This window comes from Engystomops pustulosus, chromosome 2 (genome assembly GCF_040894005.1).
Source record: "Engystomops pustulosus chromosome 2, aEngPut4.maternal, whole genome shotgun sequence".
In the NCBI taxonomy this organism is placed as follows: Eukaryota; Metazoa; Chordata; class Amphibia; order Anura; family Leptodactylidae; genus Engystomops; species Engystomops pustulosus.
In genome coordinates, this window is record NC_092412.1 from 49278642 (window position 1) to 49422820 (window position 144179).

At 42.7% G+C, this 144179-nt stretch overlaps 3 protein-coding genes across 10 annotated transcripts; 2 read left to right on the forward strand and 1 right to left on the reverse strand.

Annotated features, from left to right (window-relative positions):
* The first annotated feature begins 2493 nt into the window (after positions 1-2493).
* CDADC1 (cytidine and dCMP deaminase domain containing 1) lies at positions 2494-22326 on the forward strand. Of its 3 annotated transcripts, XR_011853047.1 has the most exons (10): positions 2494-2783; positions 9742-9845; positions 11506-11686; positions 12333-12902; positions 14071-14120; positions 15152-15327; positions 16898-17087; positions 18499-18633; positions 18743-18803; positions 18950-19011. XR_011853047.1 is itself a non-coding variant. In XM_072134545.1 (9 exons), the coding sequence occupies exons 1-9, from the start codon at positions 2717-2719 to the stop codon at positions 19024-19026; spliced, it is 1476 nt and encodes a 491-aa protein (XP_071990646.1). In that variant the 5' UTR covers positions 2495-2716; the 3' UTR covers positions 19027-22325. The 3 variants fall into 3 exon arrangements, 2 of the variants coding, with proteins under 2 accessions (XP_071990646.1, XP_071990647.1); XM_072134545.1 differs by lacking the exon at positions 18499-18633 and having other exon boundaries at positions 2495-2783; positions 18950-22325; XM_072134546.1 differs by lacking the exon at positions 18499-18633 and having other exon boundaries at positions 2523-2585; positions 18950-22326.
* Positions 22327-23775: 1449 nt separating this feature from the next.
* CAB39L (calcium binding protein 39 like) lies at positions 23776-78619 on the reverse strand. 2 transcript variants are annotated; one of them, XM_072134552.1, is made up of 9 exons: positions 78476-78619; positions 48408-48549; positions 47393-47557; positions 45476-45594; positions 41019-41187; positions 35216-35275; positions 32261-32326; positions 31697-31840; positions 23776-28076 (listed from the first exon to the last, which is right to left on the reverse strand). In XM_072134552.1, exons 2-9 carry the CDS (start codon positions 48516-48518, stop codon positions 27897-27899), a joined length of 1014 nt encoding a protein of 337 aa, XP_071990653.1. In that variant the 5' UTR covers positions 48519-48549; positions 78476-78619; the 3' UTR covers positions 23776-27896. The 2 variants fall into 2 exon arrangements, with proteins under 2 accessions (XP_071990653.1, XP_071990654.1); XM_072134553.1 differs by lacking the exon at positions 78476-78619 and adding an exon at positions 61680-61937.
* A 60-nt stretch (positions 78620-78679) lies between these two features.
* On the forward strand, positions 78680-98769 carry SETDB2 (SET domain bifurcated histone lysine methyltransferase 2). 5 transcript variants are annotated; one of them, XM_072134550.1, is made up of 14 exons: positions 78681-78873; positions 81580-81668; positions 83463-83588; positions 84931-84996; positions 85232-85310; positions 85993-86547; positions 87156-87275; positions 88624-88793; positions 89237-89435; positions 90303-90411; positions 91324-91399; positions 93021-93235; positions 94615-94698; positions 98517-98769. In XM_072134550.1, exons 2-13 carry the CDS (start codon positions 81587-81589, stop codon positions 94663-94665), a joined length of 1848 nt encoding a protein of 615 aa, XP_071990651.1. In that variant the 5' UTR covers positions 78681-78873; positions 81580-81586; the 3' UTR covers positions 94666-94698; positions 98517-98769. The 5 variants fall into 5 exon arrangements, with proteins under 5 accessions (XP_071990652.1, XP_071990650.1, XP_071990651.1 ...); XM_072134547.1 differs by having other exon boundaries at positions 78682-78873; positions 94610-94698; XM_072134548.1 differs by having other exon boundaries at positions 78682-78873; positions 81583-81668; positions 94610-94698.
* The last annotated feature ends 45410 nt before the right edge of the window (positions 98770-144179 follow it).

The window sequence follows — 144179 nt, forward strand, 5'->3', positions numbered from 1 at the left end:
GCCCCAAACTCTGCCCCCTGTGCGGAACGTGTGAACGTGCCCTGAGGTTTTATAAGTGGGATTTCTTGCCTTATAAATGTGGTTGGGACCATCAGTTGTGTTGTGTAGAAGTCAGGTGGATACCCAGCTGATAGTCCTACTGAATGACATGAGGACCCCCCCAGGAAAAGAAGATCAAGAGTCTCCTCTGCTGCGGAGGATAAGTTCATCCGAGTCACCAGCCTCAGAAATCTCAGGGTAAAAGCAGCTCAGATTAGAGACCAGGTCACTACACACAGAGGTCTAGCAGCAGACACATCTCTACAACAACTGGTAAGAGGAGTTCTTGCTTGTTTTCTTGGACTGTTGGGTCATATGGCAACATATGTGTTGAAAAAACCCATACAATTATTTGTACATGCCTTAGCGAAAGAAGCAGCCTACCAGAAATAATATAATAAGAACAAGCCATTAGTTATTAAAAATGTTTGCCTTCTCGTTTGTCTTTGTCCATACACAAATATTTGCAGAATTGGCCCAGTGATAATGTAACCAAACACACGGAAATGAGCTTTGCAGGAATTGTTCTCCCCTGAAAAGTGACACGAGAAGCCTGGTACCTCTTGGCTACTATCATAGAAATATGTATCTGCAGTACAGCGGACACCATAGATAGAGATCCCAGCAACCGCCCATGTACCGTACATTTGTGTCTTTGTATTGTCCATCTGTTTGCTTAGAAATCTGACAACATGGCGTAAGAACAATACAGCGACAAGATGGTTTTCTACTGTATGAAGAGTAAACGTGCTGTAATCTTCTAATGGTCACCAGGGCCGTAGGATGATATATAGTCTTAGCTGCTCACCTTGTACTGTATGGGTCTCAAATATTTCAATAACTATGAATCAGATCTTATTTCCAGCAGAAAATACGAAAATACTAGAGAGAATGAAGATCGGGATCTTCTAACACCACACCGAAAAGGGTAACAAGGTCAAGAATACAAAAGCAGCATAAAGGTGCTTGAAAAATCAGTATATAGGAGTTCTCAAGGCTTTTCAATGTAGGTTTTATATGTATACAATATTGTGAGTGGATATATACTGAATTGGAGTGAAAAGGCATAATAAAATGTTCATTGGTACCGGTTCAATCTGGCTTTTACTATTCTGGGTTATACCTGAGCCACTTATGTTGTTGGTGGGATGTATTCTTTGTTACCTTAAACATCAGTTATTGCACATTCTTGTTATAAAAAGCACAAAGGGAATTTTCAGATTTTCAGAAGATCTATATTTTCATGGAAATCCCACCTAACTCAAGTTATATTCTAATAAAACATGCCACAAAAGATTGCAAATGCTGGTAACAGGGGTTTTACATTGGCGTTTGTGCTCAGCTCCAGTTGAGCATCCGTAGCGTTTGGTCTCCGTTGTGTCTCCGATTTTCTTCCGTTTTTGTCTCCATGTCCGCAAAAAAAAACTGAAGGTTTAACATTGTTTTGAAAACATCACACCTGGCTTTTCAGCCTCATCAGTTAAAAAAAACGGATGTTTCATCCATTTTTTTTGCAGACCCATAGGCTTCTATTGCCTTCCGTCATCCGCATCAGTGAAAAAACTATGACCATAATTTTTTCCATGGATAACGGATCAGTGAAAATATAAGCCAATGTGAAAACACCCATAGAAAACAATGGCTTTGTGAGGCATCTGTGGAAATCACTGAACCACGGACGTGAAAAACAAATGTGAAAGAGCCGGAAGAATTATGACCAATGTTGTGTCAATTTGAGGCATCTGTAAAACAAAAGGGAGTAGATGGACGATAATATTATCTTGGCTCTGTGCACATTTGTGCAGTTTAGTGCCATTGCTAAGGTAAGTTGGTGCTTCCAGTTGTCAATTGTCCTGAGAGCGCGGGAGGCAAAGAAGGTGATGCTAAACTTTTTTGGGCCAGCCACACTTCCTTATATGATGTGGGCTCCATACGTGGCCACCATTTTATAGGGTGACCAGCACACAACATGCCAAAATTCACATGTAAATTATAGTGGCGCCTGGTGGATGCGGAAGTATTCCAATAGCCAGGGGGAAGGGCTCTCCTTTTATTAGGAGCCTACTATGAAGTTCATGGAGAGTTGGCATGTAAAGTTAAAGGGGTTGTCATATGTCTAAGTGTCACCCTTCACATAATAAATACCCACCTTGGCTCATGCACCCCCTACTGCCTATGGTTCACTGGATGCCAGGTATCCATCATTTTCTGGACAACACACAACTTGCAGCACTATTGTCTGGCAGATGGGAGATATGATCAGTCCAGTTCCTGTGGTTTACCTCCTCATCATTATTATAACCACATGAAAGAAACTAACTAACTAAAACACAAAGCAAAGCCAAGAAACATCTTCCACTCACCAACAATAGAGGCAGCACTGTACACTCACGGGAACGTCGCCACAAAACAGAAGCGTGGCGGCCATCTTGGCATAGATTCCAATTGGAATCACTGGTGGTTGTGGTCTCCATGTGGATGGCGGCTATGACTGACCTCTGTGTCGCAGTATTAGCACCTATTGTCCGAGGAGACCAGTGACATCTGTAAGGACTTTACACGGGTGTCTGTTTACCTGTCAAGTGTATGGCCGCGGGTGTGTACGTGCGCTGTCACCCTGCTCTAGACTGCTGGTAATGCAGAAATATTGCAGGGACGAGGACACCCGGCTCACCCCATGTACAGGAGCCAGCAGTCCGCTAGTACCTGCTGCTCCACCGGCACCCAGACTGACAGCATGCAGGGTGAGTGCCCCCGGGGGCAGATCTGTCACCCGTCACATCATCATGTATATAGGATGTACTGCAGGGTATGGGGAGGATTATTACTGTATGACATATAGGATGTACTGCAGGGTATGGGGAGGATTATTACTGTATGACATATAGGAGGTACTGCAGGGTATGGGGAGGATTATTACTGTATGACATATAGGATGTACTGCAGGGTATGGGGAGGATTATTACTGTATGACATATAGGAGGTACTGCAGGGTATGGGGAGGATTATTACTGTATGACATATAGGAGGTACTGCAGGGTATGGGGAGGATTATTACTGTGTGACATATAGGAGGTACTTCAGGGTATGGGGAGGATTATTACTGTATGACATATAGGAGGTACTGCAGGGTATGGGGAGGAATGTTACTGTATGACATATAGGAGGTACTGCAGGGTATGGGGAGGATTATTACTGTATGACATATAGGAGGTACTGCAGGGTATGGGGAGGATTATTACTGTATGACATATAGGAGGTACTGCAGGGTATGGGGAGGATTATTACTGTATGACATATAGGAGGTACTGCAGGGTATGGGGAGGATTATTATTACTGTGTGACATATAGGAGGTACTGCAGGGTATGGGGAGGATTATTACTGTATGACATATAGGAGGTACTGCAGGGTATGGGGAGGATTATTACTGTGTGACATATAGGAGGTACTGCAGGGTATGAGGAGGATTATTATTACTGTGTGACATATAGGATGTACTGCAGGGTATGGGGAGGATTATTATTGCTGTGTGACATATAGGAGGTACTGCAGGGTATGGGGAGGATTATTACTGTGTGACATATAGGAGGTACTGCAGGGTATGGGGAGGATTATTATTACTGTATGACATATAGGAGGTACTGCAGGGTATGGGGAGGATTATTACTGTATGACATATAGGAGGTACTGCAGGGTATGGGGAGGATTATTACTGTGTGACATATAGGAGGTACTGCAGGGTATGGGGAGGATTATTATTACTGTATGACATATAGGAGGTACTGCAGGGTATGGGGAGGATTATTACTGTATGACATATAGGAGGTACTGCAGGGTATGGGGAGGATTATTACTGTGTGACATATAGGAGGTACTGCAGGGTATGGGGAGGATTATTATTACTGTATGACATATAGGAGGTACTGCAGGGTATGGGGAGGATTATTATTACTGTGTGACATATAGGATGTACTGCAGGGTATGGGGAGGATTATTACTGTGTGACATATAGGAGGTACTGCAGGGTATGGGGAGGATTATTATTACTGTATGACATATAGGAGGTACTGCAGGGTATGGGGAGGATTATTATTACTGTGTGACATATAGGATGTACTGCAGGGTATGGGGAGGATTATTACTGTATGACATATAGGAGGTACTGCAGGGTATGGGGAGGATTATTACTGTGTGACATATAGGAGGTACTGCAGGGTATGGGGAGGATTATTATTACTGTATGACATATAGGAGGTACTGCAGGGTATGGGGAGGATTATTACTGTATGACATATAGGAGGTACTGCAGGGTATGGGGAGGATTATTACTGTGTGACATATAGGAGGTACTGCAGGGTATGGGGAGGATTATTACTGTGTGACATATAGGCGGTACTGCAGGGTATGGGGAGGATTATTATTACTGTATGACATATAGGAGGTACTGCAGGGTATGGGGAGGATTATTACTGTATGACATATAGGAGGTACTGCAGGGTATGGGGAGGATTATTACTGTATGACATATAGGAGGTACTGCAGGGTATGGGGAGGATTATTACTGTATGACATATAGGAGGTACTGCAGGGTATGGGGAGGATTATTACTGTATGACATATAGGAGGTACTGCAGGGTATTGGGAGGATTATTACTGTGACATATAGGAGGTACTGCAGGGTATGGGGAGGATTATTACTGTATGACATATAGGAGGTACTGCAGGGTATGGGGAGGATTATTACTGTATGACATATAGGAGGTACTGCAGGGTATGGGGAGGATTATTACTGTGTGACATATAGGAGGTACTGCAGGGTATGAGGAGGATTATTACTGTGTGACATATAGGAGGTACTGCAGGGTATGGGGAGGATTATTACTGTGTGACATATAGGAGGTACTGCAGGGTATGGGGAGGATTATTGCTGTGTGACATATAGGAGGTACTGCAGGGTATGGGGAGGATTATTGCTGTGTGACATATAGGAGGTACTGCAGGGTATGGGGAGGATTATTACTGTATGACATATAGGAGGTACTGCAGGGTATGGGGAGGATTATTACTGTGTGACATATAGGAGGTACTGCAGGGTATGAGGAGGATTATTACTGTATGACATATAGGAGGTACTGCAGGGTATGGGGAGGAATGTTACTGTATGACATATAGGAGGTACTGCAGGGTATGAGGAGGATTATTACTGTATGACATATAGGAGGTACTGCAGGGTATGAGGAGGATTATTACTGTCTGACATATAGGAGGTACTGCAGGGTATGGGGAGGATTATTACTGTATGACATATAGGAGGTACTGCAGGGTATGGGGAGGATTATTACTGTGTGACATATAGGAGGTACTGCAGGGTATGGGGAGGATTATTATTACTGTATGACATATAGGAGGTACTGCAGGGTATGGGGAGGAATGTTACTGTATGACATATAGGAGGTACTGCAGGGTATGAGGAGGATTATTACTGTATGACATATAGGAGGTACTGCAGGGTATGGGGAGGATTATTACTGTATGACATATAGGAGGTACTGCAGGGTATGGGGAGGATTATTACTGTATGACATATAGGAGGTACTGCAGGGTATGGGGAGGATTATTACTGTGTGACATATAGGAGGTACTGCAGGGTATGGGGAGGATTATTATTACTGTGTGACATATAGGAGGTACTGCAGGGTATGGGGAGGATTATTACTGTATGACATATAGGAGGTACTGCAGGGTATGGGGAGGATTATTATTACTGTGTGACATATAGGAGGTACTGCAGGGTATGGGGAGGATTATTACTGTATGACATATAGGAGGTACTGCAGGGTATGGGGAGGATTATTATTACTGTGTGACATATAGGAGGTACTGCAGGGTATGAGGAGGATTATTACTGTATGACATATAGGATGTACTGCAGGGTATGGGGAGGATTATTACTGTGTGACATATAGGAGGTACTGCAGGGTATGGGGAGGATTATTATTACTGTATGACATATAGGAGGTACTGCAGGGCATGGGGAGGATTATTACTGTGTGACATATAGGAAGTACTGCAGGGTATGGGGAGGATTATTACTGTGTGACATATAGGAGGTACTGCAGGGTATGGGGAGGATTATTGCTGTATGACATATAGGAGGTACTGCAGGGTATGAGGAGGATTATTGCTGTGTGACATATAGGAGGTACTGCAGGGTATGGGGAGGATTATTACTGTATGACATATAGGAGGTACTGCAGGGTATGGGGAGGATTATTGCTGTATGACATAAAGGAGGTACTGCAGGGTATGGGGAGGATTATTACTGTATGACATATAGGAGGTACTGCAGGGTATGGGGAGGATTATTACTGTATGACATATAGGAGGTACTGCAGGGTATGGGGAGGATTATTACTGTATGACATATAGGAGGTACTGCAGGGTATGGGGAGGATTATTACTGTATGACATATAGGAGGTACTGCAGGGTATGGGGAGGATTATTACTGTATGACATATAGGAGGTACTGCAGGGTATGGGGAGGATTATTACTGTATGACATATAGGAGGTACTGCAGGGTATGGGGAGGATTATTACTGTGTGACATATAGGAGGTACTGCAGGGTATGGGGAGGAATGTTACTGTATGACATATAGGAGGTACTGCAGGGTATGGGGAGGATTATTACTGTGTGACATATAGGAGGTACTGCAGGGTATGGGGAGGATTATTACTGTGTGACATATAGGAGGTACTGCAGGGTATGAGGAGGATTATTATTACTGTGTGACATATAGGAGGTACTGCAGGGTATGAGGAGGATTATTATTACTGTGTGACATATAGGAGGTACTGCAGGGTATGAGGAGGATTATTATTACTGTATGACATATAGGAGGTACTGCAGGGTATGGGGAGGATTATTACTGTATGACATATAGGAGGTACTGCAGGGTATGGGGAGGATTATTATTACTGTGTGACATATAGGAGGTACTGCAGGGTATGGGGAGGATTATTGCTGTATGACATATAGGAGGTACTGCAGGGTATGGGGAGGATTATTATTACTGTATGACATATAGGAGGTACTGCAGGGTATGGGGAGGATTATTATTACTGTATGACATATAGGAGGTACTGCAGGGTATGGGGAGGATTATTACTGTATGACATATAGGAGGTACTGCAGGGTATGGGGAGGATTATTATTACTGTATGACATATAGGAGGTACTGCAGGGTATGGGGAGGATTATTATTGCTGTGTGACATATAGGAGGTACTGCAGGGTATGGGGAGGATTATTGCTGTATGACATATAGGAGGTACTGCAGGGTATGGGGAGGATTATTATTACTGTGTGACATATAGGAGGTACTGCAGGGTATGGGGAGGATTATTGCTGTATGACATATAGGAGGTACTGCAGGGTATGGGGAGGATTATATAGGATCTGCAGCTCCAGGGATCTAGATTCTCCATATACACAATGCATGAAGTGTCCTGGTCCGGTCCAGACCTGTGATGGCAGCAGGAGCTCACACATACACAGCTGTCATGATGCCACCATAGAGGGCACACATCCCTATATATACTCAGAGGGGCTGCACAGTATAAGCCCCCCTGCATGGGGCTCTGGTTATAAGGTGATCATCTTTTTCTGTGCCAGCTTTGTGAGGTGCACTACAGCGCTCAGCATGCCCTCTGCTATTCAGGGAGAATTATAGATAATACTGTTCTGTGTGTATGGAAGTCTCCTCTGGATTTCCCTGACTGCTTTTACTATCCGGGATCACGTGAGCCCTATCCCGTCCTGTCACTGCTAGTGACTCGCTGGTAAATCCTACAGCGGAGTGTATACTGTATTATACAGGTAACATAACACGGACCCCATAATAGGAGGGAGGGCCCCTGCACACTGGACACCAACGCAGAATTTCCTCACATACAAGTGTACTGAATTCTCAGCGGATCTCTCGTGTATCAATAACAGGAGAAAATCTCTATAGAGTGTAAAGCTCAATCTGGATAACAATCTGCAGGGCACGTCCTGTGTCTATAACATTTTGGGGCACACTTACTCAGGGCCGTGCGCCGCACTTCTGTCAGACTTTGCACATTCTTTTAGATGAAAACTGCTTGCCCAGGCATGTGAGAAGTGTCTGCGCCGCTATTGTGTCGCACGCAATCCTTTGGGGGCGCAGCTGCACTGGCCTCCATGCGACACAAATTAGGGGCGTTCTGGCGCTCAGTCCGACTGCTCCATATTTAACATGCAAACTGTGTCGCGCGCCCTATGTTAAAGGTGCACTGCAAAAAATTTGGTGAACTCTGTGATTTATGATTTCTGGCGCACGCTCTCAATGAATGTGCCGCACCCAGCATTATACACAGAAATAGCACTTTCTTTTCCGTCTTTCTAAGTAAATGTGCCCCTATATGCCCTGGGACAATATAACATATATGTAGAAATACTGGAAGGTTGATTATATTGTGAGCCCCAATGTGGACAGGGACTGATTTGTCAAGCTCTGTGCAGCGCTGCAGAATATGTTGGCGCTATAGGAATACAGGCAGTCCCTGGGTTAAAAACAGGATAGGTTCCTTAGCTTTGTTCTTCAGTTGAAGTCGTAAATTATAATTGTAGATCTAGACAATTTTTTTTTTGTCCCAGTGACAATTGAATTTTCAAATTTTTTTGCTTTGCTCTAATGTGAACAAGAATTATCAATAACACTTCATGACATACACCTTACAGGTAATCATTACAGCCTGGGACTAAAGTAACATCCAGAGAGCTTCACCAGAGGTCACACTGGTCATAGAGGTCCGTCTGTAACTAGGGATCGTCTGTAAGTTGGATGTCCTTAAAGGACACCTGTCATCAGGTCTCTGTCACTAGTCCTGTCACCTCTACCTGTTGGAGCAGCTCACAAGGATCCCATCCCAGCCTTTATCTAGTTATTTCATACATTATTCATTGTAAAATCACATATTTTTTATCATGTAAATGAGGCTGGTCACATGGTCAGAGGCAGTGATGTCACCCCTGTTACCCCTCCCCTCCCCCTGCTCATGTCTGTGTGTAATGTATAGTAAAGCATGGCTAGTGTGTGTGCTGCATCTGCTGACATGCTGCATCCTCCTAATATACAGGTGAGAGACACAGACATCAGCTACACATGAATCTGACATGTTCTGCTGTAACATGGCTGCCTGGAGCTGCTGTATCTCTCCTATACACACACACATGCACACACTGGCTGCAGGGGGCGCCAGCACCAGGAAGCACATCATTATACAGCCTCACATCATTATACAGGCTGTCAGTCATGCACTGGGGGTGTGGCTGTACCTCCCACTCATGAATAGAGTGGACAGCTTGAATATGCTAATGCTTCATTGGACATTTCACAGATCATTTGCATACAGCTTTAGGACCTCATTGCTTAGGTTTACAGGCATGTAGAGGGACAATGAAGGGATAGAGGCAATGCTCTCTAATGGCAGTTTATGAAAATATATTTAGTTTAGGGGGTTATTTTGCATGACGGGTTCTCTTTAAGTAGAGGCCCGTCTGTAAAGGAATTATTATTATTACATAACCTAATAATGGTTCAGACATAAGTGTTGGGTTAAGACTCTAGAAAAAGAGAATTTGATCACAAAAATATATATATTTTTTTTTCATTTTAGGCCAAGCCCCAAGACTTTCTAAAGTCAATTTATTCACACTGCTGAGCCTGTGGATGGAGGTTTTCCCATCATCTAAACATGTGCAGGCCAAAAAGAAACCCCAGGTAAGAAAATGAATTCTTCCAGCTCTCATTGGCTACCTGGCTGTATTGCATATTGAGGCCCTGTAACTATAATCAGTGGGGCATCACTTAATCAAGGAAGCAATGTTAGATGTGGTGAAAAGTCTTCTTTAAAGCACTTGTATTAGCAGACCATACTGTCCCATGTCAGAGCAGATCAGGGACAGACAGATAGGGGCAAAGTTTTATCCAAAAAGGCACACAAATCTGACAGCACTTGGCTAATAGGATGCACAGGCAGTGATGGCCAGCTATGTGTGTGCATACTCAGTAGCATATCCTCCACTGTGCGTAAGGTATATGGGAGCACTGCTGTCCTTCAGTAGATCGGATGTAAAATTTTTGTAAGACGTTTGCTTCAATCATTCTTAGAAGGCTGCATTCACCCAAACGTATTCCCGCCGGGCTGTGATATGTTCGCTGCGATGGAGAGGAGGAGGGGTGACCCCTTCCCTCTCCATAGAGATGCATGGCCCCAAGCGCCGTAACACAGGGAAAGATAGAACATGTCCTATCTTTTCCCCGTGTACGGAGCGGTGCAGTGCCACAAGTATGTGACGTTGTATTGGTCCGTGCGCTCATTGCGTCTATGGGGGACGTATGTGCGGCCATAAGCTTGCGGCTGTATATACGTCCCCACCCCTGATGGGCGTGTGAATGTAGCCTTAGTCAAATAGCACAGGATTTTGTGTCCTCTTGGCTCACTGGAGAGTGTTCCTGTAGTCATTCTAGGCTGCACTTAGAAAGGAAAGCCTAGTCTACCAATTACTGGCTTGTGTTCATAAGCTAGACACGGTTATCCAAGGTAAATTCATTTACCTCTTTTAATACATACATTCGGTAGGTTAAAGGGGTTATCCGAGGGTTAAAAATTACTTATGGCCAGGCTGGGGCGGGCTATTTAAAAATAATATAGGTGTACTTACCTCCTCCTTACCTATCCCGCGCCGCGGTCCGTTTGATCCGTGCCCCAGTTTGTAAACAGGGGCACATAAGCCGCGCACAGGGAGCTTCCGGTCCGCGATGTGGCCGGCTCCTCCCATTCATCCCTATCTCTCAGCGTTGTAAGCGCTGGTAGATGGTGTCAGATGGGAGCTCCTGGCCGGCTGGAAACTCCCTGTGCACCCCTGTATACAAACTGGCGCACTGAGGAGACGGACCGTGGGGCGGGACATCGGCACCGCCAGACGAGGTAAGTAGATGTTTATTATTTTTAACTAGCCCAACTCAGCCCGGCCCGGCCCTCAGTAATTTTTAACACCCGGATAACCCCGTTAAGAAGAAGCGGAAAGATGGAGGGTAAATGACTACCTTAGTTTTGTTTGTAGTCTGTTACCATGGAGACACATATCTGCTAAGAAGATGTAGATGTGAATTGATAGACTATTTTAAGCTTTGCTTAATTATTAAAGCAAAATTGGATTCATTAGAAAGGAGTCTGAATAGACTTCAGTAGAATTTCCCGATCATCTTTATATTTATGTATCAGTAACTTAATCTGAAAGAAAAAAATAGGATCTTTCAGAAAGATTAGATAAGATAGATCTTTTTCTTCTGGTTTCTTGTAATTTACTCTTTAAGGTATTCAGTATCCTTCAGTTTTCTTGACATGAATCATATATCTGTCTATTGTTTCTTACAGCGGATAAAGAAGACGGGGCTTGTGGTTGTAAGAAACATGAAGATCATTGGTCTCCACTGCTCCAGCAGCGAGCTCCACGCCGGTCAGATAGCGGTGATAAAGCACGGCTCACGCCTCAAGGATTGTGATCTCTATTTCTCCAGAAAACCTTGTTCTACCTGCCTGAAAATGATAGTCAATGGTGAGCTGTAGGTGTATCCTTTAATCCTAGGCCTACAATAGCAGGTAGGACTTCATTCCCCCCACGAGCAGCAGATTAAAGGGGCTCTACAGGCAGTCCCAGGGTTACGTACAAGATAGGTTCCATAGGTTTGTTCTTAAGTTGAATTTGTATGTTAGTCGGAACTGTATATTTTATAATTGTAGTTCCAAACAAAAAAATTGTTGTTGCCCCGGTGACAATTGGAGTTTCAAAATTTTTTGCTGTACTGGGACCAAGGATTATCAATAAAGCTTCATTACAGACACCTTACAGCTGATTATTGTAATCTAGGACTATAGTAAAGCTTTCAGAAAGCTTCACCTGAGGTCAGAGGGGGCAGCGGGCTTCGTTTGAAACTAGGGGTCGTTGTAAGTCAGGTGTCCTTAAGTAGGGGGCCACCTGTATTTCTGTAGTGGTACAGCCGTACTGTGCAGCTCAATCCCACAGACATTCACAGGACTAAGATGTACATCTCTCTGACTCCTGCTTCATTCAGTTGATCAGTGGGGTCCCAGGAGTCAAACCCCCAGATTCAGATATTGATAGCCAATTCTATGTCTAGTCCATTCATAACAAAATGACAGCAACCTAAAAATACAAATAATTCTCTTCTCTTTCTTTCCAGCCGGTGTGAACCGTATCTCCTACTGGCCATCGGATCCGGAGATAAGCCTGCAGCAAGAGAACCCGTCCCAAACCAGCCTAGGAGATGCCAGACTTGATGCCAAGGCGGTGGAGCGGCTGAAATCCAACAGCCGTGCCCATGTGTGCGTGCTCCTCCAGCCCTTGGCCTGTTACATGGTGCAGTTTGTAGAAGAGACATCCCTGAAATGTGACTTTGTACAGAAGATCAGCAGGATACATCCCGAATTCCAGAGAAGCACTTTCTATGAGTATCGCCAGGACCGGGTTAAGGAGTATGAAGCACTTTTTTTAATCTCTAGTGAAGAGAAGCACAAGGAGATTCTGAGGCTGATGGGACTGGAAAATTTGTGTGAGGACCCATATTTTGTTTGCTTGAGGCAGAACATGAAGGAACTGGTCCTTGTACTTGCTACCGTTGCTGCTAGTGTTCCCAGCTACTCAGATTTTGGCTTCTACCTCAGTGAGACGAGTGATGAGAACCAACAAGGACTCACCCAAGAAATTGCCCAGCACTGTATAATCCAAGCACGACTGCTGGCATATCGAACTGGTTAGAGCTCATTCAGTATATCACTTACTCTTGTAGTTCTGTCACATATGTGTGGTCATAGCTGGGGGACCCTCCCGGCTGTGCAATTCATTCACATAGAGATTTCCTAAATTACCCAATGTAGTGGGAGGATCCAATGTGCAAGCAAGAGAGGGTGCAGTCATAAATCAGTCCTGAAATTCGTTATAGGAGGGATTGCAGGGGTCCCAGGGGTTGGACACCCACCTATCACTTACATATTCTATATCCATCTCCTTTGTTCCATATTAAAACAAAGTCCTTGCTAAGGTCCTCTCAAAGGGGTCCTCAGAGGAATCCAACTTATCTTATTGCAGGTCAGAGAAGGGATCATTTATAGCCAACCTGATGGACTACACTGGATTGCATTTTCATGTAGTGTTGTGTTCCAATTTGCACAAAAGGAATGTCCTTTTGTGGGTTAAAAGTATTGGTAATCTCTCTATAGAATATGTCACTAATGTCAGTTCATAGGGGTACAACACCCATCACCCCACAGATCAGAAGTATTTATGCACAGGGAATTGAACAGAAAGTGGACATCTCCGTTCCCAGTGTAGTGGTCAGACCAGGTTACTGCATAGCAGCTCCTATTTATTTGCGCAGGAGCTAAGCTGCAGTGACTCTGTTCAGCCACTGCACAGAGAATGGAGCTGTCTGCTTCCTGTTCCTTTCTCTGTTTATTAGTTGCTGAGAACACCTGATCTGTAGGAGTTCTGGCTATCTGATATTGGAGACCTAGTCTTAGGGTACATTTGCATGAACGTGTGCAGGGCGTATGTACAGCCGCAAGCTTGCGGCGGGACATGCGTCCCCCACAGACAGCAATGGCTGCATGGAGTGATACAAGTGCCCGGCTGCACATGTGTGGCACCATACCACTCTGTACACGGGGAAAAGATAGGACATGTCGTATCTTTCCCCGTGTACATGGCCGTGTTCCGTGCATCTCTATGGAGAGGGAGGGGTAACCTCTCCTCCTCTCCAGCACCGGACGTATGCCCGGCCATAGCGGGTGGGCATAGGTTTTGTGTGAATGCAGCCTTAGGATGTAGATCATCAATATTTGTAGTACATTGTCTAGTCTGTGCAGAGATTTGTTATTGATGTTAATGGACATAAATTCTATTACTTTTTTCCCCTCCTGCAGAAGACCATAAAATCGGTGTTGGTGCCGTTATTTGGGCAGAGCGGAAATGTGTGAGTACGTCCCTGACCGCGCCGTGCCTAGTGTCTGCCTAGTAGCAGTGCTTGGGCCCCTTCACACAGTTCTTTGTCTGGCCCATTACCTAATATTGGTCCTGTGCATGGCATGCATCCATTACTGGGTTACACATGTACTTCACATGAGGGGAACCCAAATTCTCCATTGTTTTCAATTGATTGGACTGGTGTGTCCTGGCTGTTATTTCAGGCCACATCAAACTCCCATTCACTGTGTAAGTGAGTGCAGGAGATCCCAGGGCGCTGTGCTCTGCAATTTCTAACACCCCCTATTGACTCATATAATGCGGCACATCCTGCCCTTTCATCCATTAGTGAGAACAGGACCCCTCTTCTTCCAAATTGTTGTAGGTGCATTCTTGGGATCATTGGGAGTCCCAGCATTCAGACCCTCACAAGCATCCATCTATCTATCGTTGAAAATAGTGTTGGCAGCACCCCAAAAATCCAAAATTCCAAAGGGTGAAGTTTATTGAAACAGTGCCGACATTTTGGTGTGAACCACCTTCATTAGCCTTGGATTTTTGGAGTGCTGCCTTCCCTTTTTTCAACTTTATTGCTGAAGGATCTTGCCAGGATCCATGGAGGCTCTGCACCCCCTCTATTGAGGTTTCTCTCCACTGTGCGGAGTTGTTTTTTTTCTATCTACCTTAAAAAAATCGGCAAAAATAGGCAGCACTCCAAGGTAATTCAAAGTTCAGAGTTGAAGTTTATTCCAATACAACGTTTTCGGTGTTGCACCTACCTTTCTCATGGATGGTGGTGGGTGCCACCACCAAAAAGTCGTATTGGAATAAACTTCACCTCTGAACTTTGAATTACCTTGGAGTGCTGCCTATTTTTGGATTTTTAGATAACGGTCCATGCCACGGAACTTATGGCTGTGGACTCATTTGCTGTGCTGCTTTGTATTTTCCTTTATTATCTATCTATGTATCTATGTACGTATCTATCTATCTCTACACACTCAGTACACACCTCCCTGACTCTTGACCCTCTTGCTTCAGAGCACTTTAGACTGTGACGGGACGGGCTCCATGTACTTCCTCGGATGTGGATACAACGCTTTCCCCGTGGGTTCAGAATATGCAGATTTTCCACATATGGATGACAATCAGAAAGATAGAGAAATCAGGAAATTTCGTTACATAATTCATGCAGAACAGAACGCAATAACATTCAGGTAATTATTTTTCCTTTTTCCCCACCAGCTTCATGTTTTTAAGACATCGTCATACATTGGGCGGCAGTGCGATTAGTCTTTGTGTGGTGAACAGATGGTGAAATGCGCTGATACCTGCTGTATATCCTTATATCAGACGCCGGGAAACTTCACGTGTTCAAATCATGTGTGTAATTTATCGGAGAGGAGCTGCACATACATGTAAAGAATTTCTATCACAGTGATGTACCCGAACCATATCCAAATACAAAGAGCATGCTAAAGGAAATCTACCATAAAATCCATCATGATAAACCAGGGACACTTACTCCTAGATCACTGTGACTGTGCTTATATTCTTATATCCATGGCCTCCTTCCTCCTAAAATCAACTTTGGTGGGGGGGGGGGGGGGGTGTTAACAGAGTAGCATCACAGGCTGTTACAATGTCTCCCTCTCCTCCTGCTCCCTTAGCACTTCCCCCTTCCCTTCACCTGATGTAATCTCACTTCAGAATCCTGCACAGTTTAACAGCCTGTAAAACTGCAGCTTTGAAGGAGCTCTGGTACCACCCCCAGAGCCCTTCTGACTCATTAGGCATAATTTTAACAGTTATTTTTAGAAAAAAGGACCCCATCTTCTGTGCTGATATAGCAAATCAAGGCAGTAATAGTAATATTCCATCATGCAGTAAACAAAGGGTACACAACTTTTTATTTTGCCTACTCAACCTACAGACTATGACTGACACCACCAACCAGTGCCCCCTCCCCAAGCCAAAATGCGACTCGTACCGCCTCCCTCGGAACAGACTGTGGTTGATGCCACCTGCCCACCTCCCAGATGGAAACTCTGTTAGTTTTTTTTAAATTCCTTTTATTAAATTTTTCTTTGTGTTGGGGGGATTATTGCTTTAATTTCTGTTTACATTTTTTTATTGAATTTGTATGTTTGTAATGTTTTCGTGTTTCTAGGGACGGTTCTTTTATACAGATGTAACATCCCATAGGGTCAGTGCTATCTGCGATCTGTATACATGAGAGGAGATGCACATTGCTTGTATGGAGTGGCTGGGGGCACTTACCAGGGAGCTGCACCCCCTAACCTGGAGCCAGATCTGTGTGCGATGTTACCCGACCCCGGCCACAGCCTGTGCTCAGTCACAGAATACAGCAGCAGGGGGTAATAGCACAATGTAGAGGGGCAGCCAATAACAAAGCCCCTTACATGCTGCTTAGAACCAGCAGTGTGAAAGGAGCTTTGTTATTGGTCTTGTGGACACTGCATTGGGTGTCCTGCTGAGCGGTCCTGCTGCAATCCTACTACTGATATTTCCCTCCTTTGCAGGATTGCAGCGCGTGCTGGACCGCTCAGTCCATGCTCTACAGAGTACTTTTACGCATTGCAATTATTTTGAGGGGTAATGGCGCCTGATCATGCGTCTATGCCGCATGATAAGGCGTTAATGCGACCTTTGATCTTACTTGATTCTGATTTTCTGCATATAGAAAATATATACAAAAAAATATTTTAAAAATGTATATTTAATTTTTGAACAGAAAGCCATATATTGTATGACATGTTATTCCAGGTGTCAGGAAATTAAACCTGATGAGCAAAGTATGATCTTTGTGACCAAGTGCCCCTGTGATGAGTGTGTGCCCCTGATAAAAGGTGCGGGCATCAAGCAGATCTACACCGGAGATATGGACAGTGGTAAGAAGAAGGCGGATATCTCCTACATGAAGTTCTCTCAACTCAGGGGCGTTGGGAAATATAGTGTAAGTTATCATCACCAGGTATGTCCTTGTCATAAAATCCTTTCATCCAATGCATTTTAAGTCTACACTAAGTAAAAAACTTGGTCAGGAGGATCCAGCACTACCAGCCCGATCTGACAGCTGGGTTGGAGATGGTGTGAAGCATTGAAATAGCGTTTCAGTCGATCTCTGAGTAGAGAAGTAGAGCCTCCACACTGCTCTCACTCTATATGCTGAGTGTACGTAGTGTGTGCGTGTGTATAACAGTGATGAGTGTGTGTGTGTGTGCCCCCTGACTCTCCATATATGAAATAGATACAGGATATACTGCGAGTACGGAAAATATTCAGACACCTTTTAAATGTTTCACTCTTTGTTTCATTGCAGCCAATTGGTAAGATCAAAAATGGTTCTTTTTTTTCCCTCAGTAATGTGCACTCTGCCCCCATCCTAAGAAGAAAAAAAGAAATATAGATATTTTTGCTCATTTATTAAACAAGAAAAACTGAAATTATCACATGGTCATAAGTATTCAGAACCTTTGCTCAGTATTGGGTAGAAGCGGCTTTGGAGCTAGTGCAGCCAGGAGGCTTCTGGGGAATGATGGAACAAGTTTTGGGGCTCCTCTTCCTCTTCCTTGCAGAGGCCATTTTCAAGTCCCTCGATAGATACTCAATTGGGTTTAGGTCCTGGCTCTGGCTGGGTCAGTCAGGAATGGTCACAGAGATGTTCTGAAGCCTCTGCTTTGTTATTTTAGCTGTGTGCTTAGGGTCATTGTCCTGTTTTAGCAGCACCTGTCTATAACAGTAAGAGCTTTCTTGGAAACATATCTCCAGACGTTACAATGCTTACGATCCTTCTGCTTAATGAAGTACTCAGTGATGTCCCATTTACTAGATCAATGACTCAGTATGAAGTACATATTCTCTGCAGTCATTGATGTAGCAGAGTCCTGTCTAGTGATTTGGGTACGTGACATCTTCTCAGGACATCCGGCCGTGTGTCCTACATCAAGTGACAGCGGCTCCGGCTATTTTTGACACCTAGTTATTTAGTGAGATTGTGCATTGATCTATATAATCCACACTATATTATTAGCAATATTTTGTAACATATTTGGAAATCTTTTTCACCGACCACAGAAACATGGGAAGATTCATCATCTCTAGATTCTGAATTGGGTTTGGCTCTTTCTATCTGTGTAGACTTGAATCCCTCTAAAGCCCATGATATAAATCTATAGGCTCATACCCCATATGTACATGAGGCCCCTGTACCCACAGCATTCCCTTATCTCCTGGTTTATGGAGGACACTGCCCTCTTGTGGACATATGTATACACTGCATCCTTGATTTTCACCATCTGTAGAATCAATGAAAATACACAAATTTCTTACAGTAACTTTATAAAGTTATTTCTCACTTCTACCAGGCATTGCTCTATACAATACTCAGTATTAATATTACAGAGAGGATTGAATAGGCCGTCATACAAGGAACCCAGGATGAGATGCAGAATAAACGCTGCCTTTACAGGAGGACTATAGGACTATATGTGGCTTTAGAGGTATAAGAAGATTAGGACTGACATGTCTGGTGACGTGTGGCTGTAGGGTATTTATTCCACTTCCGCAGTTATTAATTTTCTTATTAATGTATTTGTGTTTTATCATCAGTGGCAACAAAATCCTCGCAGGATGAGTCCCAACACCACCAAGGCTTCCACGTCTGTAGAAAGTGAGTCTGTCCTCCTGTGGCTTCTCAGTGTGCCATATTGTGATACCTATGGCTAGGGCTAGATTAAGGGGGTTATTTTTTAATAATTTTTGTTTTTTAATTATTAAATGTTGCTAATTACATCTCTGTCTCAATCCATTTTACAGATGGAGACCTGAAGAACAAAGAAGAAGATGACTCCGGCTTCAAGAGCAAAAGGATGTGTTATGGGGAGAGGACATGAGCCTTATCTTGTGCTTCTAAATTTTATTTTAAAAGAGATTTTATTTATTGCAGAAACCTCTATTTTACGGAGAACAAATTGCTATTTATTTTTTACCATTTTAGCGCGGTGGTCTCTGCACGGTCGTCCACTACTGGAGTTTATACACGACCTGTGCCCTGGAAGGTCCATACACTAAGCAGTGACTGCCCAGTGCTATGATCTGGGGAAGCACAAAAGTCATTGTAGTGCACAATAATCTCCATCTAATTAGAGTTTAAAGAGGTTGTCTCCTGTTTTATTGTTATTCTCTATCTACCTTATTTTAGACATAGACATTAAATAGAGCTGCAGGAAACGTTGCTGAACCTACTCTGGATAAATGGGGGTCTCTGTGATCGAAACCCTATCGATCCGTATAATTAGTTGAGACAAATGTTTCTGTCTTAATCCTAAGAGTCTCCTAAGGCTGGTGCTACACAGCAGCACGGCTGATGATAGTAAAGTTAGATTGTGAATGTGATAAAAAATAATATCCCTGGTGGATGCGGTTCTGGTCCGACTACAGATTTAAAGGAAATCTTCCCTTTGCTTTTTTGCATTGTGAACCAAACATACCTTGAGAATACTGTAGCTACACTGATGCAGAAACATATCTTGTTTAATCCGTGATCTGAGTGGTTTTGCTGAATAAACAATTATAAAATTCAGGATAATGAGGCTCTGTCGCTTCTGTGGCTGGCTCCGCGCTTCTCCTCATCCTAATTATGCACTGCTCCAGAGAATGATGTAATCACTGTTCTCCCTGGTAGGCAGACGTAATCAATCGCTGCACTATCCCCCAGCTGCTGTGTATGAGTCATCCAGCTCAGGTTGATTAGTTCTGTCTGGACAGTTCAGGAAGCTCCGTGTAATGTGTTTATGTTGGCACCCAGCTTTCCCAAGGTCCAGAATTTTCTAATAGTTTTTTTAGGAAAACCACTCGGTGCAGAGGTTAAACAAGATATGTTTCTGCATCAGTGTTGCTACAGCATTCTCAAGCTAACCGTCCACTCTGCCTTACATGTGGTTTGGCTTCGGACATCACAGGTTAATGTAATATTTTTCATGGGCCCCACAATCTATGGGAATCCACAAGATTATCACAACTCAATTTTGGTCCCAAAATGGCCTGAAAAAAATGTAAAAAAAAAATGTTTTTATGTTCTGTTATTTGATGATTAATGTGTGAGAAGACATAATAGATTCCTAAAAACTCAGGCCCAGAAGTCTCATGAACCAATTTTAACAGGATTGGAAGCTTCTTTATGTGTATGTAGGTGCAACAATGCATTGGGCATATTTATCATTCAGGCATACTGTACTTACTCCATTTTTTTTGGGGGGGGTGGGGTGATAATATGTCATTTGCATGACTTATGTGGGCAGTTGGATAAATGTGGATTAATTTTGGCATCTGATGTGTTAACGGCTGCAGGGATTAAGTGACTTGTTGTGAAAAATTTTCACAAAAAGTGGCTACTTTTTCTCCAGCAGTACTGGGGGAATATTGTGGATTTCCCCCCAAAATCTGCATTTAGAGTAAGTATATCGAGGGGAAAAGTGAGTGCAGTCCTGCTGCGCTCTATGAATGTACTGAGTAGACATTTATTCTTAAAATTTTATTAACTGCTGACAGTAATACACCTGACCTCCAATGCTGCACCCATATATGTACACACAGTCATCCTGTATTCCAGGCCCAGGGTTTGTTAAAAGTTGTGATAAGACCATGGTTCATTCCGAAAAAAAAAATAAACTTTCCTATTTTGAGGATTTTGATTATTTTTGATATAACGTGCTGTCATATGCAGTCTAGTTTTAGCAATGTTCATTTTGCTTCTGTAGAGGTTTTTTTTTCCAATCTCTGCTTGCTGTCATCCTATGAGCATCTGAAAATCACTGATTCAAAGATGTGGAAAACAATATCAGTGTGAATGAGCCCTAACGCTGCGCTAGATTTATCAGTGTCTGATGCTGGATGATACATCTGCCCACATGTGCAGTAATCCACCAGAATCAGCACAGTTTACCCCCAGGGCCCTGCTCTCCCTGGTCTGGTGGCAGGGCACAAAAACCAGAAGCAACAAATTGGGAGAGAAGTGCATGTATTATTTTATTTTGAGTCAGTGTAATTTTTTTTAACTCATTCGGGGGGCGCTATTGAAATTTCCTTATTGGGGACAAAATATACCATGACCATAGCTGTATCCTATTAATGTTGGAAGTGCTCATATTATAATTCATTTGGGTAGTCACTAATTATATTGTAATTCATTAATAGGGGCTCTGTATTACAATTCTTTTGGGGGGGGGGTTGCCTTATGAAATGTATTGTTTTAGGGTGTATAATATAATGAGTTTACAGAAACTTTTTTTTTTAATACAGGCAGTCCCCGGGTTACATACAAGATAGGGTCTGGAGGTTTATTCTTAAGTTGAATTTGTATGTAAGTCGAAACTGTATACTTTATAATTGTAGATCCAGACAAAAAAAAATTTTGGCCCCAGTGACAATTGGAGTTTAAACAGTTTTTGCTGTAATGGGACCAAGGATTATCAATAAAGCTTCATTACAGACACCCTACAGCTGATCATTGCAGCCCGGGACTATAGTAAAGCATCCAGAAAGCTTCACCAGAGGTCAGAGGGGTCTGTCTGTAACTATGGGTTGTCTGTAAGTCAGGTGTCCTTAAGTAGGGGACCGCCTGTATAACATTTATTCTGTTGGATATAATATACTTACTTTATTGGGTGCATTATATATTCAGGGGCACTACGTATGCACTGCTATCTTCAAGGATATAGTATAATAATATATTGAAGGTCACAGTATATTTTATAATACTGGTACATTCAGGGGCAAGGATGTAACTACTGCCGGCTGCTACGTGGCCCGCAGTGTTAATGGGCCGAATCATAAATTATGCAGGCCGTGTCCCCCAGCGGGCCTGTCCCTACTGTTCATAGCGGCTGAACTCTAAGGGGGCCCCCGGGCGCGACAGTCATGGTCGCATACCCTGTTTCCCTGATGCCTGTCCCTACAGAGACATAGAGAGGATACATCTTCGGGTAACTATATACTGTATTTATGTGTGTATGTCGTCTATACACTATGTATTTGTGTATAGGGTGTGTTTATACTGTCTAAGAATATGAATGTACAGGCAGTCCCCGGGTTACATACAAGATAGGGTCTGTAGGTTTGTTCCTAAGTTGAATTTGTATGTAAGTCGGAACTGTATATTTTATCATTGTAATCCCAGTCAGAACTTTTTTGGTCTCTGTGACAATTGGATTTTAAAAATGTTGGGTTGTCATAAGAATCAGGATTTACACTAAAGCTTCATTACAGACAGCTGTGATAACTGTTATAGCTGTTTATTGTAGCCTTGGACTAAAGTACAATAAATTACCAATATCCAGAGGTCCGTTTGTAACGAGGGGTCGTATGTAAGTCGAGTGTTCTTAAGTAGGGGACTGCCTGTATATTTAGTAAACCTGTTTATAATGTATATGCACTATACAGGATGTGTGTATAGGATGTGTATATACTATGGGGGGAATTTTTCTGGCCAAGAAGCAGTGAAATAATCACAAATTCTTGTACACTGCAAAAATTTGCAATTATTATATGACTACGCCATGTCATAAAGGGGCGTTGCTGCCGCAGCGTAGGTGGGGACAGGGTGTTCCAATATTAATGTGTATTAGGCCCCTTTCACACTTGCGTTTTTCACGCGCGTTTTCTGCGCGTGCTTTTGACGCGCAGAACTTGCATTGCACGCTGATCTATTGTAACCAATGGGTCTTTTCAGACTTGCTGGTTTTTTTAACGTGCGTTTAAATCTCGACATGCTCTACTTTTGCAAGTCGCGCGCGTGAAAAACGCACTATACAAGTCTATGGAGATGCATCAAAAACGCATTGCACTCTGAGACACTTGCAAGTGCAATGCGTTTTTCACGTATCAATTGCCATAGAAAAGATAGAGCTCAGTCCTGAGTCCTTTCCACGCGCATTATCTGTGCGTGAAAAACGCATTGAAATTGCAATGAAAACGCGCATGAAAAACTGAGACACTGAACAAACTCTGACTGAAAACTGATTGCACTCTGATGCAAAATGTCCGTTTTTCACTGACCAAACCCTGATCGCACCCTGATCAAACTCTGACGTGATCTGCAACGCAAGTGTGGAAGGGGCCTTATCAAATTTTTTTTTTTTTTTTTAAGGGGAAGGTTGGTCACTTGCAGAAAACTTCTATTGGCCCCAGCCTTTCCTAGTCATTATGAAATTTGATAGATCTATATTCAGGGGAGGTAAAACGGAAAGTAGTATATATTATTTAGGAACACAGTGGGGAGGGGCGTTGTTTTCCAGTTGGACACTATACTGTTAGTAAACATTATCTTAAGGGGTGCAAATGTGATGCCAGGGGGGTGGGGGGGGGGGTGGATCAATTCTACAGTGATGTTGTGGCCAGACATCATCATGGATTTTCTTACCTGATGGAGAAGACACATCATCTGTGACAGGCATTGTGGCCCCCACAAAATTTGCTTGTATATGGCCTTGGATGGCTGCCCTGAATGGAACCCCAAACCAATTTATGGTTGTAGTCATATTAGTATCTCAAACACTTGGAAATGGGATACAACAAAAGCTCAAAGGGAAAAAAAAAACAAAGGAAGAAACGGAGACGAACCTGAAAGAAGCAGCAGACCAGCGATCAGTAACCGTGCCTTTAATGCTCTGTAAATATAATCTTAGAAGTACAAACTGATGAGATACATGGATTTTATACACACAATAGTTTAAATAAGCAAATAGTAACGTGTTAGGCTCCTCCCTTTTCTAAAGCGCCGATCCGCTTGCAGTACAGACATCTCACATTTCAAAGAAGGACTTTTACTTTGCAAACCAAAGTGCTGAGGTTTTCACATGAGCGCGGCCATTCTGCGTGATTCACCTTCGCATCGTGCTGTGAGCGCGCCATTTTATGTAATACCGCCATTACATTGCTGTCACACATGAGGCGTGTGGTATTGTATGACTACATATTATAAGGCTACAATTTTACCACATCAGGAAAGTCGCGGTGAAACAGGTTCAGGAAGGACCCCACAAATGTCATAAAAGGGTCCAGGCCGTGATTTAGTGTGTGGCCCCTCTACTAGTATAGCAATGCTAGCACACAACCCATACGTAAGGGGCCAGTCTGAGCAAGGTGTCCTCTGCCTGGGGCCCAGTATCAGCTGCAGAAATTACCTCTAGGGTAGGTATGTATATCCGTGTCTGGAATGTGTTGGAAACCTAAGTGTAACTTTGTAGAATTTTTATCTTCCCACCTATACCAGAATTCACACTGCGCCATGCCATATATGTGGCCAAGCTATGTGCTGCATTATCGTACAATACCACTCACAGTGACGTCTGCAGCGGACATAACGACATATAGGATCATTTTCAGTAAAATTAAAGTGAATCTACCACCAGGATGAAGGATTGTATGCAAATGAGCCTCTGGGGCTCCAGGCTACATAAGTGTTAACGGAGCCTGGAGCCCCTCAGACTCATTTGCATAAATTTTTCATCTTGCTGGTAGATGTCCTGTAAAGCTTTTACTTCCAGGATCATTATCTTTCAGTGTGAGACAATATATTCCATTAAAATATGTCTGCATCTCATCTTCTCACATTCCTGTATTATGCAGCATCCGCAGCTACGTTAAACATCATTTATAAGAACAACAACTCCGGTGTCCAATCAATGGTAAACTTAAAGTGAAAATCCAGCTTTATTATTATGACATTTTTAGAGCCAACATTTTGTGCACTATAAGTTATTTAGTATATATGTATAATCGTTGGATCCTGCTTTTCTTCTAAAGAGAGTTCCAAATCCCGGGAAATACAGTAAGAAAGTAATTAGCCATCAGTCACCACTAGAGCGAGATAAAGAGTTTACCGTCTACTCTTTTAATATTGAGTTGAATGAAGAACCAGTCTGCAGTAAAGCTCCTCTGCTCCCTCTAGTGGTGGCTCTGCAGAATCCAATATTTTTATTTTATCAGAAACTCAACCCCCCCCCCCCCCCTGCTTAGAGAAGAATTAGCACAGACTTTTTGACCAGATTTAGATCTCAAGAACAAAATAATAATTTGGGCTGGATTTTCACTTTAAGGCTCCAGAATCTCCACAGATGACAATCAAGCACCTTAAAAAAAAAAAAAAAGACAACTAAAATTTATAACCGGTTTAGACCAATAATATATTATAATTTTATAATATTAAAGATGAATTCCTTTACAAAGCCAACCCCAATGCCTACTTATAAAAAAATAAAAAACTAAAACTTGTTTGAAGCCTTATGCCTTGAATGCCACAATAAAGTGTTGCATCTTAAGAGTGTGCTGGCCGCCACCTCCAGGGTGATCGCAAAGCAGCCTCAGAGTGGGCAACACACAAAGACAGACAAGAGAACAATGCCCAGGCACAGCTGGGCGACCTGCACAGGCACTATCATTGCATGATCAGATGAACATCCACTTGCTGACAACAAGTAAGTGACCGGCGATACTCCTTAAGGAGCATTTACACTAGAACATATTGTATATGGATGCAATGAGCACTTTACCCTGTCTACTAGTGTATATACAATCTACCATTGTCGTGTTTTACAGTCGAGACATTCATGCATGTATATGGAAATCCATGGATCCTAGAAATGTAGCTCGGATGCTGTGGCCTGAGCTGCACATTACAGCCTACAGCTAATAATTCAGTTCATAGGCTGTACAGTGACTTTCCACCTCGGAACATCATTCTGTGATTTTTATCTAAACAGCTTTATTATTCTGCATTGCTTAATATATTCAATCCCAGAGGTCAGAGCTCTCTCATCTTTTTATAGCTATAGAATTTACTTATAATATTTAGAAGACCAGCTGCCAGTAGGGGGAGCTTACTGTACGCATAAAAGCCGATAGTGAAACAGTTTAGCCCCCACTAGTGGCAGCTGAAGGTGTTCAGAATCGTAGCTTTTTAGGTCTATGACTATGCAGCCAAAAAGAAAAATGGTACTTAATCTACTATCAGAATCCATCAGGATAAACCAGGGACACTTACTCATAGATGCAGGCACTGTGATGGTGGTAATCTTCTTATATGTTATCCATGGTCTCCTTCCTTCTAAAATCAACTTTTAACAATATGCAAATGAGCCTGAGAGGATCTTGGGGGAGGGGGTATTACCAGAGTCACTTTGTGCTGTAGCTTCACAGGCTGTTCAAAGAACCCCCCCCCCCCCTTTCAGCACTTCTCTCCACCCTCTGCTGTAATCTGAAACAGTGGGAGGGGGAAGTGCTCCTGCACAGTGTAACAGCCAGCGAAGCTACAGCACAGAGGGGCTCCAGTAATGCATCATAGAGCTCTTCTGGATCATTACAATAATTGTAAAAATGTATTTTAGAAGGAAGGAGGCAATGGATAACACATGTAAGAAGATACCACAGTCGCGTTGCCTGGATCTATGAGTAAGTGTCCCTGGTTTATCAGGCTTTATTTTGATGGTAGATTTCCTTTAAAATAATTGCCACATAATTTTGTACCTAAATCACCAGTGTTAAAAGATTAATATTAAAGTTACGGTGGTCACACAGGCCTCCTGAAATTCTGATGATGGGGCCAGATAATCCATTTCTGGAAAGCATAATTGGGGACATTCGGAGATGAATTGTCCTACTATCAACTGTGTAGAAAAGCATTATTTTTTTTTGGAAAAGGAGACCCCACAAATATTTATTACAAGGGCAGATCCTGCATCAGGGTGCGAAGAGGCCTCAGCCAGTGACGCTGCTTTATAAGGTACGAATCAGATGGTAGATTTCCTTTAAGGCTCTTGCTAAATGTTTTTTTTCTCATCCGAGCATTAGTACAGGGCACACTGTAACCTGGAGTAAAGCCGCTTCACTCTTACCCCTAATACAGGGTTTTCCATTACTTATATAATATATAATCTATGGGGGGATGCATCATACACGGGCACCCCCCACTTCCAGCCAGACACATCAAGAGGCTTAGGCCACTGGCAAAATGACATCAGGTCTAACCTGACATAATTTGGTGTGAAAACAAGTGAACTTTCTCAAAAGAACACAGGCACGCGCCCCTCTATGCGCCCTCCACCAGCCCCCATGCCCCTCTACACCCCCTCAACGAACACATGGAGGTGGCATATTCGCAATTTTAATCACAAATTCTTGCATTGCGCAACAAACTGCGATTCTTTCACGACTTGTGCGCCCGAAAAATGATGTAGAAGCCGTGATAAATCTCCCCCATATGTCTATGAGGCTCACAGTGAGGTGCTTATAGCTTTGTTTTCACATTAAGTAATATTTATCCTCAAATTATATTTGCACCAAATTTATGGTACACCAATGTATAGGGGTTACTAAAAGGAAGTGAAGCCGCCATGTTTGAGGTTACACTATGTCATGTACTTATTTTTTGGGATCCTCTTATTACAGCAAGCTGTTACCAGTAAGATGCCCCTCCCCCCGCACTACGGAAAGCCACAGGTGACAATAAAAATGAGAAATAATAATAGTAATGACTTTGTCATAGTGATTGTGAAGACAATGGGACACCTCTCGCACCCAACGGCAATTTTCACATACCCACTGATTATAAAGAACATTTTTTTTTTTTACGTTTTAATATAAAACCTTTATACTCTTGGCAGCTAACAAACTAAATAGAAACGAAAACGTAGGCACTGACGATGCCATGACAACTCCGTAAAACACTTATTCAGATGATCGGTGGTGGACACAGCCTGGGAGAAGGTCATGGACTGGGCTTTTTCAAGTCTCGGATCTGTTTGATCAAGTAGTTCTTTTCATCGGAGAATTGTTCGTCATCCGTCCTCTCCTTCTGGAAGCTGCTCAGGAACTCAATTAACTTGGTCTGGTTCTTCAGCAGGATGTCCACAATTGGCTGCGTTTTGTTTGGATTTGCTACAAATACCTGAGGGACAAGACAAGTTGAAGGATTAGTCTTGAGAAGACAAAATGTAAAAGTAAATATATACCCTCAAGATCTGGAGAAGACAAGGGAGAAATAGGTTTAATCTATTATCTATAATACAGAAACGCCTAAGAATAGCAGACAACTTTTGCCAAGTATCTTAACATCACTCATAATGCTGATTAGCCCTACATGTTTTGAACAGTGGAAGCTTAAAACACAGTCCTGGTGTCATTTTAGTGCCACAGAACCAGAGATATTGACTGTTAAAGTTATAATCAGGAGTGCAAGTTTCATATACAGAACTGACTCCTGGATATCTCAGCGCCTGTGGCACATTGAAATATAATCCTTATGCAGCCATAAAAAGTAAATTCTCTTCTTTAAATTGACAACAGAGATCTGTTTTTCTAGGTGCCACAGATGCGAAGATATTGCCACTTTGATGTCCGTCTCGCTCCTACCTGTCAAATGGAGGTAGAATGGAGAAAAAGAAGGAGGGAGCTGCTTGGAAGAGGGAACTGACAGATGCAATGTGCTACAAGCAACTACATAGACAAGAGATATAAGAACTATATTATTCATGCCTTGCCATCTTCCCCTAATATGCAGGATTATGGTCACTTGTGTGGTACTTCTTGTGTAATTTTTGCTCCCTAATAGGTATTTCAATGTTAGAGAGTAACTGTAAAGGTTTTTTTTCCACAAGTCAATAGCTCCTGGGATGTAAAACATCCTATTATCTTAGTTACCATCAGTTCCATTAGTTTCTTTGCTATCCCCTTCAGATTACCTCAGAGCTGCAATGGCTGCCTTCTATCCCTCTGCCTACAAGTCATACTTTGTTTATAGTTTCTTCATCTGTCAGTTTCATGGGAGGAGAGGGGCTGCTGCTCCCTGCTCACAGAGGTGGTCATGTTACAGAGCTCTCTCTGTGTACATAGCAGAGCTGGATGTGTTCCTCTCCTCATGCTGCTCCCTCCCACACTGGCACTATCAGCTCTGTGCAGATAAGCTATTAACCCTTAATGCTCACACAGCACAGGCTATAGACTTCCTGTAACTGGTTTACTTGGATTTCTACCACTTATTACATATTCTCTGCTCCTACATGTGATGGAAGCTGCCAGGCTGTCACCATATACATCATGTATGTGCACTGTGCAGTGTTTTACTTGTGGGAAACTAAATGGATTTAATGCTAAACTATTTTGAGAGAGAACACAAGGCATCATGGCATCTGTGGGCAAGCTAACTGGCCTCAGCCTGAGGGCATAGACTAACAGACATTAGTCTCCACCCACTTCACTTCTGGTGAGAAAGCTTTTAGTCAAACACTTTCAGAACAGAAAATGCCAGAACTTTGGAAAGAAAGGGGCAAGCAGCACAAAGTAGGCATCGTTTTGTTTGTTTTTATGGGGGGAATCACGTGTAATAATTTGGTAAAATCACTAACTTTACAGTTACGATTTAATATTAGGTATGGACTAATCATTACTGCTTTTGAAAAATCTTTCAACAAAAATACAGTTATATAAAAAAGAGATATAAGCAGCAAACCAGGAGAAGCCGTATAGTGATGGACTTGTTATGACCATTTCCAAGATACCCCGCCTCCTTGACTGCTTAATGTGCATATGCTGTAAATAAAGTTTTTTCTTAAATCAGTTTCCAGAATCAGTTATGCCAGTGCGGGGTGTGATTAAAAATGGCTGATTATTGAGCCACTTGTTTTCTGTAAAGAACAATCACTCTCTCATTGCCCCGCTCTGATGTCACTAAAAGACTTCTTACATACACAATTAATGGTATCAACCCTGAAATCTGTCCTGCGAGCCTGCAGATAAGGTGCAGAGAGCTCTCTCGGTAGTGTGTGCAGGGTATATGCCAGCAGGGGGCAGAGCAGGAGGACTGTGCAGGAAGGTTATAGACAATACTGCAGAAGATGTGCCGTCATAAGGAGCTACAGCATAAAGATCACTTTGGACAACTGAACATGGGACAAATGGATAAAAGGATAAATGATCCTGACTTCTCCACGATACCTGTAGCCCCAATTTTAGTAATTGCAAAAATTAGCTGGAAGTTTCCTTTTAAGGCATTTGTTGACGTTGTCACACATTTTACAAATAGTGACATATCAAGTATCACATCAGTTGAAGAAGGGACTGAGCCAACGGGGCAGATTTATCAAGCTTTCTGAAAGTCAGAATATTTCTAGTTGCCCATGGCAACCAATCACAGCTCAGCTTTCATTTTACCAGTGCTCATTAATATTTTAAAGGGGAGCTGTGATTGGTTGCCATGGGCAACTAGAAATGTTCTGACTTTCAGAAAGCTTGATAAATCTGCCCACTTTGTGTATGTTGCATTTATATTCCAGGATTCTAGATCTTCAAAGTCTACTGGGGGTGTCCTCACACTGCTGTGCTCTGAGCTCTCTGTATTAATCTACTCCAAGCCCTCAGACACTATGAGGAATGACTGCATTCACCAACAATCGTGCAACGGTTTTTGTTCAGAGAAGAGGGGAGGGGCTTGTGTAGCAGCTCAATACAGAGACCCGAGAGCACAGCAGGGTAAGGATTTATGCACTAGGAGAAGACACAATCAGGAAATATACTGTATAATAGTAGCAACAGCTTTGCAAAAATGAAACACACTGTAGGATTAATATCAAACACTGTCTGCAGATTTACAGGGTCAACGCCCCTGACACATTCCATTTAAAAGGGGTATTCCCACAAAAACAAGTTTCTTAAATATACTCAGGATAACAAAATAACACATTCTCTTAAATTTTCTCTAAAAACAGCATTTCACACATATAATCCCAGTCATGGTGGTTACAATTTGGTTGTTCCTGGATCCACTATGGTGGGCAGATTCCTAGTTTCTCTCTATTGCAGGGGGAGGGGTAGGAGGCAGATAGTACTACAGACACAGGCACTTCCTGTGGAGAAGAGATGTGCTACAAACAATAAGCTCTGTATCTGAGGGGAGAGGGTCATAGCAGTGCTGGCTGTGTTTTATTGATTAGTTGAGGCAGCAGAGCCGAGTGTGTCATTGTGTCTTATATCCATCTCATGACCCAGATATCTCTTTTTCTGTGTCAGATGCTAATAGACTGTTCAGAAGCTAAATAAAAATGTATATAAACCCTGGACCCTAATAATCTAAGCACATTGTCATCAAACTATCTCATTGCCCAGGAGAATCATGAAGTGTCTGCTCAGGTAGTGCCGCAGTAAAGTAAGTAAGGTAAAGTAAAGAAAGAGAGTAAAAATTAGCTTTAGTGTTAACATGACCAGCGGAGTAAAATATAAGAACTTTCTTTAATGGGGAAACCCCTTTAAGGGATTAAAGAGTCAGCAGCAAAGTTTTTCTTGTCTCCTAATCTAAAAACTTAACTCCAGGAACAATCCATTTTCTGCAGGGTCTGAAGATGTGATACTTTGATATCCTCCCATTTATCACGCTGAAGCTTACAAGCACAGATCCTAGTTATGTGTTTCCATTACATGGGATTTTGGACACTTGCCTCTAGGAGACTTCCTATAAATGTTGTGCACACGTCTCCTCCGGTGTCTGACACATCACAGAGCGGCTGAATACCTTACCTTAAACACATGGAACGCCTCAAACTGGATGTTGGGGCTCTTATCTCTTAGCAGATTCATCATCAGCTTCAGATTTTCAGGTTTGCTGATGTACTTTGTCATGATGGAGAAGTTGTGTCGATCCAGGAGCAGCTCCCCAAGCAGCTACAGAGGAAATTGACAGAAGTTATCCTCAAATACATACTGCAGACATGTTCCTGGACTGCTGATTACCAAGATTTATCACAACGATATCCTAGATATCCCCCTGGAAGCTAAAAGCTGCCCTTCTATGGGCAGTGACATCACCGGGGTCCTCTAAGAGCATACACTCAGCGGAGGCTGGGGGTGGATGCTATACTTTGCACCCATACACCATAAGCTTTTATGGCTTTCTGCATTTCCCATCCTGTATTTCCAGAAGGATGTGATGTATACTGGTCAGATGGAGGCAAAAAAGGATGCCTCCACTCCACCAATATATGGAAATCTGGGGTATACGCAACACATATAATAAAAATATGAGATATAAAGACATGTGACACTAAGCACATATAAGCATACCACTATTACTCTTCCACTTACCTTCAGCGACTGTCTTTTAGTTACATAGTTCTCAGAATGTAGAAGCTTTTCATAGTCATTAAATATCTATGGAAAAATGTGAAAGAGAATTAATAACTAATAGGGCGATGGCTCACTCAGATATATATCCAGTCATCTAGACCAGTGGTTCTTACCCGGGGTTCTATTGAACCCTAGGGGTTCGGTGAGTTGGTCTCAGAGGTGCGGCGGAGCCTCCGCCACGGAGGTCAAGACACACACATATTTGATTTATCACTAAAGAAGGGTTTGGTGAATGTGCATATGTTCTAGACTGTTTCCCTCTGGAGTGGTGGAGAAAAGATGGAGAGATACTGGCCCGCAGTGCACCCTGTTTTCGTGTGGAGTCTGCAGGGGGCGCCAGATTAATGAATTGTGGGGCACGGTCTTCATGAATCTGGCGCCCCTGGCAGGGCTCGGGAAGTGTGCACCATTTTTTTTCCTATGGAAATGCAGTTTATGGACACTTCATAGGTTCCTCCAAAGTACACAACATATGATCTGTCCTCTTAAGGGTGTAGGCACATTCATCAGTTCTGTACAGAGAGCAATTTTTATGCGGGGAGCAGGACATCGCTGATAACAGATGTGTATAACACTAAGACAAGAGAAAGGTGTATAAGCAAAATGTATACAAATCTTTCTTAGCTCAATACAAACTATGACATCTATATGAAGAGGTACAGCCGCACATGTATACACGTATACCTTGCTATCCATCTCAATTGAGAAGTTATACATCCAAGATGTGCAATGTTTTAAAGGTAAATTGTACTACCATGATAAATACCAGTGGCCAAGCGTAACAATGACCAAAAAGCCAGTAAGTCCAACTATTCATCAGGTAATAAGTCAGATGAATGAGGGGAGGGGAGGACACAGGTGGCCAAGGTATACGTGTATGTATACATGTGTGGCTGTTCATGGACACTACTGTATAACACTGGTTACTGTCCATATGAATTTCATGTGTCTTATCACATTTTTTAGATGGCTTTAACTTACCTCTTCATATAATTGTCAGTTTGTATTGAGCTAATAAAGATTTGTATATATTTTGGCTTATACACACCTCTCTTGTCTTACTGTTATGCAAATTGTTTATTGGTGTGTTGGATTGATGAATTGAATATTAGTGGTGCAGACCCATCTATTTTTGGGATTTGATAACTGACGTGAGCGCACTTTAAAGGATATCTGCCAATCAAAATACAGCATGATAAACCAGGGGCACTTACTCAGTGACTATGGTCTTTTATTTGTTATCCATGGCCTCCTACCTTCTAAAATCAATTTCACGATTATGCTAATGAGCCAGAAAGGCTACTGCAGCAGTTCCCAGAGCCCCTCCTGCTGCAGTTTCACAGGCTGTTAAACGGTCTCCCTCACCCTCCTACTCCCCCAGCACATCCCCCTTTCCTCTGCCAGCTCCCTTTAAGATCAGGCCAGGATATTTTCAGGTTTTAGTATTTAGATAACTTATGTGACTTTTTGTATATGATACATAAGACTTTTTCAAAACGACAAAAATATATATATATATTAGTTGAGACATATGGGGACATTTTTGGACAGAGGAATGGCCACACCCCGAATAATAATATAAAATATGGGAGGAATATCAGAGGAATAGCTGAAAAGTTGCTTTTTTAGTGAAATTACAGGAAATGGAGAGAAGTGACAAGGCTTCTTTAACTAATTACTGAAACCAAAAAAAAAAGAACTAACAAAAAACAGCACATATAATATATCCTTTCCATCAGGACACAGAGCTCCGTTCTCTCCCTCAGTACATCTAGCGCCTCTATATGACATCCCTGAGTGGTATGTAAATGTAACATGCAGTACAGGGCCCCATTGTAACATCAGGAGAGAATTTAGACTCCATTAAATAGCAGGTACTAAACCTGGACCCAAACATAGAACCGGTCATTGATCCACAAACAAGTATGTCATTACTGTGAACATCTCTCCAGAAAATGCAGGTTTCTAAATATCGCTGTAGTCTTCTATTCCCAGAGGAGGGGGCGGCATCATGTACCAAGTCTCCTCTACTAGAAGAGAACAGGGCACCGCAGTGGGGAAGCAGCAGGGTCATAGCAGGATTTATTCTCCACAACTGGGATTTATTAGTGTAAGACCTTTCCCGAGGTCACCAGCGCCTGTACATCTGATAATGATATGGGACTGGGTCAGGGCCGGATGAGGAGACAGTGTAGGCGGATGTCTAAAATGACATGGAAAGAGGGGACGGTGACATGAAGATGAGAATCTTTGCTTCCTTTATGCTAATATTTATTTTTATCTCTAACCTCCACCTGCCTGAGTGATCAGTGACTTTCATTTTGGCACCAAATTTGTTAATTAGCGAAGTGGGCAGTGTCAGGCAATCTACTTTAACCAAGTACAAGCAGTTCTTAAGTTGAATTTGTATGCAAGTCGAAACTGTATATTTTATAATTGTAGATCCTGACAAAAAAAAAATTTGGCCCCAGTGACAATTGGAGTTTAAACATTTTTTGCTGTAATGGGACCAAGGATTATCAATAAAGCTTCATTACAGACACCTTACAGCTGATTATTGCAGTCTGGGAATATAGTAAAGCATTCAGAAAGCTTCACCCGAGGTCAGAGGGGTCTGTCTGTAACTATGGGTTGTCTGTAAGTCAAGTGTCCTTAAGTAGGGGATCCGCCTGTACTTCACCCCCTGACACTAAAGAGTCTAAGCTGTCAGACCTATAGAAATGCATGCAGCTGCCCTCGTACATGCCAATACCGCTCAACTCACACAATCAGATCTGTTTGTTGGCCAAACCCTTTAAGATCCCAGATAATTTCCATTTTAATGATTTAATGTATACCTCCAAAACAAAAGCCTATAGCTAACATAAGGACAGTATATATTTGAGGTTGACTTACTAAAAATGCCATACTTACCCTATCGTAGTTCTGTTCTAGAAATTCAGATACCGTCAACTTGTGCCGTGTAAGCAAGTCCTGAAAAATAAAAGCAATAACAATTATACACATAAATGGTCAACGGCAGCAAAGCAGCGTTCAATAAACGTATACGTACAACTCGGGATTTACTGTTCAGGTTAAGTTATAAAGAGTTATGTTAAAGGAAATCCATCAAAATCCAGCGTGATAAACCAGGGACACTTACTCATAGATCCAGGCACCCTGATCATCATCTTATATGTGTTATCCACGGCCTCCTTCCTTCTAAAATCAACTGCTAATGAGCAAGAATGGCCCTGATACCAGAGCCACGCCATGCTCCAGCTTCACAGGCTGTTACACTTATCCATTCTCTTCTCCCTCAGCATTTCGCTCCTCCCTGAGCTGGTGAAGCGACAGAATGGAGTTGTGGTTAACGCCACCCAGTGCCCTTCTAGCTCATTAGCATCATTGTAAAAGTTGATTTTAGACTGAAGGAGGCCATGGATAATAAATGAGTAAATAGTATTAAGATTACCACAGTCTAGATCTATGAGTAAGTATCTCTGGTTTATCAGGCTTGATATTGATTGTAGCCCTACTTTGGAGGTACATGTCAGGAGTATCCTCTAACATTTCTCCAAATAGTCCAAGTTATCATATTTTTGTGAGGACTTGTTTTTTTGGGGGGAGTGAGCTGTAGTTATGATTGTTTTCAATTTGGCATTCAAACTTTATTTAGATTGTGTCCCATTCAATAATTTTGGAAGAGTAACATGACCAACATACAGTCATTTTTACTTATTTTAACTTTATTTTAGTATAGAGAGGATTGGATACTAGCTTCCATTGTGTACAACACAGAATATTTAAGAGTGCTATTAGGAAAAACTAATTTTTTAATGCAGAAAATCTCTAGTACAGCTCTGTGACCAAAACTGTACAATGTAGCAATGAGAATGCTACAAAAATAAAAGGTGGCGATGGAAGATGCAATATCAGTCCTACAAGCCCAGTAGACTAGTAAATGTTCTAGGTATAGAACACTGAATAGTATATATGGCTCTAATAACGGACTGTCATTACTGAATATGTACATTCACAGCTTTTTACATGACTATATGACCTTGTGGTCTGCTCAATGTGCATGGAGTAATCCTGGAATAGATTGCCAGACGTAATGTATGAATGTCATATCATGGAGTCAGTTCTTATCAATGTACTCAGTCAGTGACTGCAGTATGTAGTAACTAGAATGTAGAAGCTAAATATATAGAGAAACGCCTAGATGGAACAGGACCTGCATTTTTATAGGAAATGCTGGTTCTCATCGGATATGTATGGAGGCTTCTAGCTGCTTCAACAATACAGTACAATGGTAACTGGCTGTGACCTCATTGTGGCAATTCCGAAATTTCCAGCCTACTTTTGGTCTTTAGAGCATACAGAGGTATGATGCTAGGGCTCCCTGTTTGGCGGACCCACAGCAGCGGCGGAACAGGGTTCGGCTGGGTTCTCTTAAGGTTTCGTGCCATCAGCGGATTCCGACATATAGCACAGATATTTCCCACCTGAATGTGGGGGGTGACGTGAACTACGTTTATATACACAGTGACATCCCCTCTGTACTCCTTCAAGCAAGGCTGAAGCAGGGATGCAGTATGTTGCATCTGTCCCCATAGGCTTCTATTGCCTCCGCTGAGCGTATTATCTTGCTCAGTAGAAGGTAGCAGGATAAGACGACATAGTTTGGTACCTCTTTCCTTTCTGCCTTTTTAACAATATGCAATATTTACTGATTAGACAAAGGCAACAACTATGCCTCCGCCTGCCAGTATATGTAATGGGAACGCTCAGAGTATACAAAAGAGATACAGTGTTGGCGCTGCAGTTCAGGCAGCATATAGGGACTCTTTGCATCATATTTCCTTAAGAAGCAGGGACTCCTGTGCTGTGCAATATGTTGGTCAGATCCTATGGACCGCACACATGTAGCCGCCCTAACTGGGATGAACCTAGAGTTCAAATCCCACTGTAGGTGAAAATGCATATTTATTTGTTTCCCCAAAACCATAAAGCTGTTGTCATGGCTGTGAATAAGTACAGACTGGAACTTAAAACACATTTAATACCATTTCCAGAATGGCGCAGCTACACAAAGGAAAATCATTCCTGCTGCGGCTAAGCCCCTGTAGTGTATGACTACTAAGTACCAGATAACAAATTTACAATACAAGGCAATCCTTCAGGTATGTACAATCTGCTCACATCTATTATGTTCCTTATTAATCTCTCCTAATAAGTTCTGGCCCTGAACCAAAGTGCAGAGATGTCTTAAACATTGGACTGAAAGCACAAAAACTTCTACTAACAAATATGGGGCCCATCTCTTCCAAAGGGGTTTCCTTTTTTTCCGAGGTTTTGCCTAAGTTTAGATTAGATATAGTAGAAACAGCGGAGGATTAAGCCTTCCATGGGCCCTGGGCTGTATGAATATTATAGCTCCTACAAGTCTGGAATTCATGGGTGAAGGCCATTCTCAGTATAGAATTTAGTGGTTGGTTTGGGTGGATATTGAAGGCTTAGGACCCGGGCTGCCCCCCAAATCGCCTATATTATAATGCACTACTGAGTAGAAACATAAAACGAACACAAATTATTTGTCCTGCGGGGTTCCTGGTCTTTGTTATGGGCCGGGGCGCATAAGATCTCTACATGATCTCTGTCTCCTTTGCTGTAGGGGACACAAAAATCAACATTTAAAAACCAATAAGAATCATTGTAGTGTATCTTAGTGCAAAAAAACCCCATGTCTAAACTTTTCAGACACTTCTCTTAGATAAGACGAACACAAGCTGCTAATCTAGTCAGCGTTTCATCTCACTAGTGTTAGATTTACAGCAACACTGCTCAGAACTGCTGTATGATGTCTTCCATTCTGCTTCTGTTTATGTGATCTCCTCTTCTATCTGTCTGTCGTGTATAGGAGAATCATAGTAACTGGTAACACCACCCTGGGGTAGATTTTAGGAACAATTTATAACAGGATGTGAAGCCTGCAGATATGAAACTAATGATAACTACAGGATACAAGCTGCCAGTATATACCTGCTACAGATAGCTCCAATCCTTATGGACCCATACACACAATAGATAATTCTGAAAAATTACCCAAAATAACCGATAAGCGTTAGATTTTGGCCATCAGCAGGTTTGGGCGACATTTATCTATTTCTCTTAATCGGACAGAGGTGTAGCAGAGCAGTTTATAATTTGTTCTTCTGCTTTTTCTTCTTATAGATGATGTGATCAATTGAAAGCAGATGCTAATCTATTTCTAGAACAACGCACAGTGGATATGGCCCGGCAGCTGACCGCACCCGTACATACAGATGTTCTGTACTAGTTTCAATCTAGAATCAATGTAGAAATTATACAGAACAACCTTGTTTTATTAAAAACTGCATTTTATCTGGAAAACCAGGGAGGTTTTGTCACGGTTCTTGGACACTATCCTCTTTTATCTACAAATAGCTCCTATTATTACATTGAATAATATGTTAAAATAAATGTAAGGTAATGGACAATTCACATGAGCGGACTGAACAATGCCAGGTTTTATTGCTGAATATAGACCTTACTGTATAGTGACCCCAACTTTGGGAGCAAGGATACAGGCAGACCTCGGTGCCAAAAAACGTTCACATTCCCATTTGTCTGTATAACTACACCTACATCTTCCCTTACCAATGCTATTGAGAACACTAAATCGTCCTATGGGCTTAGTATCTTAACTAGCTTTATATGAACACGATTACATATACAGCAAAGTCCATGTATACTTTGCTGTGAATCATAGAGCAGGGGATTTCCCAGAATAATGAAATTGATTACCATCTATGGGATAGATGAAAGGAAATCTACCATGAAAATCAATCCTGATAAACCAGGGACACTTAGGGTGCGATCCCACAGTCCGTTCTTGGACGCTTTTGAAATGCATACGTTTTCAAACCATTTTGAAACGGACCAAGAAAGCACTGTGTGACCGCACCCTTACTCGTAGATCTAGGCACTGTGATAATCTTCTTATATGTGTTATCTATGGCCTCCTTCCTTCCAAAAATCTACTTTTTAGATTATGCTAATGAGCCTGAAAGGCTACTGGGGCAGTTCCAGGAGCCCCTCTGTACTGCAGCTGCACATGCTGTCACCTTGTGCTAGGAGCACTTTCCCCTCACGAGTGTGAAAACCTCCTGCACGGAAGTGAGGTTACATCAGGCAGTACGGGGGAAGCAGAGGGGAGGGTGAGACAGTGTAACAGCCTGTGATTTGACAGCACAGAGCAACTCTGGGAAACACCACAGTAGGTGCTCAGGCTCATCAGCATAATTGTAAAAGTTGATTTTAGAAAGAAGGAGACTATGGATAACAAATATGAGAAGATTATCAGAGTCACAGTGCCTGGATCTGTGATTCAGTATCCCTGGTTTATCATGATGGATTTTGGTGGTAGATTTGAGTGGTTCTCATTATTCAGTCAGCTTCCTAGTGCTGGAATAATAAAAAAAGAGTCAAAGTTTCAGCCCTCTGTACAGTGGTCAGCCATGGGAATTGCAGCTGAGCTCACACTGTTACCAGAGTCTGCCACCATACAGTGACTGGCGCTGGACCTCCGGCCCTGTTATTTGTTGTAATTCCACTAATCATTTTGGTTTATAGTCCTAAATAGCCTTGGCAGGTTCACTTTACAATTATTAAACGGGGTCTGCCACATTTTTTTTTGATGGTCAACAATCAGGGTAGTGGAAATGTATTCCAAAAACACTGATCCCTCTGAAACCCTGAATGAACAAAGTTTTTCTACATCAAAACCGTCGAGATCAAAGACATTCCATGAGATCTAAGAAAATATGAAAACAAGACTCCGAGTCTCTAAAGGGTTACAAAGCCAATTCTTTGTTTCTTGGAATCCATCAAACCACAATGAGAGGGATTATGGAGACTGTGAACAATGGTAAATGATCCCAGAGGTGGTAACCCAACCCAAAGTTACTCCATGGGCGTAGTGACTACTCTGTGACAACATATCCTACAAGTACGACCAAAAACTACGGAAGAAGACAAGTGAAAATAAAGTTCTGTGTTGTCCTAGTTAACCTCTGCACATGTTCTCATTGGAGATGCTATGACAAGAAGGGAAATAAGGAGTTATTAAATAATACCCACCACTGTGAGATACAAGGACATAATCCATACACCAGCACTAATATATTTAAATATAATAAGTAAGCAATAAGAGTTCAAAGAGATGAGACTTGAGGCTCAGACTACAATGCATATGTATGTAGTCTGTCACCATGGAAACGCATACTTCTACATCAAAACTCACTAATGCACTAGTGATAACTTATTGGTAAACACTGTTACCTTGCAGTGCTGGATTCAAAACTAAAATACTGGATGTAGTAGTGGTCTGCTCTCCTTACTAACCCCTTCAGTTCAACCACATGACATAAAATGTGTGTGATAAAAAAATTCTAATTAAATAAATATTATTTATTATTATTTATTATTTATTTATTTATTGTCAACTTTTTTAAACCTCATTTCTTGGGCATTTATTGATCCATTGGATTCACTATGAATGAAGTCAGCAGTGCCGATTTCTGGGCCACAGTTTTTTGGTGTTCCTTGTACTTTTAAACATGGCTTGAAATGACGCAGCTGGGAAAATCCACTCGGTCCGGAGTTCTATTTTAAGCTACATAAACACTGAACAGAGCATTAAATAATTTACCTTAAATGTAGCAAAGGCATCGGAAGCTATGTCAAATGTTGACATTTCCACATATTTAAAGAAGTCCTCAAACTGCTCAGAGTACAGGATGGTTTTGGCGAGGGGCTCATGTCGGACACATTCACGGAGCATTATCCCACAATGCAAAGCCACTTGAGGGGATTCATACCTATAAGAAAAATTTTATTATTATTGTACAAATAGCAGCCGAATGTTTCCATTGCTCCTGACTGATACATTGTTGCTTGGCAACCTTATACTGTAGCCAAAGTGCGCAATACTGGCTATACATAGACTCTGATCTTACACACAATTTGCTAACAGTCGGGATCTGTGACAGCGCGATGTCCTCTTGAAATTACATTAGATCTTCACTAATTCACCTAGGTGAAGTCGGTTTCTTAAAAGAAACCAATCGTGTAGTCATATCTGTGATCATCATGTCATCATGATCAGCATCTAGTAATCAATTCATAGGACAACTGCTCAGTCGTGGCTTAAGAGTCCAGTGGGTGGTCCTTCCCAACACACTTGGAGATCTCAAATATCTTAGTCTATTGTAGAGAATGCTAAAGCCAGACCGTGTCATTGGTGACATGTAATGGTTACACTGCTGTGTAAATACTATAAAGTAAGTTTTAAGGGGTTTTCCAAACATTGATCCTTGGAAATACAACTCCTAATGAAGAGAAAAACTGAGTATATATTCTTTGAAAGGCAGTGTCCTCTTCACTGTGTATATATAGTTCTGTCGGTAGCCGCAGCTTACTCCCATTGAGAGCCGATGTATGATTAATCTCCCCCATACAACATATGCACACCTTATATGCACACATTCACATTTGTATATACACATCAAATACACAACCATAGTGTGTGTATATATATATATATATATATATATATATATATATATATATATATATATATATATATATATATATATAATTACACTAAAGTATATACATACCATATATACAAACATGTATACAGTATAAACACACCATATACACAGATACAGCATAAACACAAATACAGTGTATATACACCATATATACATACATACATACAGATATATAGCATATGCACACACACAGTAAATATACACACATACAGTATACACACAGCATACACACCTCACATATACACCTCACGGGACATTTTGGGCCATGTAGCAGATGCTTTGGTTGCTATGCTGGTAGTTACGAGCCTGCTAGGGTGCCCGCGACCCTGTTGAAGGCATAATGGCTGTCCAGCCAATATATTCCATTCATTGAAAGGAGCCATTATTATGATATAATCTGTGTTATTCACTCCCCCCGACTTTAATCATATGGCTGATCCGTGTAGAAGACCCAAAGTAGATACTACTGCCAAATACCAGTGTATGCAGCAGTAAAAACATGATATGAATCACACTCCGAAACAAAATCGCAGCAGAAAAATTAGAAGCTGTAATACATCAGCAGGTTCTTGTTTGCTGAGAAATTATATGTTTCTAAAAACAGTATTTTAGAAATGCTCAAAATAAGCTAGTGGAAAACTTCAGCGTACAATCATTAGCAACAGGAAAATTATAGAATTGTTGCATTTCCAGTTTGATGACTTATAAAATGACTAAATAAAGTATACGGTGTGGTGAAGCCCGAATTATACAGGTAAAGATTATGTAATCATAGTAATGGGGGGGGGGTGTCTATGCTGGGATAATGCTACACCTGCCCAGTTACTTTAGGTCACCCTTATTGTCACATTATTTAGCAGGGTGACACATTGAAGCTATAGCTCAATAGGTCAACAATAGGTGAGTAAAAGTAAGAACTGTACTGTTTCATGCAGCTCTAAGTCCTAAGCTTCTAGGATTATAGTAATGCCACTTACTCATCACAATAACTATGTATGACTCAAGTATGACTGATTTAGCTTGTCTCAGTGTCAGGAGCCATGAAGAAACCAATCACACATTGGCAGGAATAGATTTCTGAAAAAAACATTCTAGAAAGGTTGCTTTAAAGGGAACCTGTCATCAGAAATTGGCCTGATAAACCACTACCAGTATGTTATTAAGCTCCTGAGCAGCTTGTAGATCACATTTCTTCCATGGCCTCATGTGGTCCCATCATCCAGAAAATCTACTTTGAAATGAGATGTAAAGTGATTTAATGGAGTCAGGGAGACGGATAATTCAACACTTAAGTTAGGCTTTCCCTGCCGCAGAACGCCCCCTCCACTGTAATTGATGGTCCTGTACCCAGGGACATCATTGACCAGCAAGTCCAGTGAATGATGTCATATGGGAGGAGGGATTCAGGGGCAGGGAGAGCTTGACTTCAGTGTTAAAGAGGACCTGTCACCCCCCCCCCAAAAGACCCCCACCAAATATGTCCCCCATAATCTTCCCCCATTCTAGCAATGACATTTTTTTTAAACTTAGGTTGGCAAAGTTAATTTGAATCGATCCGACCTCTTACCTCTTACTTATCGGATCCTCGTATCCTGTCAGAATAGCCGGCAGCATCGCATATATTGCGCAATCGCTGCAGGCTCTCCGCAATACGGCCGCAGAGGGGCTTATTCACATATATAACATATATATATATATATATATATATATATAAAACGCTGTGAATAAGCATGGCGCCGCCGCATCGCAGAGAGTCGGCAGCGATTGCACAATATATGCGCTGCTGCCGGCTATTCTTACAGGCAAATAGTAGGATTGCACAGCTCATGTGGCTGACAAATAGATCCGGACTGCAAATCAGGATCAGCCTCTTCTAATAGCTGAAGCAATCCTAAAAACAAAAACGGCTAACCCACCAATTTTCTAATATGAATGGCGCATAAAACTGTCTGGTGACTTTACTAGAAAGTTTTTTGTCGATTCCCAAATATTTTTGTCTTTCTGCATCAGCTTTTTATAGAAACTGTTAGTATTGGTGCCTCTGCCTAAATACATCACGCTCAGGGCTCAAGCTCCACGCTCCGTAAAGGAAAGCAGTGAAAGCTACATGGAAATTATTAAAGACAGTAAAGTCTTCTCGGATTCGCCACACGGCCAGTTATTGGATGTTATGCCTTCAACCTACACATACAGAGCCTTGAAGCAAATATAATGCAAATGCATGTCGGTGTTAGTTAGAGGTGAGCCCTTACTAACCTATTATTTTCTCTGGAGGTATGTCTCTGTGTGATTTATGATAATGAACGCTTACCGTCTTGCTTGTATCATCTAATTTACATATAGACACCAATGTACCGTATATTTTGAACGAATGTATAAAAAAACAAAAACTAAAAAAAAGTGACAGGATTTTGTAATTGGAGACAGATGCTCTTTAAATTGGATGCTGAAAATAAATTACATTCATCTGGGCAATATTAAACGATAATCCTGTGATCTCACTCCAGGATCACATGATATGACACATAACAAGCGTTGGCCTGTGACCTTATAGTCACTCGCCGTGTGTCAGTGCATATAATCACAATAACCGACCTTTCATTCGGAAATTGTATGGATGTTCTGCAGGTCACTTGTAGTTGTATTGATCTGTGTGTATTACCATAAGGGCAAATACCTAAACTGTGGCATTCCGATACAAGCCGAGTGGAAACTGTACGGATAAATGATTAACAAGCCAATAAAATATTAACAGAAGCACTTCCATCAAGTAACTTTCACAGCGAATGGGGTGCTGCACCACTCAGACATCCTCCAACATTTCGGCTATTTTTGGAAGTGGTCCTTAGAAGATATCCTTGATACGGTTACTGGATATATTTGGCTTCACTATAGCAATCAGATAGCCTCTGCTAGCAAGGGCTCTGAAATATACACCTGATTAGAGCTTCACTCTTAAGGACTCAGGCTGACTATTCTTCCAGACATGTCAGACATTGTCGCTACCACACTGACACTCGCTGCCAAAACATTTGGCAGGGACTGTGAAGAGATAACAAAGAGAAAAAAACCACTCATTTATTCCCCCCAAAAAAACTTTTGCAGGTCTTTTGGTTGCAGCAGTGACATCTAATCATGTGATCGCTGCAGAATATCACTGGCCTCAACAGTGTATGTCACCAGATCAATGAGGCCAGTGAATGGTTGTAGCACACAAGTACACTGCAGCCACATTACTGCTACAGTGGCAGCGCTGGGGGATTACATTTGTATGGTTTTTGGGTTTTATTTTAGTTATTTTACCATGTGGAAGATTATCGGTCATCTCATAAAAACCTTTATAAGTGATAGTGTGTTAGCTGGAAAAGCTTACCGGTATATGCTGGTGTCATGTCAAGACGTTTAAAATTCTATCAAACGATTTTATTAAGAAAAATGGAAAGGAACAATCATGTTTCCCATGAATGCGACGTTCCCATTCCTCTTCACATCTCAATGTAGATTGTATAACACTTCTATCACCTGCATTGCTCTAATGTGACTTATAACTCACCCTTTGAGTAGTATAAAGAGGACGTGCTGATGGGCGCTTATATATTCCACTGTGGGTGAGCGGGTGCCAATCTGTCTTCTCAGGATATTGTTGAATATCTGGGACACATCCTTTTTTCCCTGCAACATGTAATATTAGATATTATTCACAAAGAAAAACAAGAACTTTACTATACAAATGAAATAGTCACCTCTCCTGAAAGGTCTGGTTAATAAAAACTTGTATTTCCCATAAAGTAACAAATCTGGAGCATCTTTCCTCAGAACACTCATTTGTTTTTTCATTCTGGGACTCATAACGAAACATAACGAGAACAGTGTCCGTTGAACTCATGTGAGCTGCCACTTCATTCACGTTCCATGGAACTGACAGATATGAATATGAGTTGCAGGGTGCACATGCAACTGGCTGCTCTGTTCATTTGGGGTCTAAAGGAAGAACAAAGGACCCCAGTTCTTGTGATCTGTGGGGGTGCACACTGGGACTCCAATTCAACCACCATTCAGCAAATGACACCTCAGTGGTTGGACAAGCCATTTAAATCAAGGAGTGTGACTATCTCTCCATGAATATAAGCACATACTGCAGGAGCTGTGTGGCTGCAAACACTGGCTCACTGGTTATGAAAAGTGGTAGTGCATGGAGTTGTGTCCATGTCCAGCTGCCATAACATGCAGTCATACCCTTCAGATGCTACACAAGCACCTAAAACACAGTTACTAGCTCACACTGTCACACATTACCAGGTTGTACCTGGACTCACCATGACTTTAAAGAAAACCTATCAGCAGCTATATCAGTTTTTGCTGGTGACAGGTTCCAATAGCCTATTCTATGCAGAGTTTAAAGAGGACCCGTCATGCAAAATAACCCCCTAAACTAAATATATTTTCATAAACTGCCATTAGAGAGCATTGTCTCTATCCCTTTATTGTCCCTCTACATGCCTGTAAACCTAAGCAATGAGGTCCTAAAGCTGTATGTAAATGACCTGTGAAATGTCCAATGAAGCATTAGCATATTCAAGCTGTCCACTCTATTCATGAGTGGGAGGCACAGCCACACCCCCAGTGCATTACTGACAGCCTGTACAGTGATGTGAGGCTGTATAATGATGTGCTTCCTGGTGCTGGTGCCCCCTGCAGCCTGTGTGTGCATGTGTGTGTGTATAGGAGAGATACAGCAGCTCCAGGCAGCCATGTTACAGCAGAACATGTCAGATTCATGTGTAGCTGATGTCTGTGTCTCTCACCTGTATATTAGGAGGATGCAGCATGTCAGCAGATACAGCACACACACTAGCCATGCTTTACTATACATTACACACAGACATGAGCAGGGGGAGGAGAGGGTAGGGGTAACAGGGGTGACATCACTGCCTCTGACCATGTGACCAGCCTCATTTACATGATAAAGAATAGATGATTTTACAATGATTAATGTATGAAATAACTAGATAAAGGCCGGGATGGGATCCTTGTGAGCTGCTCCAACAGGTAGTAGTGACAGGACAAGTGACACAGACCTGATGACAGGTGTCCTTTAAAAATGTCTTTGACAGCAACTGCAACTACTTTTTATAAATGTGAAATAAAGTTTTATAACTTTATTTCACATTACCTGGTTTCCTGATGTGGGATGAGTCCTAGGTAGGGGGGCAGCAGTATGAATGAGACTCCCTGCCAGGAGACTGAGACACAGGAACACACAGGCTGCTGCCCCCTGCCCCATTTGGACTCACCACACACTGCTGGCAGGGAGCCAGATAATGGGAAATAAAGTTTTATAAAGTAGTGCCAGAATTCAGAATGTTGACAAAGGCATGGAATAGGCTTTAAAATGACATTCCTAGTGTACAGGTTTGCTTTAGGTAGAAGATGGAGGTGAAAAGCAGTATTTAGCAGTAGGGACACCTACCTCAAAGTCTATGAGGTGCAGGTTGGCTATCAACGACACTAATAGGCCGCTGTTGTACAATTCTTGCGCTAACTGAGCTACAGTTTCGGTCTGCGGTTCTTTGTCTCCTGTACCACACAAAATTTCCTTTGTGGCTTGAAGTGATTTGGACACCTCTTCAGAAGCCTAAAAGAAACACAAGAAAATGTGTAAATATATATGTATATATATATATATATATATATATATATATATATATATACATACATACAAATATTATTTTATATAGTAGCATTTTACAGCATAGACTGGTCTCCATTGTATCCATCTCCATCACACTGGCCATTTACTTCACTCTATCCCACTAGTATATGTCTGTGACAATCTGATTTCCTCACAGAGAAGGGCAGGTTTATTAAAAGGGAATCTATCAGCAGTTTTGGTCTCACAGAGCCTTTGGCATTGTAAGGTAGCAGTCTTGGAGAGCCGTTTTATTATACCTATAAACAATATGATACTAGTAGAAGGACTGTGAAAAAATTGCACTGTTTACATGTCCTCACACTGCTGTGCACTGAACTACTCCACTGCCCCTCTGAGTGACTGTAGTGTGCCACCAAAAGTCTACACAAGGTAGATAAAGAGACATTTTTTTTCTTTATCCCATCCTGGAAATCTTATTTGCATATTTTTTGGAGAATTCTGAAGAGATTCAGACTTTTAATAAAACTTTAGATCCCAACACTGTAAGGCAACATTTCTAAGCAATGAGCCAACATGGCGTCCAATCTCACCATGTGGGACAAGACCACCCGTCCCATGACACAGTGTCGGACTGGCCCACCAGAGTACCCGAGGATCCTCCGGTGGGCCTTGGCTCAACCCAATACTGAACCCCAGAGGTCCATCAGAAAACACCACAATTTGAAAGCTTCTAGAGTGTATTTCCTGGGGGATAATGAAGAGTGGGCCCCCAAGATTGATTTTCTCTGGAGGGCCTAAGGAAACCCAGTCTGACACTGCCATGAGATCTTACTTTCTCCGTCTTCTTGTCCTGCTTCTCTAACAAGGCCATGTTTTCCTTCAGCGTCTTCACTATTTCTGCAGGATTCTTGTGTGATTTGCTGAACAATGGCATTTTCTTCATTTTGCTGGTTTGGTATCAATATAATTGTATCCTACAAAGGAAGACAGAACATATTATTAGGAGATTTCCCTTCCAATAAAATATGTATGCAACTATAGACACTACACCATGGCACTGCATTGTCCATTTATACACCCATATTATTTTTTAACTTCTTATGGACCAGACCTGTCCGATGTGCCTCATTGGTGAATAAAAAAAAATCCATTACATTCAATCTACTTTCAAACTTTGATATGAATGCATGAAATTCATTTGGTAAATTCAGCAGGATCCTAAAGGTATGCATCTTTTTAAGAATATATGTAAGACAGAAAGATCCCATCACCCATCTTTCACAAGTAGCACATGACATTGGAGAGATCAGTCATTTTAATAACATAAATTGTAGCAAGGAAGATGAAAGTCCTCAAGACTCTCTGTAACATGCATACAAATTACATTAGGCCAAATGGATGCACTCTGCTCGGATCACAAGGCTACAATTATAAAAGCATTGCAGTAGCTTTATAGGCAAATAGTGCAGCAGGGGCAGATAATGGCTTTATACTACACTCTACTTACTACTACTAAGCTCTCCAAATAGGAAATTCACTTATAGGAATGACCTCTAATGTATGCTATTGATGGAATAAGCGATCCTCATATATAGAGAACATAAGCTCTAAGATGAGCAAGCACCTACTTCTCACAGTCATCTATGTATCTGCTAAGATTACCAAACTCACCTTCAGGGTATATTTTTTGCTTTATATTTTATAGTCTTTTAACTGATGTAGTAATTTAACACATTGGTTTAATGCTGTGTTTGGAAATCTACCATCAACGCCTTCTCATAGGTCCAGGCACTGTGACTGTGGCAATCTTCTTTTATTTGTTATCCATGGCCTCCTTTCTTCCAAAATCAACTTTTAAAATTATGGTAATGGGCCAGAAGAGCTCTGGGTGGTGTTATCAGAGCCCCTCCATGCTGTAGCTTCACAGGGAGTTATAGTGTCTCCCCTCCCCCTTGCCTGCTTTAATCTCACACGTTGGGAGGTAGAAGTGCAAATAGTGCACTTTTGCACTTGAGCACAGTGAGGCTCTGGTAGCAGCAACCAGAGCCCTTCAAGCTAATCAGCATAATTTTAAAAGTTGATTTTAGAAGGAAGGAGACTATGCATAACAAATATAAGAAGATGACCACAGTCACAGTTCCTGGATCTAGGAGTAAATGCCCCTGGTTTATCATGCTCGGTTTTGATGGAAGATTCCCCTTAAGGAGAGGACTGTAAAAAATGAAGATTAAATTCACGGGTGCAGTCAAATGCTACTTATGGAAATGCTTTAACCTGCTGTCAGCAGACTGGGGGACTGAAGAGAGCCAATAGCTCTTTGGTATGAGGCACCTCCCATGCAGCACTTGCAGAACTGCCAGCTTTTTTCTACCTATTTAACAATTGTTTTCTATGAAGAATTTTAACTACTTGTATGTAGAAAACCAACTTTGATGCAAAAAAGCTACAAGTGCCCACTGAGTGGTATGGACACTGGAAAGATCACTGCCCTCCATGTACAACATTGCCTGACTGCACACTTTTTGTTCATATTTCCACCTTTAAAGGGGTTTTCCCATGAAGCCAGTTAGGCCCTATCTACAGGATGGGTTTCAGTGATGGGATCCCCATGGGTCACAATAACATCTCTTCAAGATAAATAGAGCAGCCCGTCGGGCATAGGCGGACTGGCCTGATCACCTATATGAAGCTTAGCAATCTCTGCATACAAATAAACAGAGCAGCCCATACATCTGAGACCAGCTGCTCCGGACATCTCAGGGAGCTGACGAGGGGTGTGACAAGGGTACATTGGACCCCCGGTTCTCGTGATCCGAGAAGACAGACCCCCACCGATCAACAAGTTAGGCCCTAACCTGTGGATAGGGCCCAACTTGCTTTGTGAGAAAACACCTTTAACCACTCTTAAAAGATATTGCATGATAAATACTGCAATTACATATTGTGATGAGATTTTCCTCAGTAAAAGGATTGAAATCTATTTAAAAAAATCACTCAATTTCCTAAAAAGTATTATGTCTGAATCCACCCTAATGCACAAAGGGTTGTATTGCATTATTATTTGCACATAGATGTAGTATGAAAATCAGTGCAATTTTGCAACATCTTGATCCAGCCATGTTCAGCTTTGTTACCTTAAAGGGGTTATCCAGTTATAAAAAGTTACTTATGGCCTAGCTGAGGAGGGCTATTAAAAATAATAAACTTGTACTTACCTCCTCCGGCGCCTCTGATGTCCCGCGCCGTGGTCCGTTTGATCCGTGCCCCTGTTTGTTTACAGGGGCACGGAAGCCGCGCACAGGGAGCTTCCGCACCGCGATGTGGCCGGCTCCTCCCATCCGTCCCTATCTCTCAGCGTTGTAAGCGCTGGGAGATGGTGTTGGATGGGACCTTCCGGCCGGCTGGAAGCTCCCTGTGCACCGGTGTATACAAACCGGTGCACAGAGGAGACGGACCGTGGCGCGGGACATCGGCAGCGCCGGACGGGGTAAGTACACATTTATTATTTTTAAATAGCCCACCCCAGCCGACACTAAAGTAAATTTTTACACCCGGATAACCCCTTTAAGAACACCCGACTTACAGACATGGAGTACATATGGAGTACATATCAGAGGTGTCTGCAATGAAACTTTATTGTTAATCCTGGTTCTTATGACAATCCAACATTTTTAAAATCCAATTGTCACAGAGATCCAAAAAAAAAATTTGTCTGGAACTACAATTATAAAATATACAGTTCCAACTTACATACAAATTCAACTTAGGAACAAACCTAGAAAAGCGATCTTATACGTAACCCGGGGACTGCCTGTACTAGAATGGATTAGGGAGAGGTTGAAATAGGATAGCTTTATTCGTATCCGGCTGAAAACAAAACCAATATAAAGAACAGTCATAAAAAACAATGGCTTCAGTGTAAACATGAATCTGATGCCTTGCCCAGTCAGTCACATGGCAGGCGGGACAAAGCCAAAGCCACAAACACATGTCGTTCCTACTGATGACAAATAACCCTTCACTGCGAATACGGTTCCCATAAATCTACCAGCACAGCTGGAATGTGCCCCCAGAATAATAATCCCATATTGTAGAGTAAGGGCAGACATGCCACGCTGGCCATGGATAATGTCCATGTACAATAACACTGCTACTCTCTATTAGTGTCTTATTGAAACTGGCAGAGGAATAGCCCCATTGTTGTTATGGGATATTCCCTTCCCAGCCACATGCTGGAAGATGTTAGGCATCATGTGATTGTCATAACCATAAGAGAGTGTGACCTGCAGTGACCTGAGACCACCTCTACAATATGGATGGAGCTGTCTGCAGTATAAAAACCCCTATTCCCACCGTTCAATTATAAACGGGGTTGTCTGGACGTTGCAAAACATTGTTGCCTTCTTCCGAAACAAAACAGGTCCTCTTCTGAACATGGGAAGTGCGTGGTATTGCCGCTAAGCACCACCTATCTCTATAGCTGAGCTGCAATACCAACACAAACCATAGCCAGGTGTGGCGCTGTTTTTGGAAGAAAGCAGCCATCTTTTTTCAACCTATGTACAACTCCTTTAATTATTAGGTTATTAATAGATTTTGGTTAAGAAAATCCCTTTAATCATACATTTATAAATGATGTTGGAAGCTCTGCAGAAGCTGTCACCTTTAGGGTGCGTCCACACGTTCAGTTCTTCAGATGCTTGTTTTTTAAGATAACTTATTCTCTAATTTACTGTTATTAACAAAAATGCAGCACTTCACAGAGAGAATTCCAACCTGCCTTTATCAGTCCTGGTGTACACACTTTCGGTTGCGCAGGATCCTACCATAAGAAGTCTAAGGTCGGGCAAAATAGATTGTTCTTCTGTCTGACGCTGCAGTGAGCATAGAAATATGGCTGTGTTACCTCTCCCTTGATTCTTCTTAGGGTTAGAATTCCTAATATCACTGCCCAACTGTCGCTCTATGGCTACTTTCTGTCTCTTACATAGGACATAGGAAAGGCTAATACAAGAGACTAGCTTACAACATACAACACTGGGGCAGATTTACTTACCCGGTCCATTCGCAATCCAGCGGCGAGTTCTCAGCGCTGGATTCGGATCCGGCCGGGATTTATTAAGGCAGTTCCTCCGACGTCCCCCAGGTGGTGCTGCTGCGCTGAAGTTCCCTGGAACGCACTCGAATACGCCGAGCTGGGCTGAGTGAAGGTAAGTGCAAGCTCCGCGACACATTTTTTGTTTTAAACGCGGCGTTTTTTTCCGAATCCGTCGGGTTTTCGTTCGGCCACGCCCCCGATTTCCGTCGCGTGCATGCCAGCACCGATGCGCCACAATCCCATCGCGTGCGCCAAAATCCCGGGGCAATTTAGGGGAAATCGGCGCAAATCGGAAATATTTGGGTAAAACGTCGGGAAAACGCGAATCGGGCCTTTAGTAAATGACCCCCACTGTGTCACTTTACCAGGATGGTTGAACAGTGATCTCCACTGAGCATGCCTCATATGAACAGCCTCATTGAATCGTTAGATCTAGCTGAACAGTGATCTCCACTGAGCATGCCTCACATGAACAGCTTCACTGAAGCGTTAGATCTGGCTGAACAGTGATCTCCACTGAGCATGCCTCACATGAACAGCCTCACTGAAGCGTTAGATCTGGCTGAACAGTGATCTCCACTGAGCATGCCTCACATGAACAGCCTCACTGAAGCGTTAGATCTGGCTGAACAGTGATCTCCACTGAGCATGCCTCATATGAACAGCCTCATTGGATCGTTAGATCTAGCTGAACAGTGATCTCACATGAACAGCTGGACTGAAGTGACATGCAGAGACCCACACTGAGGTAACAGCAGGGGGCACCAAGCACAGCTCGTACTTATACTGATAGCTCCATATCTAGTGATCTAGTGTTTTGATCTGGTGGTCCCAATTAGTAATATGATTAACTTAATCAGTGGAATAATTAAGGAGAACCAGCATTTACAGTACAATAAATCTAGTATAAGGCATGCTAGACATTCTTTTTTGCACCAATTAAGCCAGAATTTGGGGGTATTTCTCCCCTAGAATTAGTATGGGAATATACTCATGAAACCTATACAACAATGTGGTGTTGCAGCCTCTCTTGCCTTTCTAGGGTACAGTTTATAAAATGACAGGAGCTCTGTGCACGGCAGATGACAGCGTTGACTCAATGCCAGTGTGCGAGCTGGTCAGACATATTGTTTTGTGCTGTGTTTGCCAATCCCAGCTATTATTATCACATCCTCTGTTTGCATTTATCATGTCATATATTTCTCTCTGTTTCCATCTCATCATTTAGTACTTGGCATTATTTACTGAGCACACAAATGATTTCACTGGGGAAGAATTTGCTCTGGAGATGAATAATCGCGTTCCAACCCACTTTGTAGCTCTTTGTATTACAGCTGCACAATGCCCATGTAATATAATAAAAAATTCAATGTAGGCCTAAGTTATATATCTGGATTAGAACCACTGCGTCTCCATTGTATGGGAAGTTTGTATTTTAGTTGTCGGGGTGTATTCACACACGACAGAGAATCTGAAAACCAGTTCTACTCGGTTATAGGTGATCGGTGAAATATGGAGCATGCTATATTTCCTGGATCAGGACTCCTAGCATCTTATGTCTATGCACAGTTGAGGTCCTGTCCACACTGCATTTTTACTTATGTAAATTACTAATGTACTAATTTGCAATTTAAAGGAACACTCCAGTCACAGCTGATTCATTGCCCTGTACCTTGGCCCTGAAGGAGTGGCGCAGAGGTGCCATTAACATTTTTCTTGAAGGATAATAATACTCCTCTTACTATTTATGGGTAGTGTTTTTAGCTGAGGAGTATGAAAATTTCGGTAATACATATATATAACTCATAACCGTATATAATGTTAATAGATGTTATTTATAAAAAAAAAAAAAAAAAATCATCTCAGGCACCCACTCCGTACACACTGAACACTCTCACCGCACACAGCACATACACAATACATAAAGTGCAGTGAGCACATGGGGGCTTATTTTCTAAGCATCACAGATCACACTTTCATCGGACTGTTCACGTTTTGACAGGTATTTAACAGGGGTTTGCGCTGAGATTGTGTTGCACGCGATAGAATTGTGGCGCAGCTGCACTGGCTTCCATGCGACAGTAATGGGGGGAGAGGGGCATCAGAGGATCCGGCTTATTCGGACTGAGCACAGGATTTAACTTTCAAATTGTGTCGCAAAATCAAGCACTTACGTGCACCGGGAAGAAGAAGGTGAACTCCATTGGACCTGAGCGGGGAAGCGACACCTACAGGAAATCGGGTGCACAATCTTAGTGAATTGCGGCACAGTGCATCGTAGGACAATGCATTTTCGTGAATTCTGCGGGACTGGTAAGTAAATGTGCCGCATAGTGTGTTGCGTACACCCTAGCCGCAACTCTCACCCGGCATTGCTCTCAGGTCCCGTCGGGTTCACAGGCCTGCAGAACGGGCATGGAGCCCCGCAGCCCGCATGTCTCCCCCGGGCCTGCATGCTATTTATGGGTCTCTCCGGCGCACCAGACACTGCACATGTCCTGCTGAGCGGCCCTGATGCTTGGTGAGGCGTTAATGCGATCTCTAGAGCAGCGTGACCCCAGATTGTAGCAAGGTTCTAGGAATACAATGAAAATGAGTGACTGCAGTGTTCCTTTATGAATCTATAAAAGTATGGTGTGGGTTTCTCTTATGGATTTCTCTTACCGTATGCAGAAATTAGCCACCCAAATCAATGGTATTCACTTCATAGCAATTTATTATTGAATCAATTGGAACCTGTATAGGCTCTGTATCTAGAGCTCCCTCTAGTGAAGGCTACAGTCAGGGTGAAGTTAAAAGTTCAACTATTAACCAATCTTGAGCAGCAAATAAAGAGAAATGTATCCTAGCCTTCTTAACACATTTTTATCTCCATTCCAAATTCTCTATATGGATTATGCAAGTAGAATTTTCAGGATGGAAAAAGATAAACTGTGCCTCAAGCACCATCTTTTGGAAAGAAACTCCCTATGAGTCAACGCCTAACTTTCAAGAAGCCTTGTGTCATGTCTTGGGAGACAAGCCAATCCGGTAAATCTCTTTCAGGAGGTAAAGAAAGCCTTCTGCAGATGGTTGTTTGGAAGTCGTTGCTTCTCATCAGTGCAGGGAATGGGTTTGGCTAGGTGAGAGGCACTTTAAGCAAAAGCGTGTATTAAAGCAGCATTGTGTATGTGCTGGACAACCCTTTTAATTCAATATTAGTGTCACACATCATCCAGACCAGCTGAAAAATAACAGTCAAAGCTTCTTTTTTGGCCAGCTCTAGTGCACTCGTCACCGTTTGCTGTACAGTGCGAACATCATCACATCACAGAACCAATCTTGCGGCGGATATCACAGTCTCGGCAAGTATGTGGTCTCAGACGTACATATAGATAGCACCTGCAGCCGTCACAGGAAATTACTGACATCATGTTACGACAAGCTATTGTCTTATATTACTCAGCTGCTGTGGAGGAAATCCCTCGTATCAAAGATTAGTCAAAGGTATTATCAGATGTTATTTTTGACCAAAGGCAATCTTAGGAATAGATGATTAAAAATTATGTGTCGATCAACATTATGGGTGAGGGATATTCCTAGAAAACAAATAACAATGAAAGAATGAGCAGGATTGATAGCTTTACCGCACAGGCTAGGTCCAGAACTAGCTGCTGCGGTGAAGTTTCAACCTTCTCTTCTGCACATGATCTGATGGTTTGGGAGTGTTCAAATTACTTGGGTCCTGATCTATCTGGTATTGAAGCGAGTAGTGTCTTCAGGCTGGAGTTTCATATTGACACTATTCCGGGCTTAAAACACCATTTTCAATTCAAGTTTTTATTGAATTGACTAGTTTAAAGCGATACTATTACATAACTATTTGATCAAGAGAACATGTACTAAAATCTCTGTGCTACAACAGCCTAGTCAATATTCATTGGGGGCAATTTATCATTATTCCGGCTCCTTACGCCAGTTATATGTCGGTCTTTGGAGCTCCGCTGCCGCCAGATTCATTAAAGCGGCTTTGGTTCTTTTGCTGTGTGGGTTGTTTGCAACAATCACATGAAAAGTTGCAAAAAAACCATCAAAAGTCGCAACATAGACCAAGGTGGGGACTGGCATTATCTTGCGCCTAAACGGAAATTTGCGCCAAATCCCAAATCATGCATTCAATCGTATTGTGAAAACTAGTCTATGCAAATAATAAATTCGGCCCTAGCAAGGTCTATGTCAAAGTCACTTTGCAATGTCATTTGGCGCAATGAAAAGTCGCAAAACAACATTTGCACCACCACACCACAATCAGTCTATCGTAGACATTCCTAGTAAATCTACCCCCGTGTCAAGAACTAGAATAGGCCATTTGCATTCAAACTTGAGTTAAAGTGTAACTAAACTTTCAACAAAATGGCATAAATCAATAGTGTAGGTGATAACAGTAAACTTTGTAATATATATTGGAATATAAACAATTTTCCTGTGTCCTTCTATTTCTTCTCTTTCCTTCTTTATTTAAGCAGTTCGTGTAAATCAACTGAGAGGTAAAGGAAACCGGATAAAGTGTCTAATGACTTACTACTTTACAGACAGCCCCTGGATAGTATAACTATGCATTTGATTTAATGCATTATGAAGTAAACATACCTTGAGAATGCTGTAACTACACTGATGCAGGATCATATCATGGTTAATCCCTGTGCTGAGTGGTTTTGCTGATAAAACAGATATAACATTAAGATAATGAAGATCTGTCACTTCTATGGCTGGTTCAGGGCTTCTCCTAGCACATTAGTTATTCACTGCAGGAGAGGATGAAGTAATCCCTAGGTTGTGCCTGAAGGCAGACTAATCAATTGCTGCACCATCCCCCAGCTGCTGTGTATGAGTGATCCAGCTCAGGTTGATTAGTCATGTCTTGACTAACCTCCATTTGTAATTACAGACTCCAGCCAGCCTGACCCAACTTTCTTAAGGTCCTGAATGTTATAATTGTTTTTTCAGCAAAACCACTCAGCGATTAACCAAGATATGATACTGCATCAGTATAGCTACAGCATTCTCAAGGTATGTTTGCTTCATAATGCATCAAATCAAATGGTAGGTGTCCTTTAAAGGTAGGTTCTTTATAAAGAAACAAAGGTGGCCTGGAGGTGGATCCAGAGAAGCTATTGTATATATAAGTATATTACAACATTCCCCATTGTTCCCTTCTCTACTCACTTCTGCAATAAAACTTTAGCTTCAACTAGCTGACTGGCTACTCTTTAAGCCCAGGTCATGTACAACACACTGGAGGAGGGGGACTTATCATTGTGTTGCAGGATACGCAAGTCAGAAGGTAGAAAATGCTGGTCTTTTGGCACACATACCATTTTCTACCAGACCACGCCCCTTGACATCACAGTGGATTAAAAATGTTGAGAAATGTATTTGATAGTACATTGCCCAGAGTGCATCATAGTTTGGCCAGGAAGATTACTATGAGATATTGGATACCGCTGCTTAGTAACACTGTATAATACCATTACATTATACCTTCATCTCTAATTTTATCTGTCAGTTCCTAGGTTACATATAAACTAAACATATGACGTAGATTTACTGAAAAGGTCTAGAAATGTATTAAAGGGGATAGCCACTATGACATAAGTTGCCCATTTGCCTTTACTGCCTTATGGATAATCCCTGAATGTTCATCAAGTTATAGCACTCCTGCTACTCACTCTTGTACTGTGTGGAGACTACCCATGCTTCTTTGTTTACATGTCTGAGCTCTGTTGAACAGGAGGGGCTGTAGTCATAATTCCCAACCTCTCTGCCAAAGAAAGAGGGACAGTAAAAGTGTCCACAAATTTGTTTTTTTACATAATTAACCATTCCCTTTGCACCACCCCTTATCCCATCCCCTAGTATTCCCACACAGTAGAATACTTAGATTAATGGTTGTACTGTATATTGTTAACCTGTACAATGCCCCATTCCATCCCCCCTATTATTGTGGTCCCTTTCTCTGCTCCCTCTCCAATTACGAACCCCCTCTCTGCTCCCCTCTTATCTACTCTCCCTCTTATTGCCCCCAGCTCTGCCCCACTTCTGCTTTCCTGTCTTATTGTACTTCCTTCTCTGCCCCCTTCTAATATGCATCTCTATCTGTGCTCCCCCACTATTGTGCCCCCTTTATTGCCCCTTCCTTTTTTGCATCTTTATCTGTGCCCCTCACCCTTATTGTGCCCCTTTCTTTGCTCCCCGTCTTATAGCTCCACTTTTGATGCCTGGCAGGTGCGTTATGATGGCATCAATGCACCTGCCAGGCTCTGCTGTGTACAGGCTTGACAGAGACCCAGCAGTGATGCAGAGAGCTGATTGCAACACTTTTGGTGTCCAGTGAACACTGATAGAGTTGATGTCCTGGGCCATACCTCCTGTGGGGCGGGACAGCAGGACACAGCTCGAAACTCTGGACGGTCCCGCTGGATCTGGGATGGTTGGGAGGTATGGCTCTAGCAGGAGAGACTGGCCCATCCCCTCTTCCTGTCTCTGTCAGTGAGATTGGACCGTGAGGAGAAAGATACAGGCATTGGTACATATAGCTGATCTTGTAGCTATATTGTAAGCATGCCTTATTCTTATATTCATGTATATGTATATACAAACAAATTATCAGCCACTGTTACAGTACAGCTCCTGCATGCTTTCTCCGCCCATGAGGAACGCTCTGTGTTTATGCAAGGTAATCCATGCAGTGGAGAACTTGACTGCTGAATACATGAAGGCCAGGGAGGGTTGCCACAGGAATCTTTTTAGTGCCCATACTGCTTCACCTATTTGTCATTTCTGGATGGTCCGAACACATCTGTATAGGTCTGTATATTGCTGAACCGTTTCAATGCCTTTGGCCCGTTTGGCTCAATTCCGAAGTTGGCAGCTTAGCAATAATGCTGACATCACCCAACCCAGGAATTTGAGAGTACTGAGCAGTATTCAAGTTTCCAAGCAATAGATAATAAGATTTACCATATTTTCTTATACATGAAATTAGCACAACATATTATTAGGAACCATGTTAAAAAGTTGCATATACAGGCGGTCCCCTACTTAAGGACACCTGACTTACAGACAACCCATAGTTACAGACAGACCCCTCTGACCTCTGGTGAAGCTCTCTGGATGTTACTATAGTCCCAGATTAAAATAATCAGCTGTAAGGTGTCTGTAATGAAGCTTTATTGATAATCCTTGGTCCCATTACAGAAAAAAAATGTTTAAACTTCAATTGTCACCGGGGCCAAAATTTTGTCTGGATCTACAATTATGAAATATACAGTTTCGACTTACATACAAATTCAATTTAAGAACAAACCTCCGGACCCCATCTTGTATGTAACCCGGGGACTGCCTGTAAATAAAATTGCACTTTGTAATCTTTGTCACTATTTATTATTATATTCACTTTACTTTGAGCCTACTATTGCTCATTCTCTGTACTAGTGAAGTCTCTCAGTAAATAAGTTTCACAAATCCTTTCCTAGAAGATTTCTCTTTTTAACATGCTTCTTAGGACTTGTCCCTCCTAACCTACCCCAGAAATGGGGACAGGACTCCTGGTCTACCCATGGACAAGCCTCCTGGAGACATATGAATACAAGTATGACTTGTGAGGTTAATGACTGCTGCATTAACAGTATCTGAAGGGACATTTGTTCATTTACAAGTTTAGACAAGGGGGACGTTTAAAAGGTAACACAGGAGTCTTCCAGAGAGTGGTTTCCTATGTGGCGCTCTGAATGGTATGTATCTTGGGAAATCTCAACTCATATAGAACTGAACTGTGCTACTTGAAATGTTCTTAAAATCAAAATCAAGCATGAGAAATCAGGGAAATTTATTCATAGACCTAAGCAGAGGGACTGTGGTAATCTTCTTATATGTGTTATTCATTGCCTCCTTCCTTCTAAAATCAACGTATAAAATTATGCTAATGAGCAAGAATGGATCTGGGGTGGCGTTGCAAAAGCTCCTCCATGCTGTAGCTTTACAGGCTGTTACACTGTCTCCCCCTTCACTCTGGTCCCTCAGCTTGATGTAATCTAACACAGTGGGAAGGGGAAGTGCTCCTGCATAGAGTAACAGCCTGTGAAGCTACAGTACCGGGGGGTCACAGAGAACCCTTATAGCACATTAGCAAAATTTGGATTTTAGAAAGAAGGGGACCATGGATAACAAATATAAGATGAACACAGTCACAGTGCCTGTATCTATGAGCAAGTGCCCCTGGTTTATCTTGATAAACTGTGAAAGAAATTACTTTAATTCCCATGCGACACTGTGCTGATACATTATGGGATTGATAAGAGAGTATGGTGGAAAAGAAACACAAAAGACAAAATAATGTTTGATGAGGAGCTGTGCTGGACAAACACATGAATGAAGCCAGGACTATGGCAGAGCACACGTGAGGGGTGCTAGGAAAGAAAAAACTCATGTCACTGGCAGTCACAAGAGGGTGGCACTTTGAATACAGGTGCTATATAGCGCTGTGTAATCTGTGTGCGCTATATAAATAAAGGAATTATTATTATGTGTTAATGAATAAGCACATTGAATGAGGCCTCATACACATTACTGAGGGGCACGGTGCGGTGACCATACATCGTATCACTTTGCCACGACCAAGTAAAGTGGCTGCACCATAATATATAAAGCAGGTACTATTTCTGCCCATTTATGCAGCGCGGCCGCTCAGCTTCCTATGGAGATGGGAGGGGTGAGGAGCGCATACCCTCCCATCTCCACATTACAGGAAACCGTCCGCAAACCAGTTTTTGCATGAAAAGTGAACTTTCTACATTCTCCGGCTGTACGAATACTTGTAATAACTGGTTGTACAACACACACTTACCTCTAATGTCACAACTTCTAGACAAAACATACAAATCAGAAGAGAAATACCTGCACCGCGCTATATCTAGCACAGCAGACGTGTCTTCCCATCGGCATATATTTTTTCTTTGCAGCACTTACTGTGTAAGTTGTCTGTACAATGCGGAGACGGATCACAGATCCCGAGCTCTAGTCTCTCTCCTCATCCCTGGGATGAGCAGCCGGCATCTGGGGACTATCTGCACCTAATCGATGGCTTGCAGCGGTGGAGAGCAGCAGTAAATTTCCACTCCAGGTTTCTAGGGATCAGAATCTCTCTGGCTCCATCTGATATAGGCGGTCCTGCTTCTGGTTCAACCAGCTCTTTCTGCTGAACTTAGCTACTCATCACAGGAATGTGTATAAGACAAAAGACAAAATAAAGCTTTTGCCAAGAGAATCTTCTGAGGTTAAAGTCCCAGTAAGCACGCAGAGAGCGCTCCAGAAGTGATCCGCCTTGCTGGCTGCACTTCTCCTCTCCTGGGAATGAATACTTCACATTCTGCAGCCATTACATAAGGAAGGAAGAGCAATACCTGAACACAACATCACTGCCCCCATTACTGCCAGGCCGCTCTTGTAGATGTAATGTTATATATGCCTCGCTAGTCGCTACACTTGGTAAAGAGAGTCCAAATATAATACAGGGACCATAAACTTATAGATATAGTAGAAGAAAGCAAAAAAAAAATTAAAATAATTGCCTGGTATAGCAAATAACAGCTTTTAGCTATAACAAAATAGAATAGGGCATTATTATCAGAATTAGTATACAATTAAAGGGAACCTGTCAGCAAATACAATCCTCCCTAAATAAATATATTGGGGCTCAATTACTAAGGGTCCGAACGCCACACTTTCGTCAGGTTTCCCGAATATTTCTGATTTGCACCAAATTGCCCCAGAATTTTGGCGCACGCGATCGGATTGTGTTGCATCGCCACTGGCTTTCACGCGACAGAAAAGCCGCAGAATTTGAAAAAGAATTTGTGTCGCAAGATCAGCACTTTCATGCACCGGGAAGAAGCAGATGAACTCCGGAGGACCTCGGTGCAGCAGCGACACCTGCTGGATGTGGGCCCCACGGACCTTAGTGAATCCCGGCAGACCCAAATCAGCGTCGGACAACGCGCCACGGGATCGCGACTGGACCGGGTTAGTAAATCTGCCCCATTTTGGTCTCAAAGTTTTCTCATGTAGGGAAATCACCCTATTGAGTCTGCGTCTTCCTCACTGCATGTAAGTCAGACCTTCAGCATGAGAAAGGGGGGAATGAAGGAGCCGATTTCTCTTCAGCAAGTCACACACAGCCGATATCTCTCTCAAAGTGTATTTTTTGGCAAATAATTGGATAGTGCAAGTTGAAAATTTCCATTGAATATAGTCTATGAACCTCCCCAAGTGACAGGGGGCGGCTGTGCAAGATTCCTCGAGCGGACATACATACACACAGACACTTACACTCAGCTGTATGTAAATATATCACATATACAGTGTATATATATTTAACCTACAAAGGGCCCAGGTCCATTTCTGTTTTTGCATTTCTCCTTTTTACTTCCTGAATTCAAAAAAATGTTTTTATTCTTCCATTTACAGAGCCATATGACGGATTTTGTTCTGCGTCTTTACAGATATTCCTTGTGCGGTTCATACAATGCACCCCCTTTATTAAACAGCAGGATAGGACTCGGATGGTGAACCTTCTCCATACAGGCTTAAAGGGGTATTCCAGGAATAAGCATAATTCATATTCAATTGGGTCATTAAAATATAGAAAATCTGAGGATCATGAGACTTGTAGTCAGGGGCATAACTTTAGGTGGTGCAGAGGTTGCGATCGCACCTGGGCCCAAGAAGGTTAGGGGGCCCTTATGGTGTCACTTTCCCATATGAGAAGACTATATTCCTGGAATACCCCTTTAACCTCTAGGCGATGTGCATGTACGATGTGTGGCTGCGAAGAGGTTAAACAGCTATGTTCTTCAGCATTCCCTCATCTTTGTCTCTCCAGCTCAGTAAGTCTTATTAGCCGTAGCCTGTGGACTCTGGAGGAGCAGACCTTCTACAATGATAGCAGTCTATCAGAAAATTCATGTAATGTGATTCAGTGTTTCCATGGTATAATGTAATAAGTGTTCTGTACAGTACACCGGGCTATTCATTGGGCTTCTCCTGAGACTTGCCAGGGAAGGAGAAATGGGTCAGAGATGCAATTTACTAATACATATAAGTGGAGGGGGATGTAGTATATGTATACAGCAGTGGCTTTACTGGAAAGGAATAAAGACGTCTCAGCAGTACTGAAAACATAAGTAGGTAAGAAAAAAAGGTTAATGATCTTCCGGAGATGTTAAAAACTGGCAGAACCTTATTGCCCTAGTGATAGGACCCTGTACAGACCTGAACGGTGCAGGTAGCATAAATAATGTCTGATTGTGGGGGTCTGGCCACTGAGAACCGTTGGATCAGGAAGAATGGGGTACCGTGCTGTAAATCCCCCTAACCTGCCCTATACAGAAGTGGACTGCTGGCATTAGTCACCCGTAGCCTTTCCAAAGGTCCTATAGAAACCAACTGAGTGCAAGACAATAATATACAGACTCAGCTGTGAAACCCTGTGATCCCTATCCTTTGAATGGTCAAAAGAAATCTGACATCCCATCAGGGGGTGTAACTAGGAGAGGCAGGGCCCCATAGCAGAATTCCGAATGGGGCCCACTACTCCCTCAGAAAATATACAAATTTGTATACTCAGACATCCATTTATACACCCATATATTTATACACATGTATACACATGTATACACACACACATATACATATTTTGCTGTACAATTTCCATAAGTATATAATGGTGCACACTGTGGGCCCCATAGCCGCTGCTATGGCTGCTATCCCTGCAGCTACACCTGCAGGATCCCAATCCCAATCCTTTTGTGAAGGGGGGGCAAGCTTCTCCCAGAGGTGCACAGCAGCAGCTCAATCCCCTCTCTCCACATTGAATACATGCACACCTGGCTGAACATACATGTGTAGAGGAAAGGTGTATTGTCCAGTTTGATCTTTCCTAGGCAATGCAGAGGAGGAATAAAATATTGACAGGTTTACAGTTTTATAGATGACATTTTTGATGAATGCCATGACCTATCCTGGCAGGCCTGTACCAGCTCCACTTGTCTTCTCAATGGAAGAACAATTCTGGAGCACCTAAGACAGTGATGGCGAACCAAGTGCCCAAACTACCACTAAAACCCACTCATTTATCACAAAGCGCTAACATGCAACTTATTGCTCCCAGCTCAATCACAGTTTTCAATCGTATTAGCATCCCGAGGATACCAATACAGTAGCTTGAGAAGAAGAATCACAGCGGCTTGGAAAAAAAGCTACAGTGATAGTCAACACCTCCTTCCTCCTCTTGTATTCTTAGGCAGCTGAGGATGAGCCACCGCAGCACATCCTGGACTTCCTTGATTCTGTTTGGCAAATTCTTTGCTGGGGGTCACAGCCTAAGTGCCCAAAGAGAGGACACTGAGTGCCACCCCTGGCACCCGTGCCATAGGTTCGCCACCACTGATCTAAGAGCTCTATTTGAGGTGTGCTGATGTAATAGCCAACTCTAAGGGGAGAGGTGGACTGGTATCTGGCGGCGCGAGTGACTTCTCAACCTCTTGCTTGAGCATTAATATACTATATAATAATTATATAGAAGAGATAATTGAGACTGTTTAAGTTGGAGGGGGCTGCCCCCCTTCTTTAGTTCTATGTGTGTTTCTATATAGAGGTGTGCTTCTAGATGTTGTGGTACTAAGGGAAGGAATATACAGGCGGTCCCCTACTTAAGGACACCCGACTTACAGACGACCCCTAGTTACAAAGGGATTTTGGTAATTAACTGTACTTTAGCCTTAGGCTACAATAAACAGCTGTAACAGTTATCACAGGTGTCTGCAATTAATTGTTAATCCTGGTTCTTATGACAACCCAACATTTTTAAAATCCAATTGTCATAGAGACCCAAAAAATTTTGCCTGGAGCTACAATTATAAAGTATACAGTTCCGACTTGCATACAAATTCAACTTAAGAACAAACCTACAGAACCTATCTTGTACATAACCCGGGGACTGCCTGTATAGGAGCTGCCTAGTTCTAGTTTGATATGAGATTTAGAGAATTTTGGGGGATAAATTATGGAATTGGGATGGATAGAGTTTAATGTGGTTGTTTTTATACTGTTTCTATACTTTTATACTTTATGTTTTGAGTAATAAATTACATTTGGAATTAAAAAAAGAAGTCTATATTGTGTTGGTCCTGTTTTTATTCCAGCAGTTGGGGTTATGTCGCTGTTCAGTCTGACATCGTCCCATTGGTGCAGAGGTATCAGACGTCGTAGGGTCACACCTCTTTGACAAGGGGAATTGTGATGCCCAGTAGTTCATTCATTCATAAATTTGGAGAAGGAATATAAGAGCGATATAACATTGAGTTATAGGACAATACAATCCTGAATTGATATTCTGCTGGGGAAATAACTGAAATATCTATCTTAGTAATGTAACTTACTCCAGTACAGGAATAGTAGTACAAAATGTCCCAGAAACTTGGCACCGCTGACAACGTTTCATATGCCAAGTTAAAATGAAATATTCTGTGTGGTCCTGAAAGCCCAATAATGTGTGAAAGGGGCTCAGCAGCTACAGTACTATAGTAGAAGCACATGGTGAGCCGGGTGTGCACTCCTTTAAGTTGTTTAACCAATAAATAACATATCAAAGCAGCCGACCTTTCACCGACACATTCCACAAATGATTCTTCACACATTGCTTTTCTAGGAATGTTCTTCCATCTCCAGAAGCTTTCTACATGTGAAGAGGATTCTAATAGATTGCACTGCCCCACAGTTACTAAGGTCCTGCACCAAAGACCGCTTATGAATTGCATCTTCTTTTTGACATTTTTGAACTGCTGCAATAAGAACAGACGTTCGTGGAGGGTTGGTAAAAGCACAACATCAAGTGTCTACCATAGGTCAATGCAAGATGCCCCAAGTGAATTTTTTTTTTTTTTTTTTGCGCTGATCATACTGACCCATAGATTTCTATGGGTCAGTTCACATGTCTGTTTTTTCACAGATGTGCAGCATGAACAATTTCTTTTTCCCACATTCGGACCACAAACCTCTATAAAGGTCAATGGATCTGCAAGTAAAAAAAATTGGACCGCACACAGGTAACATCCATATACGGCTTAATTTAACACAAATGTTGCTAGGCAACTAACTGGGCAGGGCAAAAATAGATTAGACATCTATCAGTTTATTTCTTGCGGACATGAATAAGGCGGATCATATTCGGATGTGAAAAAAAAAATAGAAGCAGATACAATCCAGACTGCACACGATTAGTTTACCTGTCCACAATTTTTGTGGACATGCAACAGATGTGACCGTCTGAATGAGTCCTAATGCTGAATAGCAAATATAGCGCAATTTAATCCATGAATGATAAAAGGATTGTGAAGGGAAGGCTCATGGGCTGCCCCCCATTTAGGGGCAGCAATCTGTTTATTCGGGATTCAGGTCTGCCAGGATTCACTAAGGTACGTGCGCCCGATATCCAGCAGGTGTCGCTGCTGCGCCGAGGTCCGCCGGAGGTTACCTTCTTCTTTGTGGTGCATGTAAGTGCTGATCTTGCAACAAATTCTTTTTTAATTCAGCGGTTTTTCCGAATCTATCGGGTTGTCCGAAGGCCACGCCCCCCGATTTCTGTCGAGTAAAAGCCGATGCGCCAAAATCCGATTGCAATTCCGGGGCAATTTGCCGCAAATCAGAAATCGTCGGAAATCCCCACGAAAATGCGCGATTTGGACCCTTAGTGAATGAGTCCCAATGTGTTTGAATTGCATTTCAAAACACAATTCAAACACCACATAAAACCAATGCCAGATGCTGGTTTACAATGGTTGTAATAGAACAACGGGTATTAGAGTGTCACAGAAGCAAGGAGTAACACGGATGTATTATGTTGCCAATGCAGGAAGTCACCCAGGAAGTCACAGACGGCTTCTAGTTACAGATAGACCTTTTTGGCCACTTAGTCCCTTGGTGAAGCTCTGTAAATGATGGTATTTGTTGCACTTTAAGCAATGGTCGTCTGCAAGATGTCTGCAATGAAGCTTCATTGTTAATCCTAATACCCTTGACAACCCAAAATCCAGTTAGTGAGAAAAAAAAATTTGGGCTAGAGTAAAATTGACAAAATATACCTCTTCCGCGTTACATACTTATAGAACATATCTTGTATGTACCCTGGGGAGTGCAATATAGTTCAAACCTTAGGAAGCTTAAAAAAAAAAAAAAAAAAACTCAAACAAAAAGTTATGCATGACAGATAATGGCTAAAAGGTAAATAAAAATTGAAAAAAAAAAATCAAGGTTTTAAAACATAAAAAAGCTATCATATATACTCCAATGTAAGCAAACCAGAATATAAGCCAAGGTACCTTATTTTATCACAAAAAACCTAACAAACAAACAAAACAAAAAAAAAATATATGTACCGTATATGCCGGCGTATAAGACGACTTGTCGTATAAGACGACCCCCAACTTCTGCCCTAAAAATATAGAATTTGGTATATACTCACTGTATAAGACTACCCCTCTCCCAAATAAAAAAAAGTCTGCTTAAAACTTTGCAAAACAAACAAGAGAGCAAGTGCCTGGTGATCATAACTGTAAGCTGCGATATTAATGAAGATCCGACATGCTTCTGTAAGTGCCGCCTGTGACCCCCAGCTCTGTGACGCCGACCGCTGTGACAGGGCGGCTGCATTAGCATACAGCGCGCCGCCCCGTCAGTGCGTACTAAGCCTCTTCTAATGACTGTGAGAGGCGGACTGCCGCGCATGCGCAGCGGTCCCAGGAAGCGGCTCTCTGCGCGCTGACGGGGTAAAAAAACACCTCACACAGTGCGGCCCCCGTATATCCGGCGTATAAGACGACCCCCCACTGTAGCCATTATTTTAAGGGGTTAAAAAGTAGTCTTATACGCCAGTATATACAGTTACTCGCCTTTTCGACCCCCCCCCCCCAGGTCCTCTTCTACCCTCAGCTCCGGCTCTGCCTGCCTGTCCGCACACGGTGCCGTCGTATATACCATGACATCAACCACTTACTGACATCACAGTGTGTGCCGATCGCGGTGCACACAATGATGTTGGCAAGCGGCTGATGTCATGGTGTGTGTGACGCACTGCGTGGGGACCCGAAGGCGGAGCCGGAGTTGAAGACAGAAGAGGACCTGGGGTGAAGGGGGGGGGGGGGTTGTTTTGTTTTATAGACTCGAGTATAAGCCGTATAAAGGTTTTTCATCACATTTTTTTGTGCTGAAAAACTTAGCTTATACTCGAATATATACGGTATATACATTTGGTAGAGACTTAAACAATAAAGGAAGGTATCACTTAGACCGTACAGTGAAAGTTGTAAAAGCTAAGCTTCTAAAAAAAATGGCGCAACTGCAAATTTAGCTCAATTTCCCCACTTCCTGGATCTATAAGTAAGTGCCCCTGGTTTATCGTGTGTATCATGATTTTGATGGTAGATTTCCTATAATTACACTGCATAATAGATCATAAAGCAGGAAACGTTTATAAAGTACAATTACCAGGACAATGCTTTTCATCATGAAGAATATTTGTCACCAGGATAAGACTTCTTTACGTAAAAGGAGTATTGCAGAAACTATTCTAAACACATCTTTGAGCAGTTCATACACTTCAGTTATTTCATCCGTTTTTATTAGACAAAAAAAATTTGCATCTTTCCTCCCTGCCCTACCTCCATTTCAAGTGGGTAGGGAGTGGAGTAGGCCAGCATGAGGACGCACTTACCCACCACATTAAAGGACACCTGTCATCAGGTCTCTGCCACTTGTCCTGTCACTACTACCTGTTGGAGCAGCTCACAAGGATCCCATCCCAGCCTTTATCTAGTTATTTCATACATTATTCATTATAAAATCATCTATTCTTTATCATATAAATGAGGCTGGTCACATGGTCAGAGGCAGTGATGTCACCCCTGTTACCCCTCCCCTCTCCTCCCCCTGCTCATGTCTGTGTGTAATGTATAGTAAGGCATTGCTGGTATCTGTGCTGCATCTGCTGACATGCTGCATCCTCCTAATATACAGGTGAGAGACACAGACATCAGCTACACATGAATCTGACATGTTCTGCTGTGACATGGCTGCCTGGAGCTGCTGTATCTCTCCTATACACACACACATGCACACACAGGCTGCAGGGGGCGTGGCCACCAGCACCAGGAAGCACATCATTATACAGCCTCACATCATTATACAGGCTGTCAGTCAAGCACTGGGGGTGTGCCTCCCACTCATGAATAGAGTGGACAGCTTGAATATGCTAATGCTTCATTGGACATTTCACAGGTCATTTGCATACAGCTTTAGGACCTCATTGCTTAGGGTTACAGGCATGTAGAGGGACAATGAAGGGATAGAGGCAATGCTCTCTAATGGCAGTTTATGAAAATATATTTAGTTTAGGGGGGTTATTTTGCAGGACGGGTTCTCTAACTATATAACCTGTGCCAGGTCATGGTGCACTTATACAGTGTAGCGTAATCTTTTATAAGCCCCCCCACAGTGTTACATCTCTCAGATTAACAAATTGATGGCGTTTTAATTGTTATAGCCAAACCAATTTGAAGTCTGTTATGCTGATAAAATAAGGGTTTTTAAGATAACCTAACTCCATGTGTGTGTGGAGCAGCCAGGCATGCACCCAGCCACTCCCTTCATCTCCATGGGACTGTATCAACTCTCTAAAGTCAAATATAGTGGCAGTCGTGATGATTGACATTTCTAGTATATGGGACCCTCGTTTTTCTCAGGGTTCAGACCCCCACTGAGCAGGAAATTATCATCTATCCTATAAATGGGAGGAACATGGCCAAGGGAAGCCTTTATTAGTGACACGTCCCCCTCCTCCTGCTGGAGAGGATGCAAGTATGGATGCAAAGATGAAGAATAACAAAACAAGAAGCTTTTCTGTCTGGAAAAAAAATCTGGATTTTCAGTGGTTTCTTTTATTGTGTTAGGAGGTGACTTAGGAAATGACGGAAACAATTAACAAGCAAGTGCATGAGGCAAGCAATGTGCAGCACAGGCAATCCGGTGCCAAGGAGCTGCAATATCCCCCAAGTGAAGGTCATTTCAGTTTAAGGGAATTCTACGTCTATTAGCCAGAGATGACCGAAACAAATCCGCATTACCACAGCCTGAGGTGGCCTCCAGGAACACACACATTCAGGCATAAAGCCATACAAGAGAGTATAAAACGTGACCAGACCAGAAAATTTGATGTCAAATACATATTAAGAGATTTTAGGACAATAACATTTGTCCATATGCCGTATAGCAGTGATGGCGATCCTTTTAGCGGCCGAGTGCCCAAACTGCAACCCAAAACCCCCCTTATTTATCTTGAGATGCCAATCAAATATTAAAGCAGTAACTTATTGCTCCCTGTTCAACAACTTTCAGTCATATTGGCCTCCTGAGGACAGCAACACGGTAGAAAGAAGGAAAATTTTCATCATTTAGCTCCTTTCCAGTGTCCCTCCGTACACAGAGAAAATCGTGGCCAGCAGGAGGTCCTCCAGAGATAATTTGGCCCTGTCTACTCATTCTCCGTCTTCCTACAGTCCCAAGTAGCGAAGGAAGTATCAAAATACGACTGAAAGCAGCATCTTTTAAGTTGCTTGGAACTGCAGGAAGATTCTTTGAGTCCTGTTTGGTGCGCTGGGGTGATGGCCCGGGCGCCCACAGAAAGGGCTCCGAGTGCCACCTCTGGCACCCGTGCCATAGGTTCGCCACCACTGCCGTATAGGGTTATCCTGACATCACTGAGCGGGCTTATTGATACACTGGTGGTCTCAGCATCAGAATGGAGGGCGAATCTTGTGGAGGCCCTTCTACTCATCTGAACCCTTGGTATCCATGCATTACATGGACAGTAGTACATGGTCTTAAAAAAAAAACCCTTTAAAAGCTCACTCTTTACTTGCCCAGGAGCTGGAGAGAGTACAACGAAGAGCCACAAAAATGATATGTAAAATTGTAAAGTAAGGGAGTTAAAAATGATCTTCATTGTGTAAACATCACTAGGGGATTAAAAATTGGAAACTTTCTATTATAACCAAAACCCATTTAAAGGGGTTTTCCAGAACCCTGGACAATTTTCATATCAATGACCTTTACAGAGCATGAGCCATAAGCTCAGCTCTTTTTAAGTATAGATATAAAAATTTTCACGGGACCCAATAAATCCTTTAAAACTTTCTTGCAGGTTAGACAGAGAAAAACTCATCTAGGACTTTGCTACCATTTAATTGAGTGACTAGTAATAACTACATGTTCATGTATATTAACAACTACAGCTGCAGATTAGTCATCGACATTATGTATATAGTACATTCATCTATTTAAACCTCATCTATTATAACCATGTATTTTCTGTACAGATGATTAAAGGGGTTATCCGGGTTTAAAATTTTTTTTATGGCCGCCCTGGGGAGGGCTATTTAAACATAATAAACATCTACTTACCTCCTCCGGTGCTGCCGATGTCCCGCGCCGCGGCCCGTCTTCTCCGTGCGCCAGTTTCATTACACCGGCGCACAGGGAGCTTCCGGCCGGCCGGAAGCTCCCATGCGCACCATCTCCCAGCGCTTACAACGCTGAGAGATAGGGACGCATAGGAGGAGCCGTCCACATCGCGGACCGGAAGCTCCCTGTGCGCTGCTTCCGTGCCCCTGTTTGTTTACAGGGGCACGGATCGAAGTGACTGCGGCGCGGGTCATCAGCGGCGCCGGAGGAGGTAAGTCCATGTTTATTATGTTTAACTAGCCCTCCCCAGCCCGGACATAAAAAAAATTTAAACCCGGATAACCCCTTTAAATATTAACATTTAACCCCATTCCTAATTAGTACATTTTGCACATATTTAGCTTCCATCTTACTTACAATGATAAAAGTTTCTTGATGGAAAATAAGAAAAGAAATAGAGAAACAATAGAAAAAGTTCAAAAAGTGGTGGGAAATCCTCCTAAAAACGTGCACCTAACCTCATGTGTATGACAGTTCTCTTTGACTACTTTGACTCCAGTAAAGTGTATCCTAAGGGACAGTTCACAAATGAAAGATTTACTCAATAAAATGTCTGTACTGCTTTACATAATAAAATAGGTTTGTCATAAAACTGGGCATCCATGTAAGCTCAGGCTGCTTCAAAACAACTGAGCTGCACAGAACTGAGCTACAGCCACGCAGCCACCGAGCAGTAACGTCCTGTACTACTGGAGAGTTAGTAGCTTTATGTGAAAAAGATGGTACAGCTGCAAAGAGGGCCATATGATACATAGAAGAGTGACACAACAAGGCTAGAATAAAGGTAGTACCCGGGTTACATACAAGATAGGGTCTGTAGGTTTGTTCTTAAAGGGGTTTGCTGATCAGTGGGGGTCTCAGACCCCTCCAGATCCTGAAAACAAGGGGTCCGATGCGGTCCCACGTACTTCCGTCGGACCCCCTCGTCCCTCCGTCGGAGTAATGAAGCAGACGGCCGCGCATGACCGTTCTGCTCCATTAATCTCTATGGAGCTGACAGAGATCTGTACCCTGTACCCTGATAATCAAAGCACATTGTCAGCACACAGCATCTAACAGCACAGAGGGATCATGAAGTATCTGCTTACAGAGTCCCCGGCACACACTCTGTAATCTTACACTGATCATCACTGAGTGATAGGAGCTAAAACAGCAATAAACCTGAGTAAAGTAAGGGGTTAAAACTTATCTATATTGTGTAAACAGCACTAGGGGATTTAAGTCTTAGAATTTTCTTCCATGGGCAAATCCCTTTAAAGGTAATCTACCAGTGGCGGATTACACTGAAAATACTCACCTATGCTCTCTTTATCTCGATCCTGCTGGTGGGTCTTCGCTAAGCTTAACACGCTGGGATCACCTTAAAAAATTAGATCTTTGCGTGTTAAGATTAGCAAAGACCACCGCCGGGATCAGCTACTGGTGTAGATTTCCCGAGATTAAGTTGAATATGTATTTAATTTGGAAATTGGTATATTTTGTGTGTCACTCCAGGCTAATTTTTTTTTTTTTATCCATGTGACAATTGGATTTTCTAAATTTTGGATTGTTATAAGAAACAGGATTATCAATAAAGCTTCAATAGAGACACCTTTGATAACCCTTACAGCTGATAATTGAAGCCTTTTGCTAAAGTTAAGTAAATTGCCACCTGGGGTAGTCACAGGGGTTGGGCTTTGGTTTAGATGCATTTCAAAAAACAACATGTGACTTGTCTGAGCTGCAGGCTGCCTCCATCTTTGTGTTCCTGTACAGCTTGTCCCTCCCCCACTGATGCCAGGCTGAGCAGGCTGTGACCTATGAGAAGGAGCAGGAGGTGGGGCTGTATAAGAGCACAAAGGTGGGGGCTAAGCTCTGAGGAGTGAGTAACACAGACAAGTCACATTTGTTTTTGGAAATGCATCCAAACCAGTCTGTGTTACTCACTCCTCAGAGCTTAGCCCCCACCTTTGTGCTCTTATAGGTCACAGCCTGCTCAGCCTGGCATCAGTGGGGGAGGGACAAGCTGTACAGGAGCACAAAGATGGAGGCAGCCTGCAGCTCAGACAAGTCACGTGTTGTTTTTTGAAATGCATCTAAACCAAAGCCCAGCCCCTGTGACTACCCCAGGATTTTGTCAGGATGCAAGAGTAAGTTATAACACACAGGCAGAGAGGCATTTTTGCACTGCAGGTGTCATGGGCTTTTACAATCTGTCTTTAGTGAAAATGAGGTCCCTGGTGACAGGTTCCCTTTAATACAAGCAGTCTTAAGCTTACCAGAACAGGCCTTCTAGTACAATGGCTATCTGTGCTGGCTCTTAGCTGGGGTCTTCTAAGATGTCCATATGCCAGAGGGGTTGTCATCATGGAAAGGACAATTATCACTCCTTGTCCTGAGAACATTCTATTAATAACTTTCTAATCTTCATGTGGGACATTTAATATTCTCTCCACATTTTGATGTATAAAAGTCAGACACACTGCCTCTTTGTTTGGCCTCCTTCATCTCAGCCATGAAATAAGGCAGGTAATACAATGTCACATTATTGTAAAGTCTGGTCCCGGTAATGAGTTTTACAAGCAAAAATAATGGAGTCCTTTATGCTAAGGAAAGGGAACCTGTCCCCAAGACAAGAACATGACTGAGATTTCCACTCACCTTCTGAAACACCTTAATAGGCGCTGTTCACATTGAGATTTTAAGTTAGGGTCGCCACTTGGTACAGGCAGATCTCCTTACATGTGGCTATACAAGTGTATACCATATCTATAGTGGAAAATAGAACTTGCTGCACTATTTTTAATGTTATGAATAATGGAAGGGCACAACAGGAGCTGCTGATGGGAATGTAGCCCAACTCTGAAAATCCCTTTAGATGAAATAATAAAAATGGCAGCTCGTTTTTACCACCCAAACATGTGCCACTGTCTGGGAATGCCAGGTCATGGAGAGGAATGTGTGGTGGATGCACTATGACCATTCTAGAGGATAAAACGAATGTACACCATAAATGTCGTGATACTGTGGGATAGCACAAAGGACTGCACCAAAAAATCCATGATGATAAACCAGAGACACTTACTCATAGATCAAGGCACTGTGACTATGGTAACCTTCTTATATTTGATATCCATGTCCTCCTCCCTAATAAAATCAACTTTTAAAAATATGCTAACGATGCTGAGGGGCTACCCTAGCCCCTCTGTGATCTGGCTTTACAGACTGTTACACTGTCTCACTTCCTGCTCCCTGCACAAGTGTTGATGGAGCAGGGGGAGGAAGAGACAGTGTAACAGTCTGTAAAGCCAGTTCACAAATATATTAGGGTAGACTCAGACTCATTAGCATAATCTTCAAAGTTGATTTTAGAAGGAAGGAGGCCACGGTTAACAAACATAAGAAGATTACCACAGTGACAGTGCCTGGATCTATGCGCAAGTGTCCCTGGTTTATCATAATGGATTTTGATGGTAGATTTCCTTTAAAAACAAAAACCTGTTATTCATATTCCTAACAGCAGGGACTGTCTTAGAGGGGCAATGGCTCCCCCACGTTCCCAAAGAGAATAGTATACATATTCCAAAGTAATCTAACTTATCTTTTTGTCGGAAAAACACAGTTTTATTATAAAAACACTTTAGCAATGTGCACACTATTCCCTATGGGGCAGCCAGAAAAAGAGCTCCTGATGACAGGTTCCCTTTAAAGGTATGACTCAGTAACTGGCATTCAGATCTCAGCTCTTACGTCAAGTAGAATAAAGAAGTCATCAATGAAGAAAGCAACAGACTTGCTACAAAATAAGATCACTGTCTATGCAGACTTTATCTACAACTAGACGTGTAGTAAAGTGTCCTGTAGGAGGCGTGCCATCACTACAACCCTACATCACATCCAGCTCTGTGCACATGGGCACAAGTCGTACTGAATGGATGTTCATGGAGGAATGTTAAATATGAGATATGGAATGACTTCTGTGTCCACGGGCAGCTGCACAAAACCTCACGTCAAACCCTGATATGAGTCAATGGGTGTGGATACAAAACCAAAGCAATAGTGGCGAGTACAGTACATGTAAGATAATTCATAAGGACACTACAGGTTACATCCTACACAGTCATACAGAAGCCTGGACACTATAGTACAGTATATCATAGAGATGCCAATCTAATGCCAGTCTTACACAGGGGCGGAGTCAGACTGCCATGGGCCCTGTATGGATATTATAGCCCCTACAGGTCTAGAATCACTTTCTACATGTAGTACTAGGATCAAGCCTCTTGGGGAATGGAGGATGTGCCCCTTCTACCTGCTTTCAATCTGCAGTTTCAGGACCTTTAGAAGACCTTCAAAGGTCCTGAAATGGCTCTTGTGTACATGTGTATTGAGAGCAGGAACAGATGTATGAGGATTTCAAGGGATAAGGCTCCCTAGAAGGCTTGGGCCCAGACCTATCACTCAAACCGCCTAAATAATAATGATGATGTCACAATTCTTAGAATAACCTTGTACAGGGCATAAATAATGTAACTGTCTGAATACCGGTCTGTCAGGGATTTAGAAGGTCCCATTCAGATCCCACTAACTATTAGGTAGTACTATTACGAGACAAGTATGAAGAACACAGCTACATCCTGGTGGGTATGGCCGACGTATTGTGTCATCTGCCCCATAGAGACATTGCCTTGTGTGTCACGGGCACAGCACTGAGAGCACAATGGTGTCACTTGGCTGTGTGCCCAGAGCACAGGAAAGACCAAAGCTTAGTAACCCTATCACTAGAGCCATCACATGCCGCTCATCGCACATAGACAAAATATTGCATTTACAAGCAGCAGATCCACAGTGCCGATGTCCCTTCCCTCCATTAGACCGAGTGGTCCAACCATAAATCAGGACCCTGCACTGGGCACTCAGTATACAGTGCAGGTAACTAGTACTGGGCACAGCGCCATGGGCTCTCAGTATACAGTGCAGGTAACTAGTACTGGGCACAGCGCCATGGGCTCTCAGTATACAGTGCAGGTAACTAGTACTGGGCACAGCGCCATGGGCTCTCAGTATACAGTGCAGGTAACTAGTACTGGGCACAGCGCCATGGCCTCCCAGTATACAGTGCAGGTAACTAGTACTGGGCACAGCGCCATGGGCTCTCAGTATACAGTGCAGGTAACTAGTACTGGGCACAGCGCCATGGGCTCTCAGTATACAGTGCAGGTAACTAGTACTGGGCACAGCGCCATGGGCTCTCAGTATACAGTGCAGGTAACTAGTACTGGGCACAGCGCCATGGGCTCTCAGTATACAGTGTAGGTAACTAGTACTGGGCACAGCGCCATGGCCTCCCAGTATACAGTGCAGGTAACTGGTACTGGGCACAGCTCCATGGCCTCTGTATACAGTGCAGGTAACTAGTACTGGGCACAGTGCCATGACCTCTCAGTATATGGTGCAGGTAACTGTTAATGGGCACAGCACCATGGCCTCTCAGTATACAGTGCAGGTAACTAGTACTGGGTACAGCGCTATGGCCTCTCCATACAGAGTGCAGGTAAATAGTACCGAGCACAGCGCCAGCCTGTGACACTTCCAGGGCCTCTCGGTACACAGTGCCGGGCACAGCCTGTGGCTCCTCCATGGCCTCTCAGTACACAGTGCCGGGCACAGCCTGTGACTCTTCCAGGGCCTCTCGGTACACAGTGTCGGGCACAGCCTGTGGCTCCTCCATGGCCTCTCGGTACACAGTGCTGGGCACAGCCTGTGGCTCCTCCATGGCCTCTCAGTACACAGTGCCGGGCACAGCCTGTGACACCTCCATGGCCTCTCAGTACACAGTGCCGGGCACAGCCAGTGGCTCCTCCATAGCCTCTCAGTACCCATTGCCGGGCACAGCCTGTGAGTCACGCCAGCTGTGAGGGCCCCACTGACAGAACAGCTGTGGCCACACCCACTCTACAACTACAGCAGTGACGTGGGTCCAGCTAGTGTGTAACTACATCTCCCAGGATGCACTGCCACACCCCGCAGTGTAACCTGGGACTTGTAGTTCTATAGAAGTCTCACAGAGTAACGGTTCTCTTCTATATAACGTCTTATACAAACACCCAGAGAGGCCTGAAGCCGGCCCCCGATATTACCGGAGCAGGTACAGGCGGGCGGAGGTGTACACACATCACATGACACAATCACAGCTATATATAAAGACTACAGACCTTCCCGTGTCCGCCGCACACTCCGCGCTCCCACCTCTTGTGTCAGGAAGAGCCGGCGCTTCCGTACTGGGCTGCTCAGCGAATGACACTGCGCCGCTCCCATGGCAACAGCAATGAGTGACAAGAGGGAGGGGTGGAAGGGGCGGGGCCTCTGCGTTTGTAAACACTGAGAGCGGACAAAAACTTTATTGACATGTGCGTTCATTACGCGGGAGGCGTTCTGGGTCACGTGACCGCCATCTAGCGTCTGTTCCGGGTATAGTAGCCACACACAAGATGGCGGCGCGCTAGTCCTTGTAAGCACTCTAGTGGGACAGCTCTGGTCTGGTCTGGCAGGAGTTATGTGCTCAGCTCTGTCTGGATCGGTATTGATGCGGATCTGCTCCACATGCGTCATTGTAAGTTCACGCTGAGGGCGATTCAGACTGTGACAGTTGTTTAATATAGTGGCATCACTAACTAGAAGGGTTTCAGCAATTATTAAAGGGGCTGGTCACTCATTACATGTCTTCTGGAGAAAGAGGGACAAAAAGTGCAGCACGCCCCTAGTATCCCCACACAGCTTAACCCTTGCAGGACCCTTTTCTGTTTTTAAGTTATTATTTTTACTCCCCTCATTCCAAAAGCAATAACTCTTTTATTTTTATAATATTTAAATTCCTTGCAATGTACTGGAAAGCTGGAAAACCATTCCAAGTGTGGTTAGCTAAAAAAAAATGCATTTCCAGTAAGACTTTTATTGTTTTGGTCGGTGTGATCACAGGGATTCCAAATTTTTGTAGGGTTTATTGTGTTTTATTTGATTCAAGAAAATCTTTGTACAACAGAAAATTACATTTTGCCAAGGCCAATTTTGTTGAGGCCAATAACTTTAATTCTTCAGTGTATGGACCTATTTAAGGTGTAATTTTTTTGTGGGATTTGCATCAATATGATCGTGATGTGAACTTTGCCTCTGCTTAGGCCCTATTCACACTTGCGTTTTTCATGCATGTATTCTGCGCGTGTATTTGACACTCAGAACTTGCATTACAGACTTGCATTTTTTTTAACGCACGTTTAAATCTCGACATGCTCTACTTTTGCAAGTCACACACGTGAAAAAACGCACCATACAAGACTATGGAGACGCATCAGTAACGCATTGCACTCTGAGACACATACAAGTGCGATAAGTTTTTCACTGATCAATTGCCATAGAAAAGATAGAGCTCAGTCCTTTTCACGCACGTTATCTGCGCAGAAAAACACATAGAAATTGACAAAAAACACGCACATGAAAAACGATGAACTTTGACTGACAAGTGATTGAACTCTGATAAAAAATGTCAGCTTTTCACTGACCAAACCCTGATCGCACGCTGATCAGACTCTGACGTGATCTGCAACGCAAGTGTGAAAGGGGCCTTAGTGAGCTGGATCATTAGGCTCCTCACACTAAGAAGAGCTGGCTTTTCTGGCTCCTGAACGGCTTGGTACGTATCTGGTGTTTTCTGGATAACAGATGGGAGGAGGACACAGGATGGGTCAGTTAAGAGAGTGGAAACTTCATTCAGTTAGTGAGTGTGATAGACTTGCCTAATGAGATGGGTTTTAAGAGCACGTTTGAAACATTGGAGGTCGGGTATTAGTCCGATAGACTGGGGAAGGGCATTCCAGAGAATTTGAGCAGCTCGGGAGAAGTCCTGGAGACATGCATGAGAGGTGCAAATTAAGGTAGAGATAAATCTAACATAAATCTCGGTGTTATAGTCATCTCACAAAACCAGTTGAATAACAAAAGTGTTTTATTCTGCTAAAAATAAGCTGCAATTTTGGTGCAGTGACCAAAAAATAAAAAAAAGTAATTGGCACGTAGCAAAAAAAAAATGTATTTAGTTTTTAAAAATAAAAAATTTTGTCCAAATGTCATAAAACATTTAACCTATATGTTATACATATTTCGTATCACCATAATCCTAGTAACATATAGAAGAAATGTTAATTTAATGTGGATAGTGAATGGTGTAGCATTCAAAACACAAAAAATAGGCCAGAATTGGAGGATTTTTTTTCCATCTTCGCACAAAAAAAATCACAGAATTCATACTGCTGTATGACTAAATACGTTGACTCATATGGCAATAAGGGCTGTATGAAAAGGGGCTCACAGCTTTAGCAGCAAAAGAGTTGACACCTGCTGATAATTGCCTATTCTGGCACAGATCTCAGCAGGTACATGGTCATAGCCATCATTAGAATATGTATATTGCAGTCTGCCGGAGACAAAAGCAGTATATTGTAGATATAGTTTTATTGCAGTATATGATGATTGCAGTGATCAGACCCCCTAGGGTTAAAGTTCCCTTGGGAGGCTGAAATAATAGTAAAAAATATTAAAAAGTTTTAAAAATATAAATACATATAGAACACATATAAAATATAAGTATCCTAGGTGTCCCAAAATGTATGATTTGTCAAAATATAAAAAACGATTATTGCCAGAGTTGAACCCTGTAACGGAAAGTAGCGCTCAAATGTCTAAATCGACACGTTTTCGCCATTTTGCAATACCAAAAAACTGTGATCAAATGGTCCTTCATTATCAATGGTATTAATGACACAGTCAGCTCGTCCCGCAAAAAAATGACACCTTACACAGCTCCGTGCACTGAACTAAGAAAAAGTTACTGCCGTCAGAATATGGCGAAACGAGGAATTGTTTGGGGACATTTTGTATCTCCGTGATCATATGGACTCAATGAATAAAGGGAAGGTATTGTTTGGATGGCACAGGAAAAGATGTAAAAACAAAAGGCATAGGAATGTGGCACCACATAATAAAAAATAGTATAAAAAATGGCGCCTCTAAAAAGTACGCTCTGTGCCCCGGATAATAAGCCCTCATATATATCTGTAGGTGGGAAATGGAAAAAAAAAATATGGCTTTTTGGAAAGAGGGGAGAAAAAAACACTAACGCAAAATTGGAAAAGGGCTCTGTAAGGAAAGGGTTAAGGTGAAAAATAGTCTTGGCGTCATTTGGTTAAGGAACTCTCCCTACTGTCATCACCTCCATGCTATGTAATTGTACGTTTATGATCATTTGCTCTCATATTCGTTTTAGCAGAGCAATGAAACGGAGAGAAAAATATGCAGACGTAACCGATCCATCTACCATTTCTACAATCCAGAAAATCGCAAACGTTTCCATTCGTAAGTGTGCTGTCTATTTTTATTGTGTATTTTTATAGTTGTGTCACAGGACACAGAGCAGAGCGGTGCATGGAGGAGAGAAGAAGCTGCAGTGTGGTGCAGGGAGAAGAGGAGCCAGGAAAGGGGAAGATTTATTTATTTTTATTCCTGATCTGGTGGTCTCCGGAAGTATTGATTGATTTGGGGGTCTTCAGTAGTATTAGATTTGTGCTCTGGGGGTCTCCAGTAGTATTAGATTTGTGCTCTGGGGGTCTCCAGTAGTATTAGATTTGTGCTCTAGGGTTCTGCAGTATTGTCTTCTATTGGGTAGTATTGTCTGCTCTAGGGGTCTCCAATATTGATAGTCTGTTATGGACTCTCCATTATTTGTCAGCTCTGGGGGTCCCCAGTATTAGTAATATTATGCTCTGGGTTCTCCACTATTGTCTGCTCTGAATGCAGTATTTGGTATCTGGAGTGGTATTCATTCCTGTGCTGTGGCATTTATAATTTCTGGGTGGCATTTTGTGCTGTACTGTGGTTGTTGGTGTATGTAGGGTGCTGGTTACTGATGCGGCCCCTTAAAATAGAGCAGTATGATAATATGCTCAGGAATACAACAGAGATGTAAAAGAAGTTTTTTTTGTAGAGTCGGAGTCAACCCGTTTTAACACAACTCCACTTAAATTCTCTCCGACTCCACAGCTCTGGTTACTGTGCTAAAAGATTTTTCATGGAAATTGCCTTGATCTGCATCCTGTCAATTTTCTGCTCTAATTCTGTTGGTGTGGTGACAAATACAGCTATCACAGAAAAAAGGTGTGGTGGCCATTTTTACATCTAAAAAATGGTTGTTTGTGTGTGTGTCCTTGGGTCCACCAAAATGGGCACTGACTCAAACGCCACAGCTTTCCTGGACACACTAGCTGTTCTAAGATAAGTGCAGTCATTCTTTCCCAGTGCCTTCACTACTACAGAATTTCACTACTGAGCATGTACAAAAAGTGTACTACACATTAATCTCAACTGAAAGCCTAGAAGAGGAGTGCACAAGCAGCAGCAGCAGTGGCCCACATGCTGCTGACAGTAAGAGTCCAATGAGCTCTTCCATAACTGATGGAAACTTTCATTGGTGCAGGAGGCTGGGTAGCGGTGAGTGCAGCTGCGAAGTCCTTACTACATCCAGGTCCTCTCCTTCTGCTCTGTGTCCTGACTCCTGACACTGGTTGTTTGTGTTCTGGGGGTATCCGGTATTATATGTCTGGTCTGGGGGCTCTGAATGCAGTATTTGGTTGCTGGAGTGGTATGTATTTCTGCACTGTGGTATTTATAATGTCTGGGTGGCATTTTGTACTACACTGTGGGTGCTGCTAGGATGCAGCTAGGGTGCTGGTTAATGGTGCCCCCTTAATGTTGCACAGTATGGCAAGACGGCCCTCAGACCAATAAAGGTTGTTCACCCCTGGCCTAAAACCTCAGATCAGGAATAGAACAGACATATAAAGGATATTTCATCATTTTCCAAAATATTGATCAAATCTTTTATAACTTGGCTGGACACCATGTAAATCAATAACGGCTAAAGACCACCATAACTGGAACAGTTTCTTCTATGAGAAACTACTTTTTTCTGGAGATATCCTCTGTAGTGTGTTTTACCTTGCTTTGTGTTTGTTGTATATTTTTGTCTGCTCAGCAAAAAATTGCAATCTTTGATAAGTGCATTCCCAGTGGATGTCATTCAGTGAGAAATGTGGTAGAAAATACAGACGGGCTGGATGCATTGATTCATGGAAATGTTGTTTTCTTTTGCAGGTGAAGCAAAAACATTCTGGCAGAATCGGCGCAAAGAAGGAAATGTAGACATTGTATTTAAGGAGGTTCTGAGCAAGCTGCAACTTCTTTGCCAGAAGATCAAAGATGGCTCTGCAACAGACCAAGGTTGTGCTGAATGTTCTACTTGTATCTAACACATAGCAAAAAGTAGATAAGGCAGATCAGAGATGAGATCCATGAGATGGATATAAAACACAATGGCACTTTCAGCACTGCTCCCTCACCTAATCAATAAAACAGACCTTATCTTGTCTGTAGCGTGTAGAGTAAGTCTCTGCACACTGCCGCTTGTTGCAAGGAAGTTCTTGTGTCTGAGCTGGTCTTGTAATGCATGGGGGGGCAGGAGGCAGACATGAGAAGCTATTCATGAGAAGAATCCGACCATAGTCAGAAGATATATGGTCATATCCAGTGACAACCAAAATTGTAAACACCAGGACAGATAGAGGTTGGAATTATATCTGCAAAATGATGTCTTTTTGTTAATAGCAATGAATTAGAGAATGTTATTTTTTTTATCCTGAGTTTTTTTTAAAGGGAACCTGTCATCAGCAATTGGCCTAATAAACCTCTGCAACAATATTGTCAAGCAGCGTAACACCTAATAGTTTGTGGCGGTGTGGTGGCATCATCCAGAAAATCTACTTTGAAGTGAGATGTAAATTGATTGCATAAAAGTCATGGAGACAGAGATTATAACGCTGTCGAGGTGGGGAGCTCTGAACGCCTCCTCCTTGGTGATTGACATCATACATTGGACTTCAGGAGATCTGGTTAGTGATGTCTCTAGATGATAACCATTAATTACAGTGAAGGGGCTTTCTGAGGAAGAGAGAGCTTGACTTTAGTGTTGAAATCTCCACTTCCTTGACTTCATACAACCAGTTCACATCTCACTTCAAAGTTGATTTTCTGGATGATGCCATCAGTCATGAAAGAAGCACAATCTGGAAGGGTTCAGCTACTTGGCAACATACTGGTAGTGGTTTATGAGGACAATTTCTGCACACGTGTTCCCTTTAAGAATCTTGTCTTCTTGGGAATACCCCTTTTTACCATTATCATGAGACATGGGGGTCTGGAACCTTGCAAGATGGCCAGCCAGCTCTTTAGGAAGCAGTAGATGATGCCTGAGGTACACGGCTCCATCTGTTGCATAGTGGCTGTTCATGGGTACTACAGCTCCGTTAGCTGTAGTCAGTGTGCACGGGGGAGGGGGTACAATGGACAGAGCTATATACTTCTGACTCCATCTATTGAGTAGCAGATGCTGCTGACTGCTCTACAAAGATCTGATTATAAAAACTTTCAGAAGAGTAACCTACTCAATGATGGCAGTCTGTACTACAGCCTATGTGAATTTAGCACTGACTTTGAAAAAAAATGTAGTTTTTCTTGGTATCTTTCGCTTAAATATATGTCTGTATTTTCATTTTGCTTCATTTAGACCACATGAGAGGCCTGATGTTAGTAAATCTGTCAGACTTGGAGGATTTTGAAACCTGCCAGAGAGGTAAGTGTTCTATTAGGTATTTTGGCCAACTAAGACCATCGGAAAGCCTACTTCCCATGGTTTTAGGCGACCCCTGTGAAATGGTCATTCGATACCCCCAAAGGGGTGCAATATAGGTTTGGAGTATGTAGGGTGACTGTTATGTTTTAGAACTTGGTTAGAATAATTGTGCAGGCAGCTCAGTTGATTGTTTGTTTAAATATCTTTTTCTTTTTGCATTTTTTTTTCTGCACAGATGAGAGTTTTGTGGAAGACCAGGATGCTGCTCCAATAAAACCAGAAGAGCTTTTACCAATTGCCACCAGCGCTGACATGTATGTATAGTTATGAACCGGCCCTGGTATTAAATAACAGGACTAATGTGAGTGAGGGCTCTGATTGAAGCACCAGACGAAAGTGTACGTTATTTAATATTTCAATTTCTAAGGATGAGTCCAGTACAACAGAAGGCTTGCAGAGTTCTTCATCTTAGCATATAAGCCCCTGGGGGAGATTTATCACTGCTTCTACGCCAGTTTTCTGGCATAGAAGCAGTGAATTAATGGAAAATTGTTGTGCAGTTCAAGAATTTGCGATTAAAACGGTTAATACCGCGTGTGGATGGGGAGCAGTCTTGCTCGCCAGCTGCGCTGGCCCCCCTAAGCCTCTTCAAGTATCCAACGTGACATAGGGCGGCCTGGCCGCTATATTCCGTCTGTTGTCATATGGCCATGAAACATGACAATGTGTATAGAGTCTTATGCATAGTATGGTAATAGGTTGTTGAGTGTCTCTTAGGCTACAAGTACACGACTGGTGGCAGTTTGTGGCCCACTTCGGCCGGGTGTAAATGGGAGAGGAATTGGACCTGCTCTTTAATATGCGGCTCAGCCACGGTGCAGTGGGACCCTGCATAAAACAAGTCAATGGCGTCCGTGAGCTGGCTGCCATTTACGGACATGTGGATGGGGCCTTAGACTTATTGCAGAATTTAAAGTGATTCTTTGTCCTACACAGAGAGGAACCATTAACCAATTTGGAACCAGAGTCCAGGGACAAGTCTCTCCCTACAGTGACAAGTGTCGTTTATGAGGATCACCGCTGTGGGCAGATGTGCCTCTCTGATGTGAATCGACACTTTAGTAGAAAACAAAATCCACTCAAATTTCCAATTATTTGTCACTTCCAGAGACGACATGCAAAGCCCAGTCTAATCTCAAGGCACCTGGATGTCATTTACAAAGCCCCCTGTGGGAAGAATCTCCGGGACTATGATGATGTCTGTTCTTACCTCTTTAAGACTAAATGTCGCTTTTTATTTTTAGACCATTTTTCTTTTGATACTTACCTCCAGCTAGATAGAAACCTTGTCAAGAACAAGATAATCGTTCAGGAGGCTGATATAAGTGGAGATGCGGAGTCTGTACCTGTCCCATTCTGCAATGAGATTGATAACACCCGACCAGCTCCTTTTACATACAGGAAGTCTCCCTGGCCACGCGGATACTCCATCAATAACTTCACCGATCTGTTCCAGGGCAGCTGTGACTGTACTGATGGCTGTCTGGATGTGTATGTATTCACAAATGCTAACAGATTAAGCAGCTGTCAATATTACTTATCCCTATCTATGCCATATACTGAGTAGTGAGGGGGGAGGGCTGGCTTCAGGGACCCCACAGTTTACCAGCTTTTGAATGAGACTTGTTCATGTTACAATACATTTAATAAAGTGATCCTTGATAAGAAGCACTGGAACTTGTCCATTGACTATGTTTGGTATTGTAGGCCTTCTGAAAAGGGCTAAACTGCAAAACCAGATTGCTGTTTGGAGAAGTCTTCCTCCCTTCTTCACTCTGCTGTGCAAATACATTTACTTGTACTGTACATGAACCAAGTTACACGATCTTACGGTTTCCCCACTGCCCCATTTTAATACTTCACAATAGTGACTTATCCACAGGACCGATGAGGTTTGTTATGGCATTTCTTGATGGGGCCATGAAGAATAGGTCTGTAGGGCCCAGGTATTGGTCCTTCCTGACAATAGTGTCAGCCTGACAATTGGGTGCCCCACAGATAGATAACAGGTCATGTGTGCAGTAAGTTAATGTCGTGTACTGTATGTACATAAGTACAATATAATTTATATTGTGTGTAATATATTCCTCTCTGTCTAGGTCAAAATGTGCTTGTTTGCAACTTACTGCCAAAGAACTTGATAAAGATGCTAAAGGCACAAAAAGGGGCAATATCCCAGGTTATAAGCATAAGCGACTACCGAAATCTGTGCCAACTGGGTGAGTATCAAGCATATTGCCTTAACATTTATAAAATTGCATTTTATTTTGGTCTTGAAAGATCCTAACCTATTGCATGAAGGAATAGTTAGTCTATGGGGAGTTGCCCTGGAATTTCTGCCCATTATGCTTGTATTCTGGATCTTTTTATAGCAATTTCTCCCTATGCACCCTTTACCCTTAATTTCCCTTTCATTTGGAGCTGGTCTGTGAAGGCTAGCTGTTAAAATACTGCTCCTGCTTACTCCCCTTCCTTAGACCAAGGGCTGTTTTCAAAATCTGCAGAGATTTAAAGCAAGTCAGCAGGAAAGTTATTTATTTTTATTTTTCTTGCTGGTGACAGGTTCCAATAGTCTAGGCCAGTGATGGCAAACCTTTTAGAGACCGAGTGCCCAAACTACAACAAAGACCCGCTTATTTATCGCAAAGTGCCAACACAGAAATTTAATTTGTGATTTGTACTCCCTTCTCTGTCACGGTTTTCATTGATGAGGACACCAATAAAGCAGAAAATAGTCCCAGGTAGAGCCGTCACTTTAAAATAGCTCTGTGCACAGCAAGTCCTGGGCTGTCTGGGACTGCAGGAAGATACCTGGAGTCATCTCTGGTGATGGCCTGAGTGCCCACAGAAAGGGCTCTGAGTGCCACCTCTGGCACCAGTGCCATAGGTTAGCCATCACTGGTCTAGGCTATGCGGCCTGCCTCAGCATTCTGAATCATTTCATTACTTTATATAAATTTAGCTCACATGACCTGGCAGCATGTGGTGATTCCCTAGGGAGGCAGCTGGAGACTATGTGAGTCTGTGTCAGTCTACACTCCTCCAGCTCCCTCAGCCCTCCCCACTGCATGTCATGTGCATTGAGCAGGCATGGGAGGGAGGGGAATGATTAGGAGCTGAAGAAGAATGCATGAGAAGACGCACAGCTCGCAGCTGCCCCCTCTGTGGGACTTGCCAAATGCTGCTGGCAGGGAGCTGGATAATGCGAATTGAACTATTATAAAGTACCAAAATTATTCAGAATGCTGACAGACATTTTTTAAATCCGCAAAGCATAGGCTATAGGGACCTGTCACCCGATTAACATGCCATTCCTGGTGAGTGGTTCATTTCAAGGGAAGGCAATTGGGATAAGATTTGTGTAAGTGTAGGAGGCGAAATAAACTGCACATTATCCACTAGAGTTGGCTTAAATTGATTTAAAGGGAACCTGTCCCCTTTTTCTGGCTCCCCCCCCCCCCCCCCTATTTCAATGTTTTTTTTTTCTATTTATGCTTTGTCATCATTTTGAGGTTTTACTATAATACAGTGAAGAATAGTCTTTTAAAGCTGTGCACTTTAATGTAGAATATATGAATGTAACGTATCGTGTAAATGCGACCACAAGATGTGTCAAAACCGGGTTGTACAGCACGGCCTTCAGGTGCGACTCCAAGTGTTTAAAACCAAAGGAAAAGGCTGGGGGGTGCGCTGCCTGGACGATCTTGACAGAGGAACCTTTGTGTGCATCTATGCAGGCAAGTGACTTAGTTACATAGGATGAGCTTTATTATATGATTATTCTATAATGGATGACCCACCCCTTCAGCTATGCCAGCGTTCACCTAGAAGTACCCATGCCCGCTCCACGTCCCCTGGCATGGAGCTGGCGTAAGGGGGATATGCGATTCGCAAGGCACTACAATTATTTCAGACCTTCTACGCTAATTTTCTGGTGTAGAAGCCCTGATAAATGTCCCCCATTGTTCTTTTTCCATCAAGGAGATAAAAGGAGTTTTCTGAGATTTAAACATATATTGCGAGAGCTGTTTTTATCGTGTGCTGCTCCCTGGTGCACCTCACTTTGGCCATGTGGTGATGTGTACAACCTACCGCTGCTCCCCCCCCCCATACTGTATTATGCATAGAGAATATTTGGTTTCTATTAATTTAAATATTTTGTATACGGCTTCCCTTCCAGGACGAATTTTAATGAAATCTATGGATGTGACTGTGAGTGTGGGGTCTGTGGAAGCAGCACCTGCCAAGATGACCCCTTCCATCTGTCCTACCAAAATAAGATATTCTTCTCATTCAGATTCTGAGATTGCTGCTTCTCCTTCAACAATTTCAAACATTACCCCACTGCTACGAGGAAGTTCCCGGAGTGATCTAAAAAGGTGAATGTGTCATTATATGTGCCTGCTTTTAATTGAAAAAAAAAATTGACTATTTTCATTCCATTTTTACTTTTTCTGGAATAAAATGACAGCTAGGTATAATCATTTCCTTTGCTGAAGGGTTCCCTAAACATTGTCCATACAGCATTGATAGGGACAGAGTATATCGAGACATAGCTGATAGACAAAGGGGAACCTGTCAACAGATATTGACCTAATAAACCACTACCAGTAGAGGAGGCATTCAGAGTCCCCCAATTCGACTAAAGTGTTAAACTCACTTCAAAGTTGATTATCTGGATGATGCCACCAAACAGGACCATGACAGAAACAAAAACTTGGTGTTACGCTGTTTGACATTATTCTGGTTTATCATGCCAATTGCTGATGACAGGTTCCCTTTTATTTGTCCATTCTGGTCTCCTAGAGTATTATCACTGAAATTATACCAATCAATGTTATTGGATGCTCTAAAATATATATATATATATATATATATATATATATATATATATTACAGGCAGTCCCCTATTTAAGAACACCCTACATGCAGACGACCTCTGGATGTTGGTAATTTACTGTACTTTAGCCTTGGGCTACAATAAACAGCTGTAACCATTACAAAAGGTGTCTGCAATAGACCAGAAAAATTTGGCTGGGGTTACAATAATAAAATATACAGTTCCGACTTGCATACAAATTCAACTTCAGAACAAACCTACCGAACCTATCTTGTAGGTAACCCAGGAACTGTATGTGTGTAATATATATATATATATATGCCTTACCCATAAAATTGGGAATCAAATTAAGATTTGCAACATTGATTTTTGTGACTTCTTTCAAACGTCACCAATGTTTCTACAGAAAACGATTATGCAAAATGAAAGAAGGGAGACTAGATTCCGTGTGTGTTAAAAGACCTAAAACCAAGACTGCCATCCTACAGAAACGCAAGCGGCAGCTCATTGAAGAGGTAAATTTTAATCAATTGGTAAAGCCCCAGCACACAAACATCATTTTTGGTCTATGGGTTCGTACACACAGACATGGTTTCCCACAGACTCCTATTTGATGATCTGACTGTCTGAGCCACAAAACTCAGATTCTTCACCTAGGACAGTGGTGGCGAACCTATGGCACGGGTGCCAGAGGCGGCACTCTGAGCCCTTTCTGTGGGCACCCAGGCCTTCACCCCAGAATGAAGTTCACCAGACAGAACTCAAGAATCTGCCTGCAGAATCTTCCTACACTGATAGATGAATTTGCCCTTCTCCTTTTAACGGTGTTGGTGTCCTTGGGAGGCTGAAGGATTGAAAGTTGTCAATGAACAAAGAGAAATACATTACTGCTTAAATTGCTGTGCTGGCACTTTGCAATAAATAAGTGGCTTTTGTTTGAAGTTTGGGCACTCAGGCTCTAAAAGGTTCGCCATCACTGACCTAGGACCTGCCTGCTGTATGGCCAATCAATGGTTAGGTAAATGTTTAGAGCTACAGCGCCCTCTAGTGATATGAATTTTAATACAGCCGACATACGTCCCCCATAGACGGCAATGGGCGCACGGCGCCCAACTGGAGTGTGTGCGGCACTGTACCACTCCGTACCCCGTAGAAAGATAGGATATGTCTTTATTCCTGTGCAGAGGGGCGGGGGTGAGCAGCTCTCTCCTCCTCTCCTGGCACTGTGCATGTAGCCTAACAGTTTTGCAATGTTGCCTGTTACCACTCGCCCTTTTCAGTTGAAACTGGTGTTGAAAACAGAACAGACATCACATTACAATGTGATTTTTCCACCATATCATTGCTGAACTTTAGATGCTACATGTGGCCTCCAGTTATACTATGTTGTTCAGTAACACTTCATCACTACTTCTATACATCTCCAGGGGACAGTCACCATGATGCACAGTTCAGATGATGAGCTTTTCACCCCTCCTGCCTCTCCTAAGGTTCTTCTTTGTGGTGAGTGATTGTTCTGGCTGGACAATGCCGCCTTTTGTGTGTTTTAACATACTACTATCACACCTGAAGAAGTTGTACAGGTCAAATCATTTTTATTAGGTTCCGGGCATCGTTTTTAGTTAATACATTAGTGTCTCATTAAACATTATGGGAGGCTACAACAGTACCCAAAATGACTATAAATAGTACAAGGAAGAAGAAACATGGCTGCTGACATGTAAACCGCTAATCTATGCCAACAAAATTGGCTCCAGGTCTTAATAGGCCTTTGCAGTGAACTGACATGGCGGAATTAAAAATTCAGAAACCAAAACAGTTTTCTGTTTCCTAAAATATTCCCTAGTTTATCAAAAGCCCCCCCCCCCCCCCTTCATGTTTTGTTTTTTTTTTACACAAGACCCCCTCACACCCTATGGATTCATTAGATACAGGCCTCTTCACCCCCATGGATTCCTTACATACAGCCTTATGTGGGAGCCCCCCCCCCCCTGGCAGCTCTGGGCCCCAGCACTTCCCCAGGTATGCCTAGTGCTGGTTCCGGCCCTGTATGAACACCACAGATCTGAAATTTAAGACCTATAACCATGACATTGATTTTTACATGTGCCCTGCTATACTGATCAGGACTTGGGTAGACATGTTATTCTTTCAGGATGAGTTGCAGAGCGCAAAACAGAAAAGCAAAACAGAAAGTTGTGCAGGATAACAAACTGCGGTGGAGGCTGATTGAGAATAAGGGACATGTTCTTTGCAATAACATAGTAGTGACAGGAGAACAAGGTCACACCTGCATTCAGAAGGTCCAGTTCCACATTCCGTTATTAAACGGAACCTGTCACCAGGGACCTCATTTTCACTAATGACAGGTTATAGAAGCCCATTACAGCTGCAGTGCAAATATGTCTTTCTGCTTTCTCTAAGCATTTGCATTACAATATAATTGTGTGTTATAACTTACCCTGCACCCTGACAGAATCATCTGTGTAGTCCCAGGGGTTGGGCTTTGGTTTGGATGCATTTCAAAAAACAACATGTGGCTAGTCTGCAGCAGACTGCTCAGCTCTCAGCCCCCACCTTTGTGCTCATGTACAGGCATTGGTCAGGGTCATCAAAATCTGGTGACAGGTCCTCTTTAACTTGTTCTCCCCTGTGCTGTCTTTTATCTGTAATTTGTAATCCAATCTGAACTGATAAAGGTGGCCTACCAGCTGTTGTAACTCGGCCTTCTCTTCTCCATAGACATTTGTGTCATGGAGGTCCACCTGACTTCAGAATGTGAGGCAAATGCCTATTTTATAAAAGTCTCTATGTCTTTTACTCAAATATTGTACTTATACTTGGAATTTCTTTTTTTATTCATACTAACTTTTCCAAAGTTCCCATCTGTGCTGCAATGTAGTGGATATGCCATAAATGTACAACAGAAGCAGGTTCCATCTCTATAACACTCATCTTCTTTGAGAACTGAGTCCCTTAACCCCCTTCATGTTCAGTGAGTGGCTCGATTAAATTCTATAAAACTTCTAAGAATATTTTAACGGGACCCGTCATTAGAAGCTCAGTGTGGACTCCCTGCAAATTGATCTGTATTATTCTGGAGCTAACTGTCTTATCATTTTAGGTAATACTGAGGATGAAGCTGAGAGTATCGAGCTGATACATACATCTGTGAAGAAGACTTTGCAGGACAATGAAGCTGGATATGTGTCTGATGAGAGTAGCTACTCTGTCACGTGTAGTAGTAAAGAGAATTCTGACCCTCCAGATTCAAGCCAAGCAGAACACATATACTTCTTAGATTCCTCCACTGAAGGGAATATTGGTCGCTTTTTGAATGTAAGTACTAAATTAAAAAATATATATTCAGATAACATGAATACCAGTAAACCCCTCCCCTTTCCATAAGCCACGCAGCCGCACTGTACGTACTGTAAAAGAGCGTGCCCTATAGCCGTCCATTGCCTCCGCCGTGTGCATACCTCACTCGGGCAGAGCGTATACACTCACCGGCCACTTTATTAGGTACACCTGTCCAACTGCTCGTTAACACTTAATTTCTAATCAACCAATCACATGGCGGCAACTCAGTGCATTTAGGCATGTAGACATGGTCAAGACAATCTCCTGCAGTTCAAACCGAGCATCAGTATGGGGAAGAAAGGTGATTTGAGTGCCTTTGAACGTGGCATGGTTGTTGGTGCCAGAAGGGCTGGTCTGAGTATTTCAGAAACTGCTGATCTACTGGGATTTTCACGCACAACCATCTCTAGGGTTTACAGAGAATGGTCCAAAAAAGAAAAAACATCCAGTGAGCGGCAGTTCTGTGGGCGGAAATGCCTTGTTGATGCCAGAGGTCAGAGGAGAATGGGCAGACTGGTTCGAGCTGATAGAAAGGCAACAGTGACTCAAATCGCCACCCGTTACAACCAAGGTAGGCAGAAGAGCATCTCTGAACGCACAGTACGTCCAACTTTGAGGCAGATGGGCTACAGCAGCAGAAGACCACACCGGGTGCCACTCCTTTCAGCTAAGAACAGGAAACTGAGGCTACAATTTGCACAAGCTCATCGAAATTGGACAGTAGAAGATTGGAAAAACGTTGCCTGATCTGATGAGTCTCGATTTCTGCTGTGACATTCGGATGGTAGGGTCAGAATTTGGCGTCAACAACATGAAAGCATGGATCCATCCTGCCTTGTATCAACAGTTCAGGCTGCTGGTGGTGGTGTCATGGTGTGGGGAATATTTTCTTGCCACTCTTTGGGCCTCTTGGTACCAATTGAGCATCGTTGCAACGCCACAGCCTACCTGAGTATTGCTGCTGACCATGTCCATCCCTTTATGGCCACAATGTACCCAACATCTGATGGCTACTTTCAGCAGGATAATGCGCCATGTCATAAAGCTGGAATCATCTCAGACTGGTTTCTTGAACATGACAATGAGGTCACTGGACTCAAATGGCCTCCACAGTCATCATGTCAATATGGACCAAAATCTCTGAGGAATGCTTCCAGCACCTTGTTGAATCTATGCCACGAAGAATTGAGGCAGTTCTGAAGGCAAAAGGGGATCCAACCCGTTACTGGCATGGTGTACCTAATAAAGTGGCCGGTGAGTGTACATCGGGTGCTTTCCCGGCGTGTACAAAAAAACCTGGTATGAACCCAACCTCTTAGTCATGCTACAAATTTCTCTTTTCTTTTGCAGCACAGTTGTTCACCGAACCTTTTTGTACAGCATGTATTTGTGGAAACTCACTCTAAAAAATTTCCTTGGGTGGCATTTTTCACCAAAAGGTTAGTATGTTATTCCTTACCGTACTCCCTTCCAGTTGAGGTTCATAAAAACAGGAAAAAAAAACATTATCCAGACTTTCTTAAAAAATGGTCAATGATTGACACCCCTTACGCTGCAGCCTCTGCAATGTTTCTACTGCTCTGGATCCATACTGTACTACCACTAGCCTCGAGAGTTCTATTCATTCAATGGGACAATTTTTAGTATCCTTAAAGGGGTTGTCTACTTTCAGCAAATATTTGATATGGTTTGTGTAAGGAAAAGTTATGCAATTTTCCAATATACTTTCTGTATCAATTCCTCAGTTTTCTAGATCTTTGCTTGCTGTCATTCTATAGAAAGCTTCTATGGTTACTTCCCCTGGATAGAAATCTATCCCTGATCATGTGATGGACATCCAGGTGCACAAATAATTATTATAACAGAGACTAATAGGAGCTGTGTGATAATAACGGCACCTTAATCACATGACATGGACAGATTTCTATCCACATCCTCATACATCAGTAGTACAAGTGACTACAATAAACATTATAATGCATTTTATCAGAGCAAAGTGCTTCTTTCTTCTCTTACTTTGGCTCTTATCATCCTCGCCTCCCTCTTCTCAGTAGCCATCTAGGTATCAGATTATATGAAAGCTTCAATCAGGGCAGATGGGGCAGTGACTTCTTTATACACTCTGAAACAAAGTCTTTAGTAGTCCAAAGTTAGATTGCTTTTAACCCCCTAAGATGCTGCGGTAAGATAAGATTTCAGTATGTGAGAGGTTTTGTTTACTTTGTTTCAACAATCGTGCCATTGTAGCAAGAACACTTCTGGAGGCGCTGAAGTCTATAGATGCTTTAACCCCTTCCCGACATTTGACGTAATAGTACTGCATCGCGGGAGGTGCGTTCCCGCAAAATGCAGTACTATTACGTCATGCTTCTGGCACCGGCTCCTGAACGGAGCCGGCACCAGAAGCTGCAGGTGTCAGCTATATATTATAGCCGACACCCGCCTCTAACACCCGTGACCGCGGCGTGCAAGGGGCATTTCAGAAGAATCGAACCCCCCGCGGAGCTTACCGGGGGGGTCCGCTGCTCCGATCGCAGCCCGGGACTGCCGGTACCCGGGGCTGCGCGATCCTCCTTCCTGTAGCCGGGTCCGTGCCTTCTGACAGGACGCGGCTGTAACACACTGAGCATGCGCAGCATGCTCAGTGTGTTACATTACACAGTGTAATACATCTGTATTACACTGTGCAATGTGAAGAAGAGCTTGAACAAGTGATCAGTGGATCACTTGTTCAAGCTAACCTGTAAAAGTTAATAAAAATGTTAAAAACATTACATAAAATCATTTTTTAATAAAAATAATTAATTAAATAAAGTTAGAGTCCCCTAAACACAAATATTCCCTATACACATGCAATAAAGTGGAAAAAACACAAAATCGACAAAAAACCCCACATATTTGGTATCGCCGCGTCCGTAACAATCCGTACAATAACTCAGAAACATTATTGGACCCGCCCGGTGAACGCCGTAAAAACAAAACCCGAAAAACACGCCAAAAATGTACATTTTTCATAAAATCTCTACACAAAAATGTTCTAAAAAGTGATCAAAAAAAGTTATGTGCGCAAAAATGGTACCACTGAAAAGAACAACTCAACACGTAAAAAATAAGCCCTAAACTAGCTCTGTCAACCAAAAAATATTAAAGTTACGTCTCCGAAAAGATGGCGATGCAAAAACAAATGAGATTTCCTCTATTAGTTTTTATCCAGTAAAATTGTAAAAATAAATGAAAAACTATATAAATGAGGTTTCACCGTAATCGTAGTGACCTATAGAATGAAGATAATATAATATTTTTAGTGTACGACCCCCAAAAAATACGAAAAGAAAGTAAACCAAAATTGACAATTTTCTTTTCACCCATACATTCAAGAGTTAATAAAATCTCATCAATAAGCTAATGACCCACTAAAATGAAATATTTGTAAAGTGCATCTCATGTCGCAGAAAATAAGCCCTTACATGTCCAAATTGCCAAAAAAATAAAGATTGTATAGCCAATAAAAAGTGACAATGCATAATCTGCTCTGAATGGCGCAGCTTCCTTCGATGCCCTGGCGTGTGCCCATACAGCAGGTTACCACCACATATGGGGTATTATTATACACGGAAGAGATTGGGTATCAAATTTTGTGGAGCGTTTTGGTATTTTATCCACTGAGAATTGTAAATTTTTTTTGAAAAACATACCGTATATACTCGTGTATAAGCCGAGTTTTTCAGCACAAAAAATGTGCTGAAAAACTTTACTTCGGCTTATACACGAGTCAAGAAAAAAATAAAAACCGTAATACTCACCCTCCGGTGTCCCGATCTTCAGCGCAAGGTTCCCGATCCTCGGCGCGGTACCAGGCGGCGGCGGGTCCTCTTCTCTCTTCTGTCGCGGCTGATGACGTCATCAGCCGCGACACCGCGGTATCCTAGTGCGCGCCCGCCGGGAGATCACATGGACGTGATCTGCCGGCTACAGAAGAGAGAAGAGGACCCGCCGCCGCCTGGTACCGCGCCGAGGAACGGGAGCCTCGCGCTGAAGATCGGGACACCGGAGGGTGAGTATTACGTTTTTTATTTTTTTATTCGTTTGGCAGGGGGCAGGCTGTATACTCTATGGGGGCAGGCTGTATACTCTATGGGGGCAGGCTGTATACTCTATGGGGGCAGGCTGTATACTCTATGGGGGCAGGCTGTATACTACACGGAGACTGGCTGTATACTACACCCTCGGCTTATACTCGAGTCAATAGGTTTTCCCAGTTTTTGGTGGTAAAATGAGGGGTCTCGGCTTATACTCGGGTCGGCTTATACTCGAGTATATACGGTATTAATTTAGCCAAAAAAATTTTACTTTCAAAATTGCATACGATTTTGTTTTAACCCCTGTAAAACAATTAAAGGGTTAACAAACTTCATAAAAGTTGTTTCACGTACGTTGAGGGGTGTAGTTTCTATAATGGGGTAATTTATGGGGTTTACTTTTATGTAGGCCTCTCAAAGTGATTTGAAACCTGAGCAGGTCCCTCAATAGCAGGATTTTGCGTTTTTTATGAAAAGGCCTATAACATCCCACAAAAATAAGAGTATGCATAAAAAACCATGTCCACATAAATTAGACATTTTAGTGAGTGTTAGTTATTACGTTTTTTTGCGGTTATGACTATGTATGGGAAAAGTAAAACATTTTGAAGTTCAAAAATCAAAATTTTTTCCAAATTTTAACCAAATATCTGATGATAAAGCGTTCCGAAGTTATAACCACTTATAGTGACACAGGGCAGATTTGAAAAAATGGGCCGTGTCAGGAAGGTGAAAAGTGGCTTCAGCGTTAAGGGGTTAATACTGTTAGAGAGAACCTGTCACAACACATGTATCTGCTGGTTCATTCTAGAGAAATCGCATTAAGAAAAGTTAGCATCTCTATTTAACTTCTGCAGCCTAAGTCACGTGGGTGTTTCAAGCAGAGTCATGGAGTCACCATTGTGACCTTATCTAAATGTGATTTCCAAATCCGCAAATACATGTTTGTGTTGTGTATTGTGTTACCTGTAGCATGATGCCATTAACCTGATATGTGAAAAACTGCTGGTGGGTTCCCTTTAAGACTTTACTTGACAGGGATCAGCAGTAGTATAAGATTGGACTAAACATGTGTACACCAAAAGGTAAAACTTGTAAACTAGCCATTTATACATAGCTAACGTGTATAGTAATGCATATAATCTCAGAATTCATCATTCTTTTTTTTTTTTTTACAGTTTCATAAAAGCTGGAACTGAATTGACTTGGGAATACAACTATGATATTGGAAGTATCCCAGAAAAGGAGATTCCTTGTTTATGTGGACATAAAACTTGCAGAAATGTAATTGTATAGTATATTGTTAAAGTGGGTAATTCGGCTCCCAAATCCGGGGGGAGGGGGCGAGATGGACCTACTCGCTTTCAATGCGCATCCTGTTTTTAGACATGTCCCTATAAAGTAAAATTTTTAATTTACTAACCTGGAGAACTTTACCAATCTATTGGAGTCCGAGTCCATTTTATCTCTGCTCCGACATCACAGCCCTGTCTGTGTATCCTATTTTATTCTTTTTGCATAACAAGAGTAACCTCTCCCCATAGAAGAAATGGTTGTGACGACATAAGAGGCCATGCCGCTGTTGCACCAATAAACTTATTTGCATAAAATGGAAAAACAAAATTTTCTTTGAAATGACTGTTGGGAAACATGAAATTTATATCTACAAAAGTTTAAAAAAAATCTCCTAAGCCATACTTATTATACCCACGGGGGGATGATAAACCAATGGTTGCACAAAACGCCAGGGTCCTCCTTGTCCATTAAGTGCCTGTCTTCTTTGGCACCCAAAGAGTCTTGGCAATTTTCTTCTTCCTTAGAGATATGACCTGTTTCTTGCTCACAATACAAAAGTCTGTGTGACGGTGTCACAAAGGGTCACATCCGGTAGATATTTTGGACCATCAGGCTTTAAAAAATTTATTTTACATCATGTGTGCAACCTTCATAGTTTGCACACATGATGTTAAAAACATTCAGCCTGGGGGGGCGTGGCCTAGCCAAGTATGCTGTGAGACGTGCAGAGCGGAGCTCCTGCCAAGGATCCTGTCTATTATCCGCCCGCATCCCAATAATCCCGGTAATCGGCGCTCATACCGAGTGGTAACCCACCCGCCAACTCGCCTAGCCGCCTTGGACTCTCAAAATACCGAGCAAAAACAAAGGAAGCGGTAAAACTAACCGCGCGTTAGAATTTCAAGATGGCGCTGAAGCGTCTGTCCCAGCTACCCCAGCCAGCACGAGACGCCAGCGGGAAATAGCCGACAAGCTGGAGCGCTTCGCTCGCTCAACTGCTGGGGGAAAAAGAACAAAGTCGGCAGAGGCAGACTGGCTGATGCACGCGGAGCTAGACACCCAAGCATCGGACGGAGATGACTCGGATGGCCAGGAGTCTGCTGCTTAGATGATGAAGCAGAGGCCTAAGCACAGATCTCCTGCCACAGCTGCGGAACCCACTATCGGTGATGTGATGTGTGCTGTAGCATAAGGTAACGCAACCATGGCTTCCCTGGTGCAGCAAGTAGGAGGTATAAGGGAAGTACTTACAGTGCTCAGACATGATTTATCTGAAAGAACCACGGAAGTGGAGCAGCGCACCTCGGATTTGGAGGATGATATGGGGAAATGCAAAAAGGCCTCCAGACGTGCTCAGAAAGAGATTATAGCCCTCTGGTCTAAAACAGACGACCTGGAAAACAGGGCCAGACGAAACAATGTACGCCTGGTGGGCTTTCCAGAGAAGGTAGAAGGCCAAAACACAACGGCCTTTATTGAGGACTGGCTGCCAAAAAATCTCCACTGTATGCCATAGAAAGGGCACATCGGGTTCCCACAAGACATCTACAGCCGGGTCGCGGGCCAAGGCCTATTCCAGCTAAGGTCCTACATTTCAAGGATAGGGATACTATCCTACGCCTCGCCCGAGAACATTCTGATCTAACTATTAATGGTTCCAAAATATCAATATTCCCGGACTATTCTATCGAAGTTCACAAACGCAGGGCCAAGTTTATTGATATAAAGAGACGGCTTCGGGATCTGAAAGTGATATATTCTATGATATTTCCAGCTAAACTGCGAGTAGTGGACTTGGGGAAGACGCAATTTTTTGAAGATTGGGGAGCTGCGTTGGAGTGGCTTGATCAACATGAAACCCAAATAAAGGCCTCGGAGGTGAAGGCTATGGATCAGGACTGAGGAAACGTCCAGATGTGATGCTTTGTAGGAGTGTACCGAGATACGGACTTACAGCTGAGTTATAATATAAGTTTTGATATGTTGGGCTGTTGGCAACGTTAGATTTTGTATTCTTTCCGTACACTGCTGGTCAGTGGGGGGAGGACTACGAAATGGCGGGCACTGTATTGCATTGCATATGTTATAATTCTTGTTGGTAAAGCTACACTGCAATGAAACACCTCAACGAAACATAAAAAAAGATGAAGGGTACAAGGGGGGAGGGAAAGGTTTAAGGGTATTAGTTTGAAAGTTTATAGCCAGGGCTGTAATTTGTTTAAAACACTTATATGGCAATATGAGAAAGAAAGAGAACGCTTTTGTTCATGTCTATGATACCTGCATTGTCACATGGCTACGTATATTCCTGTAGTTAGCTGGAATGTCAGGGGCCTTTTAGACCCCACGAAAAGAATGGGAGTGTTCTAGTATCTATTAAGACAGCAGCCGGGAATTTATTGCATTCAGGAGAGTCACATGATTACAGATCGGCTGTCTCAGTTACATAAGGTGTGGATGGGGTTTGAGTGTCATGCAACATATTCATCATATGCAAGAGGAGTTAGTGTTCTAGTGCATAAAAACGTGCCCTTTCAGTGTATGGATAAGACGGTGGATGCTGAAGGGAGATATATATGCCTATATTGCACAGTAGGCTTGCATACTATGGTGCTTGTGGCTGTGTATGTCCCTCCCCCATACTCTGGGGTAGTACTCCAGCGTATACTGGAATATGTTACAAAATACCCTGGGGTACCGCGCTTGATCGTTGGGGACTTCAATAATATCTCTCAGTATGACCTAGATAGATGTAGAATTGCTCAAGGTCAGCCGGAGCAAGGAAGACCCCATTTGGTCACCTGTTACAAGATGTATGGAGACGCCAACATCCACAAGAGAGACAGTATTCCTGCTGCTCTTCTACCTTTGACTTGTCCCGCATAGATCTTGTCCTGGGGAATTCGATGACAATGACCATATTGGGTGAGGTACAATATCTTCCTCGCTCCTTGTCTGACCACTCCCCAGTATTGACCCCACTATCCATATATGATTCCCCCAGGGTTGTGAATAGATTGTGGCGCCTTAATCCCTTTTGGTTATCTGTTCCCAGTGTGACTAGTGGCCTAGAAACTGAGATAAGCAGATTTATAGAAGAGAATGAGGGCTCAGAATCTCTGTCCAATGTGTGGGAAGCTCTTAAAGGGCACATAAGGGGAATGTTAATGAAGAATATTAGGGTCACAAAACGCGGTCCCGAGCTCTAGATATGGCAATACATAAGGAGATGGAGCTAGCAGAAAGAGAGTTTATTGGGAATCCAAGTCCGGACACTCAGAATAGATTAAGGAGTGCGCAGTCATCTTTAAATAACCATTTGATAGAAGTAGCAAATAGGAAACGTATGTTTGCCAAGCAGCGCTTCTTCGAAGAAGGGGAAAGTGTAGGGCACCTGCTGTCAGTGATCACTAAGGCACAACAGGGGACTTCCCATATATCAGCTATGAAAGACACTAACGGGCAAATACATTGTAATACGACAGGAATAATGAAGGTGCTAGTAGATTTCTATTCCACCCTCTACCAGTCGCAGAGACAGTCATTGGAAGTGGATATAGTAGAGTTTCTTGATAGGCCAGCTCTTCCAAAGCGATCTATAGAAGACAGGGATATGTTGGAGCAGCCCCTCGGCCTGGAGGAGTTAGAAGATGCAGTGAGAGGTATGGCAAATGATAAGGCCCCCCGGGGTAGACGGCTTACAAGCTGAAATGTATAAGCAATATGGGGAGGCCCTTCTTCCTCAACTGCTTGAAGTATTTCAGGATGCTTTTGTAAAAGGTTCACTTCCCCCATCTATGCAGGAAGCTATTATAGTAGTGCTGCCCAAAGAAGGCAAGGATCCCTTGATGCCGGATTCGTACAGACCCATTTCGTTGCTAACATCTGACGTAAAGCTACTTGCTAAGGCTATGGCCAACCGTTTAATTAAAGTTATTACAACCATAATAAACGAAGACCAAACTGGTTTTATGCCTCAGAAATCCACCTCTATCAATATTTAGAGACTTTTCCTCAGCCTACAGGTCCCATCGGATAATGTAGGTAGAAGAGCTATTTTAACGCTGGGCGCTGCTAAAGCGTTTGATAGTGTAGAGTGGGTATTTCTGTGGCATACTATGGTGGCTATGGGGGTCGGGCCTAAATTTATAGCATGGGTTAAAGTGTTGTATTCGGCACCAAAGGCTCGGATTAGGGCAAATGGTGCATTATCTGAGCCATTTCCACTGTTCCGTGGCACGAGACAGGGTTGCCCCCTGTCTCCGTTGCTTTTTGCTATAGCTATTGAGCCTCTGGCAGCAGCGATACGGAACTCACCAGAGATTAAGGGTTTTCGGTATGGCCAAATACAAAATAAGGTTGCGTTATATGCCGACGACGCATTATTGTTTTTGGGGGATACAGAGACCTCTCTGACGGCTGCCATGGGTCTTTTAGATCAATTTGGAGCCATGTCTGGCCTTTTGATAAATTGGCATAAATCAGCCATAGTGGCGGTGGATGCGATAAATGAGGACTTGGAGCAGAGAGCATCCACTATTCCTGTCGTGAGCTCATTTAAGTATTTAGGTGTCAGAGTGACCACATGCCCATCAGATTTTGAGGAGCTTAACCTTTCCCCGCGACTGGAGTCTATTAAAATTAAGATTAAAGCGTGGTGTAAGTTACCGTTATGTCATTGGACGTCTGAACCTTATCAAAATGGTATTAATGCCTCAGCTACTATATCTTCTACATAATGCCCCGATATGGTTGCCCCTTTCTAGGTTCCATAAAATAAATGCTTTGTTCAGAGAACTAATTTGGAATAAAGGTCATCCTATAATACGGCTGGAAACGCTGCAGCGACCTAAAATAGAGGGAGCATTAGCATTGCCCAATCCTTGGCTATATTATTTAGCGGCACAGACACAGCATCTTAAAGGATGGGGAGTAACTGGGACAGCCGACATGAACTCTCAGATAATTATGCATCACCTAAGAGTTAAGACTCTACTACAGGCACTGGAAGCGGGGAAATTCAAACCCGGTAGAATGGAACTAAACACCCTGCTTATGATCCATAAAGTGTGGGGTAAGGTTAAACAGATGAGGGGAGTGAATGGTTACACTGAGTACACACCTTTGTGGGACAATCCTGGACTGGCTGAATTCCAATCGTTGGAGTGTGCATCTTTTTGGGAAGGAATGGGGTTGCTTACAATTGCACAACTGGTAGGTAACTCCCATATTAAAACATTTCAGCAGCTACAGGAAAGTGGAGCCCCTGGTATACAAGGGGGACCCCTTACTTCAGAATATTGCTAAGGAGGGGCATTCTTCAGGACTCATCTCTCTTTTGTATCACCTGCTATTGTGTAAATTTTTAGATGGTTTTCACAGCTCGGCCCGGGCCAAATGGAAGAGGGATGTAGGCCCTGTGACGGATGACCAATGGAGTAATATCTTAGAGGTTGTACCAGCAATCTCATTGGGAGAAGCAAATAGACTCTCACAATTGTTTATAGTCCACAGGGTATACAGAACACCAAAATTCTTGTATGATATCGGGGTGCGATCAAACGCCTCATGCCCAAAGTGCTCTGAAGAAATAGCTGCACATGTGCTATGGCATTGTCCTGTTATACAAGCCTTTTTGGTGGAAGTGCTGGAACTAATAAATAGGGCGTATATGACCTCAGTCCCCAGGAATGCCCTGACGTGTGTTAGGCTGTGATGAGGAAATCACTCTTGAACACTTAGGCAAGACTGCGGTAGGGCGGTTACTATATATGGCCAGGAAATCAATTGCAGCAAGGTGGATCCAACCGATTCCCCCCTACAAAGGAAGAATTCATTCAGAAGGTAGAAGGGATGTTAATAAATGAGAGGGCTATATACAAAAAAAGGAAGACGGAAGGCAAATATGAGAAGCTATGGGGCCCATGGTTGGATATACCGGGTGTAGTATCAGCAGAGTTATTAAGGGAAAGGATGTTACAAATTAATATAGGACAATAGGCGAGATAAGGTGATGTTTTAAGTGTTTATTAAACATGTGTATTATTGAACAGTATACAGCTTATTGCATTTACGAGCTAACCTGTTTATAGCCCTGCGTGGCTACCTAGGAATGTAATGGTTATATGCTAAATATGCCATAAAATTTGTATTGTTTTTTTGTTTTTTTTTTTCCTTTCATTGTTTGTACGTTCCTAAAAGTGAAAACTAATAAAGAAATATCTGATTTTAAAAAAAAACAAACAAACATCCAGCCTCCTCCGTCCCCTTACAGCTGGCCGTATCCTCTCCAAATTTGGCCTGATGGTTCAAAAAAAGCGACAATCGAAAAACTAAAATAAACGATAGCCCTTTGTTTCCCTGGCATCAGGTCAAGTGTTGTGATCCATTAAAGAATAAATGACACGTCTTCCAATTGTGGATCACATTGATGATGCAAGACAAAAAAAGCAATGGGCATAAATATTGTTTAAAGAATTTATCTGCCTACCTTTAAACCATCTGATGTTCCAGAACTCCTGACCGTCTGCCTTTGGGTCATCCAGAGCGCTCAAAGACTCCTCCCACGATCCAATGGTTGCACAAAACGCCAGGGTCCTCCTTGTCCATTAAGTGCCTGTCTTCTTTGGCACCCAAAGAGTCTTGGCAATTTTCTTCTTCCTTAGAGATATGACCTGTTTCTTGCTCACAGCAAGAGCAAGAAACTGGTGTGCAACGCCAATACGAAAGTCTGTGTGACCGCGACACAAAGGGTCACAAGCAGTAGATATTTTGGACCATCAGGCTTTAACCCCTTAAGGACGCAGCCTGTTTGCAGGTTAAGGCTCGCAACTTTTTTTTGAAATTTGACCAGTGTCTCTTCCTGTGGTAATAACTTTTCAACGCTTTAAGATATCTCTGTGATTTTGAGATTGTTTTCTCGTGAGACATTGTAGTTTATGTTAGTAGTGTCATTTCGGTGAAAAATTTGAAAAAAATGACTATTTTTTTAAAGTTTCAAATGTTATACTTTTTAGACAAAAAGTGATACCACAAATTTTTTTTGATAGAAACCTTTTGCCATTGGTCTTCTTTTTATATCCATTATTTGTTTTAAGTTTCCATTTTTTTTATGGATGTGAGAAGGTTTGAAGTTTTAGTAGCAACTTCTCAGATTTTCTTGAAATTTGAAAAATGCGAACTTTTTGGTGATCAATTCAGTTTGGAAGTGCTCTATAAAGGCTTATGTACTATATACCCCCACAAGTAACACCATTTTATGAACCTAACATCTCAACCTATTCAAATCAGCATTTAAGAAGTCTGTTAACCCTTTAATTATTTTTCCGGAAGCATATGAAAATGGAGTGGAAATTTTGAAATTTCAATTTTTGATTTCAATCTTTCCAATTTAGCCCTAAAATGGATACATTCAGAAGGAATTTGAGGTAAATATATATTCCTAATTTCTTGCCCTGCTTCTTCCGAGTACGGTAATACCAGACATGTGGATGTCAGCTGCTGTTTCCCCGCACATCGATGTCCAGAACAGAGTTAGCGATACCGGGAATTTGGAAGGCCAATTTGGCTGCAAATATTTTGTGGTGCCACAGTGTAATTGAAGAGCCCCTGAAGTAAAAGTACAATAGAAAACCCCCCAAAATGTCACCATTTCGGAAACTAGACCCTTCAAAGAATTTATTGGTGGTTGTGTTGAGCATTTTAACCCCCAACACGCTGGTCAAAATTGAATGCAAAGTAAATGGTGCAGAGTAAAAATTGCGTTTTTATCTCAAAAATGTCATTTTAGTGCCTCATATACTGTGCCCAACCCATGCCACTTTAGACAAACACCCCAAAAATCATTCTGCGGGTTGTCCCGAGTACAGCAATACCACACATGTGCCAATAATTTACAGACTGGGCGCACAGAAGGGATGAGAACGGAAGGAGTGAAATTTTGATTTTCCAGCTCCGTTTTCACATGTTTGGATTTGGAGTGCCATGTCATGTTGGCAGGGCCCGTGAGGTGCCAGTGCAATAGAAACCCCCAATAAATGATACCATTACGGAAACTAGACCCCTCAAAGAATATATCGGTGGTTGTGGTGAGCATTTTAACCCCCGACACGCTGGTCAAAATTAAATGCAAAGTAAATGGTGCAGAGTAAAAATTGCGTTTTTATCTCAAAAATGTCATTTTAGTGCCTCATATACTGTGCCCAACCCATGCCACTTTAGACAAACACCCCAAAAATCATTCTGCAGGTTGTCCCGAGTACAGCAATACCACACATGTGCCAATAATTCACAGACTGGGCACACAGAAGGGATGAAAACGGAAGGAGTGAAATTTTGATTTTCCAGCTCCGTTTTCACATGTTTGGATTTGGAGTGCCATGTCATGTTGGCAGGGCCCGTGAGGTGCCAGTGCAATAGAAACCCCAATAAATGATACCATTACGGAAACTAGACCCCTCAAAGAATTTATCGGTGGTTGTGCTGAGCATTTTAACCCCCGACACGCTGGTCAAAATTAAATGCAAAGTAAATGGTGCAGAGTAAAAATTGCGTTTTTATCTCAAAAATGTCATTTTAGTGCCTCATATACTGTGCCCAACCCGTGCCACTTTAGACAAACACCCCAAAAATCATTCTGCAGGTTGTCCCGAGTACAGCAATACCACACATGTGCCAATAATTTACAGACTGGGCACACAGAAGGGATGAAAACAGAAGGAGTGAAATTTAGATTTTCCAGCTCCGTTTTCACATGTTTGGATTTGGAGTGCCATGTCATGTTGGCAGGGCCCGTGAGGTGCCAGTGCAATAGAAACCCCAATAAATGATACCATTACGGAAACTAGACCCCTCAAAGAATTTATCGGTGGTTGTGGTGAGCATTTTAACCCCCGACACGCTGGTCAAAATTAAATGCAAAGTAAATGGTGCAGAGTAAAAATTGCGTTTTTATCTCAAAAATGTCATTTTAGTGCCTCATATACTGTGCCCAACCCATGCCACTTTAGACAAACACCCCAAAAATCATTCTGCGGGTTGTCCTGAGTACAGCAATACCACACATGTGCCAATAATTTACAGACTGGGCACACAGAAGGGATGAAAACGGAAGGAGTGAAATTTTGATTTTCCAGCTCCGTTTTCACATGTTTGGATTTGGAGTGCCATGTCATGTTGGCAGGGCCCGTGAGGTGCCAGTGCAATAGAAACCCCCAATATATGATACCATTACGGAAACTAGACCCCTCAAAGAATTTATCGGTGGTTGTGGTGAGCATTTTAACCCCCAACACGCTGGTCAAAATTGAATGCAAAGTAAATGGTGCAGAGTAAAAATTGTGTTTTTATCTCAAAAATGTCATTTTAGTGCCTCATATACTGTGCACAACCCATGCCACTTTAGACAAACACCCCAAAAATCATTCTGCGGGTTGTCCCAAATACAGCAATACCACACATGTGCCAATAATTTACAGGCTGGGCACACGGCAGGGGTCAGGAAGAAAGAAGCACAATTTAGGTTTTCAAGCTTCGTTTTCACTAGATTGGTAATGGGGGGTACCCCCGAGGTACCAGTACAATAGAAACCCCCAAGTAGTGAACCCATTTTGGAAAGGGCACCCCTCAAAGAATGTATGTAGGCTTGTATGAGCATTTTAACCCCTAAGGTGCTGGCTAAAATTTAATACAAAGTGAGTAGTGCAGAGAAACAATTGTATTGCAATTTATCAAATATGCCATTGAAGTGACAAAAGTATTTTGCCCAACTCATGCCACTGGGGAAAAACACAGCAAAAATCATTCTGCGGGTTACCCCGGTTAGGGCAATACCCCATAGGAGGCAATAATCTGTAGGATGGAGACACGACAGGGCTCAAAAGGGAATAACTTGTTGGAGCACAGACATTGTACATTTTTTTTTTCTTTTTGGCATCATGAAAGATTTGTAGATGCCAATAGGGGCCAGTACAGTAGAAACCCCTAAGAACTGACCCTATTTTGGAAACTACACCCCTCCATGAATTAATCTAGGGGTATAGTTAGCATTTTAACCCCTCAGGTGGACCCCTGAAAAAATGCATAATGGATAGTGCATAGTAAAAAATATCCATTATGTCATTTTGTGCCCAGCTGCTGCCATGGGAGACAAACACCCTAAAAATCATGATGCATGTTTTCCCGGGTAAAGCATACGGGACAGTAATCTACAGGCTGGGCACATGGCAGGGCTTAGAAGGGAAGGTGCGGCATGATGTATAAGCTGTGCGTCAGGGTAACAACAGGGTACTCTAAAAATCCAGGGATGTATGATAAATTCGGAAGCAATCTTTCATACATAACCCTGGTTTTTCAGGGCATGTCTCACAGTGATGAATGGTGTCCTTCCGAATGCCATTTTTGGAGCACACCCTGCACCTCTTCTGTGTCCTTCCCTTGCTGGCTGTTTGGGGAACTACTCCTGGAAAGTGCTGCCCTGGTACAATACGTGATGGGGCCTCACTTCCAGATGTGCTAGCACTCCCCCCTTCCTGGTCTCCAAAAAGAAAGTACTTTATTACCACCTCTTGAAATTCCAGGAAAGTTCCCCTCTGGCCGGCATATCGATGCAGCACATAAGCATTATACAATGCCATCTGCATGATGTGCACGGCCAGCTTCTTGTACCACACCCTCGACTTCCGCATGGCATTGTACGGCTGAAGCACCTGGTCAGACAAGTCCACCCCTCCCATGTATTTGTTATAATCTAAAATACAGTCTGGCTTGGGGGTTTCTGTACTGGCACCTCGTACTGGGACAGGGGTGGTGGTGTGCTCATGTATTGTGGTTAATACAAGGACTTCTCTCTTGTCCTTGTACTTAACACACAATACAGAGTCGCTGCATAGTGCCCTGCTTTCGTGCCTTTTAAGTTTTTGCCCAAGCAGCGACTTAGGGAGACCTCTCCGATTTCTGCGTACAGTGCCGCATGCCGCAGTATTTCTGGAAGTGAGGCACTTGAACAGGGTGGTGCTGGTGTCGAAATTGTCCAGGTAGAGGTGGTAGCCCTGGTCCAGCAGTGGGTGCACTAAATCCCACACTATCTTCCCTGTAACACCCAGGAAGGGGGGGCATTCTGGGGGCACTATAGTGGAGTCCTTCCCTTCATATATCCTGAACTTGTATGTGTACCCTGATGAACTTTCGCACAGCTTATACATCTTCACACCATACCTTGCCCTCTTATTGGGCAGGTACTGGCGGAAGTGAAGTCTCCCTTTGAATTGTACTAGGGACTATGCTCACATGTTTGGCGGGGGTATATGCCTGGGCAAACTTGGCACTAAAATGATCTAATATGGGCCTGAACTTAAATAACCGATCATAACTGGGGTCACCTCTGGGTGGGCACTGTGTGTTGTCAGTGTATTGCAAAAACTTATGGATGGCTTCAAAGCGCATCCTGCTCATTGCCATGCGGAACATGGGAGTGTGGTACAGTATATCTGTGCTCCAGTAGTCCCTGATTGAAGGCTTCTTTACTATCCCCATAATGAGTATTATGCCCCAATACTTGTGCATCTCTGCTGCAGTGACAGGGGTCCACCTGTAGGGTTGTGCATAAAAGGACGTGGGGTTTTGGGCAATATGTTGTGCAGCGTAGAGATTTGTCTGAAATATAATAATATTCAGCAGCGCCTCATAAAAAAAAAACGTAAAAAAGTCCACAGCTCTGAGCCTTGTCGTGTCAAAGTTAATTCCAGGATGGCCCAAAAAGTCAGGGACCTGAGGGGTATAATTATCTGGGGCTACCCATGTGGGGTCAGTGGAAGCCCCAGACGCTTCTCCTGCAGATGTCCCAGAAACTTCTCCTGCAGAAGTCCCAGGCACTTCTCCTGCAGAAGTCCCTGGAACCCTACGGCGCCTTCTTGGGGGTCCTTCCAGGTCACTGGAAGATGAGCAGGAGGATGATGATAGGTAAAAGGGACCATCATCCCCACTAGCTGACTCGGTGTCAGAGGCAAGCATGTTATATGCCTCCAACACGGTGTACGTCTTCTGAGACATTGCACAAAAAAAAATAGAGAACTAGAAAAATTAGATAATGTGCACCAAACTACACGGATAAACCGTCTAGCAGGCACACAAAAAAAAAAATATAATGCACACCAAACTACACGGATAAACCGTCTAGCAGGCACACAAAAAAAAAAATATAATGCACACCAAACTACACGGACAAGCCGCACAGATGGCACACACAAAAAATAATGTGCACTAAACTACACGGACAAGCCGCACAGATAGCACACAAAAAAAAAAAAGATAATGCGCACCAAACTACACGGACAAGCCGCACAGATAGCACACAAAAAAAAAAAATATAATGCACACCAAACTACACGGACAAGCCGCACAGATGGCACACACAAAAAATAATGTGCACTAAACTACACGGACAAGCCGCACAGATAGCACACAAAAAAAAAAAAGATAATGTGCACCAAACTACACGGACAAGCCGCACATATGGCACACACCAAAAATAATGCGCACTAAACTACACGGACAAGCCGCACAGATAGCACACAAAAAAATAATGCGCACTAAACTACACGGACAAGCCGCACAGATAGCACACAAAAAAAATAATGCGCACTAAACTACACGAACAAGCCGCACAGATAGCACACAAAAAAAATAATGCGCACTAAACTACACGGACAAGCCGCACAGATAGCACACAAAAAAAATAATGCGCACTAAACTACACGGACAAGCCGCACAGATAGCACACAAAAAATAATGCGCACTAAACTACACGGACAAGCCGCACAGATAGCACACAAAAAAAATAATGCGCACTAAACTACACGGACAAGCCGCACAGATAGCACACAAAAAAAAAGATAATGCACACCAAACCACACGGACCAGCCGCACAGATGGCACACACAAAAAGTAGCTACGTACGGGTACACCTACGGCGCTCTGGAAAAAAAAATATTACCAGGCACCGAAAAAAAACCTATGTGCACCACGCAAAAAGGCGCTACAAATGCACCTAGCTTGCCCTAAGACAAACTAACTACCGCTAAGACTGCTAAAGATTCTGTGCAGTGCTATTCACACGACGCACTGAAAAGTGCGTCCAGTGCAGAACAACGCTAACACAGCGCACTGAAAACTGCGTTTGGGTTCAGAAGGGACAGACAGGGAAAAACGGAAGACACGTGGGATCACACAAGGCAATCACACAGGGAACACACAGGACACAGGAAAAAACAGATAGGGATGGGAATTTGTAGGGAACAATAGGGATCAGATAAGGATCAGAACACTATTTATAGTGTAAAAGTGTATTTTGGTGCACACAGTAACGCTCTCTCCTCTCTCCAGCGATACCAAACCAAAATGGTGCCGCTGGAGGAAGAGGAAGGGGCTAAAACCACGTTTTTTAGCCCAAAATCGCTGTAATTGGCCAGTCAGGTTTGACTGGCCAATCACGGCGATCGGCGGGCGGGACCGATTTGATTCGTCGGGAGACGGAGACAGGAACTCCTCCTGCCTCTGTCACCCAAATCTCGTCCCGATGTCACCACGTCGCGAGACGTGGTGACAATTCTAAAATCCTATGCGCTCGCGCCGTAGCTGTACTGCGCTGAGTGCTAATCGTCGGAAGCTGCGCAGTACAGCTACGGCGCGGAGCGCTAAGGGGTTAAAATAATAATTTAACATCAAGTGTGCAACCTTCATAGATTGCACACATGATGTTAAAAACATCCAGCCTCCTCCGTCCCCTTACAGCTGGCCGTATCCTCTCCAAAGTCCGCCTGATGGTTCAAAAAAAGCGACAATCGAAAAACGAAAATAAACGATAGCCCTTTGTTTCCCTGGCATTATGTCAAAAGTTGTGATCCAGTAAAGAATAAATGACACGTCTTCCATTTCTGGATCACATTGATGATGCAAGAGAAAAAAGCAATGGGCATAAATATGGTTTAAAGAATATATCTGCCTACCTTTAAACCATCTGATGTTCCAGAACTCCTGACCGTCTGCCTTTGGGTCACCCAGAACGCTCTAAGACTCATCCCACGATCCAATGGTTGCACAAAACGCCAGGGTCCTCCTTGTCCATTAAGTGCCTGTCTTCTTTGGCACCCAAAGAGTCTTGGCAATTTTCTTCTTCCTAAGAGATATGACCTGTTTCTTGCTCACAGCAAGAGCAAGAAACTGGTGTGCAACGCCAATACGAAAAGTCTCTGTGACCGCGACACAAAGGGTCACTAAGCAGTAGATATTTTGGACCATCAGGCTTTAAAAAAATAATTTAACATCAAGTGTGCAACCTTCAAAGATTGCACACATGATGTTAAAAGCATCCAGCCTCCTCCGTCCCCTTACAGCTGGCCGTATCCTCTCCAAAGTCCGCCTGATGGTTCAAAAAAAACGACAATGGAAAAACGAAAATAAATGATAGCCCTTTGTTTCCCTGGCATCAGGTCAAATGTTGTGATCCAGTAAAGAATAAATCACACATGTCTTCCATTTCTGGACCACATTGATGATGCAAGAGAAAAAAGCAATGGGCATAAATATGGTTTAAAGAATTTATCTGCCTACCTTTAAACCATCTGATGTTCCAGAACTCCTGACCGTCTGCCTTTGGGTCATCCAGAGCGCTCAAAGACTCATCCCACGATCCAATGGTTGCACAAAACGCCAGAGTCCTCCTTGTCCATTAAGTGCCTGTCTTCTTTGGCACCCAAAGAGTCTTGGCAATTTTCTTCTTCCTAAGAGATATGACCTGTTTCTTGCTCACAGCAAGAAGAAGAAACTGGTGTGCAACGCCAATACGAAAAGTCTCTGTGGCTGCGACACAAAGGGTCACTAGGCAGTAGATATTTTGGACCATCAGGCTTTAAAAAAATAATTTAACATCAAGTGTGCAACCTTCATAGATTGCACACATGATGTTTAAAACATCCAGCCTCCTCCATCCCCTTACAGCTGGCCGTATCCTCTCCAAAGTCCGCCTGATGGTTCAAAAAAAACGACAATCGAACAACGAAAATAAACGATAGCCCTTTGTTTCCCTGGCATCAGGTCAAATGTTGTGATCCAGTAAAGAATAAATGACACATGTCTTCCATTTCTGGACCACATTGATGATGCAAAGAAAAAAGCAATGGGCTTAAATATGGTTTAAAGAATATATCTGCCTATCTTTAAACCATCTGATGTTCCAGAACTCCTGACCGTCTGCCTTTGGGTCATCCAGAGCGCTCAAAGACTTATCCCACGATCCAATGGTTGCACAAAATGCCAGGGTCCTCCTTGTCCATTAAGTGCCTGTCTTCTTTGGCACCCAAAGAGTCTTGGCAATTTTCTTCTTCCTTAAGAGATATGACCTGTTTCTTGCTCACAGCAAGAGCAAGAAACTGGTGTGCAACGCCAATACGAAAAGTCTCTGTGACCGCGACACAAAGGGTCACTAAGCAGTAGATATTTTGGACCATCAGGCTTTAAAAAAATAATTTAACATCAAGTGTGCAACCTTCATAGATTGCACACATGATGTTAAAAACATCCAGCCTCCTCCGTCCCATTACAGCTGGCCGTATCCTCTCCAAAGTCCGCCTGATGGTTCAAAAAAAAGCGACAATCGTAAAAAACAAAAATAAACGATAGCCCTTTGTTTCCCTGGCATCAGGTCAAATGTTGTGATCCAGTAAAGAATAAATGACACATGTCTTCCATTTCTGGACCACATTGATGATGCAAAGGAAAAGCAATGGGCTTAAATATGGTTTAAAGAATATATCTGCCTACCTTTAAACCATCTGATGTTCCAGAACTCCTGACCGTCTGCCTTTGGGTCACCCAGAGCACTCAAAGACTCATCCCATGATCCAATGGTTGCACAAAACGCCAGGGTCCTCCTTGTCCATTAAGTGCCTGTCTTCTTTTGCTACCAAAGAGTCTTGGCAATTTTCTTCTTCCTAAGAGATATGACCTGTTTCTTGCTCACAGCAAGAGCAAGAAACTGGTGTGCAACGCCAATACGAAAAGTCTCTGTGACCGCGACACAAAGGGTCACTAAGCAGTAGATATTTTGGACCATCAGGCTTTAAAAAAATAATTTAACATCATGTGTGCAACCTTCATAGATTGCACACATGATGTTAAAAACATCCAGCCTCCTCCGTCCCCTTACAGCTGGCCGTATCTTCTCCAAAGTTCGCCTGATGGTTCAAAAAAAGTGACAATCGAAAAACAAAAATAAACGATAGCCCTTTGTTTCCCTGGCATCAGGTCAAATGTTGTGATCCAGTAAAGAATAAATGACACATGTCTTCCATTTCTGGATCACATTGATGATGCAAGAGAAAAAAGCAATGGGCATAAATATGGTTTAAAGAATTTATCTGCCTACCTTTAAACCATCTGATGTTCCAGAACTCCTGACCGTCTGCCTTTGGGTCACCCAGAACGCACAAAGACTCATCCCACGATCCAATGGTTGCACAAAACGCCAGGGTCCTCCTTGTCCATTAAGTGCCTGTCTTCTTTGGCACCCAAAGAGTCTTGGCAATTTTCTTCTTCCTTAGAGATATGACCTGTTTCTTGCTCACAGCAAGAGCAAGAAACTGGTGTGCAACGCCAATACGAATGTCTGTGTGACCGCGACACAAAGGGTCACAAGCAGTAGATATTTTGGACCATCAGGCTTTAAAAAAATAATTTAACATCAAGTGTGCAACCTTCATAGATTGCACACATGATGTTAAAAACATCCACCCTCCTCCGTCCCCTTACAGCTGGCCGTATCCTCTCCAAAGTTCGCCTGATAATTTAAAAAAAGTGACAATCGAAAAACAAAAATAAACGATAGCCCTTTGTTTCCCTGGCATCAGGTCAAATGTTGTGATCCAGTAAAGAATAAATTACACATGTCTTCCATTTCTGGACCACATTGATGATGCAAAGGAAAAGCAATGGGCATAAATATGGTTTAAAGAATATATCTGCCTACCTTTAGACCATCTGATGTTCCAGAACTCCTGACCGTCTGCCTTTGGGTCATCCAGAGCGCTCAAAGACTCATCCCATGATCCAATGGTTGCACAAAACGCCAGGGTCCTCCTTGTCCATTAAGTGCCTGTCTTCTTTGGCACCCAAAGAGTCTTGGCACTTTTCTTCTTCCTAAGAGATAGGACCTGTTTCTTGCTCACAGCAAGAGCAAGAAACTGGTGTGCAACGTCAATACGAAAAGTCTCTGTGACCTTGACACAAAGGGTCACAAGCAGTAGATATTTTGGACCATCAGGCTTTAAAAAATTAATTTAACATCATATGTGCAATCTTTATAGATTGCACACATAATGTTAAAAACATCCAGCCTCCTCCGTCCCCTTACAGCTGGCCGTATCCTCTCCAAAGTCCGCCTGATGGTTCAAAAAAAGCGACAATCGAAAAACAAAAATAAACGATAGCCCTTTGTTTCCCTGGCATCAGGTCAAATGTTGTGATCCATTAAAGAATAAATGACACGTCTTCCATTTGTGGATCACATTGATGATGCAAGAGAAAAAAGCAATGGGCATAAATATTGTTTAAAGAATATATCTGCATACCTTTAAACCATCTGATGTTCCAGAACTCCTGACCGTCTGCTTTTGGGTCATCCAGAGCGCTCAAAGACTCATCCCACGATCCAATGGTTGCACAAAACGCCAGGGTCCTCCTTGTCCATTAAGTGCCTGTCTTCTTTGGCACCCAAAGAGTCTTGGCAATTTTCTTCTTCCTTAGAGATATGACCTGTTTCTTGCTCACAGCAAGAGCAAGAAACTGGTGTGCAACGCCAATACGAAAAGTCTCTGTGACCTTGACACAAAGGGTCACAAGCAGTAGATATTTTGGACCATCAGGCTTTAAAAAATTAATTTAACATCATATATGCAACCTTTATAGATTGCACACTTGATGTTAAAAACATCCAGCCTCCTCCGTCCCCTTACAGCTGTCCGTATCCTCTCCAAAGTCCGCCTGATGGTTCAAAAAAAGCGACAATCGAAAAACAAAAATAAACGATAGCCCTTTGTTTCCCTGGCATCAGGTCAAATGTTGTGATCCAGTAAAGAATAAATGACACATGTCTTCCGTTTCTGGACCACATTGATGATGCAAAGGAAAAGCAATGGGCTTAAATATGGATTAAAGACTATATCTGCCTACCTTTAAACCATTTGATGTTCCAGAACTCCTGACCGTCTGCTTTTGGGTCATCCAGAGCGCTCAAAGACTCATCCCACGATCCAATGGTTGCACAAAACGCCAGGGTCCTCCTTGTCCATTAAGTGCCTGTCTTCTTTGGCACCCAAAGAGTCTTGGCAATTTTCTTCTTCCTAAGAGATATGACCTGTTTCTTGCTCACAGCAAGAGCAAGAAACTGGTGTGCAACGCCAATACGAAAGTCTGTGTGACCGCGACACAACGGGTCACTAAGCAGTAGATATTTTGGACCATCAGGCTTTAAAAAATTAATTTAACATCATATGTGCAACGTTTATAGATTGCACACATAATGTTAAAAACATCCAGCCTCCTCCGTCCCCTTACAGCTGGCCGTATCCTCTCCAAAGTCCGCCTGAAGGTTCAAAAAAAGCGACAATCGAAAAACAAAAATAAACGATAGCCCTTTGTTTCCCTGGCATCAGGTCAAATGTTGTGATCCATTAAAGAATAAATGACACGTCTTCCATTTGTGGATCACATTGATGATGCAAGGGAAAAGCAATGGGCTTAAATATGGATTAAAGAATTTATCTGCCTACCTTTAAACCATCTGATGTTCCAGAACTCCTGACCGTCTGCCTTTGGGTCATCCAGAGCGCTCAAAGACTCCTCCCACGATCCAATGGTTGCACAAAACGCCAGGGTCCTCCTTGTCCATTAAGTGCCTGTCTTCCTTGGCACCCAAAGAGTCTTGGCAATTTTCTTCTTCCTTAGAGATATGACCTGTTTCTTGCTCACAGCAAGAGCAAGAAACTGGTGTGCAACGCCAATACGAAAGTCTGTGTGACCGCGACACAAAGGGTCACTAAGCAGTAGATATTTTGGACCATCAGGCTTTAAAAAAATAATTTAACATCAAGTGTGCAACCTTCATAGATTGTACACATGATGTTAAAAACATCCAGCCTCCTCCGTCCCCTTACAGCTGGCCGTATCCTCTCCAAAGTACGCCTGATGGTTCAAAAAAAGCGACAATAGAAAAACAAAAATAAACGATAGCCCTTTGTTTCGCTGGCATCAGGTCAAATGTTGTGATCCAGTAAAGAATAAATGACACATGTCTTCCATTTCTGGACCACATTGATGATGCAAAGGAAAAGCAATGGGCTTAAATATGGTTTAAAGAATATATCTGCCTACCTTTAAACCATCTGATGTTCCAGAACTCCTGACCGTCTGCCTTTGGGTCATCCAGAGCGGTCAAAGACTCATCCCACGATCCAATGGTTGCACAAAACGCCAGGGTCCTCCTTGTCCATTAAGTGCCTCTCTTCCCTTGCATCCAAAGAGTCTTGGCAATTTTCTTCTTCCTTAGAGATATGACCTGTTTCTTGCTCACAGCAAGAGCAAGAAACTGGTGTGCAACGCCAATACGAAAGTCTATGTGACCGCGACACAAAGGGTCACTAAGCAGTAGATATTTTGGACCATCAGGCTTTAAAAAATTTTTTTAACATCATGTGTGCAACCTTCATAGATTGCACACATGGGGGGTCATTTACTAAGGGCCCGATTCGCGTTTTCCCGACGTGTTACCCGAATATTTCCGATTTGCGCCGATTGTACCTGAATTGCCCCGGGATTGTGGCGCACGCGATCGGATTGTGGCGCATCGGCGCCGGCATGCGCGCGACGGAAATCGGGGGGCGTGGCCGAACGAAAACCCGACGTATTCGGAAAAACCGCCGCATTTAAAAACCGAAAAAGTGTCGCTTGGGGAGCGCTTACCTTCACCTGGTCCGAGGTGGTGCATTCCGGCGCGATGAGATGACTTTCAGCGCAGCAGCGCCACCTGGTGGACGGCGGAAGAACTACATTCATAAATCCCGGCCGGACCCGAATCCAGAGCAGAGAACGCGCCGCAGGATCGCGACTGGACCGGGTAAGTAAATGTGCCCCATGATGTTAAAAATATCCAGCCTCCTCCATCCTTTTACAGCTGGCCGCATCCTCTCCAAAGTCCGCCTGATGGTTCAAAAAAAGCGACAATCGAAAAACAAAAATAACCAATAGCCCTTTGTTTCCCTGGCTTCAGGTCAAATATTGTGATCCAGTAAAGAATAAATGACACATGTCTTCCATTTCTGGACCACATTGATGATGCAAGGGAAAAGCTATGGGCTTAAATATGGATTAAAGAATATATCTGCCTACCTTTAAACCATCTGATGTTCCAGAACTCCTGACCGTCTGCCTTTGGGTCATCCAGAGCGGTCAAAGACTCATCCCACGATCCAATGGTTGCACAAAACGCCAGGGTCCTCCTTGTCCATTAAGTGCCTCTCTTCCCTTGCATCCAAAGAGTCTTGGCAATTTTCTTCTTCCTTAGAGATATGACCTGTTTCTTGCTCACAGCAAGAGCAAGAAACTGGTGTGCAACGCCAATACGAAAGTCTGTGTGACCGCGACACAAAGGGTCACTAAGCAGTAGATATTTTGGACCATCAGGCTTTAAATAAAATAATTTAACATCAAGTATGCAACCTTCATAGATTACACACATGATGTTAAAAACATCCAGTTTCCTCCGTCCCCTTACAGCTTGCCGTATCCTCTCCAAAGTCCGCTTGATGGTTCAAAAAAAGCGACAATCGAAAAATAAAAATAAACAATAGCCCTTTGTTTCCCTGGCATCAGGTCAAATGTTGTGATCCAGTAAAGAATAAATGACACATGTCTTCCATTTTGGACCACATTGATGATGCAAAGGAAAAGCAATGGGCTTAAATATGGTTTAAAGAATATATCTGCCTACCTTTAAACCATCTGATGTTCCAGAACTCCTGACCGTCTGCCTTTGGGTCATCCAGAGCGCTCAAAGACTCATCCCACGATCCAATGGTTGCACAAAACGCCAGGGTCCTCCTTGTCCATTAAGTGCCTGTCTTCTTTGGCACCCAAAGAGTCTTGGCAATTTTCTTCTTCCTTAGAGATATGACCTGTTTCTTGCGCACAGCAAGAGCAAGAAACTGGTGTGCAACGCCAATACGAAAGTCTGTGTGACCGCGACACAACGGGTCACTAAGCAGTAGATATTTTGGACCATCAGGATTTAAAAAAATAATTTAACATCAAGTGTGCAACCTTCATAGATTGCACACATGATGTTAAAAACATCCAGCCTCCTCCGTCCCCTTACAGCTGGCCGTATCCTCTCCAAAGTCCGCCTGATGGTTCAAAAAAAGCGACAATCGAAAAACAAAAATAAACGATAGCCCTTTGTTTCCCTGGCATCAGGTCAAATGTTGTGATCCAGTAAAGAATAAATGACACGTCTTCCATTTGTGGATCACATTGATGATGCAAGAGAAAAAAGCAATGGGCATAAATATTGTTTAAAGAATTTATCTGCCTACCTTTAAACTATCTGATGTTCCAGAACTCCTGACCGTCTGCCTTTGGGTCATCCAGAGCGCTCAAAGACTCATCCCATGATCCAATGGTTGCACAAAACGCCAGGGTCCTCCTTGTCCATTAAGTGCCTGTCTTCTTTGGCACCCAAAGAGTCTTGGCAATTTTCTTCTTCCTTAGAGATATGACCTGTTTCTTGCTCACAGCAAGAGCAAGAAACTGGTGTGCAACGCCAATACGAAAGTCTGTGTGACCGCAACACAAAGGGTCACTAAGCAGTAGATATTTTGGACCATCAGGCTTTACAAAATTAATTTAACATCATATATGCAACCTTTATAGATTGCACACTTGATGTTAAAAACATCCAGCCTCCTCCGTCCCCTTACAGCTGGCCGTATCCTCTCCAAAGTCCGCCTGATGGTTCAAAAAAAGCGACAATCGAAAAACAAAAATAAACGATAGCCCTTTGTTTCCCTGGCATCAGGTCAAATGTTGTGATCCAGTAAAGAATAAATGACACATGTCTTCCATTTCTGGACCACATTGATGATGAAAAGGAAAAGCAATGGGCTAAATATGGTTTAAAGAATATATCTGCCTACCTTTAAACCATCTGATGTTCCAGAACTCCTGACCGTCTGCCTTTGGGTCATCCAGAGCGCTCAAAGACTCCTCCCACGATCCAATGGTTGCACAAAACGCCAGGGTCCTCCTTGTCCATTAAGTGCCTGTCTTCTTTGGCACCCAAAGAGTCTTGGCACTTTTCTTCTTCCTTAGAGATATGACCTGTTTCTTGCTCATAGCAAGAGCAAGAAACTGGTGTGCAACGCCAATACGAAAAGTCTCTGTGACCGCGACACAAAGGGTCAATAAGCAGTAGATATTTTGGACCATCAGGACTTAAAAAAATAATTTAACATCAAGTGTGGAACCTTCATAGATTGCACACATGATGTTAAAAACATCCAGCCTCCTCCGTCCCCTTACAGCTGGCCGTATCCTCTCCAAAGTCCGCCTGATGGTTCATAAAAAGCGACAATCGAAAAACAAAAATAAACGATAGCCCTTTGTTTCCCTGGCATCAGGTCAAATGTTGTGATCCAGTAAAGAATAAATGACACATGTCTTCCATTTCTGGACCACATTGATGATGCAAAGGAAAAGCATTGGGCTTAAATATGGTTTAAAGAATATATCTGCCTACCTTTAAACCATCTGATGTTCCAGAACTCCTGACCGTCTGCTTTGGGTCATCAAGAGCGCTCAAAGACTCATCCAACGATCCAATGGTTGCACAAAACGCCAGGGTCCTCCTTGTCCATTAAGTGCCTGTCTTCTTTGGCACCCAAAGAGTCTTGGCAAATTTCTTCTTCCTTAGAGATATGACCTGTTTCTTGCTCATAGCAAGAGCAAGAAACTGGTGTGCAACGCCAATACGAAAAGTCTCTGTGACCGCGACACAAAGGGTCAATAAGCAGTAGATATTTTGGACCATCAGGCTTTAAAAAAATAATTTAACATCAAGTGTGCAACCTTCATAGATTGCACACATGATGTTAAAAACATCCAGCCTCCTCCGTCCCCTTACAGCTGGCCGTATCCTCTCCAAAGTCCGCCTGATGGTTTAAAAAAAGCGACAATCGAAAAACAAAAATAAACGATAGCCCTTTGTTTCCCTGGTATCAGGTCAAATGTTGTGATCCAGTAAAGAATAAATGACACATGTCTTCCATTTCTGGACCACATTGATGATCCAAAGGAAAAGCAATGGGCTTAAATATGGTTTAAAGAATATATCTGCCTACCTTTAAACCATCTGATGTTCCAGAACTCCTGACCGTCTGCTTTGGGTCATCAAGAGCGCTCAAAGACTCATTCAACGATCCAATGGTTGCACAAAACGCCAGGGTCCTCCTTGTCCATTAAGTGCCTGTCTTCTTTGGCACCCAAAGAGTCTTGGCAAATTTCTTCCTCCTTAGAGATATGACCTGTTTCTTGCTCACAGCAAGAGCAAGAAACTGGTGTGCAACGCCAATACGAAAGTCTATGTGACCGCGACACAAAGGGTCACTAAGCAGTAGATATTTTGGACCATCAGGCTTTAAAAAAATAATTTAACATCAAGTGTGCAACCTTCATAGATTGCACACATGATGTTAAAAACATCCAGCCTCCTCCGTCCCCTTACAGCTGGCCGTATCCTCTCCAAAGTCCGCCTGATGGTTCAAAAAAAGCGACAATCGAAAAACAAAAATAAACGATAGCCTTTTGTTTCCCCGGCATCAGGTCAAATATTGTGATCCAGTAAAGAATAAATGACCCATGTCTTCCATTTCTGGACCACAATGATGATGCAAAGGAAAAGCAATGGGCTTAAATATGGTTTAAAGAATATATCTGCCTACCTTTAAACCATCTGATGTTCCAGAACTCCTGACCGTCTGCTTTGGGTCATCAAGAGCGCTCAAAGACTCATCCCACGATCTAATGGTTGCACAAAACGCCAGGGTCCTCCTTGTCCATTAAGTACCTGTCTTCTTTGGCACCCAAAGAGTCTTGGCAAATTTCTTCTTCCTTAGAGATATGACCTGTTTCTTGCTCACAGCAAGAGCAAGAAACTGGTGTGCAACGCCAATACGAAAGTCTGTGTGACCGCGACACAAAGGGTCACTAAGCAGTAGATATTTTGGACCATCAGGCTTTAAAAAAAATAATTTAACATCAAGTGTGCAACCTTCATAGATTGCACACATGATGTTAAAAACATCCAGCCTCCTCCGTCCCCTTACAGCTGGCCGTAACCTCTCCAAAGTTCGCCTGATGGTTCAAAAAAAGCGACAATCGAAAAACAAAAATAAAAATAAACGATAGCCCTTTGTTTCCCTGGCATCAGGTCAAATGTTGTGATCCAGTAAAGAATAAATGACACATGTCTTCCATTTCTGGACCACATTGATGATGCAAAGGAAAAGCAATGGGCTTAAATATGGTTTAAAGAATATATCTGCCTACCTTTAAACCATCTGATGTTCCAGAACTCCTGACCGTCTGCTTTTGGGTCATCCAGAGCGCTCAAAGACTCATCCCACGATCCAATGGTTGCACAAAACGCCAGGGTCCTCCTTGTCCATTAAGTGCCTGTCTTCTTTGGCACCCAAAGAGTCTTGGCAATTTTGTTCTTCCTTAGAGATATGACCTGTTTCTTGCTCACAGCAAGAGCAAGAAACTGGTGTGCAACGCCAATTCGAAAAGTCTCTGTGACCTTGACACAAAGGGTCACTAAGCAGTAGATATTTTGGACCATCAGGCTTTAAAAAATTAATTTAACATCATATATGCAACCTTTATAGATTGCACACATGATGTTAAAAACATCCAGCCTCCTCCGTCCCCTTACAGCTGGCCGTATCCTCTCCAAAGTCCGCCTGATGGTTCAAAAAAAGCGACAATCGAAAAACAAAAATAAACGATAGCCCTTTGTTTCCCTGGCATCAGGTCAAATGTTGTGATCCATTAAAGAATAAATGACACGTCTTCCATTTGTGGATCACATTGATGATGCAAGGGAAAAGCAATGGGCTTAAATATGGATTAAAGAATTTATCTGCGTACCTTTAAACCATCTGATGTTCCAGAACTCCTGACCGTCTGCCTTTGGGTCATCCAGAGCGCTCAAAGACTCCTCCCACGATCCAATGGTTGCACAAAACGCCAGGGTCCTCCTTGTCCATTAAGTGCCTGTCTTCCTTGGCACCCAAAGAGTCTTGGCAATTTTCTTCTTCCTTAGAGATATGACCTGTTTCTTGCTCACAGCAAGAGCAAGAAACTGGTGTGCAACGCCAATACGAAAGTCTGTGTGACCGCGACACAAAGGGTCACTAAGCAGTAGATATTTTGGACCATCAGGCTTTAAAAAAATAATTTAACATCAAGTGTGCAACCTTCATAGATTGTACACATGATGTTAAAAACATCCAGCCTCCTCCGTCCCCTTACAGCTGGCCGTATCCTCTCCAAAGTCCGCCTGATGGTTCAAAAAAAGCGACAATAGAAAAACAAAAATAAACGATAGCCCTTTGTTTCGCTGGCATCAGGTCAAATGTTGTGATCCAGTAAAGAATAAATGACACATGTCTTCCATTTCTGGACCACATTGATGATGCAAAGGAAAAGCAATGGGCTTAAATATGGTTTAAAGAATATATCTGCCTACCTTTAAACCATCTGATGTTCCAGAACTCCTGACCGTCTGCCTTTGGGTCATCCAGAGCGGTCAAAGACTCATCCCACGATCCAATGGTTGCACAAAACGCCAGGGTCCTCCTTGTCCATTAAGTGCCTCTCTTCCCTTGCATCCAAAGAGTCTTGGCAATTTTCTTCTTCCTTAGAGATATGACCTGTTTCTTGCTCACAGCAAGAGCAAGAAACTGGTGTGCAACGCCAATACGAAAGTCTATGTGACCGCGACACAAAGGGTCACTAAGCAGTAGATATTTTGGACCATCAGGCTTTAAAAAAATTTTTTAACATCATGTGTGCAACCTTCATAGATTGCACACATGATGTTAAAAACATCCAGCCTCCTCCATCCTTTTACAGCTGGCCGCATCCTCTCCAAAGTCCGCCTGATGGTTCAAAAAAAGCGACAATCGAAAAACAAAAATAACCAATAGCCCTTTGTTTCCCTGGCTTCAGGTCAAATATTGTGATCCAGTAAAGAATAAATGACACATGTCTTCCATTTCTGGACCACATTGATGATGCAAGGGAAAAGCTATGGGCTTAAATATGGATTAAAGAATATATCTGCCTACCTTTAAACCATCTGATGTTCCAGAACTCCTGACCGTCTGCCTTTGGGTCATCCAGAGCGGTCAAAGACTCATCCCACGATCCAATGGTTGCACAAAACGCCAGGGTCCTCCTTGTCCATTAAGTGCCTCTCTTCCCTTGCATCCAAAGAGTCTTGGCAATTTTCTTCTTCCTTAGAGATATGACCTGTTTCTTGCTCACAGCAAGAGCAAGAAACTGGTGTGCAACGCCAATACGAAAGTCTGTGTGACCGCGACACAAAGGGTCACTAAGCAGTAGATATTTTGGACCATCAGGCTTTAAATAAAATAATTTAACATCAAGTATGCAACCTTCATAGATTACACACATGATGTTAAAAACATCCAGTTTCCTCCGTCCCCTTACAGCTTGCCGTATCCTCTCCAAAGTCCGCTTGATGGTTCAAAAAAAGCGACAATCGAAAAATAAAAATAAACAATAGCCCTTTGTTTCCCTGGCATCAGGTCAAATGTTGTGATCCAGTAAAGAATAAATGACACATGTCTTCCATTTTGGACCACATTGATGATGCAAAGGAAAAGCAATGGGCTTAAATATGGTTTAAAGAATATATCTGCCTACCTTTAAACCATCTGATGTTCCAGAACTCCTGACCGTCTGCCTTTGGGTCATCCAGAGCGCTCAAAGACTCATCCCACGATCCAATGGTTGCACAAAACGCCAGGGTCCTCCTTGTCCATTAAGTGCCTGTCTTCTTTGGCACCCAAAGAGTCTTGGCAATTTTCTTCTTCCTTAGAGATATGACCTGTTTCTTGCTCACAGCAAGAGCAAGAAACTGGTGTGCAACGCCAATACGAAAGTCTGTGTGACCGCGACACAAAGGGTCACTAAGCAGTAGATATTTTGGACCATCAGGCTTTAAAAAAATAATTTAACATCAAGTGTGCAACCTTCATAGATTGCCCACATGATGTTAAAAACATCCAGCCTCCTCCGTCCCCTTACAGCTGTCCGTATCCTCTCCAAAGTCCGCCTGATGGTTCAAAAAAAGCGACAATCGAAAAACAAAAATAAACGATAGCCCTTTGTTTCCCTGGCATTAGGTCAAATGTTGTGATCCAGTAAAAAATAAATGACACGTCTTCCATTTCTGGATCACATTGATGATGCAAGAGAAAAAAGCAATGGGCATAAATATTGTTTAAAGAATTCATCTGCCTACCTTTAAACCATCTGATGTTCCAGAACTCCTGATCGTCTGCTTTTGGGTCATCCAGAGCGCTCAAAGACTCATCCCACGATCCAATGGTTGCACAAAACGCCAGGGTCCTCCTTGTCCATTAAGTGCCGGTCTTCTTTGGCACCCAAAGAGTCTTGGCAATTTTCTTCTTCCTTAGAGATATGACCAGTTTCTTGCTCACAGCAAGAGCAAGAAACTGGTGTGCAACGCCAATACGAAAAGTCTCTGTGACCGTGACACAAAGGGTCACAAGCAGTAGATATTTTGGACCATCAGGCTTTAAAAAATTAATTTAACATCATATGTGCAACCTTTATAGATTGCACACATGATGTTAAAAACATCCAGCCTCCTCCGTCCTCTTACAGCTGGCCGTATCCTCTCCAAAGTCCGCCTGATGGTTCAAAAAAAGCGACAATCGAAAAACAAAAATAAACGATAGCCCTTTGTTTCCCTGGCATCAGGTCAAATGTTGTGATCCAGTAAAGAATAAATGACACATGTCTTCCATTTCTGGACCACATTGATGTTGCAAAGGAAAAGCAATGGGCTTAAATATGGTTTAAAGAATATATCTGCCTACCTTTAAACCATCTGATGTTCCAGAACTCCTGACCGTCTGCCTTTGGGTCATCCAGAGCGCTCAAAGACTCCTCCCACGATCCAATGGTTGCACAAAACGCCAGCGTCCTCCTTGTCCATTAAGTGCCTGTCTTCCTTGGCACCCAAAGAGTCTTGGCAATTTTCTTCTTCCTTAGAGATATGACCTGTTTCTTGCTCACAGCAAGAGCAAGAAACTGGTGTGCAACGCCAATAAGAAAGTCTGTGTGACCGCGACACAAAGGGTCACTAAGCAGTAGATATTTTGGACCATCAGGCTTTAAATAAAATAATTTAACATCAAGTATGCAACCTTCATAGATTACACACATGATGTTAAAAACATCCAGCCTCCTCCGTCCCCTTACAGCTGGCCGTATCCTCTCCAAAGTCCGCCTGATGGTTCAAAAAAAGCGACAATCGAAAAACAAAAATAAACGATAGCCCTTTGTTTCGCTGGCATCAGGTCAAATGTTGTGATCCAGTAAAGAATAAATGACACATGTCTTCCATTTCTGGATCACATTGATGATGCAAAGGAAAAGCAATGGGCTTAAATATGGTTTAAAGAATATATCTGCCTACCTTTAAACCATCTGATGTTCCAGAACTCCTGATCGTCTGCTTTTGGGTCATCCAGAGCGCTCAAAGACTCATCCCCCGATCCAATGGTTGCACAAAACGCCAGGGTCCTCCTTGTCCATTAAGTGCCTGTCTTCTTTGGCACCCAAAGAGTCTTGGCAAATTTCTTCTTCCTTAGAGATATGACCTGTTTCTTGCTCACAGCAAGAGCAAGAAACTGGCGTGCAACGCCAATACGAAAAGTCTCTGTGACCGTGACACAAAGGGTCACAAGCAGTAGATATTTTGGACCATCAGGCTTTAAAAAATTAATTTAACATCATATGTGCAACCTTCATAGATTGCACACATGATGTTAAAAACATCCAGCCTCCTCCGTCCCCTTACAGCTGGCCGTATCCTCTCCAAAGTTCGCCTGATGGTTCAAAAAAGCGACAATCGAAAAACAAAAATAAACGATAGCCCTTTGTTTCCCTGGCATCAGGTCAAATGTTGTGATCCAGTAAAGAATAAATGACACATGTCTTCCATTTCTGGACCACATTGATGATGCAAAGGAAAAGCATTGGGCTTAAATATGGTTTAAAGAATATATCTGCCTACCTTTAAACCATCTGATGTTCCAGAACTCCTGACCGTCTGCTTTGGGTCATCAAGAGCGCTCAAAGACTCATCCAACGATCCAATGGTTGCACAAAACGCCAGGGTCCTCCTTGTCCATTAAGTGCCTGTCTTCTTTGGCACCCAAAGAGTCTTGGCAAATTTCTTCTTCCTTAGAGATATGACCTGTTTCTTGCTCATAGCAAGAGCAAGAAACTGGTGTGCAACGCCAATACGAAAAGTCTCTGTGACCGCGACACAAAGGGTCAATAAGCAGTAGATATTTTGGACCATCAGGACTTAAAAAAATAATTTAACATCAAGTGTGGAACCTTCATAGATTGCACACATGATGTTAAAAACATCCAGCCTCCTCCGTCCCCTTACAGCTGGCCGTATCCTCTCCAAAGTCCGCCTGATGGTTCATAAAAAGCGACAATCGAAAAACAAAAATAAACGATAGCCCTTTGTTTCCCTGGCATCAGGTCAAATGTTGTGATCCAGTAAAGAATAAATGACGCGTCTTCCATTTCTGGACCACATTGATGATGCAAGAGAAAAAAGCAATGGGCATAAATATTGTTTAAAGAATTTATCTGCCTACCTTTAAACCATCTGATGTTCCAGAACTCCTGACCGTCTGCCTTTGGGTCATCCAGAGTGCTCAAAGACTCATCCCATGATCCAATGGTTGCACAAAACGCCAGGGTCCTCCTTGTCCATTAAGTGCCTGTCTTCTTTGGCATCCAAAGAGTCTTGGCAATTTTCTTCTTCCTTAGAGATATGACCTGTTTCTTGCTCACAGCAAGAGCAAGAAACTGGTGTGCAACGCCAATACGAAAGTCTGTGTGACCGCAACATAAAGGGTCACTAAGCAGTAGATATTTTGGACCATCAGGCTTTAAAAAAATAATTTAACATCAAGTGTGCAACCTTCATAGATTGCACACATGATGTTAAAAACATCCAGCCTCCTCCGTCCCCTTACAGCTGGCCGTATCCTCTCCAAAGTTCGCCTGATGGTTCAAAAAAAGCGACAATCGAAAAACAAAAATAAACGATAGCCCTTTGTTTCCCTGGTATCAGGTCAAATGTTGTGATCCAGTAAAGAATAAATGACACATGTCTTCCATTTCTGGACCACATTGATGATCCAAAGGAAAAGCAATGGGCTTAAATATGGTTTAAAGAATATATCTGCCTACCTTTAAACCATCTGATGTTCCAGAACTCCTGACCGTCTGCTTTGGGTCATCAAGAGCGCTCAAAGACTCATTCAACGATCCAATGGTTGCACAAAACGCCAGGGTCCTCCTTGTCCATTAAGTGCCTGTCTTCTTTGGCACCCAAAGAGTCTTGGCAAATTTCTTCCTCCTTAGAGATATGACCTGTTTCTTGCTCACAGCAAGAGCAAGAAACTGGTGTGCAACGCCAATACGAAAGTCTATGTGACCGCGACACAAAGGGTCACTAAGCAGTAGATATTTTGGACCATCAGGCTTTAAAAAAATAATTTAACATCAAGTGTGCAACCTTCATAGATTGCACACATGATGTTAAAAACATCCAGCCTCCTCCGTCCCCTTACAGCTGGCCGTATCCTCTCCAAAGTCCGCCTGATGGTTCAAAAAAAGCGACAATCGAAAAACAAAAATAAACGATAGCCTTTTGTTTCCCCGGCATCAGGTCAAATATTGTGATCCAGTAAAGAATAAATGACCCATGTCTTCCATTTCTGGACCACATTGATGATGCAAAGGAAAAGCAATGGGCTTAAATATGGTTTAAAGAATATATCTGCCTACCTTTAAACCATCTGATGTTCCAGAACTCCTGACCGTCTGCTTTGGGTCATCAAGAGCGCTCAAAGACTCATCCCACGATCTAATGGTTGCACAAAACGCCAGGGTCCTCCTTGTCCATTAAGTACCTGTCTTCTTTGGCACCCAAAGAGTCTTGGCAAATTTCTTCTTCCTTAGAGATATGACCTGTTTCTTGCTCACAGCAAGAGCAAGAAACTGGTGTGCAACGCCAATTCGAAAAGTCTCTGCGACCTTGACACAAAGGGTCACTAAGCAGTAGATATTTTGGACCATCAGGCTTTAAAAAATTAATTTAACATCATATATGCAACCTTTATAGATTGCACACATGATGTTAAAAACATCCAGCCTCCTCCGTCCCCTTACAGCTGGCCGTATCCTCTCCAAAGTCCGCCTGATGGTTCAAAAAAAGCGACAATCGAAAAACAAAAATAAACGATAGCCCTTTGTTTCCCTGGCATCAGGTCAAATGTTGTGATCCATTAAAGAATAAATGACACGTCTTCCATTTGTGGATCACATTGATGATGCAAGAGAAAAAAGCAATGGGCATAAATATTGTTTAAAGAATTTATCTGCCTACCTTTAAACCATCTGATGTTCCAGAACTCCTGACCGTCTGCCTTTGGGTCATCCAGAGCGCTCAAAGACTCATCCCACGATCCAATGGTTGCACAAAACGCCAGGGTCCTCCTTGTCCATTTCATGCCTGTCTTCTTTGGCACCCAAAGAGTCTTGGCAATTTTCTTCTTCCTTAGAGATATGACCAGTTTCTTGCTCACAGCAAGAGCAAGAAACTGGTGTGCAACGCCAATACGAAAGTCAGTGTGACCGCGACTCAAAGGGTCACTAAGCAGTAGATATTTTGGACCATCAGGCTTTAAAAAAATAATTTAACATCAAGTGTGCAACCTTCATAGATTGCACACATGATGTTAAAAACATCCAGCCTCCTCCGTCCCCTTACAGCTGGCCGTATCCTCTCCAAAGTTCGCCTGATGGTTCAAAAAAAAGCGACAATCGAAAAACAAAAATAAACGATAGCCCTTTGTTTCCCTGGCATCAGGTCAAATGTTGTGATCCAGTAAAGAATAAATGACACATGTCTTCCATTTCTGGACCACATTGATGATGCAAAGGAAAAGCAATGGGTTTAAATATGGTTTAAAGAATATATCTGCCTACCTTTAAACCATCTGATGTTCCAGAACTCCTGACCGTCTGCTTTTGGGTCATCCAGAGCGCTCAAAGACTCATCCCACGATCCAATGGTTGCACAAAACGCCAGGGTCCTCCTTGTCCATTAAGTGCCTGTCTTCTTTGGCACCCAAAGAGTCTTGGCAATTTTCTTCTTCCTTAGAGATATGACCTGTTTCTTGCTCACAGCAAGAGCAAGAAACTGGTGTGCAACGCCAATACGAAAGTCTGTGTGACCGCAACACAAAGGGTCACTAAGCAGTAGATATTTTGGACCATCAGGCTTTAAAAAATTTATTTAACATCATGTGTGCAACCTTCATAGATTGCACACATGATGTTAAAAACATCCAGCCTCCTCCATCCCCTTACAGCTGGCCGCATCCTCTCCAAAGTCCGCCTGATGGTTCAAAAAAAGCGACAATCGAAAAACAAAAATAACCGATAGCCCTTTGTTTCCCCGGCATCAGGTCAAATGTTGTGATCCAGTAAAGAATAAATGACACATGTCTTCCATTTCTGGACCACATTGATGATGCAAGGGAAAAGCAATGGGCTTAAATATGGATTAAAGAATTTATCTGCGTACCTTTAAACCATCTGATGTTCCAGAACTCCTGACCGTCTGCCTTTGGGTCATCCAGAGCGCTCAAAGACTCCTCCCACGATCCAATGGTTGCACAAAACGCCAGGGTCCTCCTTGTCCATTAAGTGCCTGTCTTCCTTGGCACCCAAAGAGTCTTGGCAATTTTCTTCTTCCTTAGAGATATGACCTGTTTCTTGCTCACAGCAAGAGCAAGAAACTGGTGTGCAACGCCAATACGAAAGTCTGTGTGACCGCGACACAAAGGGTCACTAAGCAGTAGATATTTTGGACCATCAGGCTTTAAAAAAATAATTTAACATCAAGTGTGCAACCTTCATAGATTGTACACATGATGTTAAAAACATCCAGCCTCCTCCGTCCCCTTACAGCTGGCCGTATCCTCTCCAAAGTCCGCCTGATGGTTCAAAAAAAGCGACAATAGAAAAACAAAAATAAACGATAGCCCTTTGTTTCGCTGGCATCAGGTCAAATGTTGTGATCCAGTAAAGAATAAATGACACATGTCTTCCATTTCTGGACCACATTGATGATGCAAAGGAAAAGCAATGGGCTTAAATATGGTTTAAAGAATATATCTGCCTACCTTTAAACCATCTGATGTTCCAGAACTCCTGACCGTCTGCCTTTGGGTCATCCAGAGCGGTCAAAGACTCATCCCACGATCCAATGGTTGCACAAAACGCCAGGGTCCTCCTTGTCCATTAAGTGCCTCTCTTCCCTTGCATCCAAAGAGTCTTGGCAATTTTCTTCTTCCTTAGAGATATGACCTGTTTCTTGCTCACAGCAAGAGCAAGAAACTGGTGTGCAACGCCAATACGAAAGTCTGTGTGACCGCGACACAAAGGGTCACTAAGCAGTAGATATTTTGGACCATCAGGCTTTAAAAAAATAATTTAACATCAAGTGTGCAACCTTCATAGATTGCCCACATGATGTTAAAAACATCCAGCCTCCTCCGTCCCCTTACAGCTGTCCGTATCCTCTCCAAAGTCCGCCTGATGGTTCAAAAAAAGCGACAATCGAAAAACAAAAATAAACGATAGCCCTTTGTTTCCCTGGCATTAGGTCAAATGTTGTGATCCAGTAAAAAATAAATGACACGTCTTCCATTTCTGGATCACATTGATGATGCAAGAGAAAAAAGCAATGGGCATAAATATTGTTTAAAGAATTCATCTGCCTACCTTTAAACCATCTGATGTTCCAGAACTCCTGATCGTCTGCTTTTGGGTCATCCAGAGCGCTCAAAGACTCATCCCACGATCCAATGGTTGCACAAAACGCCAGGGTCCTCCTTGTCCATTAAGTGCCTGTCTTCCTTGGCACCCAAAGAGTCTTGGCAATTTTCTTCTTCCTTAGAGATATGACCTGTTTCTTGCTCACAGCAAGAGCAAGAAACTGGTGTGCAACGCCAATACGAAAGTCTGTGTGACCGCGACACAAAGGGTCACTAAGCAGTAGATATTTTGGACCATCAGGCTTTAAATAAAATAATTTAACATCAAGTATGCAACCTTCATAGATTACACACATGATGTTAAAAACATCCAGCCTCCTCCGTCCCCTTACAGCTGGCCGTATCCTCTCCAAAGTCCGCCTGATGGTTCAAAAAAAGCGACAATCGAAAAACAAAAATAAACGATAGCCCTTTGTTTCGCTGGCATCAGGTCAAATGTTGTGATCCAGTAAAGAATAAATGACACATGTCTTCCATTTCTGGACCACATTGATGATGCAAAGGAAAAGCAATGGGCTTAAATATGGTTTAAAGAATATATCTGCCTACCTTTAAACCATCTGATGTTCCAGAACTCCTGACCGTCTGCCTTTGGGTCATCCAGAGCGGTCAAAGACTCATCCCACGATCCAATGGTTGCACAAAACGCCAGGGTCCTCCTTGTCCATTAAGTGCCTCTCTTCCCTTGCATCCAAAGAGTCTTGGCAATTTTCTTCTTCCTTAGAGATATGACCTGTTTCTTGCTCACAGCAAGAGCAAGAAACTGGTGTGCAACGCCAATACGAAAGTCTGTGTGACCGCGACACAAAGGGTCACTAAGCAGTAGATATTTTGGACCATCAGGCTTTAAATAAAATAATTTAACATCAAGTATGCAACCTTCATAGATTACACACATGATGTTAAAAACATCCAGTTTCCTCCGTCCCCTTACAGCTTGCCGTATCCTCTCCAAAGTCCGCTTGATGGTTCAAAAAAAGCGACAATCGAAAAATAAAAATAAACAATAGCCCTTTGTTTCCCTGGCATCAGGTCAAATGTTGTGATCCAGTAAAGAATAAATGACACGTCTTCCATTTTGGACCACATTGATGATGCAAAGGAAAAGCAATGGGCTTAAATATGGTTTAAAGAATATATCTGCCTACCTTTAAACCATCTGATGTTCCAGAACTCCTGACCGTCTGCCTTTGGGTCATCCAGAGCGCTCAAAGACTCATCCCACGATCCAATGGTTGCACAAAACGCCAGGGTCCTCCTTGTCCATTAAGTGCCGGTCTTCTTTGGCACCCAAAGAGTCTTGGCAATTTTCTTCTTCCTTAGAGATATGACCAGTTTCTTGCTCACAGCAAGAGCAAGAAACTGGTGTGCAACGCCAATACGAAAAGTCTCTGTGACCGTGACACAAAGGGTCACAAGCAGTAGATATTTTGGACCATCAGGCTTTAAAAAATTAATTTAACATCATATGTGCAACCTTTATAGATTGCACACATGATGTTAAAAACATCCAGCCTCCTCCGTCCTCTTACAGCTGGCCGTATCCTCTCCAAAGTCCGCCTGATGGTTCAAAAAAAGCGACAATCGAAAACCAAAAATAAACGATAGCCCTTTGTTTCCCTGGCATCAGGTCAAATGTTGTGATCCAGTAAAGAATAAATGACACATGTCTTCCATTTCTGGACCACATTGATGTTGCAAAGGAAAAGCAATGGGCTTAAATATGGTTTAAAGAATATATCTGCCTACCTTTAAACCATCTGATGTTCCAGAACTCCTGACCGTCTGCCTTTGGGTCATCCAGAGCGCTCAAAGACTCCTCCCACGATCCAATGGTTGCACAAAACGCCAGGGTCCTCCTTGTCCATTAAGTGCCTGTCTTCCTTGGCACCCAAAGAGTCTTGGCAATTTTCTTCTTCCTTAGAGATATGACCTGTTTCTTGCTCACAGCAAGAGCAAGAAACTGGTGTGCAACGCCAATACGAAAGTCTGTGTGACCGCGACACAAAGGGTCACTAAGCAGTAGATATTTTGGACCATCAGGCTTTAAATAAAATAATTTAACATCAAGTATGCAACCTTCATAGATTACACACATGATGTTAAAAACATCCAGCCTCCTCCGTCCCCTTACAGCTGGCCGTATCCTCTCCAAAGTCCGCCTGATGGTTCAAAAAGCGACAATCGAAAAACAAAAATAAACGATAGCCCTTTCTTTCGCTGGCATCAGGTCAAATGTTGTGATCCAGTAAAGAATAAATGACACATGTCTTCCATTTCTGGATCACATTGATGATGCAAAGGAAAAGCAATGGGCTTAAATATGGTTTAAAGAATATATCTGCCTACCTTTAAACCATCTGATGTTCCAGAACTCCTGATCGTCTGCTTTTGGGTCATCCAGAGCGCTCAAAGACTCATCCCACGATCCAATGGTTGCACAAAACGCCAGGGTCCTCCTTGTCCATTTCATGCCTGTCTTCTTTGGCACCCAAAGAGTCTTGGCAATTTTCTTCTTCCTTAGAGATATGACCAGTTTCTTGCTCACAGCAAGAGCAAGAAACTGGTGTGCAACGCCAATACGAAAGTCAGTGTGACCGCGACTCAAAGGGTCACTAAGCAGTAGATATTTTGGACCATCAGGCTTTAAAAAAATAATTTAACATCAAGTGTGCAACCTTCATAGATTGCACACATGATGTTAAAAACATCCAGCCTCCTCCGTCCCCTTACAGCTGGCCGTATCCTCTCCAAAGTTCGCCTGATGGTTCAAAAAAAAGCGACAATCGAAAAACAAAAATAAACGATAGCCCTTTGTTTCCCTGGCATCAGGTCAAATGTTGTGATCCAGTAAAGAATAAATGACACATGTCTTCCATTTCTGGACCACATTGATGATGCAAAGGAAAAGCAATGGGTTTAAATATGGTTTAAAGAATATATCTGCCTACCTTTAAACCATCTGATGTTCCAGAACTCCTGACCGTCTGCTTTTGGGTCATCCAGAGCGCTCAAAGACTCATCCCACGATCCAATGGTTGCACAAAACGCCAGGGTCCTCCTTGTCCATTAAGTGCCTGTCTTCTTTGGCACCCAAAGAGTCTTGGCAATTTTCTTCTTCCTTAGAGATATGACCTGTTTCTTGCTCACAGCAAGAGCAAGAAACTGGTGTGCAACGCCAATACGAAAGTCTGTGTGACCGCAACACAAAGGGTCACTAAGCAGTAGATATTTTGGACCATCAGGCTTTAAAAAATTTATTTAACATCATGTGTGCAACCTTCATAGATTGCACACATGATGTTAAAAACATCCAGCCTCCTCCATCCCCTTACAGCTGGCCGCATCCTCTCCAAAGTCCGCCTGATGGTTCAAAAAAAGCGACAATCGAAAAACAAAAATAACCGATAGCCCTTTGTTTCCCCGGCATCAGGTCAAATGTTGTGATCCAGTAAAGAATAAATGACACATGTCTTCCATTTCTGGACCACATTGATGATGCAAGGGAAAAGCAATGGGCTTAAATATGGATTAAAGAATTTATCTGCGTACCTTTAAACCATCTGATGTTCCAGAACTCCTGACCGTCTGCCTTTGGGTCATCCAGAGCGCTCAAAGACTCCTCCCACGATCCAATGGTTGCACAAAACGCCAGGGTCCTCCTTGTCCATTAAGTGCCTGTCTTCCTTGGCACCCAAAGAGTCTTGGCAATTTTCTTCTTCCTTAGAGATATGACCTGTTTCTTGCTCACAGCAAGAGCAAGAAACTGGTGTGCAACGCCAATACGAAAGTCTGTGTGACCGCGACACAAAGGGTCACTAAGCAGTAGATATTTTGGACCATCAGGCTTTAAAAAAATAATTTAACATCAAGTGTGCAACCTTCATAGATTGTACACATGATGTTAAAAACATCCAGCCTCCTCCGTCCCCTTACAGCTGGCCGTATCCTCTCCAAAGTCCGCCTGATGGTTCAAAAAAAGCGACAATAGAAAAACAAAAATAAACGATAGCCCTTTGTTTCGCTGGCATCAGGTCAAATGTTGTGATCCAGTAAAGAATAAATGACACATGTCTTCCATTTCTGGACCACATTGATGATGCAAAGGAAAAGCAATGGGCTTAAATATGGTTTAAAGAATATATCTGCCTACCTTTAAACCATCTGATGTTCCAGAACTCCTGACCGTCTGCCTTTGGGTCATCCAGAGCGGTCAAAGACTCATCCCACGATCCAATGGTTGCACAAAACGCCAGGGTCCTCCTTGTCCATTAAGTGCCTCTCTTCCCTTGCATCCAAAGAGTCTTGGCAATTTTCTTCTTCCTTAGAGATATGACCTGTTTCTTGCTCACAGCAAGAGCAAGAAACTGGTGTGCAACGCCAATACGAAAGTCTGTGTGACCGCGACACAAAGGGTCACTAAGCAGTAGATATTTTGGACCATCAGGCTTTAAAAAAATAATTTAACATCAAGTGTGCAACCTTCATAGATTGCCCACATGATGTTAAAAACATCCAGCCTCCTCCGTCCCCTTACAGCTGTCCGTATCCTCTCCAAAGTCCGCCTGATGGTTCAAAAAAAGCGACAATCGAAAAACAAAAATAAACGATAGCCCTTTGTTTCCCTGGCATTAGGTCAAATGTTGTGATCCAGTAAAAAATAAATGACACGTCTTCCATTTCTGGATCACATTGATGATGCAAGAGAAAAAAGCAATGGGCATAAATATTGTTTAAAGAATTCATCTGCCTACCTTTAAACCATCTGATGTTCCAGAACTCCTGATCGTCTGCTTTTGGGTCATCCAGAGCGCTCAAAGACTCATCCCACGATCCAATGGTTGCACAAAACGCCAGGGTCCTCCTTGTCCATTAAGTGCCTGTCTTCCTTGGCACCCAAAGAGTCTTGGCAATTTTCTTCTTCCTTAGAGATATGACCTGTTTCTTGCTCACAGCAAGAGCAAGAAACTGGTGTGCAACGCCAATACGAAAGTCTGTGTGACCGCGACACAAAGGGTCACTAAGCAGTAGATATTTTGGACCATCAGGCTTTAAATAAAATAATTTAACATCAAGTATGCAACCTTCATAGATTACACACATGATGTTAAAAACATCCAGCCTCCTCCGTCCCCTTACAGCTGGCCGTATCCTCTCCAAAGTCCGCCTGATGGTTCAAAAAAAGCGACAATCGAAAAACAAAAATAAACGATAGCCCTTTGTTTTGCTGGCATCAGGTCAAATGTTGTGATCCAGTAAAGAATAAATGACACATGTCTTCCATTTCTGGACCACATTGATGATGCAAAGGAAAAGCAATGGGCTTAAATATGGTTTAAAGAATATATCTGCCTACCTTTAAACCATCTGATGTTCCAGAACTCCTGACCGTCTGCCTTTGGGTCATCCAGAGCGGTCAAAGACTCATCCCACGATCCAATGGTTGCACAAAACGCCAGGGTCCTCCTTGTCCATTAAGTGCCTCTCTTCCCTTGCATCCAAAGAGTCTTGGCAATTTTCTTCTTCCTTAGAGATATGACCTGTTTCTTGCTCACAGCAAGAGCAAGAAACTGGTGTGCAACGCCAATACGAAAGTCTGTGTGACCGCGACACAAAGGGTCACTAAGCAGTAGATATTTTGGACCATCAGGCTTTAAATAAAATAATTTAACATCAAGTATGCAACCTTCATAGATTACACACATGATGTTAAAAACATCCAGTTTCCTCCGTCCCCTTACAGCTTGCCGTATCCTCTCCAAAGTCCGCTTGATGGTTCAAAAAAAGCGACAATCGAAAAATAAAAATAAACAATAGCCCTTTGTTTCCCTGGCATCAGGTCAAATGTTGTGATCCAGTAAAGAATAAATGACACGTCTTCCATTTTGGACCACATTGATGATGCAAAGGAAAAGCAATGGGCTTAAATATGGTTTAAAGAATATATCTGCCTACCTTTAAACCATCTGATGTTCCAGAACTCCTGACCGTCTGCCTTTGGGTCATCCAGAGCGCTCAAAGACTCATCCCACGATCCAATGGTTGCACAAAACGCCAGGGTCCTCCTTGTCCATTAAGTGCCTGTCTTCTTTGGCACCCAAAGAGTCTTGGCAATTTTCTTCTTCCTTAGAGATATGACCAGTTTCTTGCTCACAGCAAGAGCAAGAAACTGGTGTGCAACGCCAATACGAAAAGTCTCTGTGACCGTGACACAAAGGGTCACAAGCAGTAGATATTTTGGACCATCAGGCTTTAAAAAATTAATTTAACATCATATGTGCAACCTTTATAGATTGCACACATGATGTTAAAAACATCCAGCCTCCTCCGTCCTCTTACAGCTGGCCGTATCCTCTCCAAAGTCCGCCTGATGGTTCAAAAAAAGCGACAATCGAAAACCAAAAATAAACGATAGCCCTTTGTTTCCCTGGCATCAGGTCAAATGTTGTGATCCAGTAAAGAATAAATGACACATGTCTTCCATTTCTGGACCACATTGATGTTGCAAAGGAAAAGCAATGGGCTTAAATATGGTTTAAAGAATATATCTGCCTACCTTTAAACCATCTGATGTTCCAGAACTCCTGACCGTCTGCCTTTGGGTCATCCAGAGCGCTCAAAGACTCCTCCCACGATCCAATGGTTGCACAAAACGCCAGGGTCCTCCTTGTCCATTAAGTGCCTGTCTTCCTTGGCACCCAAAGAGTCTTGGCAATTTTCTTCTTCCTTAGAGATATGACCTGTTTCTTGCTCACAGCAAGAGCAAGAAACTGGTGTGCAACGCCAATACGAAAGTCTGTGTGACCGCGACACAAAGGGTCACTAAGCAGTAGATATTTTGGACCATCAGGCTTTAAATAAAATAATTTAACATCAAGTATGCAACCTTCATAGATTACACACATGATGTTAAAAACATCCAGCCTCCTCCGTCCCCTTACAGCTGGCCGTATCCTCTCCAAAGTCCGCCTGATGGTTCAAAAAAAGCGACAATCGAAAAACAAAAATAAACGATAGCCCTTTGTTTCGCTGGCATCAGGTCAAATGTTGTGATCCAGTAAAGAATAAATGACACATGTCTTCCATTTCTGGATCACATTGATGATGCAAAGGAAAAGCAATGGGCTTAAATATGGTTTAAAGAATATATCTGCCTACCTTTAAACCATCTGATGTTCCAGAACTCCTGATCGTCTGCTTTTGGGTCATCCAGAGCGCTCAAAGACTCATCCCCCGATCCAATGGTTGCACAAAACGCCAGGGTCCTCCTTGTCCATTAAGTGCCTGTCTTCTTTGGCACCCAAAGAGTCTTGGCAAATTTCTTCTTCCTTAGAGATATGACCTGTTTCTTGCTCACAGCAAGAGCAAGAAACTGGCGTGCAACGCCAATACGAAAAGTCTCTGTGACCGTGACACAAAGGGTCACAAGCAGTAGATATTTTGGACCATCAGGCTTTAAAAAATTAATTTAACATCATATGTGCAACCTTCATAGATTGCACACATGATGTTAAAAACATCCAGCCTCCTCCGTCCCCTTACAGCTGGCCGTATCCTCTCCAAAGTTCGCCTGATGGTTCAAAAAAGCGACAATCGAAAAACAAAAATAAACGATAGCCCTTTGTTTCCCTGGCATCAGGTCAAATGTTGTGATCCAGTAAAGAATAAATGACACATGTCTTCCATTTCTGGACCACATTGATGATGCAAAGGAAAAGCATTGGGCTTAAATATGGTTTAAAGAATATATCTGCCTACCTTTAAACCATCTGATGTTCCAGAACTCCTGACCGTCTGCTTTGGGTCATCAAGAGCGCTCAAAGACTCATCCAACGATCCAATGGTTGCACAAAACGCCAGGGTCCTCCTTGTCCATTAAGTGCCTGTCTTCTTTGGCACCCAAAGAGTCTTGGCAAATTTCTTCTTCCTTAGAGATATGACCTGTTTCTTGCTCATAGCAAGAGCAAGAAACTGGTGTGCAACGCCAATACGAAAAGTCTCTGTGACCGCGACACAAAGGGTCAATAAGCAGTAGATATTTTGGACCATCAGGACTTAAAAAAATAATTTAACATCAAGTGTGGAACCTTCATAGATTGCACACATGATGTTAAAAACATCCAGCCTCCTCCGTCCCCTTACAGCTGGCCGTATCCTCTCCAAAGTCCGCCTGATGGTTCATAAAAAGCGACAATCGAAAAACAAAAATAAACGATAGCCCTTTGTTTCCCTGGCATCAGGTCAAATGTTGTGATCCAGTAAAGAATAAATGACGCGTCTTCCATTTCTGGACCACATTGATGATGCAAGAGAAAAAAGCAATGGGCATAAATATTGTTTAAAGAATTTATCTGCCTACCTTTAAACCATCTGATGTTCCAGAACTCCTGACCGTCTGCCTTTGGGTCATCCAGAGTGCTCAAAGACTCATTCCATGATCCAATGGTTGCACAAAACGCCAGGGTCCTCCTTGTCCATTAAGTGCCTGTCTTCTTTGGCATCCAAAGAGTCTTGGCAATTTTCTTCTTCCTTAGAGATATGACCTGTTTCTTGCTCACAGCAAGAGCAAGAAACTGGTGTGCAACGCCAATACGAAAGTCTGTGTGACCGCAACATAAAGGGTCACTAAGCAGTAGATATTTTGGACCATCAGGCTTTAAAAAAATAATTTAACATCAAGTGTGCAACCTTCATAGATTGCACACATGATGTTAAAAACATCCAGCCTCCTCCGTCCCCTTACAGCTGGCCGTATCCTCTCCAAAGTCCGCCTGATGGTTTAAAAAAAGCGACAATCGAAAAACAAAAATAAACGATAGCCCTTTGTTTCCCTGGTATCAGGTCAAATGTTGTGATCCAGTAAAGAATAAATGACACATGTCTTCCATTTCTGGACCACATTGATGATCCAAAGGAAAAGCAATGGGCTTAAATATGGTTTAAAGAATATATCTGCTTACCTTTAAACCATCTGATGTTCCAGAACTCCTGACCGTCTGCTTTGGGTCATCAAGAGCGCTCAAAGACTCATTCAACGATCCAATGGTTGCACAAAACGCCAGGGTCCTCCTTGTCCATTAAGTGCCTGTCTTCTTTGGCACCCAAAGAGTCTTGGCAAATTTCTTCCTCCTTAGAGATATGACCTGTTTCTTGCTCACAGCAAGAGCAAGAAACTGGTGTGCAACGCCAATACGAAAGTCTATGTGACCGCGACACAAAGGGTCACTAAGCAGTAGATATTTTGGACCATCAGGCTTTAAAAAAATAATTTAACATCAAGTGTGCAACCTTCATAGATTGCACACATGATGTTAAAAACATCCAGCCTCCTCCGTCCCCTTACAGCTGGCCGTATCCTCTCCAAAGTCCGCCTGATGGTTCAAAAAAAGCGACAATCGAAAAACAAAAATAAACGATAGCCTTTTGTTTCCCCGGCATCAGGTCAAATATTGTGATCCAGTAAAGAATAAATGACCCATGTCTTCCATTTCTGGACCACATTGATGATGCAAAGGAAAAGCAATGGGCTTAAATATGGTTTAAAGAATATATCTGCCTACCTTTAAACCATCTGATGTTCCAGAACTCCTGACCGTCTGCTTTGGGTCATCAAGAGCGCTCAAAGACTCATCCCACGATCTAATGGTTGCACAAAACGCCAGGGTCCTCCTTGTCCATTAAGTACCTGTCTTCTTTGGCACCCAAAGAGTCTTGGCAAATTTCTTCTTCCTTAGAGATATGACCTGTTTCTTGCTCACAGCAAGAGCAAGAAACTGGTGTGCAACGCCAATACGAAAGTCTGTGTGACCGCGACACAAAGGGTCACTAAGCAGTAGATATTTTGGACCATCAGGCTTTAAAAAAAATAATTTAACATCAGGTGTGCAACCTTCATAGATTGCACACATGATGTTAAAAACATCCAGCCTCCTTCGTCCCCTTACAGCTGGCCGTAACCTCTCCAAAGTTCGCCTGATGGTTCAAAAAAAGCGACAATCGAAAAACAAAAATAAAAATAAACGATAGCCCTTTGTTTCCCTGGCATCAGGTCAAATGTTGTGATCCAGTAAAGAATAAATGACACATGTCTTCCATTTCTGGACCACATTGATGATGCAAAGGAAAAGCAATGGGCTTAAATATGGTTTAAAGAATATATCTGCCTACCTTTAAACCATCTGATGTTCCAGAACTCCTGACCGTCTGCTTTTGGGTCATCCAGAGCGCTCAAAGACTCATCCCACGATCCAATGGTTGCACAAAACGCCAGGGTCCTCCTTGTCCATTAAGTGCCTGTCTTCTTTGGCACCCAAAGAGTCTTGGCAATTTTGCTCTTCCTTAGAGATATGACCTGTTTCTTGCTCACAGCAAGAGCAAGAAACTGGTGTGCAACGCCAATTCGAAAAGTCTCTGTGACCTTGACACAAAGGGTCACTAAGCAGTAGATATTTTGGACCATCAGGCTTTAAAAAATTAATTTAACATCATATATGCAACCTTTATAGATTGCACACATGATGTTAAAAACATCCAGCCTCCTCCGTCCCCTTACAGCTGGCCGTATCCTCTCCAAAGTCCGCCTGATGGTTCAAAAAAAGCAACAATCGAAAAACAAAAATAAACGATAGCCCTTTGTTTCCCTGGCATCAGGTCAAATGTTGTGATCCATTAAAGAATAAATGACACGTCTTCCATTTGTGGATCACATTGATGATGCAAGAGAAAAAAGCAATGGGCATAAATATTGTTTAAAGAATTTATCTGCCTACCTTTAAACCATCTGATGTTCCAGAACTCCTGACCGTCTGCCTTTGGGTCATCCAGAGCGCTCAAAGACTCATCCCACGATCCAATGGTTGCACAAAACGCCAGGGTCCTCCTTGTCCATTTCATGCCTGTCTTCTTTGGCACCCAAAGAGTCTTGGCAATTTTCTTCTTCCTTAGAGATATGACCAGTTTCTTGCTCACAGCAAGAGCAAGAAACTGGTGTGCAACGCCAATACGAAAGTCAGTGTGACCGCGACTCAAAGGGTCACTAAGCAGTAGATATTTTGGACCATCAGGCTTTAAAAAAATAATTTAACATCAAGTGTGCAACCTTCATAGATTGCACACATGATGTTAAAAACATCCAGCCTCCTCCGTCCCCTTACAGCTGGCCGTATCCTCTCCAAAGTTCGCCTGATGGTTCAAAAAAAGCGACAATCGAAAAACAAAAATAAACGATAG

Coding starts and splice junctions, on each gene's coding strand:
- CDADC1 (XM_072134545.1), top strand. CDS start 2,717: ATGTACAGGAGCCAGCAGTCCGCTAGTACCTGCTGCTCCACCGGCACC. Junction 12,903..14,070: donor ACTGCTGGCATATCGAACTG/GTTAGAGCTCAT, acceptor CCCCTCCTGCAG/AAGACCATAAAATCGGTGTT. Junction 14,121..15,151: donor TTTGGGCAGAGCGGAAATGT/GTGAGTACGTCC, acceptor CTCTTGCTTCAG/AGCACTTTAGACTGTGACGG.
- CAB39L (XM_072134552.1), bottom strand. CDS start 48,518: ATGAAGAAAATGCCATTGTTCAGCAAATCACACAAGAATCCTGCAGAA. Junction 45,595..47,392: donor TGCACCTCATAGACTTTGAG/GTAGGTGTCCCT, acceptor TACATGTTGCAG/GGAAAAAAGGATGTGTCCCA. Junction 35,276..41,018: donor ATGCCTTTGCTACATTTAAG/GTAAATTATTTA, acceptor TTTATTTTTCAG/GACTTGCTTACACGGCACAA.
- SETDB2 (XM_072134547.1), top strand. CDS start 81,587: ATGAAACGGAGAGAAAAATATGCAGACGTAACCGATCCATCTACCATT. Junction 81,669..83,462: donor AATCGCAAACGTTTCCATTC/GTAAGTGTGCTG, acceptor TTTCTTTTGCAG/GTGAAGCAAAAACATTCTGG. Junction 86,548..87,155: donor ACTGATGGCTGTCTGGATGT/GTATGTATTCAC, acceptor CTCTCTGTCTAG/GTCAAAATGTGCTTGTTTGC.